The sequence below is a fragment of the Nycticebus coucang genome, chromosome 22, assembly GCF_027406575.1.
Source record: "Nycticebus coucang isolate mNycCou1 chromosome 22, mNycCou1.pri, whole genome shotgun sequence".
Taxonomy (NCBI): Eukaryota; Metazoa; Chordata; class Mammalia; order Primates; family Lorisidae; genus Nycticebus; species Nycticebus coucang.
The window spans coordinates 23352492-23496670 of record NC_069801.1 but is presented as its reverse complement, the minus strand read 5'-3'; the positions used below and the strand labels follow the sequence as shown (position 1 = coordinate 23496670).

The 144179-nt window shown below is 45.6% G+C and overlaps 1 pseudogene; it reads right to left on the bottom strand.

Annotated features, from left to right (window-relative positions):
* Window positions 1–61448: 61448 nt before the first annotated feature.
* On the bottom strand, window positions 61449–111321 carry LOC128574677 (histone deacetylase 2-like; annotated as a pseudogene).
* Window positions 111322–144179: the final 32858 nt, after the last annotated feature.

Here is a 144179-nt window from a genome sequence, read left to right as displayed (position 1 = left end):
CTGTCCCTCAGAATTTGAGCTACAGCAGGGCAGTCTTTGTCTATCTTTTCCACAGTTGCATTCCCAGTGTCCAAAACAGTGATTGGGCCAGAGGCTCAGGGAGGCAACCCGAGACGCGGCAGTCAGAATCTGAACAAACTTGTGTCACTCACCAAACCCAGGCTCCTCCTGCTGAGCTGCACCAGCCCCTGTTCCTGGGCCTGAGGCTCTCATCCTCCTCTTGGGGGCTTGGCTACTGCAGGACCTGCCTCCTGCATGCCATCCCCCTTCCTGTCTTAGATTCTGTTTTACAGAGAACCTGCTACCTGCCAGGGCTGTGGTAGGAGCAGCAAAGGTGAGTTGAAAAAGCTGCCCTTCAAAGGCAAACCATACAGAATAGACATAGGATGATTTATGCGACTCCAACTATGTGTGTTCAGGAAACAAAAAGAAGATAAAGAGAGAAATCTGACTACTGGCTTAAAAGTAGCCCATTATTTTGCCAAGACTCCTCTCTGTGAATCTCTGCTCCACAACCACTCTAAATCAGGAGGTCTGAATCTGTTGCTTCTGAGATTCAGTTTACCTGCACTCCCAGACTTTATAGCTTAACACCATGAGAGGTGATTCTGCAGCATTGGCCGGAACGAGCTCAGCGTCAGGGTGTGTGGAGCTGGTGTGGGCAGGGGGAACAGCCTGGGCGAAGGCATAGAGGCAGGAAAGGAAGCAGGCAGCGCTCCTCAGAGCGGCAGAGTGGGATGGGCGGAGCATGGAAGGATGGGCGGAGCATGGGAGGGGAGGGGAAGGTGAGGAGGCTGCAGAGTTTGGCCAAGGACAGACTCAAAATGCTAGGCTGAGTTTGAAATCTGTTCCAAAGGATAAAGATTTTCACTAAGGTGCTTTCTCTGAAGTGGCCAAAAATTTGAGTTGCCAGATTGAGCAAATAAAATATAAGATAGCCTCTCAGTTACCGGTGAATTTCAGTTAATGAATAATATTTTATTTATTTTTTTTTTTTTAGATAATAACATTGTATTGATTCTTATTTTGATCATTTTGCTATAGTTATATAAAAGCATGTCCTTTTCTCAGCAAATATCCTGAAGTGTTTTTTTTTTTTTAATTTTTTTATTAAATCATAACTGTATACAATGATATGATTATGGGGCATCATACACTCACTTCATAAACCATTTGACACATTTTTATCACAGTGGTTAACATAGCCTTTCCGGCGTTATCTCAGTTACTGTGCCAAAACATTTACATTCTACATTTACCAAGTTTCGCAAATACCCCTGTAATATGCACCACAGGTGTGATCCCACCGATTCCCCTCCCTCTACCCACCCCCCCCTTTCCCACTTCCCCCTATTGTTAAGTTGTAGCTGGGTTATAGCTTTCATGTGAGAGTCCCAAATTAGTTTCATAGTAGGGCTGTGTACATTGGGTATTTTTTCTTCCATTCTTGGGATACTTTACTAAGAAGAATATGTTCCAGCTCCATCCATGTAAACATGAAAGAGGTAAAGTCTCCATCTTTCTTTAAGGCTGCATAGTATTCCATGGTATACATATACCACAATTTATTAATCCATTCGTGGATCGATGGGCACTTGGGCTTTTTCCATGACTTAGCTATTATGAATTGGGCTGCAATAAACATTCTGGTACAAATATCTTTGTTATGTTGTGATTTTTGGTCTTCTGGGTATATGCCCAGCAGAGGAATTACAGGATTGAATGGCAGATCTATTTTTAGATCTCTGAGTGTTCTCCATATATCTTTCCAAAAGGAATGTATTAATTTGCATTCCCACCAGCAGTGCAGAAGTGTTCCCTTTTCCCCGCATCCATGCCAACATCTCTGGTCTTGAGATTTTGTGATATAGGCTAGTCTCATTGGAGTTAGATGATATCTCAAAGTAGTTTTGATTTGCATTTCTCTGATGATTAAAGATGATGAGCATTTTTTCATATGTCTGAAGGCCTTGCGCCTGTCTTCTTCAGAGAAGTTTCTCTTCAAATCCCTTGCCCAGCCTGCGATGGGATCCCTTGTTTTTTTCTTGCTGATGCGTTTGAGTTCTCTGTGGATTCTGGTTATTAAACCCTTGTCAGAGTTATACCCTGCAAATATCTTCTCCCATTCTGAGGGCTGTCTGCTTGCTCTGCTTACTGTGTTCTTAGCTGTGCAGAAGCTTTTTAGTTTGATCAAGTCCCAGTAGTGTATTTTTGAAGCTGCTTCAATTGCCCGGGGGGTTCTCCTCATGAAATACTCACCCAGACCAATTTCTTCAAGGGTTTTCCCTGCATTCTCCTCTAGTATTTTTATAGTTTCATGTCTTAAGTTTAAATCTTTAATCCAATGAGAGTCTATCTTAGTTAATGGTGAAAGGTGTGGGTCCAATTTCAGTCTTCTGCAGGTTGCCAGCCAGTTCACCCAGCACCATTTGTTAAATAGGGAATCTTTTCCCCACTGAATGTTTTTAATTGGCTTGTCAAAAATCAAATAGCGGTAAGTAGCTGGATTCATCTCTTGGTTCTCTATTCTATTCCAGATATCTACTTCTCTGTTTTTGTGCCAATACCATGCTGTTTTGATCACTATCGATTTGTAGTAAAGTCTGAGGTCTGGTAGTGTGATTCCTCCTGTTTTGTTTTTATTTCTGAGTAATGTCTTGGCTATTCGAGGTTTTTTCTGATTCCATATAAAACGAAGTAATGTTTTTTCAAGATCTTTAAAATATGACAGTGGAGCTTTAATAGGGAGTGCGTTGAAATTATATATTGCTTTGGGTAGTATGGACATTTTGATAATGTTGATTCTTCCTAGCCATGAGCATGGTATGTTTTTCCATTTGTTAACATTTTCAGCTATTTCTTTTCTTAGAGTTTCATAGTTCTCTTTATAGAGATCTTTCACGTCTTTTGTTAGGTAAATTCCCAAATATTTCATCTTCTTTGGCACTACTGTGAATGGGATAGAGTCCTTAACTGCTTTTTCAATTTGACTGTTGTTGGTGTATATAAAGGCTACCGATTTATGAATGTTGATTTTGTAACCTGAGATGCTGCTGTATTCCTTGATCACTTCTAGGAGTTTTGTAGTAGAGTCCCTAGTGTTTTCCAGATACACAATCATATCATCTGCGAAGAGCGAGAGTTTGATCTCTTCTGACCCTATATGGATACCCTTGATCGCCTTTTCTTCCCTAATTGCAGTGGCTAAAACTTCCATTACAATGTTGAAAAGCAATGGAGACAATGGGCAGCCTTGTCTGGTTCCTGATCTGAGTGGAAATGATTCCAATTTAACTCCATTCAATATGATATTGGCTGTGGGTTTGCTGTAGATAGCCTCTATCAGTTTAAGAAAAGTCCCTTCTAGACCAATTTTCTTGAGTGTTCTGATCATGAAGGGATGCTGGATATTATCAAAAGCTTTTTCTGCATCAATTGAGAGAATCATATGGTCTTTGTTTTTTAATTTGTTTATGTGCTGAATTACATTTATAGATTTACGTATATTGAACCAGCCTTGAGACCCTGGGATAAAACCAACTTGGTCATGATGTATAATTTGTTTGATGTGTTGTTGGATTCTGTTTGTTAGGATCTTGTTGAATATTTTTGCATCTATATTCATTAGTGATATTGGTCTATAATTTTCTTTTCTTGTTGGGTCTTTTCCTGGTTTGGGGATCAGGGTGATATTTGCTTCATAGAACGTGTTGGGTAGTCTTCCTTCTTTTTCTACATTTTGGAACAGGTTGAGTAATATAGGTACTAATTCCTCTTTAAAGGTTTGGTAGAATTCTGACGTGAAACCATCTGGTCCCGGGCTTTTCTTTTTAGGGAGGTTTTGTATAGTTGATGCTATTTCTGAACTTGATATGGGTCTGTTCAACATTTCCACTTGATTCTGGTTAAGTCTTGGAAGGTGGCGTGCTTCCAAGTATTGGTCTATTTCCTTCAGATTTTCATATTTCTGAGAATAAAGTTTCTTGTAATATTCATTAAGGATTTTTTGGATTTCTGATGAATCTGTGGTTATTTCGTCTTTGTTGTTTCTGATTGATGATATTAGAGATTTTACTCTTTTTTTCCTGATTAGGTTGGCCAGAGGTTTATCTATTTTATTGACCTTTTCAAAAAACCAGCTTTTTGATTTATTGATCTGTTGTATTATTCTTTTGTTTTCAATTTCATTTAATTCTGCTAGGATTTTGGTTATTTCTTTTCTTCTACTGGGTTTGGGGTTGGAATGTTCTTCCTTTTCCGTTGCATGAGATGTCCCATTAAGTTGTTAACTTCCTCTCTTTCCGTTCTCTTGAGGAAGGCTTGCAGTGCTATAAATTTCCCTCTTAGAACTGCCTTTGCAGTGTCCCAGAGGTTCTGATAGCTTGTGTCTTCATTGTCATTTTGTTCCAAAAAATTGGTGATTTCTTTCTTAATCTCATCTCTGACCCAGCTATCATTCAGCATAAGGTTATTTAACTTCCATGTTTTTGTATGGGTATGCAGATTCCTGTTGTTACTCAATTCAAGTTTTATTCCATGATGGTCCGAGAAGATGCATGGAATAATTTCTATTCCTTTAAATTTACTGAGGTTAGACTTGTGACCTAAAATGTGATCAATTTTGGAGTAAGTTCCGTGGGCTGATGAGAAGTATGTGTATTCAGTTTTGTTGGGATGAAATGTTCTGTAGATGTCTGCTAAATCTAAATATTGGATGGTTAGGTTTAAATCTAAGATTTCTTTGCTCAGCTTCTTTCTGGAAGATCGATCCAACACTGCCAAGGGAGTGTTGAAATCTCCAACGATTATGGAGCTGGAGGAAATCAAGTTACTCATGTCTGTTAGAGTTTCTTTTTTAAATTGAGGTGCATTCTGGTTGGGTGCATAGATATTAATAATTGAGATCTCGTCATATTGAGTATTACCCTTAACAAATATGAAGTGACCATTCTTGTCCTTCCTTACTTTTGATGGTTTAAAGCCTACTGTATCTGCAAATAAAATTGCAACACCTGCTTTTTTCTGATTACCATTTGCCTGAAATATGGATGACCATCCTTTCACCCTGAGTCTGTATTTGTCTTTTAAGTTGAGATGTGACTCTTGTATGCAACAAATATCTGGCTTGAGTTTTTGTATCCAGTCAGCTAACCTATGCCTCTTTAGAGGACAGTTTAAGCCATTCACATTGATGGAGAGTATTGATAAGTCTGGTGGAATTTTGGGTATCGAGTTTTTCAAAGGTCCAGTGGACATTTTTAATCCTTTCGCCAGTGTGGAAGTTGGAGTTTGATCCGAAGTTTCTTAGTGAGTTTACTTTTGTGGTATAGGATTGGGTTGGTCATTGTGGAGGATAGGTCTGAGAACATCCTGAAGAGCTGGTTTACTTATGGCAAATTTTTTCAACATATGAATGTCATTGAAGTATTTAATTTCTCCATCATAGATGAAACTCAGTTTAGCTGGATACAAGATCCTGGGTTGAAAGTTTTTTTGCTTTAGGAGATTAAAAGTTGATGACCAGCCTCTTCTTGCTTGAAAAGTTTCAGCAGAGAGATCTGCAGTTATTCTAATATTCTTACCTTTGTACGTTATAGTTTTCTTTCACTGGGCTGCTTTGAGAATCTTCTCTTTCATGTTAACTTTAGTGAAGCTAATTATGATATGTCTGGGAGATGGCTTATTGGGGTTGAATCGTGCTGGGGTTCTGAAGCTGTCTGCTATCTGAATTTCAGATTCTCTAGGCATGTCTGGAAAATTTTCTTTCATAATTTCATGTAGAAGGGCCTCTGTGTCCTTGGCAGCCACTTCATCATTCTCCGAAATTCCTATAACCCTTATGTTGTTTTTTTTCGAATTATCTGAGAGCTCTCTGAGTGAGTGATCCGTTTTTGCTCTCCATTTCTCTTCCTCTTTGAGAGATTGGGAGCGTTCGAAGACTTTATCTTCAATGTCAGAAATCCTTTCTTCTGCTTGCTCCATTCTGTTACTGAGGGATTCTACTGTATTTTTCATATCTTTGAGTGCTGTAAGTTCTTGTTTCAGTGTGTCTAAGTCTTTGGTGGTTTTGTCTTTAAATTCGTTAAATTCTTGAGACAATTTTTGAATTTCTCCTCGAATTCCTAATTCCATTTTATTAATCTTGTCTGCAAACCAAATTCTGAATTCGACTTCTGACATCTCAGCCAGTTGTTTCTGAATGGGATCTTCAATCACATCTGCCGTATCTTTTCTTGGGGGGGTTGATCTATTCTGGTTATTCATGTTACCAGAGTTTTTCCGCTGATTCCGCCCCATGGTTTACTCCCTTTGGTTTTTCCCCTGGGGTTTTATCGAGGGCCCGTACAGTGTTGTGGCCTGAGAAACTGGGGCCCTGTCTGGTGTGGTGGAGCAAAGTGGTTCTGTCTTGTTTTCAGCTGGTTTCTGTTCAATCCTATTGCAACTTCTACTCTGGCTTGAAGTCTCAGCTGTGTGGAAAAATCAGCAATTAAGTCACCCCGCCTGCCCACCTCTGGCCCCAGTTGGAAAAGGAGAATCAAACCTTCCTACAATCGCACACCCAGGGCACCGCCTGAAGAGTCCTCAGTCTATTAGCCCAGTTCAAAAGGTTCGAATCAACTGTTTCAATCGGCACTTGTCTCGGGTGGAAGGGTTCAAGAGGTCTCTGGGAACTGGATCACAGGGGCCTGGTGACTCCTCTGACACATCTCACCCCAGTGCAGCGTGGAGTCAGGAGGAGCCACCCAGCAAACAGAGCAATCTGGGAAGGTTGACGTCTCCTTCCCCACTTTGCCCCTCCGTCGGACCCAGTCACTGGTATCTCTGCAGATGGCTAACCCAGTTGCCTGCAGTGAACAGACACTCCAGGGGTTTGCACCTGCCTGAATCGCGAGGAAGTCTGCCAGGCCCCCGCAGACTGCCGCTATCTAGCAGGAGGAGATGGGGCCTGACATCTTTGAGTGTTTGATGCAGGTGATGGGAAGGAGGTGTTCACTCAGGCTTAGCCCCGTCCCTGATGGATGCTGCTAACAGAACAGAACGGAACAGAACAGACAACTTTGTGAGGTTCTGTCTCTGTTCCTGTCGTCGCCTACAGGAGACGGGCTGTTTTGAGTTCAAACGTCTTTGCTGCTGGAGAATTGCGTCTGAACACCTCTCTGGGTCGGCCCCGCCCTGGAGGCTTCCGGGTTTGTGAGCCGTGTCACCGGTGGCCTCCTCTGGTTGCCCAGGGAGACGGGGGTGTGGCCTCAGAATATCCAGAAGTGAGCGTTCTGCCGTTAAAGAAAAAACGGCTGTTGATCTACCTCCAGGGAACTGCTGCTCTGGTGTGGGCACCCAGGCGACCCTTTTCTCCTCTGTCCCGCGCCCCAGAGTCAGCACTGAGCGGCCGCAGTTTGTGCTGGGTCTCTCCCTCAAGAGATCCCCCAAGAATCAGAACTCTTGGGGGATGGGCCCCCAGACCCCGATTGGGAGTGGGGGGGGGGGGAAGCTAGAGTTTCATTCAGTTTCACGCAATACTACTGTCCGGGGAGGGCTCCTGCACTGCACCGCAGGGAAGTGCCACCAAGGCTTGATTTCCCCTCAGCAGAGTGCCCTCTCCTGGCTCACGTGTCCCAGAGTCAGCGCTGACCTGACGCAGCTCAGGCACTGTGCACTCCCCTCGAGAAATCACCCAAGGAGCCGAACTCCTGGGGGATAGGCCCTCAGACCCCGAGTGAGAGTAGGGGTTCTCAGCTCTCAGCGGGGAGGCCAGAGTCTGATTCAGTCTTGGGCCCCGTATGCCCGGGGAGGGTTGCTGCACTGCACCGCAGGGAAGTGCCGCGAGGCGTGACTCCCCCTCAGCCCGGTGCCCTCTCCTCACTCGCGCGCCTCAGAGTCAATGCTGACCAGTTGCAACTCGGGGACTGTCCACTCCCCTTGAGAAATCACCCAAGGATTCGAACTCCTGGGGGACAGGCCTCCAGACCTCAGTGGGCGGGAGGGGAGGCCGGGGATTCAGGGTTGCCGGCAAAGGATTCCCAAAGTTTTATTCAGCCCTATGTCCGGCAGGAGAACGCCACGGCACCGCAGTAGGGGAGGTAGGTCCAGTTTTTAGAAGGTCTCTCCCGTGGAGTGTAATGGGAGGGCCTTTAATTTCTGCCCGCTTGTTCAATTGTGGGGCTCATGAGCCGGTCTCATGGGGGAGGGGGACTCCCGTCAGCTTGGTGGTGGATTTTGTACCTTTTGTTTGCGTCCTTGTGATCACAACTTGCCTCAGCGGTGTTGATGTGTGTTCTTCAGCCTTCTCTCTTGGTGAGGCTCAAGTCCACCAGGATACTTACTAAATTCCTGTCCCTTAACTCTCCTTCTGGACGGGAGCCTTTGTTGAAAGCTGGCTTCAGTCCGCCATCTTGTCTCCCACTATGAATAATATTTTAGGCCAGATATGGTGGCTCACACCTGTAATCCCAGCTCTCTTGGGAGGCTGAGACAGGTGGATTGCCTGAGCAGCAGTTTGAAACCAGCCTGAGCCAGAGTGAGACCCCGTCTTTACTAAAAATAGAAAAATTAGTCAGGCTTTGCAGTGGGTGCTTGTAGTCCCAGCTACTCAGGAGGCTGAGGCAGGAGGATCACTTGAGCCCAGAAGTTTGATGTTGCTATGAGCTATGTCACCATGGCACTCTACCCAGGGTGACAGAGAGAGATTCTGTCTCAAAAAAATAATAATAATAATTTTTATTATAAGTATGCCTCATACAACATATGGTATTCCATATGTTGGAATACTCACACTAAAAAATTATTTGTTGTTTATCTGGAATTTAAATATAAGCAGATGTCCTATATTTTATCTGATAACTCTACTTGGGGGCCAGAGCAGGGTGAGAGGGAGCCAAGAGTGGGTTAGCTCAGCCTCTCCTGGTTGTAGTCTGAGACGTTTTGCAGCCATCCATTTTAGACTTGGGAGATTCCACGTCAGACTCCATTTGAAAACAAATATCTGACTTTTAATAATAATATTAAAATGTCCATAAAACACTGCATCAATTATGTGTAGGATCCCTTCAGGCAAGTGTCTAGACAAGGGGTCAGCAAACGTTTTCTATAAAGGGACCAGATTTAAATATTTTGGATATTTAATTATAATTATAAATATTTGATATTAATATTAAATTATAAATATTTTATGACAGTATTTAATATTTCATTGTAAATATTTAATTACACATTGTGAATAGATTGGGTTTTGTAGATCACACCGTCTCTGTTGAAACTGCCCAACTCTGCATTCATAGTGGAACAGTAGCCTCAGACAACAAGCAAACCAACCAGAGTGGCTATGTTCCGATAAAACTTTACCTGCAAAAATGAGATGGTGGTGGCTGGGCACCCGCAGCTCAATGGTTAGGGTGCTGCCACATGCTCCGCACTGGCCACGTGCTTCGGGGCTGGTGGGTTCGAACCCAGCCCAGACCTGCAAAATAAAAAAAAAAATAGCTGGGCGTTGTGCCTGTAGTCTTGAGTCCAAGAGTTTAAAGTTGCTGTGAGCTATGACGCAATGCACTCTACCGAGGGCAACATAATGAGACTCTCTCAATTAAAAAAAAAAAAAAATCAGGCGGTGGGGACAGATACAGCCCAGGATGAGACCTCAGACTGGTGGGCATACAGTGCTGGCTGAGAGAAATCGTTTTCTTCTCCCAGTGTTCTGTGCACAGGGACAGCTCCCCTTAAGAAGCTGAAACGCTAACTGGGAACATCTGCATGTGGCTTCCTGCCACTGATTTGGGGAGTGACTGTGAAACAGGTCGCCTTGCTCTCTCTGAGTCTCAGAGGCCCAGCCTCTAAGATGAAGGGTTTGGAGCCTCCGGATCTTCTCCCAAATCAGATCCAGTGACCTGGTTCAACCAGAAAAACACCCGCACCCGAGTGGCAGCTGTTTTCCTCCCTCCTTCCTTTCCCGAGGTCCCCACTGCCCAGGCAACAGGTTGCAAGGTGGAGACACTCCTTACTTATTCTGTCCACTTCTGCCCTAAGGAAATTTTGTTTTAATTTCTGGGGACTCTAGATCCTCTGAGAACCCTCCAGGCATGCTGCCTCCTTAGCCACTTACACAGACTGAGTGCCTGAGGATAGGAGCTCAGGGATCCCCACCCCCCTCCCAGGTAAATTAACTCCTGCCAGAGGCCAAAAGCCTCCTAACAGGGAACCTCCCATGACCAGAAATGTCTTTAACACCCTATTGATGGCTTTCCCCCCATTGCTCTGTGGCAAAGTTGAAACAGTAAAAAGCATCCCTTTCCCAAGGCTCTGCTGGAAGGTCAAGGGTGGGGGGCAGTAAGGGGAGCACGGGCATTGTTCAAGAGGCTGGTTTTACATGAAATTGTGGGTATCGCTCCCGGTGGCATTTCTTCTGTGCTGCCACAACAGACCATTCTCTGAGAAACAGCAGATCTGTATTTCATGAGAACACTCTAGTCAAAAGATCAATGATGCTTCTCGGAATGTCTCTGCCAGTCCACAGGGTGGAAGAGCCCGGTGAGAAGCCTGCAGAGATCCAGCTAAAATTAGGCAGCTGCCAGCGGAGGCTGGATTCAGAACCACAGCACATCGATTTCCAAAGTGATGCTGAAGCCCAACGACTGTAATTGGCCTCCGTGCTCTGCCTTTGCGGAGAGGGGCCTTTGTAATGAAGTGGCTCCTCTCTGGGGAATGGAGGTATTTGGAAGTGTTCTCAGGATTCCGCAGAGTGAAGGGGTAAAGGAGGGCAGTCGGGTCTTGGGATCTGTAATGCTGCTTTAACCCAGAGCTCAGTCGTCAGGCTCTGAGGCTCAAAATGAAAAGTCCAGGGCTGCACATGGTCAGAAAGAGCCAGCTACTGGGTAGCGGAGTGAGCTCTCATCAACACCTCCAGCCTCCACATTCCTCATCTGTAAAATGGGTGTAACAGTGGAACCTCAGCAGGGGTTGTGGTGGTTTTGGTGATTTATTTGATGCAGACTGATGGGCAGAGGGCACAAAGCAAAATTCACAGTATGGAGACCAGTGTTGATGTCTCTCACTGAGCACCCCCGAATATCAGATGCTCCACCATGCGTTTTCCTTGCCTGGTTTTCCTTTGTTCTTGTTTTGTTTTGTTCTTGCTTTGTTTCGAGACAAAGTCTCACTCTGTCCCTGGGTAGAGTGCTGTGGCCTCATAGCTCACAACAACCTCAAACTCTTGAGCTCAAGAGTATCCTCTTGCCTTAGCCTCCCGAGTAGCTGGGACTACAGGTGCCCACCAGGAAGCTTGACTAGTTTTTCTGTTTTTAGTAGAGACAGGGGTCTCACTTTTGTCCAGGCTGGTCTCAAACTCCTGCAGTCAGGCGATCTACCGCCCTTGGCCTCCCAGAGTGCTGGGATTATAGGCGTGAGCCACCATGCTCAGCCTCCTTGCCTGGTTTTCTTTAAACCTCACAGCAACCTTTGAGGTATGGATTCCTTTAAACACAGGCAGGAAGGTTAAACAAATTTAAAAATCTGCTGGGAGATGGCAGATCTGGGTTTCAAGCTCAGGTCTGTCTGATGCCAAAATCCACATCTGTCCTGGTCCATCCTTTCCCATCTGAGCTCCTCCTCTTCATCTTCTTCCTCTTCCTCCTCATTCTCCTTGTCCTCCTCTCCGCCCTCCTCTCTCCCACTTCCACTCAGCCAGACCATCTTCCTGTCACTCCTCTGTCTCGGGGGGCCTTCTGACCTCTGCCTGGGTACCTGCCCTCCCCTCCTCTGGCACCATGTTCTCATAGTTTTGAGGGGCACCATGGTTGAGGGAGAAGAGGACTGGGCTTTGAGCCAGACAGATCAGGATTCAAATCCCAGCCCAGCGACTTTCAAGCTGTGTCATCACCATCGGGTCATTGAGCTGCTGACTCCCAGTCTCTTGGGATAATTATATCCGCCAAGCCCACCAGGAGTGAGTGGGGAGGAGATCAGCATGTTCACCCTGCTAAAGCAGAGTGGGAGGGAGAGGAGGAGGAAGGTGGGAGTAGAGACATCACCCTTCACACCCCAAATATTTTCACATTTCTCCCCTTCTGAACCCATGGTGGGACTGTCTCCCTGTTCCCCTCTAGGAATAAAAATTGAGACCTCATAAGTTTGGGGTAATGACCTGTGTGGGCAGAAATCATGTGCATCACTCCCCTATTGAGCATTCATGTTGGGTACAAAGCCCACCAGAGTCCTCCCTCCAGGTATGATAGCTGCTCTGTCTCCCAGGGTCCATGGGTGGCCTTGATGAACAGAGACTCCCCCACCCAACCCACCACAATTGACAAATAGAATTAGCAAGAAATAAATATCTGGGTGGCGCCTGTGGCTCAAGGAGTAGGGCGCTGGTCCCATACGCCAGAGGTGGCGGGTTCAAACCCAGCCCCGGACAAAAAAAAACACACACAAAAAAAAAAAAAAAGAAAGAAAGAAAGAAATATCTAAATTTTTTAAGCCACTGTGATTTAGAGACTGTTTGTTACTGCAGCATAGCCTTGCTGGTCCTGACTGGAGCAGTCCTCAAATCAGCAGCATGCCATGTCAGGGGCAGGGACATGGGATTGAAGGCCTTGGTCTAGTTGCTGAAAGGAAGGGGCAGGGATATGTGAGTCCCCTTCCTCACTGTAGAGACTGTCCACAGCTCTATGTAACACAAGGCAAGTCAAAGCCAAATCCTTGAAGTACAGAGGCTGACCAAGCACAGGAGTTCAGCCTATTTGCCCTCTAAAGCAGCCCGAAGATGGCACCCACCTTTGACCTATGATCTCTGGCCACCAGAAACCAAGACAAGGTTGTTCCTCTTCCACTCCCCCTTGTCCCCCAAAAGTCAGACTCAGAATTCCCCCTGCTGAGTTCCAAACAGGGGTCCTGGAGTCAACTCTCTTGACCCCAGGCCTGGCTGCAGTGATGTCAGACAGGTCCCTTTGCCTCTCTGAGCTACATTGTCCTGTGCTATAAAATGCAATAATTAAACTCTTCACCTCAGCGGTTTTTAGGAGGATTAAATGAGAAGGTGTTTGCAGAGGGCTAAAGGGAAGACCAGCACAGGTAAGGACTCGATGTGTGGGAGTTACAGCTGAAGGGATGCCGTCCCCTGGGTCAGGGAGACCAGGACCATAGATATGATGGTCTAACTTTTTAAATATGTATTTTACCTATTTTTTTATATACTGGAATGGTTTAACATGCGGAAAAGTACAGAGAATGAGTAACACAGAAGAAAAGCTCCAGGGCGATACTGAGTCTGTGCTCAGACCACAGACACTGTACGTGACCCAAAAAAGCATCAGGACTCTGTTCTGCCCCTTTCGCATCATGTGGGCAAAGCCCTCTGTGCCTCAATGTCCTCACCTGTAAAATGGAGATCATACAGCAACTTGATCAAGTGTGAGGAGTTGTGACAGTGAAGGAAGAAAGTCCATGCCGAATGCCATAAGGGCACCTACAGAGGTTAGATCTGCACTGTTCAAACTGGTGTCCTGGAGGGGACCAACAAGGGCATCCTGAGGGTGGGGAAGGACGCAGCCCCCATCTCATGGAGCCAAAGTCCAGCTGCAGCTGTCTCTTCAGCTGTCCCAAGGGAAACACACAAATATGTTCTATGGAGAAAGAGCTAGAATAAAAGAAAAAGGATGGTTAGGAACCAGCTTCCATCCTACCCAGGGAAGAACTTTGTGAAGTTCCCTAGGTGCTCTGGTCTTAAACCCACACTTCCTGGACCCTCAGGCTCAGGTTCTATCATCTATCAGCCCTGGTCACTGGAACCATCTGCAGGGACCCTCAGCTGCACTCACAATCCCTGCTGTGCCCCTGCTGCCCACCCACCTGAGCAGCCCCTCCCTCTCTTGTGCTCTCCAGGGACAAGCTCAAAGAGCCTCTCCTGGCCAGGTGCATCTCCCTGACCCTGGAAGGGCTCCATGTGTGTTCACTGTCATTATTTTTAATCACTCCGTCCAAGGTTCAAATTGAGGCTCTGCCACATCCTGGCCAGGCACTCTTGGGTGAATGACTCAGCACCCGTACACCTCACCTGACAGGGATGGACTGTAGCAGGTGGGGGTGATGTCCTCCATGTGTAGTGCCCCACCTGGGGCTCAGTCCATGTGGGAGACTGGCAAGAAGACACCAAGGTCCACCCTGGGAGGGCAGCCCATCAGCCTTCCGGGCCTGAGGAGGGGCCATCAGGCCTCAGGCATCTATTTGCAAGAGAGATGGTTGTTATCCCAGAAAGAACGCTGGGGAAGAAAAAAGAAACCACAACCCTTCTGCTCAACTTTGTAAGCAGGATTGATTTGAGGCAAGGAGATAGTAGTGTTGCATGTGTGTTTATCAACTGAGCCAGGGTGGGCCTTACAGGGTGATGTGTGCTGCATGAACAGCGGGTTCCAAACCTGCCCTCCTGGCACAGGGACTTCAAGGACTAAAGGCATCCATCTAGCTTGGAGGGATGAGGTCGGCTCCAGCTATGCAGGGTGCAGTAGGGGATCCAGGAGTGTGGGGGCCCTATAGGAAAGGCAGTGCTGAGGTTGGCATGCCCTGCGCCCTCATTTCCAAGAAAGGACTCAGGTCATGCGCACCTGCGGAGACCTCATTGCAGCCAGAGGAGGGCACAGCCCTGAACAAAATGAACAGAAATCCCTGGCCGCATAGAGCTTCCGTTTGCATTGTGATGTTTTTGACATGCCCCTGTTCCAGAACGTGTATTTTTTGAGGTCAGGCGACAGGACTGATTCTCTGGGACACAGCCTTATTCCTGGCACATGGTAGGTGCACATTTGTTTAATAATGGGTCCTCCAGCTCCCATCTGCCCCAAACCTCACACTCTTGGAATAATCAGTCTGACGCCTAAAGGGGGGAAGCGACTTGCCCAAAGCTAGGGTATCACCAGAGCGGGAGGAGGAGAGCTGACTCTCCATGCAAGGCCTCTTCCCTCCCCTGCTCACGTCCACCCGGCATGTGCAAGGCTGCACAACAGTGATTTTATGAGAGGGTAAAGACAATTTATTTTCCTCTAAAAATAAACTGAAAAATAAATGACTGCAGAAGATACCCAAATGTTTATAAATGTATTAGAACCATGTTATCAGCACATAAAGTGCAGAAGCTTAAATGAGAAGAAGGCTCCAGCCCGCCAAGCGGAGACAGGCCCATTCTGCACGTGCCCGGGACCGAGCAGGCTTAACGGGCACCCGCTAAACCGAGTGGGAAGGCACAGGCAGGAGGGTGGATGGACACCCAGAAAATGAGTTCCGCATGCCTCCACTGTTCCAACTTCCCAGCAGGCAGAGCCACAGACAACATCGACATTGTCTTCGGGAAGTATCAAGCCAGCATCTTTCACAGAAAAATCTCAAACAATTTTTACTCTAAGGGGAAAAATAGGCCATTTCTTAAGTCAAATGTGACAGGTTCTGAGATAGAAAAGAAAACATTAGAGAGCAAGAAGGAAGAAAATAACACATAATTTATTGAGATTCTACTGTGTCTGACATGGAGATGGTCACTTACAACTCATTTTTTAAATCCACATGGAACAGGTATTGTTATTCCCAAAACTCAGTAGGGCCCTGATCTATAAATATCTGCAGATATCAGACCCCAGCTATTTAGCGGGGCCTGTGCAATTCACTCCAGGGCAGAATACCGCCACTCCAACTAATGGCATCCATCACTCAAGAGTGACAGTGTCTGTTTTCAGCAATTACCTACCTGCTCACCTCCAAACCCCGGCATCTGCTGTTTCCTGAGGACAGATATCAGCCTTGGGCTTCTCTTTCAGGGGGCAGGTGTGTCCTCAAGTCACAGGGCAGAGAGGGCACACCGAGCCTCACCGCTGGCCCCAGCCTGTCTGCCTTGCCTTACAGGAAGTGGTGCTGTGATTCCGTGGAGAGGACACAGGCTTTGAGGTTGCAGGTCTGAGTTCAAATCATATCTCTATTCCTTATTCACTGTTTATCTTTCATTGGTCCCTTTCAGCCTCAGTTTTTTTGTCTGTAAAATGAGGATAATACTACCTGCCTTGCTGGGCAGGTATGAGGACAAGATGAGATGATGGATACTAAACAATTTTCTTGGTCTTTGGCACTTAATAGATGCTCAATAAATGTTGCTTTTTTCCTCTAGTGATAAGAAGAATTATGCCCCCTCCTATGATAGCCACTAGCTAATCTCCAGAACCTGTAAATCAAAAGGGGGCTTGCAGATGTGACAAGGTCATGGACATTGAGAGGGGAGATGTCAATCTACTTTGGGTGGGTGGGATGGGCCCAGTCTAATTATACAATCTCTTAAAAGTAGAAAAAGAAGGCAGAAATGATATGGCCCAAAATGGAGGAGCAATTCAAAGTGTGAGAGGGACTCCACCTGCCATCCCTGGATTTGAAGATGGAAGAAGAGGGGCATGAATCAGGGAATGTGAGTGGCCTGTGAACTTTAGGGACACGATGAGCTGACAGTCAGCAAGGAAATGGGACCTCAGTCCTATAATTATAAAGAACTGAATTCTGCTCACAACCTGAATGAGTGAGGGAACAGAAGCTCCCCCAGAGCTTCCAGAAAGGAACTCAGCCCTGCCCTTTCATCATGTTAGTCCCTGATACAGTGAGACCTACATCAGACCTAAGACCCACAGAGATAATAGATGTGTGTCATTTTGAGCTGCTAAGTTTGTGGTGATTTGTTACGGCAACAATAGAAAATAAATACACCTCTCCCTCTGACCAAACTCTCAGTGCAGACTATACCCCAGACACAGGGATGTGCTATTTCCCAAACCTGCCCCATCCTTAGTGCCTCTGCCCATGCAGATGGCTCAATGCTTCTCCTCCACGGGGAGAACTCTTACTCACCCTTCAAAACCCATCTGGCCATTTACCCACTCTCTCAGGGACTTCAACATCGGTGTATGGGTGCTGGGACAGGATCAGGCCCAAATAACCAATGTCTGGCAGTATTTACACTCACTTTTCAATGTTGTTATGATCAACCCTTCTACCTTCTTACTTCCCACCTTCCTCTCTTCTCTGAACCTCTGCCCTTCCACCCAGCATCCAGCCTGCTCCTGGGTGTGTTGGCCCTCAAGACCTCGGCCTGCTTTGACCATGTGAGTGAGTTTACTGCAGGGCCTAGGTAGCAGCAGCCCCACTGCTGCTTCCCTTAACCACTTTCTCCAACTCAGCAGAAATAAAGGAGATGTTTTGCTCTCCATCTTCCTGCCTCATGGGTCTTTCCTTCGCTTGGTTCTTAACACAGGTGGGAGAGTGCAGGTGTTATTCCATGATGCCCTGAAGCCCCAACAGTGATGCCTGATTAGGTGCAGGGAGAGAACACCATGTGCACCTGCTTCTCCCATCCCTGCATGGCTGCCCACCTCTCATCTGTCCCTGTACCATCACAGGACTCTCAAATGATCTCTCCTGCCAGACCCTCACTCCCTCTCCACCTGTACCCGGGTGTCTTCCCCCAAATGCAGCAGCCTTGAGCACCTCCTCCTGCTGAACCAGGAGCAGACTGATGAGTCCCTGAGGCCTGCAGGTTAACATGCAAACCCTGCACACAGTGTTCAAGGCCCCTCCTGCTCTGACTTCTGTGGTTCCTGGGCACCTATGCTATTTCCCACGAAAGCCTCCCAGCTCCCTGACCACACGGCACTAGCTCCCCTGTACCTGGGCCTCTGCATGCCCCCTCGGCCTTCAACGTCCTCCCCCTTCTCTGCCTGGTGACTCTTCCTGGTCCCCAAGGACTCAGCCCAGAGGTGAACCTACAGAGCTGACCTTGATTTCTTTCCCCACCCCCATCAGGATAGGGCTGTTCATATTCCCCCAACAATAACCTTTATATGTGATGGTCCACGGAGCCCCTAGCTAGGAATTCCTAGGATCCACTCAGAGCCTCTCAGCCCAGGCCCAGCACAAAACTCAGCCCCCAGCTGTGCATAATGTTGAGGTCTCAAAGGCATCACAACTGTACATGCCCAAGTCTAAGATAACAAGTCCCCCAGCAAAACTACCCCTTCTGGGGCTCCTTTCTGGTGCTGGGTGAACTGGATTCTGAAAGCCATTGGTTCTCAGGCACCAATGCCTGGCAGCAGCCATGTGCTGATGTCTAGATGCTTCTAAAGACTCAGCAAAGGGAAGAAGAGCCACACCGGCTGCGCTGTCCTCAGCCCCTCCAAAACCAACCTATTAGCTCTTTAATGAGGAGCCCAGGGAGTGTCCTCAAGGGCCCCAGGCCGGGCCCTAAATCATAGCAGTTATGAGTTACTAATCCCCTTCAAAGGCTCTAGTGTCCTGGGCAAACATAGCTCAACAGACAAGAGCCTTCTGCGCCTCTCCCGGCCCCATCTAGATCAGAAGAGGATCAGCTGTGGAAGCCAGGGGACAAGGCAGGGGAGCCTGAGTGAGCAGGGAGGGCCAGTGCTGGAGGGAATGAAGTGGGGCCCATTCTGTGGATGAGGGCGCCTGGCTCAGGGGTCAGTAGGTGTCCTTTGCTGAGCAGTGTTTTATACCCATGAAGGCAGGTGACCATTTGTGACACATATAGGAAAAAGCTTCTCTCTCAGCAGTTAAAAGGCCCCGCTGGATGGGCACCTGCCACCAGCACAGTCTGCGGACTGGCAAAGCCCAGGGACTGATCCCCAACAGGCCTGGTTTGGATCCTGCTCTGTCATCCCCAGAGGGAGTGGATTTGGGAGAGGTTCACCTCCTCTGGAGCCTGCACTTCACACCTGGATCAGATGGGTGAGGCTGGAGGGGCAGGGTGGAAGCTGGGCCTCGCAGAGCCTGGAAAGCAGTGCTCAAGGTTTGGGTCTTTGCTTTAGAAGCAGTGGGAGCCTCTAAGGGACTTTAAAACAGCAGGAGCACAGAAGGGTTTTGCATTTCCAAGCAGATCACTCAGGACCTTTATCTCAGCCCTTGTGTGGGTTGTGGGGACAAAATGGTAAAATGCTGCCGACAAGCTTAGACCAGTGATGGCTCAGAGCAGCTTGCAGGAAATGCCAGGAAATGTTTTCAGGGTGGAGGTGGGTGGAGTGGGAGGTGGACCAGAGGCTCTGGACAGATGCTGCAGCCCCGCCTGGTCTAAGTAGCAGCCCCACCCATAACAGCAGGGGCCCCGCCCACCTCAGCATGGCTGCTCCCTGGCCTCCCCCCATCCCAGTCTGCACCCCCCTTCACCCTGCGCACTCCAGCCCATCACGGCAGGGGTCCTACCTTAGTGCTGCCACTGAACCCAGCATGTTCCACACCTCTTTTCACTGTACCTCACTGGGTAGGCTCGGGAAGAAATCAATCCTAGAATGGAGGGGACCTTAGACATCTGCCTTCAAGGTCTGTGCCATTTCACAGAAGAGGAAACTGAGGCCCAGAGAAGGGCAGTGGATTGCTCATAGTGAAGTGCCTGGTTGAGCAGTTCAGTTCCCTTCAAGAACATTAATAAACACCAAGCCATCGTCAGGGGCTGGGTCACAGAAATGAATCAGGCATGGCCCTGACCTGGAAAAGCCCCTGTCTCATATGGAACAGGAAGAGGAAGGCAGAAGTCCTAACGTAAATTAGGAATTACTGTTTACCATGAAATCAGCCAAGTGCAGAAATGGTACAGAAAAGAGGGGAGCTCCATGTCGGCTGGCCGGGGGGAGGAGTGGCAGGGCCAGGACTGGAGGCCAGAGCTCTTCGCCCCACAAGGGCTCTTTCTGTGTCACTCCTGTCTCAGGGGAAGGAAGGAGGTGGGACGGGGTGGGGCAGCCCACACGCCACATCAGGATTGTGGCTTTGGTCCAAGAACAGCAGGAGCCACAGAAGGTTTTTAAGCCAAGATGTAATATGATTGAATCTTTGTTTTCAATATATTACTCAGAACCAGAGGAATATAGTAGAAATCTCCTGTCATTTTTTTCCCTCTGAAAATACATTTTAGATTATCAACAATAAAAATGAAATGTCCTCTAATCCCACCCCCAGAGACATTTCTTTCTAGGTATTTTACTTGTCTCCAAAACATTTATCAGTTTTATATAACACCCACACATACATACATATATATATATATATATATATACTTTAAAACCTCTCAAACCCATTAATTTTTTCCGTGAATACTGCTGAGTGCCTACTGTGTCCCAGGGGGCCCAGCAGTGAACAGACTGGGGGACAGGTCAGAGGGAGCCTGAGTGAGCAGGGAGGGCCAATGCAGGAGGGAATGAAGTGGGGCCCATTCTGTGGATGCCCCCGGTGGCTCTGTGTGTGTGTGTGTGTGTGTGTGTGTGTGCGCCCCTCGGGGTAAATCTGGGCTGGGCCACAAATTAGCTGTGCAAACTTGGGCAGATTGCTTTACTTCTCTGAGCCTTACGTTCCCAACCATTATTATTATTTCTTTTTTTTTTTTTAGACAGTCTCACTTTGTTGCCTTCGGTAGAGTGCTGTAGCACCATAGCTCACAGCAACCTCCAACTCTCGGGCTCAAGTGATTCTCTTGCCTCAGCCTCTCAAGTAGCTGGGACTACAGGCACCTGCCATGATGACCAGCTGTTTGTTTGCTTTTTAAGATAGGGTCTCACTCTCACTCAGAACTGGTCTGGAATTGGTCTCAAACTCCTGAGCTCAGGCAATCCACCTGCCTTGTCTTCCCAGAACACTAGGATTACAGGTGTGAAACACCACGTCCAGCCTCATTCCCAACTATTAAATGAGGATTATAACCCCCTCGAACAGATAGAGAATGAAATAAAACAGGACAGGCAAAGCCCTGGGAGGTTCAATGAACAGTGTCTCCTCTCTGCTCCCCTAGACCCCCAAAGGCTGACTGCCCTGGAGTTCCATCTGTGAGCATCTTACCACCATCAATACATAATCAAAATGTGGAGAGGATGACAGAGCAGTCAGTCCTCCAGCTCAGGGTGACCCCCTCCTCCATCCCTCTGGGGCCTCTGTCTACCCAGGTGTGGTGGGAGCCTCACGTGTGGGTTTATAGCCAGCTGGCCATCTTCTGGCTCCTTGTGTCCCAATATTTTCTGAGGAAAGAAGCCAGGGTTGGGAGACTTGGAGAAGATGGAGGGATAGAGGAGTTGAGGGGATGGGGGGACTATAAGGATGGGGGCCTGGGCCCCACTCCACTCAGGACCTAGATCCCAGGGAGGGGACCAATGTCAGCCTTGGCTTTGGGGAGTATGGGCCCAGCTCAGAGGGAGGATGTATTTCTGCTCCTAGGCTGTGCAGGCAACTGGGAATCTGCATTTTCTTAGGGGGAATCCAGAGGAGAGAATGCAGTGATGAGGGGCCTTGGAGCCAGGTCAAGGACAGAGATGAGTCTCCCCAGCCATGGCCCCTCTGGGCTCCTGTGAAACCAGCAGGTGGGACAGCAGCCCCAGCCACTTGCCTCCTGTAGCAAGGAATGGAGAGTGTGGGGGAGGGGGCTGTGTCATCCAGGCAGTCCAGGAAGGTCTCTCTGAGGAGGCGCCCTCTGAGCTGAAATGGTCCTATACTCCCAGGGCTGAACAGATCTCAGAGTTAGCTCCTCAGGTCCAGGTTGCCACCTGGAATTTTCCAGGGGCTGGAGGAACACAGCAGAACAAAGGCTACTGTGCTCAGCCTCAGAGGAGTGGGGGCAGCATCTGGCCCAAGGCCACTGTCTAGGCCATACCCAGTGTGGCCAGATCTCCCAATTTTTCAAGAAAAAAGGAAACCAGATTTGCTTGTAAAATTCCAATTTTTAAACATTTCCAACACTTTCAATTTTTTCAAAGGACATTTTGAGGGGGAAACACAGCACATCAGCCGACTGGATACATCCCACGGGTCTCACGGGCCACCCGCTTGCAACCCAGACCTAGTCCGACTCTCACATTTCACATGGTGTATCATCCTTTGTAGGGGCCTAAGTTAAGTCCGGGACAGCGGAGAGTCAGCTTCTCTCTCTCTCCTTCTCCCTGGTCTTGTTACCCGCCCTCTGCCCCTCGCCCTGGGGCGCCACTTTCACCCCTCCTTCCTCTCCCTCCTTCTCTTCAGAGCCTGGTGTTTATTTTCAGAACCTCAGAATCCTTCCCAAGCCTCTGACATTTACTCTTTGGAATTAGAATCGTCTCTGTTTCTCTTTTGCAGAGCGAGGCTGCTGAGTGAGATTTCCCCAGGGTCCGTGCCTGCCCGTCTGGAGGTGAAGTGTGGTGGCGAAGCCATCATGTGTCAGTGACTGTGTCAGCCAGCAGTTATTAGGCACCCACAGTGCACCAGGCGCGTATCATGAATTACTGTGCTCAACCCACTGAGGACCCCCGTGGGGTTGGTGACACCATCTGCACATGTCAGCTGAGCGAGCGGAGGTTCGGGAGGTTAAATAACCAGTCTGCTCACTCAGCAAGTGAGGGGCGGGGCAGGGATGAAAGCCGCACCTCCCCCACTCCAAAGCCCATTTCTTTCCTCTGTGCTCTGCTTTCACAGGTTCGGGGTTTTACTGGTGCACTAAGGGACCTGCAGCACTTGGGGAGATCAAGAATTTGGGAGAGGGGCATTCCAGACAGAGGGAACAGGGAGAACAAAGGCACAGAGTTAGGAATAGCACCAGCTTCAGGGGCCAGTCAGTGGGGATGGCATAGGCGGGTCAAGTCCTGGAACAGGAACTTGCTCTGCAGTACTCACAGCTGCAGAGGCAAACTTGGCTTCTGCCGCTCAAGGCTCTTTGGTTGCAAGTGACAGAAAACCCAGCACAGTCTGGCTAAGCGGAAAAGAAAATGCATTGGCTCGTCTAAGTGAGCTGTCCAAGGGTGGGGTGGGCAGAGGTGGGAGACGAGGCTGCTCTCAGAAGGAAAATGTGCTTTTCAGTTGATGAGGAAGAGGAGGAGGAGGAGGAGAGAAGGGAGAGAAGAAACTGACAGATCAGTGGATAAGCACACACTAAGAGCTTTCTATACAGCAGGCGCTGTTCCAAGCATTTTACCTGCACTAACTCATTTATTCTGTGAAGTACAGATTGTTATTATCTTCAGTTCATAAATGAGGAAACTGAGGCTCAGAGAGATTAAATGACTCCTTTAGGGCCATGGCCAAGCCAAGATCTGGACCAAGGTAACCTGGCTTCCAAGTGTGAGTCTTAACCACCGCACAGCCCTTCTGCAGGACTGTCACTAAGGTCACTAGTGTGAGCCCTGCTCCAATGTGGTGGTAAAAATGGCCAAAAAGTCCCAGAGCAAGGAGTCAGCAGGCCCTCTGTACACACTGGGTTCGGGGGGGGATCTGTTCAGGCCTCTGTCTGCAATTCTGGAGTCTAAGGTGTTTCTTGGCTTGTAGATGGCCATCCCCTCCCCGTGTCTCCTCCTGTCCTTGTCCATCTCAGCATCCAAATGTCCTCTGTTTATAAGGACAGTGGGCACATTGGAGCAGGGCTCACACTAGTGACCTCATTTTCACTTGATTCCTCTGCAAAGGCCCGATTTCTACGGAAGGACACATTCTGCACTTAGGACTTGGGCAAATTTTTTTTGGTTGGGGGACAAATTTGACTTATAACAACTATCATCTCACTTCATTAGCAACACCATGGCCATTTTTACCATCATCGTTACATCTTCTGGGGTCCTGGTGGAGGGTAAAAAGAAAGGAGGCTGTGAATCCAGCCTATGGGTCAGACAGAAGTGGATTCCAGTCCTTCCTTCACCAGAAAAGACGTCTTCCATAATCTTCCCAGAGGAGGTGAGGCCTGTGCAAGGCCTTGACAAAATATGAAGTGGCCTGCGGGAAGTGGGTCATGCCCCACCTGCAGGAAACAGCAGGTGCAGAGGCCTGGGAGGGAGGCTCTCTCTTCTCTGCCCCAGAAGCCCCTGTCTCTGGAAGGAAGGATGTGAGCTCAGAGCAGGGTATTTCCAACTGCTCTTTAATGTCAAGGTTTTGAAATGTGATGTGATGATCAAGAAGTAAAAGAGACTCAGTTGAAATTCAAATGTGCTGTGATGGGTCAAATGTGGAGAAAATGGAAACCCTGTCTCCTTTCCAGACAGACATGTCTCTCGCAGCTTGGAAGGAAATCTAATAAACTCAGCCAATACTAATTGAAACAATGAGGATGAGACAGCTCTGAGTCCTGAGTGCAGAGATGCCACCAGGAACCATGGGACCACTCATTGTAAATCTTGGCCACTCACAGATGCCACTAAAGAGGGTCTCACACTGAAAATACGGATCCTAGGAGGAGTTGGCTGCCCCTCTGACCACCGAACTGCTAAGTGACCCTGAGCAAGTCCCTTATAGACCCCGAGCCTCCATTCCCTCCCCTGCCTCCAGCAGCCACATCCCCACCGTATCCTTAGTCTCCCCACCTGGGTCCAGAAGGAAAAGGCGCTGGGGCAGCACAGGCTGTATAGGGAAGAAGAGACACACAGGGTTTATCACCTTTGCAAAGACCTGGGTGGTGGCCAGAGGTCGCCTTCCCCAGGTATAAGTTACTGTTGGCTGCATCCCTGCTGAGAGCCTAGCCCTGGGTGAGAGTCCTGGGGACAAGTGCTCACCCCTGACACCTCCAAGCAGGTGGCAACTTTCCTCCACAGAGCAGCTCAGAGCCTGAGAATGAGGATGAGGTGTGCCTGCCTGCCTCTCAGGAGCTGCAAGTTCAAGTGCATCAAAGGGAGAGAGTCTGTGATGACTTCAGAGATGCTGGAGGGGGTGAGAAACTCAGTCTGGAGGGATCTCTCTGTCCCCTTTCTTCACATGAGATGAAAGAAAGGGGTCCCTCACAGCAAACCTGCACAATCCTCATTTTGCAGGTGAAGAAACAGGCTGGGAGGTGAAGGGGCATGCCCAAGTCACACAGCGGAGACTGTCCAGGACTGGAACCCAGACAAGCTGGTGCCTAGTCAGCCTCTCACTGGAGCTCCTTGTGAGTGGGCATCTCCTCTCCAGCCTGTGTGTCCCTTCAAGGCCACAGCTCTGCCTCTGTGTCCCTGTTGTGGTGATCCCCAAATCCCAGGCCAAGGAGCCCCTGCCTCAGCCTCCCTGAGAAGCTCACTAAAGATGCAAGTTCCCAGCTCCCACATCAGTCTCTCTGGGGGTGTGGGGACACCCAGAATCTGCAGTTTTTTAAAATGTTCCACAAGGGGGTTATATTCAAGAATCAGTGACCTAAAACCAACCCTCACTGCCCTTCTCTGACTCCACCTTCAGGCCTAAGGGGCAGGCCTCGTGCTGAGCGCTCTACACACAGGGGAATCAGTCAAACCTCATAGCTACCTGTGGGGTCCATACTGCTACATCCCCATTTTGCATACAAGGAAACTGAGACTCAGGCTAGTTAAGTAATTTGCCCATGGATTTTGGGCACAGCTTGCCTGGCTCCAGAGTCCACGCCTCTGACCCCTACACTAACACTCATGTTAACATAGCCTTCCAGGCCTCACCAGGCCAGGGCACTGACCACTGCCTGTGCTAGGATGCACACTTGATCTAGACTCTGCCTCCTGGAGGTTCCTGTTGAAGGTCCAGGCCCTGCATCTGGAACAACACAAAACAAGTGGAATCACCTCTGGCTCGACGCCCGTGCTCACATCCACTGGGGCTGGGCCTGCTAAAACAACAATGACAACTACAACAGAAAAATAGCCAGGCACTGAGGCAGGTGCCTGTAGTCCTAGCTACTTGGGAGGCTGAGGCAAGAGAATCGCTTAAGCCCAAGAGTTGGAAGTTGCTGTGAGCTAAGACGCCACAGCACTCTACCAAGGGTGACATAGTGACACTCTGTCTAAAGGGCCCCCAGGGGGCTCACCCCAGGGCCTGCACAGCCAAGCTCCACCCACCATGTTTCTCACCACCCAGGAGACTTATCCCAGGGGACCCCTCCAGTTGACACCTGTCAGCAAGCTTCTCCACCACCAGCCTCAACAGCATCCTCCTTTGTCATGGGCAGAAGGTGTGTGTTCCCATGGTAGCCACACCCTCTAAAGAAATGTGAACTCTGGCATTGGTGGGGGAGTGGTGGAGAGGACTCTCCTCAGCTCTTGCTTCTTTCCTAGCGCAATCACCCTCAGCCCTACAGTAGTAGGGCTGTTTTCTGTATTTTCTATTCCCTGGCCCTTTAATAGTAGTAGATGTTTTCTGTATTTTCTATTCCTAGGCCCCTTCATATTCTCTCTCCTTTTAGTAGTTTACTACTGAATAATTTTTAGATCAAAATTTTCCTGCTCAAATATCCAACATGGTTTCTATCTCCTGATTTGGATCCTTACTGATACAGAGTAGAGGCCAGGAGTGGTTCCAGTGGTTCCAGGAGACAGCTCTTCAAAAGTAACGTATTGACTTTGGTTTTGTTGTACCCTTGGACTTGAGCACCGCACTGAGCTCCTTGATAATGGGAAGTGGGATGCTAGTAACTGATGGCATGCAGTGGGGTCATAATTAATCAAGTTATCACCATGGATAGATTGTGATGAAGTGCCAACTGAAGCAAGCACCTAGGAACACAAGGACTCCTTCCACAGGACCACTGTGGCAATAACGACAATTTCAAGAACTGCCACGTGTGATGACAAATGTCCCTGAGTACACTAAAACACATACAGAAAGAAGGGGTAAGCTCAGTTCCTTAAACTCTTAGCTCAAGTCTTTATCTGAGAACCAGAGAGATTCTATGACAGCACTGAAACAATTTCTTATTTTTTATGGCCACGGGACAGATACTGCTGAAAATCAAATACAATTTAATTGTGTGGATTATAGAATAACAATGTCAGTTGAATTCACTTAAAACGAGTCCCTCCTCCTCCCTCAAAGAAGAGCAAATGAGAGATGGGAATGGAGGCAGAAACTTCTGGACAATACTCCCAAGAGGGCAGAGGCTCCTACTTCAAAGATCCGTGGGAAAATGGGGAGAGAGAGAATGGTATCCCCATTACCCCAGTTGTTCACGTAACACCACTGCCTCACTGACCACAGGCCATGGAACCACTGAGATGGGCAGGATTTCCTCCCAGGTCCAAGACAGCTACAAGTGCACCCGTCTCCTCCTCCCCCAGATGAGCACACCGGATGGAACACAGGGAAGAGGTGAGACAGACAGAGCGTCTGCCTGGCTCCTGGGAAATCCCACCCAGGCCTTCCGGGAATGGCTATGAGCAGTTTCCCAAACGAGAAACAGCTTCAGCCCTTTGTGCCCTGAAAGGATTGATCTTTCTCTATATATGTCAAGGCTCAAAGTGCCGAGTTTAATCCAGAGAAGACTTTACACTCTGTTGTCAGATGAGAGTGAGGTCAGTAAGGGCTAATAGGACTTTTTCCATCCAGGCATGTGGTCACAGCCACTGCCAAGCAAGAGCTCCAGCAACCAGCCCATCCCCTGCCCAGGCCTGGACGGGGAGGGAGGCTTTGAATGGGGTTCATTGATGCAGCCAATGCTTTGCTCTGGATTCTCTTTCTTACCCCGTGAGCTGCAGTAGTCTGGTTCTGACCTGTCCAAATCCCATGTGTGGGATGCCAGGGAACAAAGTCAATTAAGAAGTCAATCCACAATCATCCTGGCATCCTGGTGACACATGTATCTTCCAGGAAGACTACAAAGAGTCATAATGGCCTTGGCAATTCCCTAGAAGTGGCAAAGGGTCTGGGACACTGCCTGACTATAGGGCCCAAATCTCCCTGCTCCAATGCCTTCTAAGCCTCCCACACCCCTCACTGGACAGACAGGACTTCTCGGGGTCCTATCCTTATCCACCCTACTCCTTCTCACTTTATCTGCTCTAGCTGCCCTTGCCTCCTGGTTGTGCTAAACCTGCCACCCCAGGCCCTTTGCACACCCTACTCCTTTTTCCCATAAGACTTTTTTCTCCCTTCTTACCTAAGAAACTCCTGTTCATCACTTCCTCAAGAAAGTCTTCCCTGACCACTTACTGCAGCTGTACCTGTGCCTCGTGCATGATTGACTTTTTGTATTGTCTGATCCCACCGTGTCCTAAACTGCAGGAGGGAAGGATATCTGATTCTTCTACTGTGTCCCCAGCACCTGGCAAAGTGACTCTCACAGAGTGAGTACCCAATAAACATTAAGAGAATGAATGAATGAACAAGGAATTGCAGCAGTAACTGGCCTAGACAGATGAGGCTCTGTCAGTGTACACATTAACTATCTAAATACTCACGGTCTTAAGGGATCCCAAAGCTAAAAGATCATCCAAGAGAGCACTGCGAGAGCCAAATGAAGGCAAAGACATCAGAGTCAAGGTCAAGAAAGATGGTGGGGAAAGGAGGTCTTGGGGGAGGGAGGGAAGGTAGAGGGGACAGAATGGACCCTTCTCCTCTCCCACCCCCCACAGCCAGCCTCACACCAATTCCCAGAAAACTCCCCTCCTCCACATTCCTGAGAGTGGGGGGATCTTCCCGTGTCTCCACATCTTCCTTTAGTAACTAAACCTCAAATTGCAGCTTTGTACATGGCTGCTCAGAACAAAGACATTATTTCCAAGAGCTGGGAAACCTTCACCTCAGCCTGTTCCACCTGTCTTGAGTTGGACACAGACAATCCAAGAGCGGGGGAAGGGGGAAGGCAGGGAAATTTCAAAGATCACTGATGCAGAGGAGTGACAGCTGCCCAGGAACCCACCCAGCACAGTCATGAGGGAACCCTCTGGGAAGCAGCTCAGGGACACAGTCCTCCTTCCCGCAGGGCACACTCCTGTCCTCACCAGCTGGGTGAAGCCACCCAATAAATCCAACACTTAGATAAAGGGTAGGGCTGGGGCACTTCCACAGCCATTTTCCTGAAACTCAACTGCAATAAAAGAGAAAAATGGGCGAGCTCAGTCCAGATAAGCACAGCTGAAGAACTAATTACCCCACTTCTGAGCGAGGATGCTGGTGGCACAAGCACCTGCCCAGGCAGTTCATCAGCCCAAGATTTATGGACTTCTTAGGAAGTCCTCTGTACCAAGACCCCCCTCTAGTTCACTCAAGACAACACCACTTAGGATGATGTCAGGATTATTGTTCTTCTCTGCCATCCCTGAGTGGGGAGGCAGGTACCACACTATCAATATTGATTTGCTGCTGCTTCCCAGCCAGAGCAAAAATCTCCACAAGTGAGCCAATTGTTCCCAACTTCCCGAAACCTCCCTGGGGCCTTGGTCTCGCCCCCCCCTACCCCCGCATCACTGAGCTACTGGAGTCGCATTGGGCAGAGAGCCCAGGTTTGTGCTTGTGAGAAACAAGGCTGTGTCATGTAGAAAGGGCCATGAGCCTCAGTTTCCTTGCCTATAAAATGACAATAAGGATTCTCATTTGGCAGGATTCTTCCCACGTGGGGTGATGGGGCTCTCTCTTTCTCTGCTGTTTGAAATCCCTTTAAATGCACATATATTTCTTCTGTATGGAGAAAACGAGGTATAGTGAAAATATAAATAAATCAAATGAAGATACAAGTAGGAATACCATCGGGTTGCAGTGAGGGTTAAGCATGAAGACGCCCACAGCGCCCATGGCACCAGGCCGCCCCACCCCCACCCCCACAGTACACAATGCCTGTGGCTGCCAGGTCCTCCACTTTACTGTGGCTGATGATGGTCAGGTGGCTGCTGCTGGAACTTGGAGTGGCATGTTGGCCAAGACAGACGTCTAAAAGACCTTTTTATGCCATTTCTAGTCCCTGAAATCCCTTTCTGTGGCTCACCCCAGGAATGATGATCTTTGATGTTAATTTAAACCTCCAGGAGGCCAGGAGGTGGATGCGGGGCCCCTTCTCACCTCCATGGCCCACTGCCTTCAGTCCGTTACTCACTCACTCTTCAGGTGCCCAGGAACATTTATTTAGCACATTTTCAGCCGTGGCCAGTCCTCCAGGGGCTCTGTGCCTGATGGCGGAAGAAGACACAGGAGCCTGGGACAGTGGGAAGTCCCGGCTGCCAGGACCTGTGAGGGGGAACCCTGGGAAGGGCTTATCTGAACCTGTCCAGGGAGATTGGAGAAGCTTCATAGAAGCAACATTGAACTCAGCCAAGAAGGGCGAGTAGGAGCTTCTCAGGGGATGTGGTGAGAAGAGCAGTCCAGCTGGGAGAAACAGCACATGCAAAGGCTCAGAGGCATGGGAGCCCTTGGCCTATTCAAGGAGGAGCTTGTGACTGGAATGATGGGAAAGTGGATGGGTTTAAGCAGGCAGGGCAAGAGGTGAGAATGAGGCCAGGGAGACCAGTGCCTGGAGTCCTTTCTCTTGTTTCTCCATGGATGATACCAGCAGGATTCTTCCCACGTCTGAATTCAAGTTGAGGCTCTGCTCTTGGTCCACTGTGTGACTTTAGGCCACGAGCTTCACTTCTCTGAGCCTCAATTTTTTCTGTGATAAAATGAAGACAAGATGTATCTCCTGAACTTGTAAAAGGAATAAAGATGTCATCCATTCATTCATTCACTCACTCATTCATTCATCAAGCGTTCGCTGGGTGACTCCTCCATACCCAGCTCTGAGATAGACACAGGGCCACAGCAGAGGATGACGCAGACCTGAGCTCACATAACTAGCAAGCTCGTGAGAGACACAGTTGTTAAACAACCACCAGTAAATCCATGAGTCCAGAATTTGATGAACAAACTAAAAGGAAACTAAAGAATGTGATGAACAGTGAGAACAGGGGCCTGTCCTTCACTTGTTCGGGGGAGGGTGTCAGGGAAGACCACTGTGAGGACACGACTAAGTCAGGCAGGGGGCACTTCAGGTGGAGGGGCCAGCATGGAGAGGAGGGCTGGAGGGACCCCATCCAGGTGTGTGGCCAGGGCAGGTGAGTGAGGGGAGAGATGTGGCGTGGACTCCAAGGGGAGTCATGGCGCCTGTGCACAGAGTTGAGGAGAGCAGAGGCACCATAGGTGAGAGCATCTGTAACCTGAGCCTGTTACTGCTGCATTTGCCCTGAGCCCTCAGCATTCCATAGCTGGTGTGAGGTGTGGTCGCTGTGGTGGCAGTGGTGGTGACTCTAATGTGACCCCCAGACATGGCCACACTGGCCTGGCCACTGGCTGAGGAGGCAGCTACCCAGGGAAGGAGGTGAACTCCTGATGCAAGAAAAGGCATGGGACCCTCCCACCCCATGTGTCCTCTGCCCCATTGCTCTCCCTCCCTGCCATCCCCCAGGCCTCTCTTTGCCCTTATCCAGGGCTCCAGTCACCAAGGAAACATGCAGGCATGGCTAAGAACACTAGCTCTCCAGCCAGACAGACCTCACGGGCCAGCACTGTCTCCTGGGAACCACCAGACTTCCCACAATGAAGTCTCATCATCTGTTATAACAGTTCCTTCCTCATAGAATTAAACAGGATAAGGCATCGCAGAGTAAACAGGAGGCACCCAGCAGTTGGTCACTACTGTTAGTCTGTCCAGTTTTTAGCTCCACCAGAGCCCCTGGAGGTCTTCCTCCACCCTAGGTACCTCATCTCCCCAGAAGCCTCCATTCTCCCACCTGGGTTGTGGCTTCTTGACCTTGTCCCAAGAACCAGCAGCTTTAGCCAAGCCTCACGCTCAGCCACAAGCTCAGCGCCTGGTGTGTAGGGTGCTCTATGCACAGGGTCAGGACTTCCCAGCCTCCTCCCTCCAGCTGCCCAGTGTTGCCATCTGGCCTGGGGCCAATCCCTCTGCTGCTCAGGGCACCCATCCCCAGCCTGCAGCTCTGTTCAAAGTTCCACCCTAAGTCTCAGCCCATGTCTAGGGCCTGCTGCATCCTGAAGCCCCCTGTGATGCTGTCAGCTGGACACACATGTATCACCTCCTCTGAACCCCACCTTTCTGCATTCTCTTGTCTGGCAGCCTTGTTGTTTCATCTGGAGCTTGGAGGGCCCACTCTATTCTAGACTGCAAACAGGTGGTGTCTGGGCCCTAGGAAACCGAGGTCTTTGCCCCAGGGACTGGATATCTCCTTCCCATCTCACACCACCCCCACTCCTGGACTCTTCCTACTGGCCAGAGTCCAAGCCTGCCTGTCCTCCTGGAAAAATGCAAATGATGTGGGGAAGAGGCAGATTTGGGAGCAAAACATGTCCATGTGAGGACCCTCCCTGATGATTTCCTGCTTCTGCCCGTCTCAGAATGAGGCTGTTTTCAGGAAAAAAAAAAAAAAAAAAACCTGAGAGAAGAGGTAACAGCAGTAAATGGTCACCCAAATTTCAGAAATTTAAGATAAAAAATAAGTGTATGAAGAGATAAATTTAAGATAAAAAATAAGTATATTCACAATAGCATCATAAATAAGAAACTACATAGGAATAAATTTAACAAAAGAAGGGCAAGACTCATACCCTGAAAACTTCTAAACACTGCTAAGATCCATTAAAGAAGTTCTAAATAGGGCAGCATCTGTGGCTCAGTGAGTAGGGTGCCAGCCCCCTAAACCGAGGGTGGCGGGTTCAAACCTGGCCCCAGTCAAACTGCAACAAAAAAATAGCCGGATGTTGTGGCAGGTGCCTGTAGTCCCAGCTACTCGGGAGGCTGAGGCAAGAGAATCGCCTAAACCCAAGAGCTGGAGGTTGCTGTGAGCTATGACACCACAGCACTCTACCAAGGGCAACAAAATGAAACTCTATCTCTAAAAAAAAAAAAAAGATCTAAATAAATGGAGACACATTTCATGTTCATGGGCTTTCAGATTTCATATCGTCAAGAAGGCAGTTCTCCCCAGTTGATCTAAGTATTAAATGTTAATTAAATGCAATCCATATCAAAATCTCAGTAAAATTATTTTTTTTGGAAACTCACACACTGACCCTAAAATTTATATGGAAATGCAAAGGACCTGGAACAGACCAAACACTTTTGAAAAAGAATGAAGTTGGAGGAATTACATTATCTAATGTTAAAATTCACCATAAAGCCACATTAATCAAGATGAGGCCGTATAAGTACTAAGATAGGCACATAGATCAATGGAAAGAAGTTGAGGGTCCAAAAATAATCCCTAAAGTTTATGGTTAATTGATTTTCAACAAAGATACCAAGACACTTATGGTCAATTGATTAACAAAGATACTATGACAATTTATCAAAGAAAGGACAATTTTGTTGACAAATGGTGCTGAGATCATTGGAAATCTACTTAACCTTAACCCTCACCTCTCAATATACACAAAAATTAACCCAAAATGGATCAAAGACATAAGCATAAAAGCTAAAACTATAAAATTTCTAGAAAAAAAGCAAAGGAGTAAAACCTTCATGACCTTATGTTGTGCAAAGAGTTCTTAGAAATGCCACCAAAAGCATAAAAAAAAAAAGTGACCTACTCTATCATAACTGAAAGTTTTTATTTCAAAAGATATCACTGAAAAAAAATAAAAAGAGACTCAGTGCCCATAGCACAGTGGTTACATACACCAGCCACATAAACCAAGGCTGGTAAGTTCAAAAGTGGCCCAGGCCTGCTAAAACAATAATGACAACTGCAACAACAAAAAAAATAGTCGGGGGCGGCGCCTGTGGCTCAGTTGGTAAGGCGCCGGCCCCATATACCGAGGGTGGTGGGTTCAAACCCAGCCCCGGCTGAACTGCAACCAAAAAATAGCCGGGCGTTGTGGCGGGCGCCTGTAGTCCCAGCTACTCGGGAGGCTGAGGCAAGAGAATCGCTTAAATCCAGGAGTTGGAGGTTGCTGTGAGCTGTGTGATGCCACGGCACTCTACCAAGGGCCATAAAGTGAGACTCTGTCTCTACAAAAAAAAAAAATAGTCGGGCATTGTGGCAGGCACCTGTAGTCCCAGCTACCTGGGAGGCTGAAGCAAGAGAATCGCTTAAGCCCAAGAGTTGGAGGTTGCGGTGAGCCATGGCACCACGGCAGTCTACCAAGGATGACATAGTGAGATTCAGTCTCAAAAAAAATGAAAAGAGAAGCCACAGACTGTGAGGAAATATTTGTAAATCATATATCCAATAAAGGACTTTTATCTAGAGTATATCAAGAATACTTATAACTCAAGAAGATGATGAACAACCGAAACACTTGGGTAGACATTTCACCAAAGAAAGTATGGGAATAGCTAAGTAGGTCATGAAAACATGCTCAACTAAGGACACTAGTAAATACAAACTAAAACCACAATGAACTCCCAGTACACACCCACGTGATATCTACAATTCTTTTTTTTTTTTCAAGACCATACCAAACATTGTTAAGGATGTGGTAAAACAGTAACTCTCATATGTTGCTGGTGGGAAATGTAGGAATGTAAAATGATATAGTCATTTTAGGAAAATGATGTGGCAGTTTCTTAAAAAGCTAAACATAAACTTACCATAAGAACCAGCAATTTCACACCAAGAAATCTCCCCCAGAGAAATGAAAATGTACGTCCACCAAAAAGATTCATACATAAATGTTCATAGCAGCTTTATTCCTAATAGCCAAAATGTGGAAACAATCCAAATGTCCATCGACTGGTGAGTGGCTACACAAATGCAATATATCCACTCAATGGGATAGCTCAACAACAAGAAGGAACAGACTCATGCATACTCCACATGAAGGCACATCAAAAATTTTACACTAGGAGGCCAGATGCAAAAGACTGTGTGTAGGAGGATTCCTTTTATATGCAATGTCCAAAAAAAAGCAAATTTATAGAGATAGACATTAGATAAGTGAATGCCTAGACGTTGGGGAATTGTGGAGAGGTGGAGATTTACTGAAAACAAACACATGGGAATTTGTTGGGTGACAAAAATAGTCACCACCAGACTGTGGTGATGGTTGTGTTACCCTGTGAGTTTACTCAAAATCATTACATTGTACTCTTAAAAGGGGTGAATTGCTATGGTTATACCCCAATAAAAATACTTACTTTTAGAAACTCCATGGGTATTCCCCACAGAGATGGCTGGATGAGGAAGACATAGCATTAGGGAGGACAGACACACTTCTCTGCCTGCTCTTTCTCTCCTAGCTCTTGCTTCCTTCTGAAAAAAAAAAGAGCACGAGATGGAGAGCAGCCTCTGTAGTTTGTACCAGTCTTGACATGAAGGCAAAAATCTCTTGCTCTTAGGAAAATGACAAAGCTTCTGCCTGGACAGACTATTCCTCCCACTTTCCCTCTCCTTACTTTCCACCGCAAACATATGGGCCTTCTTTCAGGATCTCAAGTGGGCATGGTCCCTCCCACCTCACGGACTTTGCATGTGCTATTGCCCCTGCCCGCAATATATTTCACTTCCTGTCTAGTTCACTTCTACTCAATCTGTAGATTTCAGCCCAGTCATCACTTTCTGGAGAAATCTTCCCTGACTCCTTGGCTGGGTCAAATTCTTCTACTAATTGATGTCATAGACCCTATACCTTTCTTCTTTATATAAATTAGCCATGATAGCCCCTTCTCCTTCGTTTGAAATACAATTTGATTGATGTTAACCCAACCCCCATGAGGGTATAGATCATGTCTACTTTTCTCACCAGGGCCCAGCACAGTGCCTGGCACAAAATAGATGCTCAGTGACTTGCCAGATGACTTGCTGAAATTTAAAATTTTAAGCTTCTTAAGATCAAAGGACTGTAGGACTCAAACCTTCATCATTTTGAGATGTAATAACCCATCAGATTACAAAATCATTGTGTTCCTGAAATATTTCCTTTGCAGAGAGTAAAAACGCTACTAACACTTTTAATACCTGAACGTTCAGTTTGTAGTTTCATTATTTAACAAGTTCTTTCCTCCTCCTAGTCAAGAAAAGAGGAAAGAATATACAAATTACCAATATCAAAAAATTTTTAAAGATTACCACTATTGATCCATGGACATAGAAAAGATAATAAGGGACTAGTAAGAAAATAACTCTATGCACACAAATATGATAATTTAGACAAATGGAACTTTGTATTCCTTGAAAGATACAAACTACCAAAAATTATAAAAAGGACAAACAGAAAACATGAATAGGGTTGGGCGCAGTGGCTCACGCCTGTAATCCCAGCACTTGGGAGGCTGAGGTGGGTGGATTGCCTGAAGTCACAGGTTCAAGACCAGCCTGAGCCAGAGCCTTGTCTCTAAAAATAGCTGGATGTTGTGGTGGGCACCTGTAGTCCCAACTTGGGAGGCTGAGGCAAGAGAATCGCATAAGCCCAGGAGTTTGAGGTTGCTTTGAGCTGTGACGCCACAGTACTCTACCAAGGGTGACAAAGTGAGACTCTGTTTCTAAAAAATAAATAAATAAAACATTAATAGTCCTTTATCCATTAAAGAAATTAATTGAAAACCTTCCAAAAAATAAAACACCAGGCCCAGATGGCTTCACTGGTAAATTCTACCAACATTAAAGGAAGAAATATTGCCAATTCTCCAGAAATTTCCTTCCAGAATATACAGGCAGGAGTGTCTCCTGATACCGGATGTGAGGTCATCTGCTGGCTCCAGTCAGAACCTCAGCTGGGCAAAAAGTAAGGGGGGCAGAGATAAGATGGCTGACTGAAGCCAGCTTTCCACAGAGGCTCCCACCCAGAAGGAGAGGACAGAAATTTAGCAAGTAACCTGGTAGATTTGAGCTGCACCAAGAGAGAAGGTTGAAGAATGCACATCAACCCCACTGAGGCAAGCTGTGACCCCAAGGATACAAACAAAAGGTATAAAATCCATCACCAAGCAGACGGAAGTCCCCTCCCCCATGAGAACAGCTCAGAGTGCCCCACAAACAAATGAGCAGAATTCAAAGTTCCTCCCACTACACTCCACGGGAGAGACCCTCTAAAAACTGGACCTACCTCCCCTACTAGGGTGCCGTGGCATTCTCCTGCCAGGCATAAAACTGTATAAAACTGTATATATTCTCTATCTGAAATTCTGAGGTACATATATATATCCCAGCACTCCCCTCCACTCTCACTCTGAGGTCTGGAGGCCTGTCCCCCAGGAGTCCAGATTCTTGGGTGATTTCTTGAGGGGGGTGGACAGGACCTGGACTGCAGCTGGTCAGTGCTGATTCAGCAGCACAAGAGTGAAGAGAGGATGGTCGGCTGAGAGGGAACCACACCAGAGCGGCGGTGCCCCAAGGCGCAGAACAGCAGCCATTTTTGGCAACAGTAGGGCTCACTCCTGGATATTCCAAAGCCACACCCCTGTCTCCCTGGGTAACCAGAGGAGGCCGGGCATCTTCTCAGGTGGCAACCACCATGGAACAGATCAGGGATGGAAACACAGGCCCCGTGAATAAAGGGTTTGCCTGAGGTAGTACCAGCCTGGGTGGAGTGCGGTGACTAGAAAACACACACACAGAGCCGTGAAATTCCCAGGGTGGGGCTGACCCAGAGGACCACTTTACTGAGCCTAAGACGCACCTGGCCCTCAGGGGATCATCAGCCTAGAGACAAAGGAAGGCAGGAGGCTAGAACTGACAGCTAACCATGCTAAGAATACAAACCTGCAGGAGCAAAGACAGGGCCTGAGGCGCAGGTTCTGGGAACTCAAAGCAGCTTCTCTTCTGCAGGGGAATTTAGCAGGGACAGAAACAAATTCTTGCAAAGTTGTTCTGTTCTGTTCTGTCAGTAACATAAATCAGGGGCGGGGCTGGAACTGAGTGAACACCCCCCAGCCTCCATCTAGCACCCAAGGTTGTCAGGCCTCACCTCCCCCTTCTGGATAAAGGCAGAGCACAGTGGCCTGGCTGAACAGATATAGATTTCTTTGTGATTCAGGCAGGTGCAAACCCCTAGAATATCTGTTCACTACAGGCAACTGGGTCACAGCCCTGCGGGGCTATCAGTGACTGGGTGTGACAGACGGGCAAGGTGGGGAAGGAGGCATCAACCTTCCCAGATTAATCCATTTGCTGGGTGGGTCCTCCTGACTTCACGGAGCACCAGAGCAAGTCATATCCAACTAGTCACAGACCCCTGTGATCCAGTTGCCAGAGACCTTTAAACTCTCCCACCTGAGAAAGGTGCTGACTGAGACAATTGATTTGGACCTTTTGAACTGAGCCAATCGCCAGAGGACTATTCAAGTGGTGCCCTGGGTGTGTGGTTGTAGGAAGGTTTGATTTTCCTTTTCCAATTGTTGCCTGTGGGGGGCAGGATTCCTTAATTGCTGGTATTTCTCCACAGTTGAGACTTCAAACCAGCGTAACTGTTTCACAAGGGTCGGACATAGACCAGCTTAAAACAACACAGAACCACTTAGCCCCACCACACCAAACAGGTCCACAGATTCTCAGGCCAAAGCACTGTACGGGTCATCAACAAAGCTCCAGGGGAAAAATCAAATGGTGTAAAATAATCATGGGGCAGAATCAGTGGAAAAACTCTGGTAACATGAATAACAAGAATAGATCAACCACCCCAAGAAAAGATATGGCAGATATAACTGAGATCCTATTCATAAACAGCTGGCCGAGATGTCAGAAATCGAATTCAGAATTTGGATTGCAAACAACATTAATAGAATGGAGGAAAATTTGGAATTAGAAATTCAAGGAGCAATTCAAAAGTTGGAATTAGAAATTCAAGGAGAAATTCAAAAGTTGTCCCAAGAATTTAACGAATTTAAAAACAAAACCACCAAAGATTTTGACGCACTGAAGCAAGAATTTGCAGCCCTCAAAGATCTGAAAAATACAGCAGAATCCCTCAGTAACAGAGTGGAGAAAGCAGAAGAAAGGATTTCTGACATTTAAGACAAAGCTTTTGAACGCTCTCAAACTCTCAAACAGGAAGAGAAATGGAGACCAAAAATGGATCATTCTCTCAAGGAGCTCTGGGATAATTTGAACAAGGCTAATATCTGCCTCATTGGAATCCCTGAAAGTGACTAAGTGGCCTCGCAAGGCACAGAGGCCCTTCTCCATGAAATTATAAAAAAGAATTTTCCAGACATGACAAGAGATTCTGAAATTCAGATAGCAGACAGTTTCAGAACCCCACATGACTCAATCCCAATAAGATATCCCCCAGGCATATGATAATTAACTTTACTAAAGTTAATATGAAGGAGAAAATTCTAAAAGCAGCCAGATGTAAGAAATCCATTACCTACAAAGGGAAGAATATTAGAATGACTGCAGATCTCTCTGCTGAAACTTTTCAAGCCAGAAGAGGGTAGTCATTGACTTTTAATCTCTTAAAGCAAAATAACTTTCAACCCCAGATCCTGTATCCAGCTAAACTGAGTTTCATTTATGATGGATAAAGTAAATACTTTAATGACATTCATATGTTGAAAAAAATTTGCCATACCCAAACCAGTTCTTCAGGATATTCTCAGAACTATCCTCTGTAATGACCAGCCCAATCCTCTACCACAAAAGTAAACTCACTCAGAAACTTTTGATCAAACTCCAACTTCCACAGTGGTGAAAGAATTAAAAATGTCCACTGGAATTTCGTAAAACTCGATAACTCAAAATTTTACCAGACTTATCAATATTCTCCATTAATGTCAATGGCTTAAACTGTCCTCTAAAGAGGCACAGGTTGGCTAACTGGATACAAAAACTCAGGCCAGATATTTGCTACATACAAGAATCACATCTTACCTTAAAAGATAAGTATAGACTCAGGGTGAAAGGATGGTCATCCATATTTCAGGCAAATGGTAATCAGAAAAAAGCAGGTGTTGCAATTCTATTTGCAGACACAATAGGCTGTATGCCAAAAAAAGTAAGGAAGGATAAGAACGACCACTTCAAATTTGTTAAGGGTAATACTCAATATGATGAGATTTCAATTGTTAATATTTATGTACCCAACCAGAATGCACCTCAATTTATAAGAGAAACTCTAATGCACATGAGCAACTGGATTTCCTCCAGCTCCATGATAGTCGGAGATTTCAACACTCCTTTGGCAGTGTTAGATAGATCCTCCAATAAGAAGCTGAGCAAAGAATTTTAGATTTAAACCTAACCATCCAACATTTGGATTTATCAGACATCTACAGAACATTTCATCCCAACAAAACTGAATACACATTCTTCTCATCAGCCCATGGAACATACTCCAAAATCGATCACATCTTAGGACACAGATCTAACCTCAGTAAATTTAAAGGAATAGAAAGTATTCTATGCATTTCTTGGACCACCATGAAATAAAAGTTGAACTCAGTAACAACAGGAATCCGCATACTCACACAAAAACATGGAAGTTAAATAGCCTTATGCTGAATGATAGCTGGGTCAGAGATGAGATTAAGAAGGAAATTGCCAATTTTTGGAACAAAACAACAATGAACACACAAATTAGCAGAACCTCTGGGATACTGCAAAGGCAGTCCTAAGAGGGAAATTTATAGCACTGCAAGCCTTCCTCAACAGAACGGAAAGAGAGGAAGTTAACAACTTAATGGGACATCTCACGCAACTGGAAAAGGAAGAACATTCCAACCCCAAATCCAGTAGAAGAAAAGAAATAACCAAAATTAGAGCAGAATTAAATGAAATTGAAAACAAAAGAATTGTACAACAGATAAATAAACCAAAAAGTTGATTTTTTGAAAAGATCAATAAAATAGATAAACCTTCAGCTAACCTAACCAGGAAAAAAAGAGTAAAATCTCTAATCTCATCAATCAGAAATGACAAGGACGAAATAACAATGGACTCCTCAGAAATTCAAAAAATCCTTAATGAATATTACAAGAAACTTTATTCTCAGAAATATGAAAATCTGAAGGAAATTGACCAATACTTGGAAGCACGTCACCTTCCAAAATTTAGCCAGAATCAAGTGGAAATGTTGAACAGGCCTATATCAAGTTCTGAAATAGCATCAACCATACAAAATCTCCCTAAAAAGAAAAGCCCAGGACCAGATGGCTTCATGTCAGAATTCTACCAAACCTTTAAAGAGGAACTAGTACCTATATTACTCAACCTGTTCCAAAATGTAGAAAAAGAACGAGGACTACCCAACACATTCTATGAAGCAAACATCACCCTGATCCCCAAATCAGAAAAAGACCCAACAAGAAAAGAAAATTATAGACCAATATCACTTATGAATATAGATGCAAAAATATTCAACAAGATCCTAACAAACAGAATCCAGCAACACATCAAACAAATTATACATCATGACCAATTAGGTTTTATCCCAGGGTCTCAAGGCTGATTTAATATACGTAAATCTGTAAGTATAATTCAACACATAAACAAATTAAAAAAACAAAGACCATATGATTCTCTCAATTGATGCAGAAAAAGCTTTTGATAATATCCAGCATCCCTTCATGATCAGAACACTTAAGAAAATTGGTTTAGAAGGGACATTTCTTAAACTGATAGAGGCCATCTACAGCAAACTCATAGCCAATATCACATTAAATGGAGTTAAATTGAAAGCATTTCCACTAGGATCAGGAACTAGATAAGGCTGCTCATTGTCTCCACTGCTCTTTAACACTATAATGGAAGTTTTAGCCATCGCAATTAGGGACAGATAGGCGATCAAGTGTATCCATATAGGGTCAGAAGAGATCAAATTTTCACTCTTCGCAGATGATATGATTGTTATCTGAAAAACACCAGGGTTTCTACTACAAAACTCTTAGAAGTGATCAAGGAATACAGCAGCGTCTCAGGTTACAAAATCAACATTCATAAATCAGTAGCCTTTATATATACCAACAATAGTCAAGCTGAAAAAGCAGTTAAGGGCTCTATTCCATTCACAGTAGTGCCAAAGAAGATGAAATATTTGGGAGTTTATCTAACAAATGACATGAAAGATCTCTATAAAGAGAACTATGAAACTCTAAGAAAAGAAATAGCTGAAAATATTAACAAATGGAAAAACATACCATGCTCATGGCTGGGAAGAATCCACATTGTTAAAATGTCCATACTACCCAAAGCAATATACAATTTTAATGCAATCCCTATTAAAGCTCCACTGTCATACTTTAAAGATCTTGAGAAAATAATACTTCATTTTATATGGAATCAGAAAAAAACCTCGAATATCCAAAACATTACTCAGAAATAAACATAAAGCAGGAGGAATCACGCTACCAGACCTCAGAATATACTACAAATCGATAGTGATCAAAACAGCATGGTACTGGCACAAAAACAGAGAAGTAGATATCTGGAACAGAATAGAGAATCAAGAGATGAATCCAGCTACTTACCGTTATTTGATCTTTGACAAGCCAATTAAAAAACATTCAGGGTGGAAAAGATTCCCTATTTAACAAATGGTGCTGGGTGAACTGGCTGGCAACCTGTAGGAGACTGAAACTGGACCCACACCTTTCACCGTTAACGAAGATAGACTCTCATTGGATTAAAGATTTAAACTTAAGACATGAAACTATAAAAATACTAGAAGAGCGTGCAGGAGAAACCCTTGAAGAAATCAGTCTGGGCGAGTATTTCATGAGGAGGACCCCCCAGACAATTGAAGCAGCTTCAAAAATACACTACTGGGACCTGATCAAACTAAAAAGCTTCTGCACAGCCAAGAGCACAGTAAGTAAAGCAAGCAAACAGCCCTCAGAATGGGAGAAAATATTTGCAGGTTATGTCTCCGACAAAGGTTTAATAACCAGAATCCACAGAGAACTCAAATGTATAAGCAAGAAAAGAACAAGCGATCCCATCACAGGCTGGGCAAGGGACTTGAAGAGAAACTTCTCTGAAGACAGGCACATGGCCTACAGACATATGAAAAAATGCTCGTCATCTTTAATCATCAGAGAAATGCAAATCAAAACTACTTTGAGATATTAAGATTAGCCCATATCACAAAATCCCAAGACCAGAGATGTTGGTGTGGACGTGGAGAAAGGGAACACTTCTACACTGCTGCTGTTAATGCAAATTAATACATTCCTTTTGGAAAGATGTGTGGAGAACACTTAGAGATCTCAAAATAGATCTGCCATTCAATCCTATAATTCTTCTACTAGGTATATACCCAGAGGACCAAAAATCACATTATAACGAAGATAATTGTACCAGAATGTTTATTGCAGCCCAATTCATAATTGCTAAGTCATGGAAGAAGCCCAAGTGCCCATCGATCCACGAATGGATTAATAAATTGTGGTATATGTACACCATGGAATATTATGCAGCCTTAAAGAAAGACGGAGACTTTACCTCTTTCATGTTTACATGGATGGAGCTGGAACATATTATTCTTAGTAAAGTATCTCAAGAATGGAAGAAAAAGTATCCAATGTACTCAGCCCTACTACGAAACTAATTTATGGCTTTCACATGAAAGCTATAACCCAGTTATAATCTAAGAATAGGGGGAAGGGGGAGAGGAGGGAAGGGAGGATGGGCGGAGGGAGGGTGATTGGTGGGATTACACCTGCGGTGCATCTTACAAGGGTACATGTGAAACTTAGCAAATGTAGAATATAAATGTCTTAGTACAATAACTAAGAAAATGCCAGGAAGGGTATATTAAACGGTGTGATGAAAATGTGTCAAATGGTCTATAAAACCAGTGTATGTTGTCCCATGATCACGTTAATGTACACAGCTATGATTTAATAAAAAAAAAAAAAGAAAAAGAAAAAAATAATATACAGGAAGAGGGAACACTTCTTAACCCATTCTCTGAGGCCAACATTCTCATACCTAAACTAGATAAAGACATTATAACAAATGAAAACAACAGATCAATAACGCCTATGAATGTAGACACAAAAATTATACACAAAATATCACCAAGTTGAAGCACTTTACAAAATTCAATGCCTAGTGATTGATCATTATCAAAAAAAAAAAAAAAGCAAACAAATAACTATCAGCAAACTAGGAATAATGGAAAACTTACTCTACATCTACCAAAAAATCCACTGCTAACACCGTACTTGATGGTGAGGCTAAGATTAAGAATAAGGTAAGATATCACCCAAGACTCCTATTCGGTATTGTACTGGAAGTTCTTCTAGAGCTATGTGCCTAGAATGTTTCATTTTTCTGGCCTCTTGACTCTAATTCAATCGGGTGTGACAAGAATAACCAAATTCCTATAATCACCTTGTACATTTTCCGCTTTTGATCAAGCTATTTCTTTGTGAAAGTATCACTAATCAGCCACCTAAGCTTAATTGTCCCTCTGCGCCTAGATGGAGCTGTTCCAGATGTCTCTGTCCTGTATGGTAGGAGGCCAGGTCAAATTTGAGTAGCAAAGAGGCCAGAAGGAAAAAGTTCCTCAGGACAGAATTGCCTGGAGTCCAGTATTGAGGTTCATCTTACTAATCCTATAGGTATTGGTAATCATCTTAAAGCACTAGGCTAACATTATCCTATTGGGAGAACTGGCTTTACAAAGATTAGATAAGCAACGAGAACAAAACTTAAACATCATAGTAGGAAAAATAATTGGCAGACAATATTTAGTTTGTACAATGGTTTTGAAGCAAGAACCCAAGCCCAATGGCAACCAACTAAACAAATCAAAAGTCTATGGAGGAACTAAGTGAGACCAGCCATTGTCATTGACTAGCATCTTATGACTGGGTTGAACGAAATCAGAGCATGTCAACTCTCTAAGATGGACCAGTAGCACAGGCTTAACAAAAAGTTATGTTAGAGGTACGGTCAAAGTTACTCACTAGGTGGATTAAGAGATTTGGGGGAGATCAGGACTATCAAGTGAAAAAGATAAGCATTAAGAAAGGTTAGGAACCTCATTATGATATGAAGCCTTGTTCCCATGTCTTGGGAAAAGCTGTCTACAGTGTGAAAATGCCAACTTCTTGCACTGGTTTGCAGTTTGTCTCTGGTTCTGGCAGTGGGCACTTTGGTGAACCTTTTGTGTGGCCCTTTTATCAGGCATGAGGCTCATTCCTTCAAACTTGTCTAGTTTTAGGCTTATAGGTCTTCAGGAGCAAAGTAGGTTCTGTTTTTAGTAATTTTATGGAAGAAAGTTGGATTTGAGAAATCTGGAATTCAGGATTTAGTTCAGTCTATAGGTAAATAACAGGAACTTGAAAATAATGCACAGAGCTATGTGAACAATCTAGTAACATGTTTATTATGGCTTTTCTTAAGAAATACTTTTTTCTCTATATATTGATTACATAGGAATCTCAGATTTAACAAAACTACTTGCAGCTTGAAAGACAAATGAAGGCGGACTTTACATTTTACCTACAGTATTAAGGTTCCTGAGCCTGCCAGAAAGTGACAATTTTTATTTACTTACTTTAAGTCTGGGAGCCTATGAGGTTAGGCATTTCATGCATATTTTAAAATATGACATTTCAGTCAAATCCCTGGTAATATAACCAATGTTTTCAATTGTATCCTGCTATAACGAGAAAGCAGAGTTTTATTGGACTAGTGTAAATAACCATATTGGCATAAGAATACTCATAAATAGTTTCTGAATTTTGGAGAAATGAAGTAGGAATAAAAAGGAAATGGTTCGCCTTTGTTTACAAAAGTATACTTTACCAAATTGCTGTATAAATAGTTTAAGAGAGAGAATTTTCTTAAATTTAGAAAACAAAACATTTAAGTAAAGAACCAATAATGTTTTAAATAAAAATCAGAAAACATTGTCTTTAACAGTTATTTAATCTCATGTAACTAATTTTTGGTCTACTTAATCTTTTTTTTTTTTTTTTGTGACAGAGTCTCACTTTGTCACTCTCAGTAAAGTGCTGTGGCACCATAGCTCCCAGCAACCTCAAACTCTTGGGCTCAAGCAATCCTCTTGCCTCAACCACTCGAGTAGCTGAGACTACAGGAATCCGCTGCAATGCCCAGCTATTTTTAGAGATGGGGTCTCAAACTCATGAGCTCAAGCGATCCACCAGTCTCAGCCTCTCAGAGTGCTAGGATTACAGACACAAGCCACCATACCCCTCCTTGGTCTGCCTAATCTTGATTAGTAGTTTCATGAACCTACCAGGATTTTTTTTTTTTTTTTTTTTTTTTTTGAGACAGAGCCTCAAGCTGTTGCCCTGGGTAGAGTGCCATGGCCTCACAGCTCATAGCAACCTCCAACTCCTGGGCTTAAGCAATTCTCTTGCCTCTGCCTCCCAAGTAGCTGGGACTACTGGCGCCCACCAGGCTATTTTTTGGTTGCAGTCGTCATTGTTGTTTGGCAGGCCAGGGCTGGATTCGAACCCACCAGTTCTGGTGTATGTGGCTGGCGCCTTAGCCGCTTGAGCTGCAGGCACTGAGCCTGAACCTACCAGTTTTTTTATTAGAGTTTTGAAAGCATTTTATTTTTCAAACAAACTTCATCTTAAAATTATTAGAAACCTGTATTTTAAAGAGTGTTTGTTAGAGTCATTTTTATAAATCTGATTATAAATGACTTAAGAGAAGAACTGAAGACAGTAACTGTGGATGACAAAAATTTAGAATCATCATGGTTAAAAATCTTATGGAAGTTCATTATAATCAGAAATTGACAAGAAATTATAGTTATTTTTGTGACATACAACATAATGTTCCAGAACTATGACTGATGACATATTAGATTTCCAAGAGTTTTATGTAATTTTGGAACATTTATGTCAATAACATACCCATAAATGTAACTGAAAGAAAACAGAATATTGCTCATCATCTGACAATGTTTTCTATACAATTTGTCAAATAAACTTAGTCATCTTAATATTTCTGCAAGATGAGAGATACATTCTTAGATACTCTCCAAGGGCCCAACTGGAAAATCCTGAAGTTAATTCTAGGTCAAAAGATTTAATTTAGAATTTTGATCCTGGGAAATCCCGTCAAAGATGTTAAATGGTTCAGAACACTTGATTAAAATAAGTCACCGTGAAATAATATTCATTAATTTAACCAGAGTGATATTCAAAAGTCTTTAAAATTAATACAGAAAGTTACATGGAATTTAAAAACCTTAACTCAAAGCTCTGTTTTCTCCGTTTTTGTTTAAGAAATGAAAAACCTAATAAAGATAACACAGGGAATTATCTTGATAAAATTTAATTACTTTTGTTTTTTAGGCCAGTTGTCATAAAGATAAAGAAAAACCTCTTGTAATGTGGTTGCTTCTTCTTACCCAAAGCCCTTTTAGACAACCTGGGAGTCAAGCCTGATGAAAAGGCACTTGAATTTAATCAGGCACAGGAAAAATACATGTCTAAGCTCATGGATATGCACCATATTACAAAGAATGTAAACGGAAAAGTAGGACCTGGAGCAAGGGCCTATATAGCTCATACTAACAGCATGGGAAGTGTCCTGGTTACATGGGACTGTTCAGAAACATCAAGAAAAGCCACATGGCCAGGTGCAGTGGCTCACACCTGTAATACTAGCACTCTGGGAGGCTGAGGTGGGTGGATCGCCTGAGCTTATGAGTTCTAGATCAGCCTGAGCCCCAGAGCAAGACCTTGTCTCTAAAAATAGCTGAGCGTTGTGGCAGGCACCTGTAGTCACAACTACTGGGGAGGCTGAGGCAAGAGAATCTCTTAAGCAGGGAGGGAAGCAGCATGGCTGACTGAAGCCAGCTTTTGGCAAAGGCTCCCATCCAGAGGGAGAAATAATGGCCAGAAATAACCCAATAAAGCGGAAGATCAGGAGCTCAGCTGAGAGAGAGGATCAATAGGTTCGCATCACCCCTGCTGCAACAAGCTGGGACTCCAAGGAAACAAATTTCAGATACAAAACCCATCCCAAAGAAGATAGGAATCCTTCTCCTCCCACCACCCCCACCCCCAGGAAAGGAGCTTGAGGTGAGTAGAGAACAGAGGACCTTTTGTTTCACCAAAGGGGAGAGAACAACTGAGGGCCGGGACTCCCTCTAGGGAGAGATACTACTGCAAGCCAAGGCAGTCTCTTGCCTGGTCCAAAAGTTGATCTAATATTCTCCCTTCCTTCCTGAACTCCCAATCCACCCCTCCCCCCTCTCCTGGCCGCCTGGAAAACTACCTGTTGCAAAATCCAGGGCTTTTGGCAGATTTCTGCTAGGGTGGGGCACCTCATGAGCTGTGGGACACTTGCACTGAAACTATAACTTTAATAGAGGTGGGGATTCACAAGGGGAGAGAGACTTGCCCCATTTTGTAAAGAGCATAGCTCGGGTCCCCCCTACCGACCACCGGGGACTGTGGCCTACGACCCCCTATCTAGGCAGCCCATGGTGGGCTGCTCAGCTCCCTGCTGGACTCCTGTGACCCTTGTGGCCCACTGCCAGCAACTCCGCCCTCCAGCTCCAGAGACCCAGTGGCCCGCAGCTGGTGAATCCTGCCCAGCCCTTCCAACCTGCAGCCCACAGCTGGTGACTCCTGCCTGGCTTCTGCATCCCGTGCAGCCCATGGCCAAAGACTCCACCCTCTGGCTCCCCACCTGGCTCCTGAGACCCACTGCCCATGGCCATCAACTCCCACCCAGCCCCTGCAAATCACAGGCCACAGCCAGCAACTTCACTCTCCGGCTCCCCATCTGGCTTCTGTGACCCACAACCTGTGCCCTATAACTCCTGCCTGGCTCCTGCAGCCCCTGAGGCTCCCCAGGCCACTGACTCCACCCTCCACCTTCCCTCCCTGTGGCCCAAGGCCAGGGGCCAGCAGCTCGGCCCTCCGGTTCCCTGTCTGGCTCCTGCAGCACAAAACTGGGGATCAGCAGCTCTGCCCTCAGGTTCCCTGCCCAGCTCTTGTGACCTTTGCTGGTGGCAATGCCCTCCAGCTCCCTGCTGGCTCCTGCAACCTACACACAGCAGTACCCCAGACCAGTGGCACCACCCCCATCAGTGACAGCTGACAGTGGTGGCAGCTCCATGGTCCCTCCCACTGGGGTCAAATTGAACTGCCAGTGGACCCCGACTGCCTAGATGCTGAAGACCTTTTGAACTCTCCCACCTGATTGGTGTTTGTATCTACCAGGACAATTGGTTTGGAACTCTTGACCTGGGCCTATCACCCAGAAACCCACCAAGGTTGTACCCTGACTGTGTTGTTGTGGGAGTGTGGGGTTGTCCCCTTCCAGTTGTCACCTGTGGGGAGCTGGGTGTCTTAGTTGCTTATATGTCTCCACAGCTGAGATTTCAGCCCAAAGCCACTGATTCACTAGGATTGGACAGGGACTAGCTGAATACTGGTCAGCACCATCTAGCCCCACCACACCAAGCAGGTCCCCAGAGTTTCTGAATGGGACCTTTGTAAAGCTCTAATGGAAATGCCACAATCACCAATCCCAGTTCTTTGGTAAAGGGCTGGTTAATTACAACTCCAGGAGCCCTCAGTTCAATTTCACCTTGCCAGAATCTCTAGCCAAACAGTGAAAAATAATCATGGGATGGAATCAGAAGAAAAACTCTAGCAACATGAATAATCAGAGTAGATTCATGGGGCAGAATCAAAAGAAAAACTCTACCAACATGAATAAACAGAGTAGATCCACTCCCCCAAGCAATGACAAAGGAGGCACAACAGAAGATCCCATTCATAAACAAATGGCTAAGATGTCAGAAATCAAATTCAGAATTTGGATTGCAAATAAGATTAACAGAATGGAGGTAAAGATGGAATTAGAAATTCAAAGAGCAATTCAAAATTTCTCTCAAGAATTCAATGAATTCAAAGACAAAATCACCAAACATTCTGACACATTGAGGCAAGAACTTGCAGCCCTCAAAGATCTGAGAAATACAGTAGAATCCCTCAGTAACAGAATGGAGCAGACAGAAGAAAGGATCTCTGACATTGAAGACAAAGCTTTTTTATACCCCCAAATGCTCAAAGAGGAAGAGAAGTGGAGAGCAAAACAATGTACCATTCCCTGAGAGAATTGTGGGACAACTCCAAAAGAGCAAACATTTGCCTCATAAGAATCCCTGAAGGAGAAGATGATGGTCCAAAAGGCACAGATACTCTACTCCAAGAGATAATTTAGGAGAACTTCCCAGCATGGCAAGAGATACTGAAATTCAGATAGCAGTTTCAGAACTCCAGCATGACTCAACCCAAATAAAACATCTTCTGAACACATTGTAATTAACTTCACCAAAGTTAACATGAAGGAGAAAATCCTGTAAGCAGCCAGACATAAGATAATCATAACATGCAGGGGGAAGAATATTAGAATGACTGCAGATCTTTCTGCTGAAACTTTTCAAGCCAGAAGAGGATGGTCATCAACCTTCAATCTCCTAAAATGAAACAACTTTTAGCCCAGGATCCTGTATCCAGCTAAATTGAGCTTCATTTATGACGGAGAAGTTAAATATTTTAATGACTTACACATGTTGAAGAAATTTGCCATAACCAAACCAGCTCTTCAGGATATACTCAGACCCATCCTCCATAATGACCAGCACAATGCTCTACCACCAAAGTAAACTCAGTCTGAAATTCATGACCAAAACCCAATTTCCACAGTGGCGAAAAGATTCAAAACGTCCACTGGACTTTTGAAAAACTTGACATCCAAAATACTACCAGGCTTATCAATACTCTCAATTAATGTGAATGGCTTAAAGTGTCCTCTTAAGAGGCACAGGTTGGCTGATGGATACAAAAACTTAAGCCAGATATCTGCTGCATACAAGAATCTCATCTTACCTTAAAGGATAAATATAGATTCAGGGTGAAGGGATGGATATCTGTAATCTAGGTAAATGGAAATCAGAAAAAATCAGGCGTGGCGATTTTATTTGCAGATACACTAGGCTTTAAACCAAAAAAAGTAAGGAAGACAAGATGGTCACTTCATATTTGTTAAGGGAAATACTCAACATGATGAGATGTCAATTATTAACATTTATGCACCCAACCAGAATGCTCCTCAATTTATAAGAGGGACCCTAACAAACATGAGCAATTTAATATCTTCCACCACCATAATAGTTGGAGATTTTAACATCCCTTTGGCAGTGTTGGATAGATGCTCCAATAAGAAACTAAGAAATTTTGGACTTAAACTTCACCATACAACAATTGAATTTCACAGACATCTATAGAACATTACATCCTAATAAAACTGAATACAAATTCTTCTCATTATCCCATGGAACATCATCTAAAACTTATCATATCTTAGGTCACAAGTCTAACCTCAGCAAATTTAAAAGTCTAGAAATTATTCCTTGATAGCCACTTCAGCAGTGATTCCAGTGACAAGCACTTCCCTGAGAAAGCTTCTGCTCATCCACAGGCATGAGAACTTAAAGAGCAAGAGGAAGTGAAAGGAAAATTAGGGCAAGGAAACAGATAAAAGAAATCACCCATGAGGAAGAATCAGCAGAAAACTCCAGGCAACGTGAAGAACCAGTCCAGAACAACCCTGCCAAGGGACCATGAGGTAGCTACTGCACAGGATTCCACCTATACAGAAATGTTAGGAATGACAGAAAGGGAATTTAGAATACACATGTTGAAAACAATGAAAGAAATGATGGAAACAATGAAGGAAACTGCTAACAAAGTGGAAAATAACCAAAAGGAAATCCAAAAACAGAATCAAATCAGAGATGAACGATATGAAGAATATAAAAAGGATATAGCAGAGCTGAAGGAAATGAAACAGTCAATCAGGGAACTTAAAGATGCAATGGAAAGTATCAGCAACAGGTTAGACCATCCAGAAGAAAGAATTTCAGAGGTAGAAGACAAAGTTTTTGAGATAACTCAGATAGTAAAAGAGGCAGAAAAGAAGAGAGACAAAGCAGAACATTCACTGTCAGAATTAGGGGACTTTATGAAGCGTTCCAACATACGAGTTATAGGAATTCCAGAAGGGGAAGAAGAATGCCCCAGAGGAATGGAAGCCATACTAGAGAATATTATAAAAGAAAATTTCCCAAATATCACCAAAGATTCTGACACACTGCTTTCAGAGGGCTATCGGACCCCAGGTCACCTCAACTCTAACCAAGCTTCTCCAAGACACATTGTGATGAACCCGTCCAAAGTCAAGACAAAAGAAAAGATTCTGCAAGCTGCCAGGAGTAAGCGCCAGTTGACCTACAGGGGCAAATCCATCAGAGTGACTGCAGACTTCTCTAATGAAACTTTCCAAGCAAGAAGACATTGGTCATCTACCTTTAATCTACTTAAACAGAAGAATTTCCAGCCCAGAATTCTGTACCCTGCTAAGCTAAGCTTCAAAATTGATGGAGAAATCAAATCATTTACGGATATACAAACATTGAGGAAATTCGCCACAACAAGACCAGCTCTACAGGAAATACTTCAACCTGTTCTGCACACTGACCACCACAATGGATCAGCAGCAAAGTAAGAACTCAGAAATTAAAGGACAGAACCAAACCTCCACACTGATGCAAAAGATAAAACTAAGCAATGGACTCTCACAAAATAAGATGAATAGAATACTACCACACTTATCAATTATCCCAATAAATGTTAATGGCTTGAATTCCCCACTGAAGAGACATAGATTGGTTGACTGGATTAAAAAACACAAGCCATCCATTTGCTGTCTGCAAAAAACACACCTGGCTTCAAAAGACAAATTAAAGCTCCGAGTCAAGGATTGGAAGACAATTTTTCAGGCAAATGGAATTCAGAAGAAAAGAGGAGTTGCAATCTTATTTTCAGATACATGTGGATTTAAAGCAACTAAAGTCAAAAAAGACAAGGATGGTCACTTTATATTGGTCAAGGGAAAAATACAACAAGAAGACATTTCAATTCTAAATATCTATGCACCCAATTTAAATGCTCCCAGATTCTTGAAACAGACCTTACTCAGTCTGAGCAATATGATATCTGATAATACCATATAACAGGGGACCTTAACACTCCTCTTACAGAGCTGGACAGATCCTCTAAACAGAAATTAAACAAGGATATAAGAGACTTAAATGAGACCCTAGAACAACTGTGCTTGATAGACGCATATAGAACACTCCACCCCAAAGATAAAGAATATACATTCTTCTCATCACCGCATGGAACATTCTCCAAAATTGATCATATCCTGGGACACAAAACAATTATCAACAGAATCAAAAGAATTGAAATTTTACCTTGTATCTTCTCAGACCATAAGGCACTAAAGGTGGAACCCAACTCTAACAAAAATGCTCGACCCCACCCAAAGGCATGGAAACTAAACAATCTTCTGTTGAATAACAGATGGGTGCAGGAAGAAATAAAACAGGAAATCATTAACTTCCTTGAGCATAACAACAATGAAGACACAAGCTACCAAAACCTGTGGGATACTGCAAAAGCAGTTTTGAGAGGAAAATTCATCGCTTTAGATGCCTACATTCAAAAAACAGAAAGAGAGCACATCAACAATCTCACAAGAGATCTTATGGAATTGGAAAAAGAAGAACAATCTAAGCCTAAACTCAGTAGAAGAAAAGAAATATCCAAAATCAAATCAGAGATCAATGAAATTGAAAACAAAAGAATCATTCAGAAAATTAATGAAACAAGGAGTTGTTTTTTTGAAAAAATAAATAAAATAGATAAACCATTGGCCAGACTAATGAGGAATAGAAAAGTCAAATCTCTAGTAACCTCAATCAGAAATGATAAAGGGGAAATAACAACTGATCCCACAGAGATACAAGAGATCATCTCTGAATACTACCAGAAACTCTGTGCCCAGAAATTTGACAATGTGAAAGAAATGGATCAATATTTGGAATCACACCCTCTCCCTAGACTCAGCCAGGAAGAAATAGAGCTCCTGAACAGACCAATTTCAAGCACTGAGATCAAAGAAACAATAAAAAAGCTTCCAACCAAAAAATGCCCTGGTCCAGATGGCTTCACTCCAGAATTCTATCAAACCTTCAAGGACGAGCTTATTCCTGTACAGCAGAAATTATTCCAAAAAATTGAGGAAGAAGGAATCTTCCCCAACACATTCTATGAAGCAAACATCACCCTGATACCAAAACCAGGAAAAGACCCAAACAAAAAGGAGAATTTCAGACCAATCTCACTCATGAACATAGACGCAAAAATTCTCAACAAAATCCTAGCCAATAGATTACAGCTTATCATCAAAAAAGTCATTCATCATGATCAAGTAGGCTTCATCCCAGGGATGCAAGGCTGGTTTAACATACGCAAGTCTATAAACGTTATCCACCATATTAACAGAGGCAAAAATAAAGATCACATGATCCTCTCAATAGATGCAGAAAAAGCATTTGATAAAATCCAGCATCCTTTTCTAATTAGAACACTGAAGAGTATAGGCATAGGTGGCACATTTCTAGAACTGATTGAAGCTATCTATGACAAACCCACAGCCAATATTTTACTGAATGGAGTAAAACTGAAAGCTTTTCCTCTTAGAACTGGAACCAGACAAGGTTGTCCTCTGTCACCTTTACTATTCAACGTAGTGCTGGAAGTTCTAGCCAATACAATTAGGCAAGACAAGGAAATAAAGGGAATCCAAATGGGAGCAGAGGAGGTCAAACTCTCCCTCTTTGCTGACGACATGATCTTATACTTAGAGAACCCCAAAGACTCAACCACAAGGCTCCTAGAAGTCATCAAAAAATATAGTAATGTTTCAGGATATAAAATCAATGTCCACAAGTCAGTAGCCTTTGTGTACACCAATAACAGTCAAGATGAGAAGCTAATTAAGGACACAACTCCCTTCACCATAGTCTCAAAGAAAATGAAATACCTAGGAAAATACCTAACGAAGGAGGTGAAGGACCTCTATAAAGAAAACTATGAAATCCTCAGAAAGGAAATAGCAGAGGATATTAACAAATGGAAGAACATACCATGCTCATGGATGGGAAGAATCAACATTGTTAAAATGTCTATACTTCCCAAAGCAATCTACCTATTCAATGCCAGTCCTATCAAAATACCAACATCGTACTTTCAAGATTTGGAAAAAATGATTCTGCGTTTTGTATGGAACCGGAAAAAAACCCCGTATAGCTAAGGCAGTTCTCTGTAACAAAAATAAAGCTGGGGGCATCAGCATACCAGATTTTAGTCTGTACTACAAAGCCATAGTGCTCAAGACAGCATGGTACTGGCACAAAAACAGAGACATAGACACTTGGAATCAAATTGAAAACCAAGATATGAAACTAACATTTTACAACCACCTAATCTTTGATAAACCAAACAAGAACATACCTTGGGGGAAAGACTCCCTATTCAATAAATGGTGTTGGGAGAACTGGATGTCTACATGTAAAAGACTGAAACTGGACCCACACCTTTCCCCACTCACAAAAATTGATTCAAGATGGATAAAGGACTTAAATTTAAGGCATGAAACAATAAAAATCCTCCAAGAAAGCATAGGAAAAACACTGGAAGATATTGGCCTGGGGGAAGACTTCATGAAGAAGACTGCCATGGCAATTGCAACAACAACAAAAATAAACAAATGGGACTTCATTAAACTGAAAAGCTCTGTACAGCTAAGGAGACAATAACCAAAGCAAAGAGACCACCTACACAATGGGAAAGGATATTTGCATATTTTCAATCAGACAAAAGCTTGATAACTAGGATCTATAGAGAACTCAAATTAATCCACATGAAAAAAGCCAACAATCCCTTATATCAATGGGCAAGAGACATGAATAGAACTTTTTCTAAAGATGACAGACAAATGGGTAACAAACACATAAAAAAATGTTCATCATCTCTATATATTAGAGAAATGCAAATCAAAACAACCCTGAGATATCATCTAACCCCAGTGAGAATGGCCCACATCACAAAATCTCAAAACTGCAGATGCTGGCGTGGATGTGGAGAGAAGGGAACACTTTTACACTGCTGGTGGGACTGCAAACTAGTACAACCTTTCTGGAAGGAAGTATGGAGAAACCTCAAAGCACTCAAGCTAGACCTCCCATTTGATCCTGCAATCCCATTACTGGGCATCTACCCAGAAGGAAAGAAATCCTTTTATCATAAGGACACTTGTACTAGGCTGTTTATTGCAGCTCAATTTACAATCGCCAAAATGTGGAAACAGCCTAAATGCCCACCAACCCAGGAACGGATTAACAAGCTGTGGTATATGTATACCATGGAATACTATTCAGCCATTTAAAAAAATGGAGACTTTACATCCTTCGTATTAACCTGGATGGACGTGGAAGACATTATTCTTAGTAAAGCATCACAAGAATGGAGAAGCATGAATCCTATGTACTCAATTTTGATATGAGGACAATTAATGACTATTAAGGTTATGGGGGGGGAAACAGAAAGAGGGAAGGAGGGAGGTGGGTGGGGCCTTGGTGTGTGTCACACTTTATGGGGGCAAGACATGATTGCAAGAGGGACTTTACCTAACAATTGCAATCAGTGTAACCTGGCTTATCGTACCCTCAATGAATCCCCAACAATAAAGAAAAAAAAAAAAGAAATTATTCCTTGTATTTTCTCTGATCATCAAGCAATAAAAGTTGAAATCAACAATAACAGGTATCTGCATACTCATACAAAGACATGGAAACTAAATAACCTTAATGCTGAATGATAGCTGGGTTATAGATGAGATTAAGGAGGAAATTGCCGAATTTTTGGAACAAAACAATAATGAAGACATGAATTATCAGAACCTGTAGGATATTGCAAAGGCAGTCCTAAGAGGGAAATTTATAGCGTTGCAAGCCTTCCTCAAGAGAATGGAAAGAGAGGAAGTCAATAACTTAATGGGAGATCTTAAGGAACTGGAAAAGGAAGAACATTCCAACCCCAAACCCAGCAGGAGAAAAGAAATAACTAAAATTAGAACAGAATTAAATAAAATCAAAAACAAAAGAATTATTCAAAAGATCAATGAATCAAAAGTTGGTTTTTTGAAAAATTTAACAAAATTGATAAACCTTTGACCAGCCTAACCAAAAATAGAAAATTAAAGTCCATAGCATCATCAATCAGAAATGACAAAGGTGAAATAACAACAGACACCTCAGAAATTCAAAAAATCCTTAATGAATACTACAAAAAACTTATTCTCAGAAATATGAAAATCTGAAAGAAATTGGCCAATACTTGGAAGCATGCCAACTTCCTAGACTTAATCAGAAAGAATTGGAAATGCTGAACAGACTTATATCAAGTACTGAAATAGAATCAACTATACAAAATCTCCCAAAGAAGAAGAGTCCCAGACCAGATGGCTTCACATCAGAATTCTACCAAACCTTTAAAAAAGAACTAGTTCCTTTATTACTTAACCTTTTCCAAAACATCAAAAAAGAAGGAATGCTTCCCAAAACTCTATGAAGCAAATATCACCCTGATCCCCAAACCAGGAAAAGATCCAACAAGAAAACTGTAGACCAATATCTTTAATGAACATAGATGCAAAAATATTCAATACGATCCTAGCAAACAGAATCCAGCAACATATCAAATGAATTATACACCATGACCAAGTGGGTTTTATCCCAGGGTCTCAAGGTTGGTTCAATATACGTAAATCTATAAATATAATACATCATATAAACAAGCTAAAAAACAAAGACCATATGATTCTCTCAACACATGCAGAAAAAGCTTTTGAGAAAATTCTCTCAACACATGCAGCATCCTTTCATGATCAGAACACTTAAGAAAATAGGTATAGAAGGGACTTTTCTTAAACTGATAGAGGCCATCTACAGCAAACCCATTGCCAATATCATATTGAATGGAATAAAATTGAAAACATTTCCACTCAGATCAGGAACCAGGCAAGGTTGCCCATTGTCTCCACTGCTTTTTAACATTATAATGGAAGTCTTAGCCATCATAATAAGGCAAGAGAAGGCAATCAAATAGGGTCAGAGGAGATCAAACTTTCACTCCTCACAGATGATATGATTTTATACATGGAAAACCAAAGGGACTCAACCACAAAACTCTTAGAAGTGATCAAGGAATACAGTAGTGTCTCAGGACTACAAAACCAATACTCACAAATCAGTAGCTTTTATATATACTATAATAGTGAAGCAGAAAAAACAGTCAAAGACTCTATTCCCTTTACAGTTGTGCCAAAGAAGATGAAATATTTGGAAATTTACCTAACAAAGGATGTGAAATATCTCTATAAAGAGAATTATGAAACTCTGAGAAAAGAAATAGCTGAAGATATTAACAAATGGAAAAACACATCATGCTCATGTCTAGGAAGAATCAACATTATTAAAATGTCCATATTACCCAAAGCAATTTACAAATTTAATGCAATCCCTATCAAAGCACCACTGTCATACTTTAAAGATCTGGAAAAAATAGTACTTCATTTTATATGGAACCAGAAAAAAACTTCAAATAGCCAAGACATTACTCAGAAATAAAAAAAAAAAAATCAGGAGGAATCACCCTCCCAGACTTCAAACTATCCTACAAATCTATAGTGATCAAAATAACATGGTATTGGCACAAAAATAGAGAGGTCGATGTATGGAACAGAATTGAGAACCAAGAGATGAACCCAGACACTTATTGTCATTTGATCTTTGACAAGCCTATCAAAAGTATAAATTGGGGGAAAGATTCCCTATTTAACAAATGGTGCTGGGAGAATTGTAGAAGACTGAAACTGGACCCACACCTTTCATCATTAACAAAAATTGACTCTCACTGGATAAAAGATTTAAACTTAAGACATGAAAGTATAAAGATTCTTGGAGAGAGTGCAGGAGAAACCCTTGAAGAAATTGGCCTGGGAGAATACTTTATGAGGAGGACCCCCAGGCAATTGAAGTAATACAAAAAATACATTACTAGGATCTGATCAAACTACAAACTTCTGCACAGCCAAAAACATAATAAGTAAAGCAAACAGACAGCCCTCAGAATGGGAAAGGATATTTGCAGGTTATGCTTCTAACCTAAGGTTTGATGACCAGAGTCCACAGAGAACTCAAACTTAGTAATAAAAAAAGAACAAGTAATTCCATTTCATTGTGGGCAAGGGACTTGAACAGAAGGTCTCTGAAGATGACAGGCGCATGGCCTACAGACACATGAAAAAATGCTCATCATCTTTAATCATCAGAGAAATGCAAATCAAAACCACTTTCAGAAATCATCTAACTCCAGTGAGAGTGTCTCACATAACAAAATCCCAAAACTACAGATGTTGGTGTGGATGTGGAGAAAAGGGAACACTTCTGCACTGATGGTGGGAGTGCAATACGTCCCTTTTGGAAAGAAGTTTGGAGAATACTCAGGGATCTAAAAGTAGACCTGCCATTTGATCCTGTACTTCCTCTATTAGGTGTATATCCAAAAGACCAAAACTCATTTTGTAACAAAGATATCTGCACCAGATTGTTCATTGCAGCTCAATCCATAATAGCCAAGTCATGGAAGAAGCCCAAGTGCCCATCGACCCCATGAATGGATTAATAAATTGTGGTATATGTACACCATGGAATATTATGAAGCCTTAAAAAAAGATGGAGACTTTACCTCTTTTACGTTTACATGGAGGGAGCTGGAACATATCCTACTTAGTAAAGTATCTCAAGAATGGAAGGAAAACTATCCAATGTACTCACTACTATTATGAAACCAATTTACAATCACTCACACTTTCATATGAAGAATAGATCACAACTATGGCCCAAGATGAAAGAGGGAGGAGGGGGGATGGGAGGGAAGGGGGAGGGTCAGATGGAGGGAGGGTGAATGGTGGGATCACACCTATGGCGCATAATGCAAGGGTACATGTTGGATCTGTTAGTATAGAGTATAAATGTCTTAACACAATAATTAAGTAAACAAGATGAGGTCTATATTAAACACTGTGATGTAAGCATTCCTAATTCTATATGAAATCAGCACATAGTACCCCATAATGATGCATTAATGTATACATGATCTATGTGTTTATGATTTAATAAAAAATAAATAAAATAAAGTGCCAATATTTTCCCCACCAAAAAAAAAAAAAAGAGAGAGAGAGAGGGAGACAGAATCACTTAAGCCCAAGAGTTGAGGTTGCTGTGAGTTTTGACTCCATGGCACTCTGCCCAGGGTGACAAAATGAGACTTTGTCTTAAAAAAGAAAAAAAGAAAGAAAAGGAAAAAAGGAAATCCACGTGGCTGGATGTGGTGGCCCACACCTGTAATCCTAGCACTCTGGGAGGCTGAGGTGTGTGGATTGCCTGAACTCAAGAGTTCGATACCAGCCTGAGCCAGAGCAAGACCTTGTCTCTAAAAATAGTCTGGTGTTATGGAGGACGCCTGTAGTCCCAGCTACTAGGAAGTCTGAGGCAAGGGAGAATCTCTTAAGCCCAAAAGTTTGACGTTGCTGTGAGCTATGATGTCACAGCACTCTATGGATGCAACAAAGTGAGACTCTGTCAAAAAAAAAAAAAAAAAAGGAAAGAAAGAAGGAAGGAAGGCAGGAAAGGAAGGAAGGAAAGTAATAAAAAAGATAAGCCACATGTACAAACTCAAGTTACACTGGACTAAAATATTGCTTTTCCAGGCCTGATAATCACTTCAGCATCAGGCCATAATAACAGAGTTAGAACTAGAGAAAAAAAATTACAGGAGCTGATGAAAAAATTGAAGGCCTACTCAAGGGAAGGAAGAAAAAGAGCAAAACATAATACTGTCTGACCTACAAGCCACACACTGTAAGACAGGGCAAAAGCTGGATTCTGAGGTATGAATCTGATAAGCTTCAAGAGGAAACTCTAGCTTTGGCTTTTAAAACTTTATAAAAAGACTAAATATGCTTGGGTCTAGTCACACACAGAAGCAGCTTCAGGAGCAGGGGCCCAAGCCCAGAAGCAGTTACTGTTCTGACTACAAAGAATATTTTTAATCTAAAACTAGGAAAATTAAATGGATTCTGTAAAATAGAAAAAAAAAGCTACAAATAATTAAAAATCAAAACAACACCTCTTGCAGTTTTCCAAGAGCAGATCAATACTTTTAAAAAATCTTGTTCTAACGTAGGGGACCAAATTTTTTGTTTTCTATTAGTGTTTTTTTAATATCAAAGCTCAATCTTTAGAAAGACTAATAATTCCCTTTTAATTATAGCCATTATAATCTCACATGAAATTTATTTTATAAATTTACCCTTCAGAAACGTTATCAAGACCTCATCAGATTTTTGATGACATGCTTAGACTTTCTTCTTTGTCCTACATTTTTTAACGAAGTAGTCATTTTATTTTAGGATAAAAATTTATCACAAAAGACTTTTTTATACAAATTATTTTTTCTTTTTAAAATTTTTAACCAAAAAATACATCTTTGTAATGTTCATTACATGTCTCTCTCCTATTCATTACTTCCTTTTTACCTTGTTTGTATTTTTTTATCTATTTTTTTTTTTTTTGCAACAACCTTTAAATAACCTCCAAATTACACAAAATTATTTTCCCTTTTTTTTTTTGGTTACAGTTGTCATTGTTGTTTGGCAGGCCCAGGCTGGATTCGAACCCACCAGCTCCAGTGTATGTGGAGTGGCTGGCACCCTAGCCACTGAGCTACAGGTGCTGAGCCAGAAATTATTTCCCTTTTTAATAAAGAACATGTTTTTATGTATTTCTTATAACCTCTTGTATTTTTTTAACTTGGTATTGAAAAAAGTCAGACTTATATTGTGTTTTAATGAAAATATTTTATCATAGGAAAAGTATCAATATAACTAACTTTGGTAATGCAGGCTGGCAAGCATGATATCATTAACATAACAGAACCCTGATGCTTTTGATTTCTTTGTATGATGTGGTCCTCCAGCCCAATTAACAGCCCTATTAGTTTGTTGTTGGTTTAACTTCACAGCCTTGGCAACTGAGCTACCAGTTGAGAGCTCACAAAACTGAAAGAGTCCATCAAGCAGTGGGTCATTCTCTCCAACATTAGATCTCTGCATCTGCTTACTATACTCAGACATGTTATCTGGTCTTATTGATGGTAGAAATTTGATATACTCATCACTCTGGTATTTTCTTATTTTTTTAGCAATGACTTTATGGGGCCTATATACATATTTCCATTTTTCTCATAATCTAACAGCAAGTTATGGGTCATCCAGATCCTATGAGGTTTCATGGGATGGCCCTGTCCATAATAATAATTTCCAATAACACCATCATAATAGTAGGAGATTTTCTTATTGTTGCCTCCTTGACTGTATGCCCTGGGTTTCTCAGCTGCCACTGCCTCAGGGCTTGGGATCCTCCTCCTGAAGCTTCTTCTGTGTATTAATCTGTATTAATAGACCCAAATATATTTAGTCCTTTTATAAAGTTTTAAAATCCAAGAACAAATTCATGTTTATATTCAGAAATTTATTTGTTGTTTTGTCTTATTTAGAAATACAGTATGTATTATGCATATTTAATATAACATAAGTTTATGATTTTAAATTACACAAAAAGTTAATTTGTAAACATTTATCTTATTTACATTTACCTAATTTGTGTTTAGCAATTTACCCAGGGTACTTATGAAAACTGAAATATTAAACAAAGCTAGTCACCATTTTAAGTTACTTTTCTATTAACTATTTTTATAGCCTATGAATACTAGATGTTTGCCTAAGTAAGAACCTTAAAGTTGAACATATGGGTATTTTTCTGATAACTCAGAAGATACAGCTGTTCTTCTTAAATGAACAATATTAAATTATAGTTACACAAAGATCATTCTGTTTTTTGACTAGGTTTATAGTTTGTGATCTTAAAATATCTAGCAAAGACAGATATAAAACTTTCTGACCAGTAAATCCAGGGGACAATTTTGAAGACATTTCTAATCTTATTTTATCAAAAATCTTAAAACTAGCCAATCTGAATAGAAATCTATAAAGCACTTCTAGCTGACTCAGCCAGATTTTACCATGTAGATAACATGTATAATATATGCATATATGTATAAACACACCTAAATAGATATACATGCATGAGCAAAGATCTTATAGCTTTCATTTTAGAATTTTGATCATGAGACAGTGAAATACACAAACTCACTAGTTTATAAAAGACAGCTGGATCCAAATTCTATTTCTGACAAAATCGGTTAAGGCTAAACTTTAAGAATTTTCTTTGTTCCTTTCATTTGTTTGTTTATTTGTGGATTCTGTGAAGTTTCATGGTATGACTCTGTTTTTGTTTTGTTTTTGTTTTCCTAATAGGTGATCTTATGAAGGCTGTGAACCAAATTCTTGAGTCAGTAACCAACATACTACAACGGACGAGAATAGTTCACTGTGAAAACATGACTGAATTATGCCAGAGGCCAGAAGGATAAGAGTTATTCTAACAAGGTCTTCCAGTATTGCTTTGGTCTCAATCTCTCATCTTTGATGAAAAGAGTGTTCCCTTTCCTTTTAGGATAGATAGGGAGGGTGTCTTTTACATAGCAATATCATCTTTTACTTTTAAGAAACAGTAAAAAGGTTAAAGTGATTTTCTTTTGTATCTGCTGGTTTTCAAGTGTCTTCTTTAAATGATGTTAGAACAGCTGAGTTTTTAGAGAAGGCTACAGAGGAGGAAATGCAGGAAAGGGAAAGAAAGGCTTTGGAGAGAAAAGTCTCAGCCAGCTTTGAGATAGGGTTTACAGAAAGACCATATTCGAGTCCTGGTATGTTTTGGAGTCTCAAGATGCCAAACAAGATACGAGTCCTATTGGGACTGTATAACTTTACAGCTGTGATCTTTTGGTTTTGTTTTAAGAAAAAGAAAAGTATCCTGGTAGTGTTGAAATATGTCTCCAGCTAGAGTCCCAGAAGAAAGGAATATTCTTGGCATCCTTTGAACTTGGAGAGCCCATTTGTAAATAAACTCATCCAGGTGATTCAGTTTAACGCTGAATACACAAAGGCCAAATTAAAATCTAAGTGCACAAATGAATTAGAATATAAAATAAGTACTTACCAAGAAGAATGATAAGCCATCTTCAACAGGAGGAAAAGAGAATCCCTGTAACCAGGAGGGGGAATGACCCCTTCTAACCAACCCCCAGATAAAACCAAACTCAAACAAAAGAAAAGGGGACTTTAACCCAAGAGACACTAACTATGGGGAAAAGAGGTGACCTGCGGAAGCAGGGGGATCACAGGGCTGTAATGTGGGTCACTCGTGCCATAGTCCCAGGGGCCACTCATCTCTCCAAGATTAGTCTGCTTCAGACTCCATTTCTCACATCAAGGATATCGAAATCAAAATAAAACATAGAGACAAATCTCCAAATTAAATGTTTTATTTGGGAATTGCAACTTGAGGCATGCACAGAGGCCAGAGTGGTCTTCAATATATCTGCAAAACAAAGAGAAGGTTAAGAGTTTTACAAGAAAGAGAAATGTTACTCATTGTTTTGGGATAAAGCTCCTTGGTAGTAGAGAAGCTTTGGGGCACTGGCAAGCTCTGGTCAGTGTGATAGCACAGGTAAAACTACTTTTAGAGTCACAGCAGGTGTTTCGGGAGTTATGTCAACTGGTCTTAGGGTTACAATAGGCTCTCGGGGTAACTGGGCTTGTGGAAAATTCAATTCTTAGAGCTAGTGCTATGTGCCCCACGTACTTTCTCCCCTGGCCTCTTGACTCCAATTTCGTTGGATATGACAAGAATGACCCAATTTGTACTAACAATTTTCACAGGAGCATAAAAGAAATGGTTCGTAATTCAAAATCATTTTTGGGAGACCCCTGGAGAATGTATCATTTCAAGGAAGGCTTTGGCAAATCTTTCTGTAAAGTATAGAATTACTTCCCATTATAAACAGTTCTTATTTACAAGGCTGTTTCACACATGCGTATGTATGTATGTGTGTGTCAGAGAGAAAATTATAGGGTTATATGTGAATTTTGTAAGAAGAAAAGAAAAGTGGGGGGAGAGAAAGGAAGGAAGTTAAAAAAAAAAAAAAAAGAAAGGAAGGGAAGGAGGGAGGGAAGAGGAAGGGTTGGATGTAAAAGCCTGGAAATCAGGAACAAATCTGGCTGAGATGAAAATTTGGGAGCCCTAAGCATATGAACAGAATGTAGAAACCACTAGTCTGGTGAGGCACCCACAGGAGCTGGTGACGCTGAGAAGAAGAGGGCAGACTAGCCCGGGGACGGCAAGAGGGTTGCAGGGCTAGGAGTCCAGAAGGAATGAGCAGAGGAGATGGAGGAGGACTGCAAGGAGGTAGAAGAAAAACCAGAAGACTGTAGGGCCCCAGGAGCCAAGGAGAGAGGGTTTCAGAGCAGAGGAGTGAGCCTCTCTGCCGGTCACTGATAGGCTAAGCGTCATTCAACCTTGGCCATTCACCCACTGGTTAGTTTGTTAGTGGCCTTGCCAAGAGCAGTTGTGATAGCATGTGAGGGGTGAAATCCAGGTAGAGTGGAGTAAAAAGAAAATAGGTGGATAGACATGGGAGGCGGTAATTATGATGACGCCTTTGTTTTACTACAAAAGGGAGCGAACGTAGCAAGACAGGTACGGTATTGACTTGTTTTTGTTTGGACAGATTAGAGAACCGATGGCACGTTTGTACATTAATTGGAATTATCCAGGAGAGAAGGGAACATTGATGATGACTCTGGGTCACAGCTGCCACCTGCACTCTTGCTGCTGTGCCCTCCCCTTCCTCCCCAGGACCCCTGCCTGCTCAAATGCCCGGCAGGGCTCAGATCTCCCCCCATGGGCCCTGCCTGTCAGGCTGCCCATGAGCTGAGTGATGGAGACTCGTCCAGCTATTACTGCTCCAGGGCCGGGGGCACTGGCTCTCTGCGGCTGACTCTGCATCCCTGACCTCTCATTCCATCCCAGGCTTGTCCCAGCACCTGCTTGTGCCCAGGCTCCCATTCTCCCCTGCCCACTTGATGCTCCACGTGGCTAGTATTCAGTAAGCCCACCCTGAGCAGAGAGCAGAGGGTGCAGGACCAGAAGCAGCAGAGAAGCACCCACCAGCCCCCCTCTGCACCCTTGCCAGATCCGTGTGGCCTGACAGCAACATGGGGACACTTCTATTCCTGGTGGAGCATCCTTGTGTGGCTCCTGGGAGGGCTGAGCTTGCTGGTTCTGAGACCTGGGCGCTCTGTGCACAGGGACATTTTTAGAGATGCTAGGGGTCTCTGTGGGTGCCTGCCCAGGCCCCTTGGACATTGGCCTTCTACAGTCTCCAGCCCCAGCTCAGAATCAGACACAGGCTGGCCTTTTGCAAATGTTTGACAACTGAGCCCCCCCTCCTCAGGCCCTTTGTGTGGGGTGCAGGTGGATGGGGGATGTGATATTGGTGTCTCCACACAGCCACATTCCCTGGGGCTTGGGGACCCTGTGACCCCTTTTGCCCATTGTCTCCACAGGTCACTCCTTGGCATACAGGGCCCAGAAGGGAGGAGGTAGAGGATGCAAGTGGTTAAGGAAAGAGTGGGACTCCTCCCCACCTCCTTTCTCCAGGCAAAGCCGTCACCCCCTTGAGGGGAAAGAGAGAGACTCAGACACCTGTAGAACAAATAAGGCAGGAAATGCCACATCACGGGCAGAGAAAAAGATCCACGACATAACTTTCCCCTTGGAGATGCAAGTGCCACCACTTGTGACAGGACACAAGTGTAGAGGCACCACCCGCAGGTAGGCCCACTAGCCCTCTGCATCTTGACGTGACAGCTCCTCATCTTGCCTGTAGTTCATGTTTCAAGCACATTGTTTTGTTCTGTTTGATATTGTGTGATTCACTTAAGGATCTCTGATGGTTGCTCAGGTCTCCAGAGAGTACTTGTCACAGAAAGATCAATTCTGAGAAAACATTTAGAGTCTTTGGAAGTTAGTTCATTAACAAACAGTAAGTGGCCATTTGCTCAGGGAGGGGCCTGAGGCTAAGACCAAGGAATGATGAAACTGACTGGGCGGCTATAAGCCCTGGAACAACACTTGCTAGGGGGGTTATAAGCCTTCTTTTTCCCTCTGCCTGAAACTGAAGTTCATTTCAGGGAAGATCAGAAAGGCAGACAGCCAGCCCTGCTCAGTAGATGGAGGGAACACTCCTAGATTGCCCGCTGACAAAAGGTCTCTGCTCCTCAAAGACAGAATATGTACATTTGGGAGCCCCTGGTCACGTGGGCCAGTAATCCTCACATGCATGTGGGTGGTGTGAGCAAGGAAACCCAGAATGCCACCTAGGTGCCCTAGTCACTGGGCTGGGAAGGGCAGGGGGTGGGGTGGGGACTGTGACTCGGCAAAGACCAGCTCTGGAGGGAGAGCCTGGTGGAGAGGAAGGAGGGGGAGGGACAGACCACTAATTCTTCAAGATAAATAATGAGTTGGCTCCAAAGACTCAGAGGGCCCAAAGGCAGTGAGAGCCGAGGCCTTATCTGATGAGGGAATCCCCTCAATAGGAATAAAACATACTGACCTCAGTACCAGCCCCTGGGGTCACATGTGCTGGACCCTATGTCAGCATGCTATGTGTATTACTTCATTCAAGCCTCATTAATAACCCAATGGGTTAGATGGTGCCGTGACCCCACTTTACAGATGAGGAAACTGAGACTCAGAGAGGGGGAGTCCTTCACCCTAAAACACCCAGATTAAATTTAAATCCAATTCTATCTAATGCCAAAACCTGACCACTTCACTATTAAGCCTCCCTCTAATCCCCTCTTGCACGCTCCCAAGGATGGAGAGCTCGCCACCTTTTGAGGTAGCCTGTTCCACCTCTAAACAGACTATGGGGAAGTCCTTCTTTCAGGTGACACTGGGGGCCTCTACTTCCCCTCCCGCATGGCAGTCCTTTCTGTATTTGAAGATAATTCTCATCTCTCCAGAGATTTTCTGTCCCCAGGTCACACAAGGCCACTCCTCCTTAAACAGCCCTCTGGCCAAGCAGGAGTCTGCTCTCTCTTTTGTGTGCTATCTGACGCAGCTTCTCAAGGAAGGTCTGTCCAGGGCAGGGCCAGAGTGAGACCTCTGTCTATCCCAAAGATCCAGCACATCCCTGGGCCAAGTTTCTCTTTTCGTAGATTCTTCTTGAATGAGGAGCCATCTGCCCAGGTTGCCCATGGACAACCTGATGAATTCTCCTTTATTCCCCACCTTGTTCACTCAATTCCTATAAAAACGTCCCCCCTAAACTGCAGCTGGAGAGCTGAACAATAATTATTTAATCATTTCATTGAGATATAACTGACACAAAATAAATTGCATGTGATTAAAATACACAAGTGAATATGTTTCGACCTAAGTGGACATGCTTAAAACCATCACCGTAATCAAGATAACGGATATGTACATCACCCCCGCCAAAATCTCCTAGCATCCTTTACAATTGCCCTTCCTCCCCTTCTCTGCCTCCCTCCACCCCGTCCCCTTCCCCCCACAAGGAACGATCTGCTTTCCGTCACTAGAGTATGCATTTGCTAGGACCTTATGGCATTCGAATCATATCAAAATGCAGCCCTTTATGTCTGGTGTCAGCGTGATTACTTTGGGATCCCCTCACGCTATTGCATGTGATCTAGTTACTTTGTTGCTGAGTAACATCTCTGTGTATGTCTATATGAAATCTCTTCATCCATTTAACTGCTGATGGACATTAGGGTTGTTTCAGTTGGGGGCTATTATAGTTGACGTTGCTATAAACATTCATGTACCCCTTGGATAAATAATACGGATTGGAAAGGCTGGATCATACGGTAGATGTTTGTTTAACCTTTTAAGAAACTCGATCTGGCCTCCAAAGTGGTTGAACCATTTTACACTCCCACCAGCAGCATAGGAGAATTCTAGTTCCTCCATATCCTAGACAGAACTTGGCGTGAGATATCTTTTTAATTTTAGCCAGGCTAATCCCTCAGGTGTGAACAGGTATGGTATTGTGGTTCTTGATTAGAGTTTAATGCCTCACGGTGCTCAGCATCTTTTCATGTACTCACACATTTGCCATTATTCTATCTTCTTTAATGATGTGTTCAAATCATATGCCTGTTTTTTATGGGTTGCTTGTTCTGAGAGTTCTTTACATACTCCAGATATAAATATTGTATCATATATATGTTTTAAGACTATTTACTCCCAGTCCGTGGCTCATACTTTAATTCTCTTAACTGTGTCTTTCAAAGAGCAGAAGTTTTTGATTTTTATAAAACCCAGTTTATCGATGTTTGCTTTTATGAGTCATGGTTTGGTGTTATATTTAAGAAAGCCTTGCCTCATCCAAGGCAACAAAGACTCTCTCCTCTGTCTTATTCTAGAAGTTTTACAATTTTAGAATTTATATTTAGGTCTATGATCCATTTTGAGTTAAGTTTTATATGGTGAAACGTATGAATGAAAGCTCGCATTTTTGCATATAGAAATCTAATTATGCCAGCATCATTTGTTGAAAAAATTTTCTTCACTGAATGGCCTTTGCACTTTTGTCAAAAATGAGTTGACCATATATGTCTGGGTCTATTTCTGAATGCTCTTTTCTGTTCCCTAAGAATCTTTTTGTCTATATTTATGCCAAAACCACAGTTTTGATGACACCACTTTTTTTTGGCAATTCTAGGTCTATTCTGGGTTTTTTGCATTTCCATATGATTCTTAAAATGAGCTTGTAAGTTTCAGCAGCTTAGTCCAAAGCTTGTTGGGCTTTTGGTTGGGATTGACTCAAATCTAGTTATCAATTTGGAGAGAACTGACATTTTATCAATAGTAGGTCCTCTGGCCCATGGACAGATACACATCTCTTCATTTATTTGAGCCTTATCAACAATGTTTTTAATTCAGAGTATACAGGTCTTACACATCATTTTTTCAGACTTATCCCTGTTTCTTTTTTTTGGGGGGGGGAGAATCATTCAGGGTATGATGAGCTAGGTTACACTGCTTACGTTTGCTGGGTGAAGTCCCTCTATTAATAGTGTCCTCCTCCCAAGAGGTGTGTCGCATACCATGCCCCACGCCCCCCTCCCTCCTTCCCTCTCACTCTCCTATTCCCAGTCCTCCCACCATGGACTAGCATCAATTGCCCTGATAGCATAATTGAGTACATTGGATTCTTGCTTCTCCATTCTTGTGATGCTTTACTAAGAGGAATGTATTTCAACTCCATCCAAATTAATACAAAAGACATAAAGTCACCATCCCTTTTAGTGGCTGTGTGATATTCCATGGTATACACACACCACAGTTTGTTAATCCATTCCTGGATTGGTGGACATTTAGGTTGTTTCCACAATTTGGCAACTGTACATTGAGCTGATATAAACAGTCTAGTACAAATGTCCCCATGATAAAATGGTTCTTTTTTTTTCTTCTGGGTAGATGCCCAGTAAGGGGATTGCAGGATCAAGTGGGAGATCTAGTTTGAGTTCTCTGAGGATTCTCCATACTTCCTTCCAAAAGGGTTGTATTAGTTTGCAGTCCCACCAGCAGTGTGAAAGTGTTCCCTTCTCTCCACAACCACGCCAGCATCTGTACCTCTCCATTAACTCTTAGAATGATACAGATAGAATTAGCCTCTGTCAGATTTCGCTTTAGGAAGGGAAGTGTGACAAAGAGCAGGGAATATATACTAAAACCATGGGCTAAGCAGACAGCAAGCTCAGAAATGTAATTGAACCCCTAACACCAAAGGAAGAAAGGCACAAATGTCCTGTGTCCAACTTGTGCCATAGGAGAGGCAGTTTGTGAGGGCTTTGCTGGGACCGAGATCTTCGTGTCTGGCGTAAAGCCATCTGCAGCGATGTCATCTCCTGCAGTGAGTTTCTGGGCAGGGCAATGCCATCCAGGATGTGGGACTATCCTTTTTATTTGTATACCACTCAAGTAGGTGTGGGACTCAACTGGTTCATTGAAACAATGGCTTACATTGGGGTGAGGGTTTGAGTCTCCAGATTATAAACCAGTGAAATCTCCCAGACACTTACTAACACCAACAGTTGATTGAGTGGTGTGCATTGCTCTTGTTTTGGTGGAAGTTTAGGTTTAAACAGGTTCCCTATCACATGACCAGCTGCCTGACTATAGGATCATCTATGGTTCGTGGGATCCCGAGAAGTGTACGTGAGGTCAGTCCTCCAGCTTGTGACACAGGGCAAAATCGAAAATTTGTAAAGATAGGTTAAGGGCTCAGGCCAGATGAAAACTCATTTCAGGGTCCGTATATTGGACTGGAATTTGAAACTGTCTCTCCATCAGTAAGGTTATCTGGGACCTGTCAGGGACATGAAAGTTCTTTATAAATGCCTTTTGCAAGGGCCCATGTGTGTATTTTGGAAAGTGAAATGTATGTCTTGATTACCATGAGTAATTCCTAAGGAAGTAAGGAGAACTGTGGAAAGACCACTGTGGTGGCCTTGTATATGCAGAGACATATGTGGTTTTGATTTATATTTTGGGTGTCTATGAGGCAAGATATTCCCTGTATTTTTTTTTTACCCTGAAGGGGAAAAGTTTTAGGCAATGGCCCAATAGTTTATAATAAATATATAAATGTGAAGATGGAACTCGTTGATCAGGACACCCAGTGCTACAACAACTGCCCAAAGTTTGGCCAACTGCTTTGCTTCTTGGGGCCCATCTTTTATCAGAGACATCTTAGCTAAGAGATAGAGGACAGTGATGTCCCATGGAGCTCTGTCATACATGACAGTTAGCAGTGCCATTCATGTAATCTACAAACTTCCCTTACTGGTCACTCAGTTATCCCCAAGGGGCCTCCCAGGTGAGCCTTGGTGAGCTCCTCCAGCACCCCAGCATATGGTGAAGGCTGAGGATAGGGGAAGCCACCCCTCCTGCAGGTAGAACATGCCAGAGAACCAGGTTTGATTCCACCCTGTCTTAGGGAGGCCTCAGTAGCCCAGCCATGCTTGTGGGTGTTGTTTCCACAGCCCAAAGCATAATGGGCCACTGGGTGTGAGGGCCACTGGGTGTGAGGGTCACAGGTCCAGATCTATGAGAGGCTGTATTTTCCAGAACGCCCTGTCTGTTTGCCGTTTTAGTGCCATAGAGCATGAGGCCGAGAGAGTCAGTTTCTTATATTAGAAACCTTCTGGCAACTTGTAGCCAGTGTAAGTGCTCCAGGGACTCCAGAAGGCCTGAGAAAGAGGCTGCCGAAGGCTCTTCAGTGAAGGACTCGCTCTCTCAAGCACCAGTGGGAGTGCCTGCTGCTTTTAATTTGGCAGTAAAATTTGTATGTGAGGAGTATGTTGCCACCAGAACCCAGAAAGGACTAAAAGATGTTGGACTTATACATCCTTAACAAGTGTCAAGTGAGTTTCCTTGGAGGAGGATGCCGTCAGTATGATAATGTCATCCCTGCACTCCTGGGAAAAGGCAGATGCAGTAAAGATTTTGTCTCCAAAGACTGTATGCCAGGGCAAAGCTGCGGAGGTCCCCTGTGGGGAGTCTAAAAATGTGGTCTGTGTCCCTTCCAACATCACTGAGTGGCCATCAGAAGTACTAAGCAGAACATGCTAGCCAAATCTGGGAGCAAACTAGCATATTTACCAGGTGTTGCCTGGATAAAGTCAATAATTTTAACAATATTGGATATTGGGCATAGGGACCCTAACGGATGGGACCCCAGCATTAAGTTTGTGGGGAATCCATCGTGAGGTGCTCTTTATTTTTTTTCCAGTTTTACAAACAAGCAAAATTAGTCTGTCAAGTGGAGAAGCAGTGGGGATAATCACTTAAATTAAAACTTAAATTAATTAAATTATTATAGAATACTTTTTTTTTTTTGAGACAGAGTCCCACTATCTCACCCTTGGTAGAGTGCCATGGCATTACAGCTCACAGCAACCTCAAAGTCTTACGCTTAAGCGATTCTCTTGCCTTAGCCTCCCAAGTAGCTGGGACTGCAGGCACCTGCCATAAAAAATGCCCAGCTATTTTTTATTGCTGTTGCCATTGTTGTTTTAGCTGGCCTAGGCTGGGTTCGAACTGGCCAACTTCGGTGTATATGGCCAGCGCCATAACCACTGTGCTACAGGAGCCAAGCCTAGAATACATTTTAATCAGCCCAGGCTTGGTGGCTCACGCCTATAATCCCAGCACTCTGGGAGGCTGAGGCCAGTGGATTGCCTGAGCTCAAGAGTTTGAGACCAGCCTGAGGCAGAGTGAGACCTCGTCTCTAAAAATAGCTAGGCGCAGGCCGGGTGCAGTGGCTCATGTCTGTAATCCTAGCACTCTGGGAGGCCAAGGCAGGCAGATCGCCTGAGCTCACAACTTTGAGACCAGCCTGAGCAAGAGCCAGACCCTGTCTCTAAAAATAGCCAGGCATTGTGGCAGTGCCTGCAATCCCAGCTACTTGGGAGGCTGGGGCAAGAGAATCACTTGAGCCCAAGAGTTTGAGGTTGCTGTGAGCTGTGACACTATAGCACTCTACCAAATGTGACAAAGTGAGACTGTCTCAAAAAAAAAAAAAAAAGAATACGTTTTAATCCTTGAATGCCCTATATCAACTGACATTGGGCCATGTTATTTATTTTAACTGAGGGAAATCCACAGGGGTCCCATTTAATCAAGTCTATTTGTAAATGCCAACTATTTTGAATTTTAACACATTATTCATAGTGTGGGTGTCCGACCTTTTTTTTCTTCCACCACGCATTGGAAGAATAAGAGTAATTTGGGGCCACACATTAAAAACACAAACATTATGAAAGCTGAGGAGCAAAAAAAGTTCCCCGAACAATTTTTGCAATAGCTGACACCCCAGATGAGCAGAACAGCGCTCAAATAATCTGCATGTGTCTCGCAAGCTGCGGGTTGAACACACTTTTTAGAGCCTTTATGCCTAAAATAGGCTAATGTAGGAAAAAAGAATGGCTATGGGAAATTTCTGCAAAACTACAGCTAAAGAGGCATATCCATTGTTTTCTATTTTATAATTAGTTACTTTCCTAAGATTACAGGAAGATACAATCTCTAAAGTGAGTGGGATCACCAGCATAACTGTCGTTTGAGGCCCAGTATTTACTAAGTCCATGAAGTTTTATCAACAGGTGCATTTTAATAAATGTTAACCTTAATTTTAAATGTAGATCAGAGGCACAAAAGCCAATCAGTGCCCTTTTTATCTTTTTGTCATGTAAATTCTTTCAATATATAAATTTTGTATATATGTTTGTTCTATATATGTAATAATGCACATACAAGTGTAATTTGTTATATAAATTTTAGATTTCCAATTGGATCAAGTTACAGGCTTTTGTTAAGTTTATCTTATGTAGTTAGCTTTTTCTCCCCTGTATTACATATTTTCTTTTCTCTTTTTTCCTAAAGACATGGTTTTCAGTTTCTGTCCATTCACAGGATAATCCGTTCTTTTTCTTTTCTTTTCTTTTTTAATTCTTTAATAAAATCTGGCTTGTATCTCTAGACAGCTAAACATTTTACCTTCTTTTTTTTTTTTTTCTTTCTCAGTTGTCCCTGACCCCTCAGTTTTCCTTTCTTTCTCTTTTTTATTTTTTCTCTTTTCTCCTTTGGATGTTTCCCTGACAAATTCCAAGTGGTTCCAAGTGGCCTCTGCTGTGAGCCATAGACTCCCTTCCTAGGGTGTCTCATCTAACTCAGAGGAGCCAGCCAGGGTTTATATCCAGGAGAGGAATAGGTGGCATCAGCTTTAGTTTTCAATTTTTTTCTCTGTGTGCCAATAAACAGCAGCCCTTAAGAAAGCCCATGCATGGGGAGGCGCCTGAGGCTCAGTGGGTAGGGCATCGGCCCCATATACTGAGGGTGGCGGGTTCAGGCCCAGCCCCTGCCAAACTGCAACCAAAAAAAGCCGGGCATTGTTGTGGGCACCTGTCATTCCAGCTACTCGGGAGGCTGAGGCAGGGGAATCACCTAAGCCCAGGAGTTGGAGGTTGCTGTGAGCTGTGATGGCACAGCACTCTACTGGGAGCCATAAAGTGAGACTCTGTCTCTACAAAAAAAAAAAAGAAAGAAAAGAAAGCCCATGCACGCTCATTAGGCATTTTACAGTTTTGATTAATTGAACCATATCCTCAGAGTTATGAGTGGAACTTAAAACCTTCCTTTCCTCTTTCACAGTAAATCTTGAGCCACTGGTCTCCAAGGATGGGACCTCCTATATCCCACTGGGTGGAACAGAGAATTAACCCTGACAGCAGCGAGCAGACAGCAGCAGAGAAGTTTGCAACCTGAGTAACAGTGCTTGCAGGTGCTATGATCTGCTGAGGACACTCTAATACTGACCTCATAAATGGCCCAAGACGCACGGGCAAGTGTTCAGACTGAGCATGCTCCCACTGCTCCACGCTGAAATTTGACATAGCAAAGCTCAGAGGGAACAGGGAAAGTGTTTATCAAGTTAGCCTGCGAGCATAAGATGTCCTGGCCGCTAGACATTTTCATCTAAACAACCAAGATGAGCCCATTGCTTATGGGCCGTCCAGCCAGTGAGCCAGACTTGCCCCACAGCACCAGGAAGATGGTTATCCCTGGTCCCCTTTGGAGGGACCATTTTAAGAAACTTATATAGACAATTACCTAGACATCCCAGGCCCTTCATCCTGGGCCTTTGGCGCCTCACTAATGTGGAGAAGTATGTTGGGATCAAGAAGACAGAAAATATGATTTGGGCATGACAGCTCACTCCTGTAATCCCAGCACTCTGGGAGGCCAAGTCAGGTGGATCCCCTGAGCTCAGGAGTTAGAGACCAGCCTGAGCAAAAGCAAGATCCCCTCTCTATTAAAAATAGAAAAACTAGCCAGGCATGGTGGCAAGCGCCTGTAGTCCCAGCTACGCAGGAGGCTGAGGCAAGGGGGTCGCGTGAGCCTAAGAGTTTCAGGTTTCTGTGAGCTATGATGTCATGGCAGTCTAGCCAGGGCAACAGAGTGAGACTCTGCTTCAAAAATGAAGACAGAAGATAAGAATATACAGTCAAAACCCCTGAGTCTGCCTCAAACAGCTGTGTGTTTTCACCCTCTCTATTGAACCTTTATCTTCACTAGGAAGATGAGTCTGGGCTGGCCTGCGGTCAGCTGAGGCCACATGAAATGAAAATGACGCAACTCTACTGAGGCCACGCTAAGTGTGCCAGCCCACCCACAGGCTGACTGCAGGTGCCTGAGCACACCCCACTGAGACCAACCACACAGGTCAGCAGAAGCACTCAGTCGCATACAGACTCCTCAGAAAAATAAATGCTTGTTATTTGAAGCCAATAAGTTTGTGATGGTTTGTTATGCAGCAGTAGCTAGCTAATACACATCTCTCTCGCCCCAAAGCTATTGGTCTCCATTGCCTTGCGACATTTCATTGATTATCTTGAGTCTTCCCAATTTTCTCTTTACTGCCACTTTGTTCCAAAAATTCCACAGGAGCCTCTCCCATGCCTAGAAAAACCACAATTTAGTTGTTAGTTTCCCCCTTCAGTGCCTCCTTTCTGCTACCACTCAACCCATGTTTAAAGTGTTTCTGTGACCTGTGCCAGGAGCAGAGGAAAAAACAATGAATAAAGTAGGCATAGGACCTGCCACCAAAGGATTAGAGAAGCTACAAGGATGAAGTACATAACTGCAGTGGAATTAATTGTAGTATTTTACCCAGAATTTGTGCCACTCAACCCTGAAGTAATCCAACTTGCAATAAGTTGCAGCCTCAGTGCTCAGCCAGAATGCTCACAGCCCGCTTTATGAAGAGCAGGTGTTTACAGTCAGGGGACTCCCACCCAGAGATAAAAGGGAGGGCTCACCCTGCTAGGTGGGAACACTAGCTCTGAGTCACAGGAGTCACTGCAGGGCTCGTGCTGACAAACAGTGGCAGGCAAGGCTGGGAAGAATTTGTGGGTCTTCACGCCTCCACCCACGAGACACATTCTGCCAGAGCCAAATTTGGGAGGGAGAGAGGCCAGCACAGACGATTTCCAGATGCCTATAGTTTTCGGGGCGGGGAAAAAATGCTGTTCCACTGGGCTTGCTGCCCTGGACCTTTAAGTCCTCCCACTTCTGTCCCTGGGAGGAGGCAGGCATGCCCAACACACCTCCTCCGTGCCACATCCGGTTGTTCTCCCATCCCATTCCCAGGGGCTCTACCCTGATCCTTCTCACTCTTCCCCAACCCCGTCCTTAACCCTCTTCTCTGCCCTGGGGTCATTTCCCACACTGGGATGTAAAGTGCTGGGTTTGGGAGACCACAGCATGATCCTCTCTATTCCTTATGGAACATGGAACAGGTTGGGTCCTCAATGAATGTAGGTGGACTGTGGGACTCAGGACTGCGCCTCACTGCTGGGCTGGAACTCAGGAAGGTGTTCCACTGCCCCACATTCCACCTGGCCCAGTTCAACCCCTCCGCACACACCACATCCAGCAGGATGGGCCAGGAACCCAGCAACACACAGGAGGGGCCAGCACTTCTTGAGCACCCACTGTATGCCAAGAACATTATTAGCTCATCCAACCTTCTCACCAAGCATGTGGGTGGCCAAACCCATTTCCATTTTATTGATGAAGAAGCAGCCCAGGGCTCATGGCTGGCATGCTTCTGAGCTATATTAAAGCCAAGATCTCTCTGGCTCCTCAGCCCTCTGGTCAGTTTTACACCTCGCAGCTCCTGTGTGGCTGTGCCAAGAGCTCTGCCCCATGAGGCTGTGATGAAGATACTCCAGAGGCCTAGAGAAGTGGGGTCAGAGGGCTTGGGAGATAGGACACCAGGAGGTAGGCAGTGTGAGACTGTGGGGTTCTCCCCCTGGGTCAGCCAGCCTGGAACTGCTTCAACTCTCCCGCCCACAGGTTGGATGACCTTGGGCAAGTCCCTTAAGTCGTCTGAGCCTCAGTTTCCTCGTCCGCAACCTGAGACAAAAACACCTGTCTGTCTGGGATTCGGTGAGGGTTGATGAGCATAATGCTTTTGATAGAGCCCAGCACAGAGCTTGGATCAGCAGAAGGGCTTGAACTTGACCTCAGGCCCTGTGATGTGGGAAGGCCTGGGTGCTGGGACCCAGGATTCTGAGCCTGAACCAGACCCTCCTGGCTTCTCGCTGCTTCTTTTGTTTTTAATTTATAAAGAAAAAAAAATATTTCTTACAGTTATGGAGGCTGAGAAGTCCCAGGTTGAGGGATGACATCTGGTGACAACCTTCTTGCTTGTGGAGACTCAGCAGAGTCCCAACATGACGCAGGGCATCACATGGCCTTTGTGCTGTCCTCATGCCTCTGAGGCTGATCCCAACTTGCCTCTCCTTGGACACAATAGGGAGGCACATGATGAATGGCTCCACCCTTGGCCATGTGCCTTTCATGAACATTCAAAAATGCCATGGTTAATCAGGGCACCCCTCTCCCAGTTGGCCATGACCACAGCTCCAGCAACATCTCTTTTTCTGTTTTTCCTCCCTCTGTGACTCCCCATCCCTTGCACAACAGTTGAGCACATTTGCAGAGAGCTCCTGGTGTTGGGTGGGGCCCTCTGAGGACGATTGAGCTTTCCCTGTAATGACATTCGTTAGTTTATCTGACATCAGCATTGAACTCAGGTTAATATGTTTTGCTTAATGAGGCATCTATTTTCAGTTAGGAAACTCCTGAAAAAATCACATTCTCTCCCAAGGAGCTGAACTGATGAATAGATTAATACCAGACATGAAAAGTCGACCAAGAAAATGAACCTAACCAGCTCCTTTTTCTTCTTTAGTTATGGAATGTGCTTCAATTAATTCACGTAAAACTCCCCATTTTTAGGGGAAGAAACAGAATCATCACTTGGCTCTGTGACGTGTCACCCTGTGCCCTTTCCCCTGCCCGACCCCAGCCCCATCTCCAAGGACATGGAAAGACCCAGGGCCAGGCATGATGAGGGAAAAAGTGCCAGAAACTGAGCAGCTGGAGAGGCCTGAGCAGGAAAGGAAGCTCACACAGGGCGACAGTGATGGTGGCCCACAGTGGACAGGGCAGCGAGTGCAGCTGGCCCAAATCTGCCATTGCCAGCGTGGCAGGGGTCACCACTGTAGCTTCAGTGTCAGTGGGCACTCCACAGGTATTTGTTCAAATGAGTAAAATAGTGCTCAACAATAATGACTCTAACTGCTGCTCAAGGAATGACATGATCTCAAGAGGGAGAAGATGGGCTCGGTGCCTGTAGCTCAACGGGTAGGGCACCAGCCACATACACCAGAGCTGGCAGGTTCAAATCCAGCTTGGGCCTCCCAAACAACAAATGACAACTACAACCAAAAACTAAAAATAGCCAGGCGTTGTGGCAGGCGCCTGTAGTCCCTTCTACTTGGGAGGCTGAGGCAAGAGAATCTCTTAAGCCCAAGAGTTTGAGGTTGCTGTGAGCTATGATCCCACGGCACTGTACCAGGGGTGACAAAGTGAGACTCTGTCTTTAAAAAAAAAAAAAGAGGGAGAAGATGCTTCAGACACATCTAGTGGGTGAGCCAGTGTTCAGTAATTCCTGGCCTAAAGGCCAACATTGACCCAAAGGCCCGTTTTCTCCAATGGCTCCTCCCACACCCCTCTCCCCTGGGCACTGGGTGCTGCTGCCAGCCAGGAGTGAAGCCCGCCACCGAGCCCCTTCCTTCCTCCCAGCCACGCCAATTCAGTGCCTTCCTCTGACCACTCAGACAGCAGTAGGGGGCTCGCCACACTTTTTGCACCCACCTTGCTTACTTGGAGACCAAAATTGACTCCAGAGAAGTCCAGCCCTTTTTCCATGGCATTCAGAGTCAAAGTGGGAGAAGGTATTGCTGGAGGATGAGGGAGGGTTTCACAGGCAGGCACAGTGGATGTTAAACCCCACTTCTGCTATGGGGACAAGCAGCGACCGCAGTGATGCTACCATGACCTGGGCGTCACTGCTGGGTTGCATCCGTTATTTCATTGACTCTTCACAGTAGCTCTGCAGAGCAATCCCCCATCTCACCCCCATTTTAAAGATGAGGAAATTGAGGATAAAAGGCATGTGAGCTACATGCCAGGCACCTGAGTCAGTGCTCCCCACCAACATGCTTAACATCTTCCTAAAGTCTCTGTGCTGGCTCTGGCTCAGCCCTGCCCCATTCACCTCCCCAGACTCTGCTGCTCCTGGTGGTAAAGTCCTTGGAACTGCACCTCTTAGACCCTTCGACCAGCTGGCCCCCTGTTTTACACACTGGGTAAACTGAGGTACAAAGAGGGAGAGCAGGGGTCTCGAGGTCACCCAGCCAGCTGGAGACGACCCCAGAGTCTAGCCCCAGAAAAATAACACTCATGGCTTCCCATAAGCCAACCTTCCTAAACATTACTATCACTCAAAGATTTGGTGGGAGAGATGTGTTGGTTTTTTTTTTTTCAATACAAGCAAACAAAAACATGTTAAGGAATGGAATAAAAATGAACATGACTTTTTTCTTAATAAGTGATTAATCCCCCAAATGTTCTGTGCTGTGGTGGCTTCTCCTGCCAATGACCTCAGACTCCCAGAGAGGGTTCATTACCCTCTGCCCTAAGGGTGCTTTGTAGGAAATGTTGCAGGAGCCTTGACCTTGACATTAACCAGCAGCCTAAAAATAATCCAAGCCCTCACTAACCCTAACCCCTAGAGGTCAATTTGATCATAAGAGGTGTGAACCATGGAGACATCTGGTGGGGGACAGCCCTAGCGGGGGAGCCACAGTGGACGGGACTGGAGGTGGGATGAGCCTGGAGTACTCAAGGGCCAGCAGAGAGGCCTGAGGGGCTGGGGCAGAGCAAGAGGGGTGGGGAGGAAGGTCAGAGGAGTCATGAGGGTCTTAAAGATCAGTAAAAGAACTCAGGCTTTATTTTTTTTAACTTTATTGAAATTAATAAGAGGGTACAGTATTTAGGTTACATTGTTCTCACTTCCAGGATAAAGTTCCATTTGTAGAAGAGCCCCTCACCCAGGGGCCTGTTATACACCCTCATACTATGCACATCAGGTGAGATCCCCCTTCATACCCTCCCTCCTGCTGCTATACATCCTCTCCCCTCCCCCTCCCACTTCCCTCTACCCCCAACTGGACTATAATAGTGCTTTATTGAAGAACTCAGGCTTTAATCTAGGAAAGATGGGAGCCATGAAGGGTGTGAGTAGAGGAGGGCAGTGTAGCACTGGCATTTCTAAAGTCTCTCTCTTCCTGCTCGGTGGAGAGGAGACCACAGGCAGCTGGTTGGGCAGTTCCTGCAATAATCCAGGTAGATGGTGGCTGTGATCAGGGAGGCAGCTGAAACAAACGCGTTTTCCAGGGTTACAGGAAGGGATCTAGATAATGACTAATAATTAAACAAACAAAAATCACACAGTGCCTGGCACATGGTGGGCCCCAAGGAGATGACAGGTATTGTTATTATAAGTGAATTGAAAGAACCGATAAATCTGAAATCAAATCTTCCAGCTGCCTGGCCTCATTTGTCTGAGTCCATTAGCTCCATCCAGACTCTTGCAGGGAATTGGAAACAAAACAAAACAAACCCTCAGGCTGAAAAGAGAAATCACCAATGACACGGTACAGGGGGGAGACCCTCAGCAAGTTCTTCATCACAGGGGAGAAAGGCTTCGTTAAGTGATAAAAACATCCACATTTCACAGGTTCAATGCCTGAGTGGCCTGTATCTGGAGTATTTTTAAGAGGAAGATAACATTTAAAAATGATTTCCTCTTCGGGGGTTTAAAAATTAAATAAAAAATTGGGAGAGGCACACACACACTTGAATTTTCACAAACCAAACCCTTTCTTCTGAAATCAACAGTTTCAACGGGATTTTTTTAACTGGATGCAATTATGTCAATAGCATACAAGGTTCACACAGGCACTGGATCAAGTGTGCTTTATTGGGAGTGAAACTGACAGCCAGTTTGGATCAGAAAAGGTGGCCTTGGGTGGGGTCTAAAGAGAGGATACAGGCACAGGGCAAATTAGCCTTCAGCTCTTCAAAGATGGAGTTCATGCCTGTCAGGTTTTGCTCTTGTTGAGAGTATCAGTCATAAAATTCCTGAACAAGTTGGGACATTTCCCTGCAGCATAGAGAGTAGGACCCACTGGGAAACAAGGACAGTCCTTGTTCTGGGGCTGGAACTCTGTGACTTCGAGCCCCCTGATCTCTCCCTCTGTACCGCTGTTTCCCCAGTGTGTAAAACAGGGGCCCAGCTGGTCTCTGATGATTCTTGTGAGTCCAAAGTTATAAAAAGTGAATGTAGAATCAAGATGAAAGAAGGCAAATGAGTGGGGAGGAGGAGGAGGGAACTATAACCCTGAAGGTTAAATCAAAGAACAAACACAAGAAGAAACACTCCCTCCGTGAGAATGCCAAGACAACCCAGCACCGGCACCGTCTGGATCCTTCCTATAGTCCCAGGACACGTGTCTGATTAGCCCCCTTGCATGAATGTGGCTGCTGAGACTCAGAGAGGTGGCAGGACTTGCCTGAGGTCACACTGTGAGTCAGAGAAAGAAAATAGCTGGGAGGCGGAGCAAGATGGCAGCCGAGTAACAGCTTCCTTGCATCTGGGCACTGTGAGTCTGGGGAGATAGGACTCCAGGCGTCTCTGGCTGGTGAGAACTGCCTATCATCACTCCTATGAGGATACAGGGAGTCAGCGAGAGACTTCTGGACCCCAAGAGGAGGACTAAAACAGTGGAAAACCGGCAAGTGGTCGCGTGTGTTCAATCCGTCTAAACCCGCCCACAACTGTAAGTTCAGTAGCAGTGAGACTGCAAACCAGAAAGGCCTTGCCTATGAACTGTTTTGATGTCCTTGGACTTGGCACTGAGTTGAACTGCCTTGGGGAAGGCCTGAGCGGGAGTGCGAGAACTTTGGCCGTTGTCTAGGGCCCCAGTCTGAGCCGCTGAGCCAGACGGAGCTAATAGTGTTTGGCGGTGGGTCACACGGATCCATTGTCAGCGATCTGCCCCGGCAAGCTCCGCCCTCAGGGTCGCAGAGCTAGAAACGGGTGGGAGCTGGTAACCCAGCAACCAAGTAGCCTAAGGGTGGGGTCTGAGCCGCCTTGCAGCCCTAACCCTCAGGGGCAGAGTGAGACCGGTTTTGGCACACTGAGTAAGTGGATAGCCACTTCAGCAGCAATTCCAGCAAGAAAGCTGGGAAAGCTTCTGCTCAACAAGTTTACAAGTTCGAAGTGCCTTTTAAGTAGGCTGAAGAGAGATTCAGGGTGTCTACCTGCTGGGGTTTGAGTAATCAGCAGCCTCCAGTCGTATCTGAACTGTGACTAACATCTCATACCCCAGAAGACCACGTGTTGCCCAGACAATATTCAATAACATATACAAACTGCTTTGTTTTTGGTTGTGTATTTTTTTCTTTCTTTTTTTGCTTGGTTGTTTTTTTTGTTTGTTTATTTTGACGTTGCTGATATTCTTTTGTTTTTTTAATTTCAATCTTTTCCACACAGATCCCTTTTTCTTTCTCAATTTTCCTAGTTTAATTATAATTTCCCATTGCTGCTTTTTTTAATAACTTCAACTTCATTTTTGCTAGTGTTTCTACCGATATAATTTGGTTTTTCACCCAATTTTATCCCTGTAAAGTTTTCTGTTTGCTTCTTTTGGTTTGATTTATAGCATTTTTGTCTTTCCTCTCTACTTGGTGGAGGTGGGGTACTGTGTCTGATCAAGTTAGCAAAGAGCTGCTGACCTCAAGGGAACCACGCAACTGGGCACCCCCAGAAGGTGGGGTTTTTTAAGGTTGTGTCAAAGTACCCTACTGTACACCTATATTGCCCTGTCTCCCTCTTTCTGTGCCTCTCTTCTTTTTGTCAATATTCCTTATACCCACCCCCTCTCCTTTCTCTATCTTTCTTTTTTTCTTATCACTCGGTCCTCCTTTCTTTCATCCCCTTTTTTTTTGCTCTTCAACCTTCTCACCCTTCTGGTCCTGTAACCTTTAGTCCACAGGCACAAGAACTTAAAGAGCAAGAGGAAGTGAAAGGAAAATTAGGGCAAGCAAACAGATAAAAGAAATCACTCATGAGGAAGAATCAGCAGAAAACTCCAGGCAACATGAAGAACCAGTCTAGAACAACCCCACCAAGGGACCATGAGGTAGCTACTGCAGATGATTCCACCAGTATAGAAATGATAGGAATGACAGAAAGGGAATTTAGAATACACATGTTGAAAACAATGAAAGAAATGATGGAAACAATGAAGGAAATTGCTAATAAAGTGGAAAATAACCAAAAGGAAATCCAAAAACAGAATCAAATAAGAGATGAACGATATGAAGAATATAAAAAGGATATAGCAGACCTGAAGGAACTGAAACAGTCAATTAGGGAACTTAAAGATGCAATGGAAAGTATCAGCAACAGGTTAGACCATGCAGAAGAAAGAATTTCAGAGGTAGAAGACAAAGTTCTTGAGATAACTCAGACAGTAAAAGAGGCAGAAAAGAAGAGAGAGAAAGCAGAACGTTCACTGTCAGAATTATGGGACTTTATGAAGCGTTCCAACATACGAGTTATAGGAATTCCAGAAGGGGAAGAAGAATGCCCCAGAGGAATGGAAGCCATACTAGAGAATATTATAAAAGAAAATTTCCCAAACATCACCAAAGATTCTGACACACTGCTTTCAGAGGGATATCGGACCCCGGGTCGCCTCAACTCTAACCGAGCTTCTCCAAGACACATTGTGATGAACCTGTCCAAAGTCAAGACAAAAGAAAAGATTCTGCAAGCTGCCAGGAGTAAGCGCCAGTTGACCTACAGGGGCAAATCCATCAGAGTGACCGCAGACTTCTCTAATGAAACTTTCCAAGCAAGAAGACAATGGTCATCTACCTTTAATCTACTTAAACAGAACAATTTTCAGCCCAGAATTCTGTACCCTGCTAAGCTAAGCTTCAAAATTGACGGAGAAATCAAATCATTTACGGATATACAAACATTGAGGAAATTCGCCACAACAAGACCAGCTCTACAGGAAATACTTCAACCTGTTCTGCACACTGACCACCACAATGGATCAGCAGCAAAGTAAGAACTCAGAAATCAAAGGACAGAACCTAACCTCCACACTGATGCAAAAGATAAAACTAAGCAATGGACTCTCACCAAATAAGACGAATAGAATACTACCACACTTATCCATTATCTCAATAAATGTTAATGGCTTGAATTCCCCACTGAAGAGACATAGATTGGCTGACTGGATTAAAAAACACAAGCCATCCATTTGCTGTCTGCAAGAAACACACCTGGCTTCAAAAGACAAATTAAAGCTCCGAGTCAAGGGTTGGAAGACAATTTTTCAGGCAAATGGAATTCAGAAGAAAAGAGGAGTTGCAATCTTATTTTCAGATGCATGTGGATTTAAAGCAACTAAAGTCAAAAAAGACAAAGATGGTCACTTTATATTGGTCAAGGGAAAACTACAACAAGAAGACATTTCCATTCTAAATATTTATGCACCCAATTTAAATGCTCCCAGATTCTTGAAGCAGACCTTACTCAGTCTGAGCAATATGATATCTGATAATACCATCATAACAGGGGACTTTAACACACCTCTTACAGAGCTGGACAGATCCTCTAAACAGAAATTAAACAAAGATGTAAGAGATTTAAATGAGTCCCTAGACCAACTATGCTTGATAGACGTATATAGAACACTCCACCCCAAAGATAAAGAATATACATTCTTCTCATCACCCCATAGAACATTCTCCAAAACTGATCATATCCTGGGACACAAAACAAATATCAACAGAATCAAAAGAATTGAAATTTTACCTTGTATCTTTTCAGACCATAAGGCACTAAAGATGGAACTCAACTCTAACAAAAATGCTCAACCCCACCCAAAGGCATGGAAATTAAACAATCTTCTGTTGAATAACAGATGGGTGAAGGAAGAAATAAAACAGGAAATCATTAACTTCCTTGAGCATAACAACAATGAAGACACAAGCTACCAAAACCTGTGGGATACTGCAAAAGCAGTTTTGAGAGGAAAATTCATCGCTTTAGATGCCTACATTCAAAAAATAGAAAGAGAGCACATCAACAATCTCACAAGAGATCTTATGGAATTGGAAAAAGAAGAACAATCTAAGCCTAAACCCAGTAGAAGAAAAGAAATATCCAAAATCAAATCAGAGATCAATGAAATTGAAAACAAAAGAATCATTCAGAAAATTAATGAAACAAGGAGTTGGTTTTTTGAAAAAATAAATAAAATAGATAAACCATTGGCCAGACTAACTAGAAATAGAAAAGTAAAATCTCTAATAACCTCAATCAGAAACGATAAAGGGGAAATAACAACTGATCCCACAGAGATACAAGAGATCATCTCTGAATACTACCAGAAACTCTATGCCCAGAAATTTGACAATGTGAAGGAAATGGATCAATATTTGGAATCACACCCTCTCCCTAGACTTAGCCAGGAAGAAATAGACCTCCTGAACAGACCAATTTCAAGCACTGAGATCAAAGAAACAATAAAAAAGCTTCCAACTAAAAAATGCCCTGGTCCAGATGGCTTCACTCCAGAATTCTATCAAACCTTCAAGGAAGAGCTTATTCCTGTACTGCAGAAATTATTCCAAAAAATTGAGGAAGAAGGAATCTTCCCCAACACATTCTATGAAGCAAACATCACCCTGATACCAAAACCAGGAAAAGACCCAAGCAAAAAGGAGAATTTCAGACCAATCTCACTCATGAATATAGATGGAAAAATTCTCAACAAAATCCTAGCCAATAGATTACAGCTTATCATCAAAAAAGTCATTCATCATGATCAAGTAGGCTTCATCCCAGGGATGCAAGGCTGGTTTAACATACGCAAGTCCATAAACGTTATCCACCATATTAACAGAGGCAAAAATAAAGATCACATGATCCTCTCAATAGATGCAGAAAAAGCATTTGATAAAATCCAGCTTCCTTTTCTAATTAGAACACTGAAGAGTATAGGCATAGGTGGCACATTTCTAAAACTGATTGAAGCTATCTATGACAAACCCACAGCCAATATTTTACTGAATGGAGTAAAACTCAAAGCTTTTCCTCTTAGAACTGGAACCAGACAAGGTTGTCCTCTGTCACCTTTACTATTCAACATAGTGCTGGAAGTTCTAGCCAATACAATTAGGCAAGACAAGGAAATAAAGGGAATCCAAATGGGAGCAGAGGAGGTCAAACTCTCCCTCTTTGCTGACGACATGATCTTATACTTAGAGAACCCCAAAGAGTCAACCACAAGACTCCTAGAAGTCATCAGAAAATACAGTAATGTTTCAGGATATAAAATCAATGTCCACAAGTCAGTAGCCTTTGTATACACCAATAACAGTCAAGATGAGAAGCTAATTAAGGACACAACTCCCTTCACCATAGTTTCAAAGAAAATGAAATACCTAGGAATATACCTAACGAAGGAGGTGAAGGACCTCTATAAAGAAAACTATGAAATCCTCAGAAAGGAAATAGCAGAGGATATTAACAAATGGAAGAACATACCATGCTCATGGATGGGAAGAATCAACATTGTTAAAATGTCTATACTTCCCAAAGCAATCTACCTATTCAATGCCATTCCTATCAAAGTACCTACATCGTACTTTCAAGATTTAGAAAAAATGATTCTGCGTTTTGTATGGAACCGGAAAAAACCCCGTATAGCTAAGGCAGTTCTTAGTAACAAAAATAAAGCTGGGGGCATCAGCATACCAGATTTTAGTCTGTACTACAAAGCCATAGTGGTCAAGACAGCATGGTACTGGCACAAAAACAGAGACATAGACACTTGGAATCGAATTGAACACCAAGAAATGAAACTAACATCTTACAACCACCTAATCTTTGATAAACCAAACAAGAACTTACCTTGGGGGAAAGACTCCCTATTCAATAAATGGTGTTGGGAGAACTGGATGTCTGCATGTAAAAGACTGAAACTGGACCCACACCTTTCCCCACTCACAAAAATTGATTCAAGATGGATAAAGGACTTAAATTTAAGGCATGAAACAATAAAAATCCTCAAAGAAAGCATAGGAAAAACACTGGAAGATATTGGCCTGGGGGAAGACTTCATGAAGAAGACTGCCTTGGCAATGGCAACAACAACAAAAATAAACAAATGGGACTTCATTAAACTGAAAAGCTTCTGTACAGCTAAGGAGACAATAACCAAAGCAAAGAGACAACCTACACAATGGGAAAGGATATTTGCATATTTTCAATCAGACAAAAGCTTGATAACCAGGATCTATAGAGAACTCAAATTAATCCACATGAAAAAAGCCAACAATCCCTTATATCAATGGGCAAGAGACATGAATAGAACTTTCTCTAAAGACGACAGACGAATGGCTAACAAACACATGAAAAAATGTTCATCATCTCTATATATTAGAGAAATGCAAATCAAAACAACCCTGAGATATCATCTAACCCCAGTGAGAATGGCCCACATCACAAAATCTCAAAACTGCAGATGCTGGCGTGGATGTGGAGAGAAGGGAACACTTTTACACTGCTGGTGGGACTGCAAACTAGTACAACCTTTCTGGAAGGAAGTATGGAGAAACCTCAAAGCACTCAACCTAGATCTCCCATTCGATCCTGCAATCCCATTACTGGGCATCTACCCAGAAGGAAAAAAATCCTTTTATCATAAGGACACTTGTACTAGACTGTTTATTGCAGCTCAATTTACCATTGCCAAAATGTGGAAACAGCCTAAATGCCCACCAACCCAGGAATGGATTAACAAGCTGTGGTATATGTATACCATGGAATACTATTCAGCCATTAAAAAAAATGGAGACTTTACATCCTTCGTATTAACCTGGATGGAAGTGGAAGACATTATTCTTAGTAAAGCATCACAAAAATGGAGAAGCATGAATCCTATTACTCAATCTTGATATGAGGACAATTAATGACAATTAAGGTTATGGGGGGGGAAGCAGAAAGAGGGATGGAGGGAGGAGGGTGGGGCCTTGGTGTGTGTCACATTTTATGGGGGCAAGACATGATTGCAAGAGGGACTTTACCTAACAATTGCAATCAGTGTAACTGGCTTATTGTACCCTCAATGAATCCCCAACAATAAAGAAAAAAAAAAATTCCAAAAAAAAAAAAGAAAGAAAATAGCTGGAGAAGTGGATTTGACAGAGGAGAAGGTCCAGAGGCAAGGTCCCCACCAGATCCACCAGTGCCAGCTGCAGGGCTCTGTCCCTCACTCTCTGGATCGAGCCACTGTCACATCCTCAATGTCTTCTAATTACAAAGATTGGTGCTGGCACCTTCCAGCTACACAGCTGGATGTGGAGCAATTGGAATCCGAGTTCAGATCCACCTGACTGTCAAGTTCAGGAACTCTCTGTCCCTTGGCATTGTCCTCCCTGGTAAATCAGATGCCAGTTTCTAAGCATTCTCTCTGTGTGAAGTGTTCTCTGACCCCCTCATCCTCTCAGATGCAGCTGTCTGAATTGGATGCACAGGAAGAAAAACCAGGACAGCATCTAGTTCATCAAAGCCTCCTCCAGAGTCCATGGGTCAGCAGAGCACCTGACCCATGGACTCTGGATGCCTGGGAGGCCTTTCCTCCAAGGAAGACCCCAGGGTGGGATAGGCAATACCAGGCCCAGCTGGTGTCATGCAGCTGATATCACCCAGGTTGTCTCCAGGACCAAGCCTGGAAGGAGCCAACTTCAGGGCCCAAACTCCAGGAAAGGACAAAACTCAGAGGGAGAACAGAAAAGCTAGGCCCGGGGACCCAAGGCGGCCCACAGTCCAGGTAAGGTTATGGTGAGGAACAGTAGCTCATGGCCAAGTATGCAGACACGGGCCCCCTGCACTGCTGGTGGGCCTGTAAATTGGAAGAATCGCTTTGCAAAACTGTTTAGCAGCCTGTGTTGATGCTGAACTTGTGCAGACTTCATGACTCAGAAATTCCACTCAATATCCGCTCAGTAGAAATTCAGCCATATGTTCACCAAAAAGCACGTGCAAGAATTTCACAGCAGCCCTGTTTATAACAGCCCCAAACTGGAAAGTAATCAAATTTCATCTTGAGTTAGACAGGCAAATAAATAGTTGCATATTCATATAATGTACAAACACCATGCATCAATAAAAATCAGCAGTGCGCCACTTATCCACCTGCACAAATCACACAAACATCGCGTTGGACAAAGCGGAAACAAGATAGTGTGAGCACATTCATATGAGTCTGGAGCAAGCACAGGTGATATGCAGTGTTAAAAGTCGGGACACTGATTACCTGTCCTGACTTGGAGGGACGGTGACAGGCATGGGCGTGAGGGGGTCTCTGGCATACTGGTAATGTTCTCTTTCTTGATCTGGGTGCTGGTGCCATAGGTATGTTTAGTGTTAGAAAGATCCTCTAACTATATACTTAGGATTTGTATACTTTCCCCTGTGTACGCCTCATATTATGTTATGCTAAAAAGTTTGCTTTAAAAAAGGTAATCCTCAGGGCCCTTTTTACTAACATGCCCAGAATATGCCCAAGGGCGAGGCTGCAATCACACCAGACACAACCAACAATGTATATGAACAAATTATTTTTTTATTGAATGATGAAAGAATGAACAGATTGACAACTGCATGAACCATTCAATAAATGAGTGAACTAAAGGAATTACAAACCGATGAATGAATGAAGTCATGAATGAAAACACAAGCAATGGAGAATAAACCAAGGCGTGGAGCAAGGAACATTAACACACGATGACTGTGAGAACAAATGAATGAAAGAAGCAATGAATGAATCAACAAAACTGGTAAAAGAAGCAGATGAATGGATCTATAGACATAAAAAATAGTAAGCAAATGGATAATTGTGCCAATGCAGGAATGGGTATATGGTCCAATATGTTCTTGCCGGACATTGGGGGAAGTAATTTGCAGAGCAGAGGAGAGAGACCCCACGCAGACACTGGGGCCCAGGTTTTGACAAATCAGCACGTGTCTCTGAATGTTCCTGGAGTGACTTCAATTTAGATGTAATAAGAATATGATTGAACAAATACCACAAATGCCCCCTGGGTATGCTGCTCACTCCTCAGGATTAACTCCAGGTCCTTTGGAAAGAGCTAAATAGAATTGACTACATTGTTTTCCCAATTATGCTGCAGATAATTACCTATTATGTAGCAAAACCCCAGGATGATGTTAATAATCACTATTTAAACAGCACATTTTCACCATCTCCCTATAAATTGACTTCTAGGAGGTGTAATTCATGTCGGCATGGGAAAGTTTGCTGTGTGGCCTGGGAATGAGGATGGGTGGAGGCTGTTGCTGTGACTGCCTGTGGGACCCTGAGCCTGGGCGATGCTGTGCACAGGAGCCCAAAACACCTTGATCCAGGACTTCAAATAAGTCACTTCCATCTCAGCCTCAGTTACCTCCCTGTTAAACTAAAATGATTTCCCAAATTCCCAAACTCACTGGAATATTAGGAAATATCACTCCAGGCCTGGAGAAAGGTCACATTAGTCACACACACATCCTGTCCACCCCCACAGTGAGGGCACTGGGTAACGGTGGGTTCTTCTCTTTATGTGCCCCCGCCCCCGACTGAGGGTGGGGCCGAGTCTCACTCCTCAGTACATTCTCAGCCCCCAGCCCAGGGCCTGGCATGTAGCAGGTGCTCAGTAAACATTGGTTGAAGGAATAAATTAACCTCATCCTGTATTACATGTTGCAGGAACTGCCTTTATAAACAGAAGACAGCACGAGAGACAAATGGCCTCTCACCAAACACTCCTTCATCTGCTCGTGGTTGTCCAGCTCCCACCTCCCTCCTGCCCATCAGTCCTTCTGGTTTATTCCATCCCTGTCTGCCTGACTCAGCCCCTCTCCCACTTCCTGTGTGATGCCTCCAATGTCTGTGAGCCTGAAGAGTGCAGAAAATCTGTTAGGACTGTGTATGAAGTATTGACAGGCTCTGAAAGAGGAGCCAGGGGCTGTGTCTGAGTGAAGTCCATGAGGAAATAAGATGTTTCTGAGTCTCCACACTGACCCTGACACAAGGCCAGCATTGACAAGAGATCAGCACGTGGACTAATCTTGGAGCCCAACCCCTGCCCCACAGTGATCACAGGGGCCCAGCCCCACAGGGAGTGCCTGGAGAATCCAGGTCCCTTGGCCACAGACTCACTACAGCCCTGCTGTCCACCACGTCTGCACCTGTGATGTGGGAATTTTTGCCACTTTCAAAGAGACCAAGAGCTGGGGAAGGGTGGTCCCAGGGACAGGCAGGGCGCCTCCTCTCCAGTTTGCTGTGTTCTTAAATTGACCTTGATCATCACAGGTTGCTCTTAGAGGAAGAAGTTCTAGCAAGAAAAGAGAAATAGACAGAGGTGGCTCCTGTGACACAAGACCGGGTTCTTTTACACAATTAACCATGGCGTTGGAAGTGCCATTTCCACCCACACTGTTAAAGGAAATCTTCGATTAAGTGATGGGAGGTTTCTGGTTACTTTAAATCAGTGCTTTTCAACCTTTTCTTATCTCACAGCACACTTGAACCTATAGTTAAATTTCTTTTGAGAATAATTTAAAGATCTTTAAAATTTTTCTTGGCACAACTAAGATCCTCTCACAGCACACCAGTGTACCGCAGAATGGGTTGAAAATCACTGAGCTAGTCTACCTCTTGCTAAGGGACCAGCATCCTCCTCTGTGTGTGCCCAGGACTGAATATTCCCAGAGCCAATAGTGAGGGCCCTGGCACTGAAGCCAGCTCAGGGAAGGAGATGGGTTTCTCATCCCTCCAGCCATTGCCATACCCCAGATCCCTCAGGGGTCATATCACATCCCCCATTTTACAGAGGAGGAAACTGAGGCTTGGAGACATGCAATCACTTGTTCTAGGCCTCACAGCTGGTTAGAGCCTAAATGGGAGAGAGATGTGAACTCTGGCCTGTCTGACCCCAAGTCTGTGCATGCTCCCTGTCCTTTAAATCACCTCATCTCCTCTGTGCCTCAGTTTTCTCATCTGTAAAATGGGGATAAAAATGGTACTTACTTCCTGGAATTATCATGAAGATTAAATAAATTAATACACAGAGCAGTGCCTGGAACATAGAAATCTCTCAATCAATATTAGTTATGAAACTTATGAATTAGTTCAGATAATAGATAATATCCTTATGCCGCCTTCATTCCTCCCTTCTCTGGGACGAGTTGGCTTTTCTTTGATCAGCTCTGTATCCCTCTCTAGACTTTGAGATTAGGGTGGAGAGGTGATCCTTCTGAGGACAGACATCAAGATTCCGATACCATTTAAAGCAGTAATTTTCAATTGGTGTGGTGTGAGAGGCTCTTATGTGAACATTTTTAGAGATCATTAATTACATTGTTTGAAAGAAGTTCCAAGCACAGTGAGTATATTCTTTTTTATACATTTTTTTAATCAACATAAGTGTACCTCACTTAAATGTTTTTGAATGTGCCATGAGGTAAAAATGGACTAGCTGATCTAGCTTCTGGGGGTCTAGGGGGCACAGGACCTGTAATTCCACTGTCGTTTCCAGGGCCCAAGACCCATCCCAGCAAGGAGTGGCAGACACTCAACACCTGTTTTGAAAATCTTTTTAGCAAAAGTGCTGAGTTCCACCGTCAAGTCCAGAGTCTTGGTAAATATCTAAGGAATAAAACAGCAAGATCACACGGTAGACAAATAGTCCGCCATACTCTGGGCTACTTTCCATAGTTGTTGTATTTTGTATTCCAGCCAGCGATGTACAAGGACTCAGGTCTCCCACATTCTCACCAATACTCGTTATTGTCAGTCTTTTCAATTCTAGCCAGTCTACTGGGTGCACCACTGCATCTCATTACAGCTCTAATTTGCATTTTCTTGACGACTAACAATGTTGAACATCCCCTCGTGTACTTATGGGCCATTCATATATCTTCTTCTTTGATTACTTTTTAATGAAAAACACATTTGCATCCAAACTGAAATTATATTGTCAACAGTTAATTATCACTTGTCAAACAAGTGTGTGCCCAGATTGTGGGTTTAATTTTCATGTAGGTTTGCAAACGCCTCATTCCTCTCAGTTGACAAAGCCTCTCTGAGAAAGAGACAATCATTGTTGGAAATAGTGCTTTTTAAAAAGGAGTTTTAAAAATAAATAGTAGTGTCTAAGCCAGGGCTCTTTGCTAGTCACAGAAAGCTATTTGGTCCTGCTTAAGCAAAATTCCATGTGGAGGTGTATTTTATCAGGCTGGAGGGGGATGGAGGTAGTGAGGGCAATTGTTTCATGGAACTCACAGAAGACTTACAGAGCCTGGAAGAAGGGCCAGGAACCCCCACTAGGACTCCAGATAGTCACTTGCTCCCCATCCTACCATGAGGCCCTTTGGAACTTCTCCCTGTGTCTGTTCCATTTTTTTGCCGCCTACTTTTCCTGCTTCTCTGCCTTCACCAGAATGACTATCCCTATTCCCTTAATGTCACACAGCCTTAGGTCAAGGGGAGCAGAGACTGACCAGACATTTGGGTCATTTCTCGGTTTGGCCCCTGACTTGCTGGTATCCTGGCAAATACTTAGACTCACAAATATGTACTTGTCCCCATGGCCAGGTCCTACGTGGTAGGGCTGTGCACCACGTGGTGTGCATCAACATACAAGTGGAGCTCTCACCCCTGGCCAAGGAGCCCTCTGAGAGGGTCATGTCTATGCCTGTCAGCTCAGGAAGGGCAACAGTAGCATCTCAGGGCAGGGGACTCCGTAAGACTGAGAGCAGAATGCATTCCTGACTCCTGACTCCTGAGAGGTGAGCACAGTGGTACCACCAGTGAGGTCAACCCCACTCCACATGGCGGAGCAGGTGCTGACACTACCCCCACTCCCCTCTGCCTTGTGGGCCCCCATCTCCCGCAGTCCAGGCTTCTAAAGCTACCTCTGTCTGACATGGGTTGCAGGCAACATGAATTTATGCATGCATGTTCCCGTGCATGTGGAGTATTTGAGTAAGTTTTGTCTGGGTGTGTATGGGGATGTGTGTGCATGTATCTGTGTGTGTTTATGTCTGCGTATACGTGTGTGTGTTTATGTGCCTGTGTGCATCTGTACATCTGTGCACACACACAGGGTTCTGGATGGAGCTGCGGGGGTTCACTGAAGTCTGGGACCCATTAGAGCCCTGACTCCAGGCCCCTGCCCTCACTGCCCTCCTTATCACAACCAAGGAGGTCACTCTGTCCCTCCAGCTCTAACTGGTGTAAACGCTGTTCTAATTCCTAATCTCTGCCTGCAATTTACAAAATGGTTTCTTCGGTTCCTGCAAAAGGAGCTCCAGGGTCAGCCCTGCTGTGCGTCTCCTGGAGGATCTTCACAAAAATGATGTGGCCAAAAGTGTTGTCTTGTAGTTAATCAAAAAGGAGGCAAAAAAATATTCGTCACTAGGGGGAGGGAAAATGGAGAGGAGAAAGGTGGCCATGGGACCTGAGAGTGACGCCAGGAGATGCAGAGAGTCCTTTAAGGAAGTTTCCTCACTCAAGGTCTGCTCTGTTTATTTACTAATAGACCAGCCTCATTGTCTCCCGGGACAGGATTGTTTTTTCTTTCCTCTTCTCCATCCAGCTCTGGGGTCCTCAGCCCCACAACCCCTACCCAGAAAAATGGGGCTGCAGAAAACTCAGAAAGGCCATTTAATGCAAACCCAGACATGCTCAGAAGGACTTTCCATTCAGGCTGGGAGTGGACATGCAGGTCTTTGGACCAAATTTGCCCAAAGCCCCCAGACCCTGGCTGTTCCCCTGGGACAGGGACAGGTGGCTTTCTTTGTTTTTCTCTTATTTTCAGCTTGTCACTTTCACAGAAATTGCTTTCACAGCTTTAATCTTTATTGGATGGACATTCGGGAATTTGATACAACCCTCTCCTCTGACCCTGGGAGGTGCCCGTTCCCAAATGTGTCCCTAAGATGCCTCAGGCTGTAGCCATGTGGGGAAGGAGAGCCCTGGATGGGAAGGGGATGAGGGGAGGTGCCACTAGCCCTATCTGTGCCCGCCACAGGAGCAGCCACCTGCATGAGCAGAGTCCTCATACGGGTAACTGGGACAACACCTGCCTTTTACAAGCCCCTCACAGATCCTGTTTCCTGAAGAGTGGCTAGGACAGAGAGAATCAGGGCGCCCATCCTACAGGCTACCAGCTCAGCCAACATCATGACCAGTGCTTAGACAGTGACATTCCTGAGCCCAGAGCACAGGCATTCAGAGTAATATGGTTGTGGAGACGATGCTGGCGACCCCAGTGACTGTGCCAGATAAGGAGGGCGAGTGACCTGATCACTCACAACCACATGCTAACCAGGAGGCTTATTCACTCCATAACTATTAGGCACTGGGATTCTTACAACATCACACTATTTCACCTGACATCTCCTTACAGGAAGCTGTTCTAACAAAATAGAAATGTACAGGGGGATTAAAGAATAAAAAGATTTATTGCAGTTGTTATTTATGGTAGTAAAAAATGAAACCATCCAAATTATATCAATAGGAGATTAGTTAAATAAATTATAGAACATCTCTATAGCCCATTTCCAGAAATATTTAACAAGGTGGGAAGCTGGTCAGGATGTAGAGTCAGGTAAGAGAGTCCCAAACTTGCAGCTGCATGTGCAGGGGACACAGCTGGGTCCACCAACGTCCACTTCTCCTCCAGGGCCCTGGGGAGAATGGCACCTTCATGCCAGGCAGCTGTGAGACTTGCATTGCCAGTGAAGTGTGAATAGAGGTAGTGAGGGTCCCTTCCAGGTGGGAGCGCTTAGTCAGGGCTCAATCCCCTCGTCTGCCCTTCCCTGTCGTGGTGACTGCTGGAGTGAGTGTTGACATGTTGACATCCTCTATGGTAGAGCCTTTACTGATGAGAGTCCCTGGCTGTCTGTGAAGAGTCACACCCTTCCTGTTGACCACAGGGGACAGTTAGCAAGAGGGAGAAGTAACATTTACTATTTGGGGGGTTGCTTGCATCACATCTTAACCCATCCTGACAGTCATACCAGTATGAAACCAATTATGAAAATATATACTTGTATATGAATAAAAAATGGAATGAAGAAAAGTATTAATAGGTAAAACTTATCTTCGGGAGGCAGGCTATTAGATGATGTAGATGTCCCTGCATATAGATGTCCACCCTTGCCACATGCTTCTCAATGAAGACACATTGCTCTATTAAGAGGGAAAGATCGGTGTTATTAACAAGAACACCTGGGCCCTGGCTGAGGCCACTTTTGTTCCAGGCTGCAATTTTCTCTCCTTCATCTCAGGCACCTGGACACTTAGCATCTGTCCCACCCAATTAGCCCTTTATTATAGATCATTTTTTCCTCTAATTGTCTGCCCTGCACAATTTAGCACGGTCATATACTGTCTTGTTGCCAAACGTTTAATTTAGTGTCTCTTGGCCTCTGTGTCTTCATCTCAAAGTGCAGTGGCGGGAGAAAGGGAGATCCTCAGAGGCCCCTCAACCCCAACACTCCTCTGGGTCTGGAGTAATCCAAGCCACCACCTGTGTGGAACTTACCGTGTGCCAGGCACCGTGCTGAGCACTTTTCATGCCTTAGTTCACTTACTTATTTCACAACCCTATGAAGGAGCCACTGTTGTTATCCACCCCTCCTGTCTATTTTCCAGATGAAGACACTGAAGTTCAGAGAAGTTTAGAAACTCATCCAAGGTCACACAGCTCAGAAATGGTGGAGCTAGACTTTGAGCAATGTCATCTGCTCTGGGTCCCTGCTCTTCCTGCTCTGGTGAGCATCAGGACTTTACTCTGCCCAGACCCATGCCAGGGATTTCATGCACAAAGAGGAGACAGGTGTCTGCCTGCAAGCAGAATAATAACAATGATGGTAACAGTGCCAGTTAGCGTGCATCCAGGGCATACTGTGGGCCAGGCATTTAACACCCATTACGTCCTGAAGTCCCCACAGCATCCTACACAGCAGAGACTGTCACAGCCTCCATGTTCATGATGAGGATCTGAGGAACAGAGTGACCCTGTGTTTTTTCCAGAGTCCCATCCCCCAGTGTGCTCTGGAAGTGTCATGTGAGCCGATGTACCCTCATGAAATCTTCACAATAACCCTATGGGGTCAGTATTATTGTGCCTGCTTTACAGAGGGGAAAACTGATGGGACTCACAAAGATTGAGCCACTTGCCCAGGGTCACACACTGGAGGAGGCTGAACCTGAACCTGGGTCTGCGGGGGTTCGGGGCTCATTTTCTTCTCACTTTTCCAACAGTGAGAGCCCCGGGGGTTTGTGGAGTGACAAGTGCCCTCCAGGTGCAGCAGCTACTGCCCACCCGAATGCTCCTGGAGCCAGAGAACCACCGGCCCTGACACAGCAGAATAGGAATGACAGCAGAATCCTTCACTGAGCCTATTATATGTGTTGCCACATTTAATGCTGATCCCCCAGCCCAAAGGTAGATGCTACTATATTATTCAACTCACACTTGAGGAGACTGAGCTCAGTAAACTTCCAGAGGTCTCACAGCGAGGAAGCACAAGAGCCAGAACTAGAAACCAGGGTCAGCCAAAGCCTATTGTTTAACCATTGGGAAACAGTGCCTCGGGCTCAGATACGATTAACAGGGCCTGAACCTCCTCTACTGGGGTTTGGAATTAGAATATAAAACCTTAGAGGTGAGGCCTCCAGAGATGAAAGGTCAGATGCTGTCCTAGGAGAGGAGGGGAGAGAGCAGGAGGAATCTGGATGAGAAAGAGAGGGGGAGCTTGGAAGCCGGGTGGGTTACCTGCAAGGGCCCCCATGGGACAGGGTAGAACCGTCTGCCCACAGGAGCTCATAGTGAGTCAAGTTGTAACTATGGCCAATGCTATCTGCCAGGTGGACACCAGCCAGGTCCAGCCAGGGTGACTGGAAGGCTCTAACTCACAGTGGGTTCTAAATCCAGCAGGGGTTGATGGCCCAGCATAATTATTCTAATTGCCATTGTCATGGCTAATAACATTATGTGAAAGCTATAAACTCAAAAAGTCAAAAGTGGATGGTTTACTGGACATGATTTAAAGGGAAAAGCTGAAGGAAGTAACCAGAAGCCTCGGGGAGAAACAGGTTGGGGGGGACTGAATGTCCGCCCTGGGGTGGAGGGGGAGGGAGTGGGCCCTTCCCAGAGTCCCAGAAGCCTGTGCTCACCTCAGCAGAATCAGAGGTGTCAAGAAAAGTTGGATGACAAACGTTATCCTCTTTGAAGATTAGAAGTACGAGACACAAAGATAGTAAAACAGTCGAATCAAAGTGAGTTTCACAAACCAATAAAATATTTGGATGTCAGAATGGGACAAGTTTGGATACTTACATTAACATCAAAGAACCTTGAAATCAGGCTGTGGGTCGATGGGCACTTGGGCTTCTTCCATGACTTAGGAATTATGAATTAGGCTGCAATGAACATTCTGGTGCAAATATCTTTGTTATAAAGTGATTTTTGGTCCTCTCTCTCTCTCTCTCTCTCTATATATATATATATATATATACCTAGTAGAGGAATTGAAGGATTGAATGACAAGTCTATTTTTAGATCCCTAAGTGATCTCCAAACATCTTTCCAAAAGGAATGTATTAGTTTGCATTCCCACCAGCAGTGTAGAAGTTAAATGTTCCCTTTTCTCCACATCCATGCCAATATCTCCGGTCTTGGGATTTTGTTATATGGGTTAATCTTACTGGAGTTAGATGATATCTCAAAGTAGTTTTGATTTGCATTTCTCTGATGATTAAGGATGATGAGCATTTTTTCATGTGTCTGTAGGCTGTGCACCTGTCTTCTTCAGAGAAGTTTCTCTTCAAGTCCCTTGCCCACTCTGAGGTGGGATTACTTGTTCTTTTCTTGCTAATATGTTTGAGTTCTCTGTGGATTCTGGTTATTAAACCTTTGTCGGAGACATAACCTGCAAATATCTTCTCCCATTCTGAGGGCTGTCTGCTCGCCTTCCTTACTGTGTTCTTGGCCAGGCAGAAGCTTTTTAGTTTGATCAGATCCCAGTAATGTGGGTCCTCCTAATAAAATACTCGCCCAGGCTGATTTCTTCAAGTGCTTTCTTCTAGTATTTTTATAGTGTCATGTCTTAAGTTTGTATCTTTAATCGGGTGAGAGTCTGTCTTGGTTAATGGTGAAAGGTGTGGGTCCAGTTTCAGTCTTCTACAAGTCGCCAGCCAGTTCACCCAGCACCATTTGTTAAATAGGGAATCTTTTCCCCACTGAATGTTTTTAATTGGCTTATCGAAGATCAAATAACGGTAAGTAGCTGGGTTCATCTCTTGGTTCTCTGTTCTGTTCCAGACATCTACCTCTTTGTTTTTGTGCCAGTACCATGCAGTTTTGATCACTATCGATTTATAGTATAATCTGAGGTCTGGTAGCGTGATTCCTCCTGCTTTGTTTTTATTTCTGAGTAATATCTTGGCTATTTGAGGTTTTTTCTGATTCCATATAAAACAAAGTATTACTTTTTTTGAGATCTTTAAAGTATGACAGTGGAGCTTTAATAGGGATTGCATTAAAATTGTATATTGCTTTGGATAATATGGACATTTTAACAATGTTGATTCTTCTCAGCCATGAGCATGGTATATATTTTTCCATTTGTTAACATCTTCAGATATTTCTTTTCTTTGAGTTTCATAGTTCTCTTTATAGAGATCTTTCACGTCCTTTGTTAGGTAAACTCCCAAATATTTCATCTTCTCTGGCACTACTGTGAATGGAATAGAGTCCTTGACTGTTTTTTCAGCTTGACTGTTGTTGGTATATATAAAGGCTACAGATTTGTGAGTGTTGATTTTGTAACCTGAGACGCTGCCCTACTATGAAACCAATTCATAGTTTTATATGAAAGCTATAACCCAACTATAGCCCAAGAAGAAGGGGCAAGAAAAGAGAGAGGGGGGAAGAGGGGGATGCATGAGTGGAGGGAGGGTAATTGGTGGGAACACAACTACGGTGCATTTTACAAGGGTACACGTTAAAATTGCTAGTGTAGAGTATAAATGTCTTAACACAATAACTAAGAAAATGCAGTGAAGGCTATGTTAACTAGTTTGATGAAAATATTTCAAACGGTATATAAAACCAGCACATTGTACCCCATAATTGCATTAATGTACACAGCTATGATTTAATTAAAAAAAAAGAAAGAAAGAAAGAAAAGAAACAGACTGTGCACATCCTGGGCTCAGAGAATCCCAGGCTGTGTGAGGCCGGGGAATCCAGGCCTGTCTGCCCTTTTCTTCTCCCATCCACCTAACCGCCCATCTCATCTGGGTTGGAAGGACACCCAAGGTCCAGGAGTCTGGGACAGAGGCTCCAGGAGCTGGAGAAGGAGGCATCAGAGTGAGGGGTGAACCAGGTCTGTCTGGCTCTGAGTCTCTCTGCTCCTGGGACAGGGCCGTGTTGGCTTCCTGACCGCCATAGACTGTCATTATTTATCTAACTCTGTCTGTCCGACAAGGCCAAGAGAACAGGAAACCCCCTTACACCTTTCTGCTCCCCAAACCTCTGTGTGGGGCCCACATGCCACTGAGAGATGTGCGTGTGAGGGCTGCAGGGACAGGCTCTCTGGGCAGCCTAGGACCCCACCAAGCCTTTGCACACATTGCGCCCAGGTATCCCCTGCCCTCACTTCCTTCAGCACAGCTCAGTGTTGCCTGCTCAGCGGGGTCTCCCCGGGCCTCACGGGCACCCCATTACTCGCTCCTGTCCACACGAGTGCGGATCCCCACGCATGTGGTCATGGCCATCTAGCATCCATCTGTTTGTCATGTCTTCCCCGACTTGGTTTCTTCACAGATGCATCCCCAGTGCCCAGAACAGAGCTTGGCACACAGTAGGCACACAGCAACCTCTTGGGTGATTGGCTGCATGGACAAACAGGCCTAAGTTTCTCCATCTGTAAAATGGGGATGTTGGGCTCCATGGTCCGTCCCCACAAAGCCCTGTGACAGTCACCTCCCTGGGAAGCCGGGAGGCTGGGAGTCTGGAAGGCATGATAGGCGGGACTGCCTGGGGGCCAGGAACAGTGTGACAGGCAGGGCCTCCCAGCAGGGCTGGGCTGCACTGCAGGTTTTGTGTCCCTCTTGCAGCCCAGCTTCCCTTAGGGTGCCGCCGAGCAGCCTGGAGAGCAATTATTAAACTGTGATGGGCGCATAGGTGTGGAACTGTGGAAGCCGTTGCATATTTTGAGAAATCTATAAATATGGAGTGTAATTACCCATCATTAGCATATGCTTACACTCTGCAGAAGTGCGGCCTGCTGCCCAAAGTGTGTCCGCTGCCAACTCGCAACCAAGACACAGGGACACTAACCTGGCCATTGTGGGTCCCCACCACTGAGGACATGGAATGTATCATCCTGAGGAGGAGGACAGCCAGGACAGGGCAAATTTCCCCACACCACAGGCAGATCTTGGGCCCTAGAGTACCAGGAGGGACAGAGGACGGGGTGGGGAGAAAGGTCAGCCCAGCCACCAGCCTGGACCTGGGTAATGTCAGCAGGGCAGGGAGGGGTCACCTGGGTACCTGTTTCTGCGGGCTCCACCCTGCAGTGACCCCCTGGAGACCATGTTGTCCTCATTTGACCTGGGGTCACCTCCCTAAGCCTCAGTTTCCTCTGACTTAAAATGGGATGAAAGAGCTCCCTCCTCCTGGAGTGTTGTGAGCTTAAAGAGAGTGAGAGGTCAGGGTGCCCACACATGCAGGAAGTGCCTACACCTGTGACCTAACGTTCCTGCTGATGTCACCCCCAGAGCTGCTACAAGAAAACCATGGGCCCATTTCGCAGATGGGTCTAATTGCTGCACTAGCTGACAGGTATTAACACACCCCCATGTGCCAGGCACCTACACACACAACCCCACATCACCTTCATGACTTTCCTACTTGGCAGATGCTATTATTACCCTCACTCCACAAGGGAGGGGGCTGTTACCTGTGGCGCAAGAACATTCCAGATCACACAGCCCCCAGAGGTGGGGACTTAGAGCAGGGCTTTCTGCCCGCAAGGCCCCAGAGCCCACAATTCCAGGGACCCCTGTCAACAAACACTGACAAGTAGGTGAGGGACACTTGGGGCTGTGCCCCAGCAGCCCAGCCTTCCTTCCTCACTCACAGAACCCGGGTTCGTTCTGCAGAGACAGACTCAGACCGAAGGGTTCCTCCAGCCTGGGGTGAAACCAACCCGGGCACCACGCTCTTCTCCAGAGATTGGTTTAGGGGTAGGCATGTGACCCAGACCAGGTCATTAAAGTGTAAGGGAAAATCTGCTGGTGGAGGGAGTGCTTCTGGAAAATACTTTTCTGCCTCATCCCACCTTCTTCTCAACTTGAATGCTATAGTGTGAGATGTGATGGCTGGAGCTCCAGCAACCATCTTACAGCCATAGGACAACCAGCCAAGGACAATAATCCAACAGCCTATGTCTTTGTTAACATCCCTGAGCATCTAACCTAGGTGGAATCACCTCCCACCAGATTATATAAGAGCATTTCATGATCCAGTTGTTTGAGCCACTGCTAAGTTTTTTACTACTTGCTGCTCAAAATACCTGAAGGAAGGTAGCACCCCACTCTGCATCAAGCACACAACTGCTTGTCTACAATGAGTCTCCCTCACCAATCCCTACAATCTCAGAGGGCAGAGGTTGCATCTCACTGATCTCTCTGCCTGCTCTGCTCCAGGGGCTAACACAGGGTATGGAGCACAGTCAGCCTAATGTAACTTGCAGAGTAACATGAATAAACAATGAGAAAATACACAAAGGAGTGAATGAATAAACAAGCGATGGATGAAAATAGCCAACGTGAAAGAGTTGAGCCCAAATGCAGGATTCACATCTGGCAGGTAGACAGACAGGAGGGACGGAAGAGGGTGCAGGTGGGGACCAGGGATCAGAGGAGAAGCAGCAGCCCCTCCCCTGCCGCCTTCAGCAGGGACAAGGGCACTGCCGTCCTCCAGATGTCCCTCCTGCTCGCACAGACTTCTGGTCTGTAAAATCCCACCTGCCCCCAGCCCCAGCCTTTCCTGCTCTTTCTGGCATTGACAGCAAAAGGCCTCTCTCCTTCCCCAAACAGACACTGAAAGACAAGGCTTTGTGCTCTGTCATTTTTCCCCTAAAAAATCACGGCGAGGAGCAGAATGGCTATCATTATGCCAACCGCAATTCTTTGCTGCATTATTTTCTGAGATGGAAGACGGAGAACCAGGACAGGGGGTGGCGGGGAGAAGTGGGAAGAGACTGTTTGAGGTGGATAGGCTCTAAAATTTCTGCTCCAGGTTTCACAGGGAGACTGGATTAAGGGATCATTTCAAATGAATTTTGCCACCAAAGTGAGAGACCTGTCTCTCCTCAAATGCTTTACTCTGACAGTTGGCTTCATGGGCCTTGGCAGAATTCATTTTTCCAGTAGACAAGATCACGGAATGAAACAAAATACATCCGGCCATGAGAACTCTGTTAACCACTTGACATAATTGTGTATCATCCAGCGCTGGGGTTTTGGCAAAACTGAAAAGTCATTCTCTTTCCACTGACATCTCACTTGTGGTGTCTAGGAAGAGTCCTGCTGGCGGACAGGCAAGGGCCAGGGTGGAGGTGGCCCAGCACCCGTGCCTAGGCTCACTCTGTTTCTCCTCTGCCCCCAGAGTCTGCAGAGGAAGCCAGCCATGGAGAGCCCTGAACAGAACAGGCCCCAGGCCTCAGCCCAGGCGAGTAGACCATACTTAGCCACCGACAGGCTGGATTTCGGAGTGGATGGTGACTCCCCGCTCTCCCATCCTGGCTGCCTGGATCAATACCCACCTAGCATATATACACATTCAGCATCATTCTGGCCAGTGGGGATGTTAAGTGGGGCCACAGGGCCTGCATCAGCCCCGCACTGCTACGTCTCCAGGCCCATGAAGTGGGCAATTTATAATCCTGACACGTAGATTTGTATCAGCTATACCAAGATCAATTTTAGTGCCTCCTCCTGACAAAGATTTTCCACTTGAACAGCTCCTTGCCCTCTGAGAGATCTCAGTACTCTCTCCTATTAATTATCCAGTGGCCGCGTGCTCCTATCTGCCTGCCCTCCTCCTCCTTGCCGCCACACTTCCTACCTACCTGCCCCACCACCCTGCCCTCCTCCCACCTACCCTCTCACCTCCTACCTGCCTGCCCTCCTCCTGCCACCCTGCCATTCTCTTACCAGCCTTCTACCAGCCTGTTTATCCACCAACTACCAGCCTGGCCACCAGCTTACCAGCATACAGAGTGACTACATATCCATCCACCCATCCATTCACTCACTCATCAATTATTATAGAACATACTGAGATGAATAAAATAAAATTCTTCTCAGCCTGTAGAGGTTCATAAGCTGTATCTTACCCTAGCATAGCCATTCTGAAGGTCAGGGTGGAGGAACTGGGTTTGACTACTTGAAGAACTGGACATGAATGAATTGGGGCTGGAGGAGGGGCGTCACAGTGCAAAGGTTTAGGGCATAGATTCTCTAGGCAATAGGCCTGGGATTGAGCCCCAGCTCCACTGTTCACAGCCACGTAACTTATTGTCCCTGAGTTTCGGGTTCCTTGTCTGAAAAGTGGCGATCACAGTGTCTACCCTATACCACATGCCACTTGTCAGGGTGCGATGAGACACAGTATGAGAAGAATTTAGCTCAGTGCCTCACGAGACTGTTGAGACCAGCCTTTTGGGGACAAGATGTTCATTGGGGAAAGAACCAGTCAGGCCTGGTTTCGAATCTCAACTCTGCTGCTTACTACCTCATTCAATCTCTCTGAGCCTCAGTTTCCTCATCTGTGAAATGGGGAAAACACAGCCTAGCCCTTGGGATGGGACAAGGAAGGGGAGGGGATGGAGTTGGGCCCTGGGGGACAAGCCGAGCATGGCTGCCATGGGTACCTGCCAGCCCCTCCTCCCTCCTCCACCTTGACATTGAGATGGAATGAAGGGCAAGGTGGGGGGCATCTGCAGAAGATCATGTCCCCATCATAGCCCCAGTCCCCCACCAAGGGCTGCCCAGTCTCTGGGGACCCGTCTAGTGACACAGAGCTCAAGACCTCCTGGACTAGGCAGCAAGAATCGCAGGGCTGACTGGGAGGATGAGCCCAGGAGACCTGCAGCAGGCCCACCCAGGGCCACACCCTGAAAGGTGCCCTCGGCATTACAGGGGCAGTTTCTTCAAGGACAGTCAGCTGCTACAGGAGAGTCTGTGTGCTAGAGAATGTAAAATAACAAAATACCATAAAAAAAATAATAAAGGGAAGGATCCATTAGTCAACTTCTCTTTGAACTGTCTAAAAAGAAAAATCTACACTATAAAGATGGTGGCCCTTTAGCCACTGATTCCAGAGGGGTGCCTATGGCCATCTGGGCAGAACCTGGAGAGACTGCGGCCTCAGATACTTCACAGCAACATCCAGGGCACACCAGGGAGGGGCAGAGCCCTTCTCTGGGAGCTCTGTCCCACTTGCTGTGTGTCTCTGGGAAATCAAGCTCCCACTCCGGGTCCTTAAAGGGTGTGACATAGGAGCATGGGTGGGGTTGGAAAACACACTGGACAAAAAAGACAAGAAGAAACCTGTCTTCCTCCTGAGAAGGTGAGGAGGACAAAGGCCTCAGTGACCATGACCTTCACTATCAACCTGGCTCCCCAGGTCCTAACTATGCCAGAGGCTTCACCTTCTGCCAGGAACTTACAGCCATCCCAACTGTCCCCACTCCCCTCAAGTCTCCACCTTCCTTCAGGGACCATTTTCAGGCCCTGACTTCTGTACACGCACCTCTGCCCCCCACAGGCCCATGCTCACACTGCCCCTGGGCCCTGGGCACCCGCCTTCCTCATCTCCTGGACTTTCTTCCCCTCACCCCTCTGTTCTTGGTAAGAATATTCCCCTCAGGGAAACCCCTTGGCCTTACTGACAAAGTCAGACCCTAGCAAAGGCCTGGGAACCTCGTCTTAGGGTGGGTCCCAGATATTTGGTGACCATCTGTGTCTCCACTGGGCTATGAGCTTTGGGTCGGGGTGTCGTATGTTTTATCCCAGCTGCAGCCCCTGTTGCAGCACCCAGCACTCATGAAGGTGCTCAGGAAATACCAGTGGGGGGAGGAGAGGAGCGGAGTATGGATGGAGTTGGCACTGCTCCAAGAAGGACAACTAAGGAAGGACACAGGGACACGCAATGGAAGGAGGACTCCGGGACAAGTCTGGGGCTATCGGAGGCACCAGATGGGACTCTGAAACCCCAGAGGGAGTCCTGAGGGGCACTGACTCATAGTGTCCCCACTCAGGGCTGCCATCTGTAGAAGGACCTACGTGCCACTCTGACCATTTCCCTCCCCTACACCCCCAATCACCCATGGCTCCCAGGCACCAGTCTGATAAAGTGCAAATTCAAGTCTGCTGCGATCCTCCCCCCACCTTCTCTGCACTCCCCTGTCCCACAGTCCCCAGGCTTTGGGCCCACCAGACCAGCCCCTGTCCCCAGCGCACTGCTCTCTTCAGGCTTTTGTGCCCTGCTCCCCTCGACCACCTCTCGGAAAGCAAATTCTCTTCCAGACTCAGCTCAAGGGTCACCTCCTCCATGAAGCCTTCTCTGATTCCCTTGGGGCTGACTCATCTTGTCCCTCCTCTGTTCCCACAACAGCTATGCCCCTCTTAGACAGCTGGTTTCAGCCTCACCACTAGACCATGAGCTACTTTTGGCGACAGGAGATTTTATTCTTCTCTGCCTGATGCCTGGCACATGGCCTGGCACACAGTAGGACCTCAAAATGGGAGCATGAATGAGTGAATGAACAACTATTACTAGTCTCCATGCACTCAAAACTCACTGTGTACCAGGCACGATTTCATTTACTCCTCCGTACAAACTCTGTGGTATGTGCTGACATATGCCCATATTATGGATGGGGAAACTGAGGCTCAGGAAATTTGAGTCACCTGCCAGGGTGAGCCAGGGTATAAGCTGGAGCAGAAGCATCCTTCCTGCTGACCTCCCTCTGATGTCTCTTAGGCTCCTCCTGAGCTGAGCCTGAGCTTCACGGCCACATCCAGGGCATCTCTGCCCATCCTGCCCTCACCGGGGACCCACGATGGCTTCTTGGGCTGAAAATCATGTCACAGGCAGGCAGCCTCTGCTCCAGAGCAACAGAAGGACCCCCTGAGAGCCTGTGCCCAGGGGTTCTCTGCACCCCCAGAAATCCTCCCAGTCCCACTCCCGAGCTCCCACCCCCATTATCGGTGGACCCCCTGCATGCCCTCGCAGACTCCGGCAGTTCCCTCTCCTCAGTCCCAGGAACGTGGTTTATCAATAACAGGGACACAGGGACACAGGCTGGAGCATGAAGATCGTGGGTGTATCTCCCAAGAGCAGGGGCCAGGGAGCCATTTAAATCCCAGTGATTCTGGGGAGGGGAGGGAAAACCTCAGACACAAAGCAGAAGGAACAAAGATGAAATAGAGATATGCCAGGGAGATTAATCCACCACCCAGACATGAAAGAAATATGTTCAATTATATTTTATTGCGTTTCATTTGAATGTACACGTCGTACTTAGCTGCTGGCAAGCCTCAGATTACCCAGAGAGAAAGCACAATGACAGACGAGAGAATTAAAAACACAGACAAAAATGCTCCTGCAATTGGAATCCCTAACAGAGAGAAACAAAAGCTGAACTTGAGACGGAGAGGTCACTTGGCACTGAGGCCCTCCCATTGCTGATGCCGGGTACCTGTGCCCACTCAGCCCCGCTGCCCCGGTTTCTGGCATTAGAGGAAGGCGCAGGCCAGGGTGAGGCAGCCTGGTGTCCTCCTGGAGCCGCCCCACTTGCTGTATGATGAGCCCGCACCCAAAGCCCTCCTGGGTCATGGGAGTGGGGAGGCCTGGGGAAGTGTGCAAGCAGGGCAGGGGGACTGGACATCTCCTGGGGTCACAGCCCAGCAGAGCTGCTGGTGAACCAGGGTAAGGGTGGCTGATGCTCAGGACAGCCCTCTTTCCTTCCAGCACCTTCTCTGGATACTTCCCATACCTGTGCCCTTAGGAAGGACCCCCAGAAATCCCCTCTCACTGCAGCCTGACTGGCCTGGGGGGGTCTGTCTGGTTCCCCAGGACAGAGTCTTCCACTTCTGAGAGAGGGTCTGGAAGGGAGAGATGGAGAGGGGGGCTTCTTGCAACCTCCAGGCTCCTGACTGCTGACTCTGCCCACCTTGGGGACCAGCCAGAAAACCATGGAGGGTGCACCAGGTGGAGAGGCTGGGAAGGGCCCACTGCTCAGCAGCTAGCTACTGTGTGTGAGAGTGTGTGTGTGTGTGTGTGTGTGTGTGTGTGATACACACAGTCCCCACACATCACCACAGCATACTACACAGGACACGTCACACACAACACACCTCACAAACCACACACCATACACATAACACACAACACACACACTGCACAGCCATGGTCCATGCCAGAGTCCAGATTTTACCTTCTCACAGGAATCTCTGCCCCTACCAGCTCAGGTTCAAATGTTTCAGTTCCTGCTGTGTAGACTCAGAAAAACCATTCAACCTCTCGGATGGCAGGGTGGTGGTGGCAATGGTGGTATCACCAGTTCTGTATCCTTCGAAACACAACTTAGGCATGTTCTCTGGCAGGGCTGCTGCCTGAACAACTCTGCAGGCACGTTCACATCCTGGTCCATGTGTGAATTGTGCAGTGCACAGCCTGTGCAGCAGTGTGCTAAGGCCCTGAGTTCTGGGATGCTTTTCCTGACTGACCAGGTATGGTCAAGGCCTCCTCTCTCCTCTGCCTCCCCCTACCCACACCAGACTATGAGCTCTGTGGACATAGGTACCTTGTCCTCCCCACTCCTGTGTCCCCAGACCCAGCTCAGCACCTATAACTCATGAGTGGCTAAGCAAGGATTTACATCTAAGTTTAGGCTCCAAAGCCGTTAACTGAGGTCCAGAGAGGTTAGGTAACTAAAGTAGTTAAATCCACCCTATTGCCATTTGCAAACCCAGGTATCTAAGACAGCAAATTATACATGGCCGAGTGTCAAAATGTATAATCCTGGTTTCTCATTGCTAAGTGACATGCCCAGCAACACCCTTGTCCTCTCCCCCTCCAGGCTGAGACCACACAGAGACCCAGCAAGGGTGTCTTTCTCAAACATCACAGAGTTCTCCAGAATTGCCAAAACGTAAGGGTTTATTTTTTAGGCCATGTCACAATGTTCCTGGTGTTGCCCAAATGAGCACGTGCCAGATGCTCACGTGTGCCAATCAAGAGAGGAAAAATGGCTCAAATGTGTGACATAAACAGGGCCTGGCATGCAGTTGGTGCTTCATGAAGGCTTGGTGACAATGACATCACATGGCGGGGTGGAGAGACTATACTCAGGTAATACTGACTGGCGTGGCCAGGCCATACTCTAACGCCCAGCCAAGGGGCGTCCACTCAAGGACAGGAAGAGCTGGTGTTCACGGAACAGCTGCCACCTGCCTCTGCTGGGCTCAGGCTTCTTGTATGTCAGCTTACATGTCCTCATTCATGACCCCAGGAGGAGGGTACACAGGTGTCCCCAGTGAGGAACGGATGCTGCTTTTACAATGAAACAGGCCCCAATTGAAAGGCTAGCGCTTATGGGACAGAATTCTCATTTAAAAGTGCATCAAGAAATATTTCAATCTAGAAATCAATGGAAGCTCATGGAAAGAATTACTTGCTTAATAATGAGGAAGGACAAGTCGATAGAACTGAGTAAGTGGCAGAGGAGAAAGCTATAACTCACCCCCTGATTATAGGGTCTGAGATGCCAAATTGATAAAACCATGACATTGATATATAAGGAAACATGCAACCTCTTCACACAAGGGACAGAAACCAGCGACAAGAGGACTAATGATACTGGGGACATCAGAGCCTGCGGTCTGGCCTGGGCATCTTCCAGCCCCACTAGTGACTCAGGAGCACCTCCCCTGCGTCCTGAAGCACTCACAGACTCAGAGCTCACTCTCTGACACCTCCTCTGGCCAGAGGCTGGTGAGTCCTGCCCACCTCTCTACCCTCAGTGCACAGGCCGCCCCCTCCAGGAAGTCTGCCCTGACTCCTCCAGGCCCCACAGTCACTGCCTCTGACCTCAGCCCACCTTCCCCCTAAGCAGCAGGTGGTCACAGAACATCCCAAGCCTCATGCTAACATTTAGTAATACCATGGGCTGGGGCACCTTCTCAGAGGGAGGAATTTGGACCCTGGAGTCAGAGAGACCTGTGTCCACATTCCAGTTTGCTGCGTGACCTTGGCTGGGTGGCTCCACCATCTGAGCCTCGGTCACCTCATCTGTCTGTGAGGTGGAGTCACGATTCCCACCTCACAGAGGAGTTGATGAAACGTGGATATAAAGTGTTGTCACAATGCCTGGCATTTAGGTAGTGCTCAGGAAGTGAGGTCAGTCGGTCATGGTTGTCACTGCACTTCACAGTCCAAGAGCCCAGCCACAGTGTGGGGCTCAGATTCTGTCTCCCATAGAAGAGGCCACGTCTGGTGTTTCTACAGCACTTTGGAGCTACGGAGCCCATCCATACCGTTCATCGTAGGGGACCCTCAGAGCAACCCCAGGGAGGCAAGAATGTGCCCTCTGGAACCCCAGAATTCCTAGGTTCAAATCTTGCCTCCTCCATTTCCTGTTGACTTTGAGCAAGAAATTTCCCCTATTTAAGCTTTTGTTTTCTGCCTGTGAAACAGGACTAACTATGATACCTGCCTTGCAGGTCTGTAGTGGGCCTTGTACATGGTAAGCGGAGAGGAATAGTGCCCAGCAGGTTAGAGACCCTCAGTCATGCCTGAGATCTTCATCATTCTCCCCATTTCACAGATGAGGAAACTGAGGCTCAGATGGGGGAAGTGACCTCCTTGAGACCCTGATGCTGGTTATGCTGCTGAGCCAGGACTCAGCTCCCGTGTTTTCACCAGCTCCGCACAGTGCCAGTTCCAGGAGTTGCTTTATCTCCCCAGCTTCATCAGCAGGATGTGGGCAGAAATCTGGACTCCTCACCCTTAACCACACTGGCTCAGGGTCAGGCCCACAGGCCCTGCCAGGCAACACTGGACTCCCAGGAGAAGGGACTCAGCAGAAACACCCAGTGAGGACTGACTACGTGCCCAGCATGATGCTAAGTGCTTGACCTTCACAGTCCCCTTTAATCCTGACAACAACTTTAATCCCACCTAGCAGAGGAGGAGACTGAGGACAAGGATCCTGAGACACATGTCCAGGGTCACACAGATAATAGCCCTCAGAGTCTACTCTTTCACTCAGACCTGTTTGCGTCCTGCTCACCACGTGCCACACGCTGTGTGCTCCCTCCTCACACCGTCTTGTTTAATCCCACACCAGTCCCCAGAGGGAAGTCTCCTCCCTCCCCCTTCACAGGTGAGGAAACTGAGGACCAGCCCCACAGAATTCAAACCCAGGGCTGTCTGCTGCCGAGCCCACACCAAAGGTGATTCCCACCGCCCTTGTTCTCAGAGCCTGCAGGGCACTGACAGCCCTGCTGTGGGGAGGGCACTGACAGCCCTGCTGTGGGGAGGGCACTGCAGGGCCGGGGGCAGGGGCAATTGGAACTGTAAGAAGGGCAGCGGGGGCACCCAGCCCCCAGGTCTTTGGAGATCTCCCGAGTTCTGCAGTTGCCAGGAACTTTGCACAGACTTCAATCCTTTGCAAATCCAGAGGGCTTAGGGCAGAGCCAGGCTTTTGAGGGCCCAGGAGGGGTGGCTGTGAGGGTAGCTCATTTCCTGGAGTTTATGGCTCATGTTCCTCTTCCCTAAGGCACTTGGAGAGCCACGTGTCTGCATGAAGTTCTGTCTCTGAGGGCCTAGCAATAAACCCTATGAAGGTGGGTTTATCATAAACTCATTATCATGCCCTTCCCCATGTGGGAGGTCATGTCAATAACTTCCTACCCGACACCTCCTCGTACAGATCCCAGGCAAGCCTGCAAACCCGATCCAGGAGCTGTAAATCCATCCCCACTTCCCCCAGGAAATCAATCGGAAACTCAATTGGTAAATCCACCCTAACATAAAACTCTTAACTCACAGGCATTTTCTGAGCTAAGTGCCCCAAGGGGACACCCTCCCTCCTGAGTCTCTGACTTCTCAAACCCACGTTCTGTCCAGGCTTCAGGGGAAGCAGCAGAAACCCACCAGGGCCAGGCCCAGTGAGGGACACAGCAGGTGACGGTGGAAATACCCTCCCTGGGCAAGGCTGTGTGTTAGTTAGCACTGCCCTCTCCACCTGCTTACGGGTCAGTTCCCCCTGGGCAGAGATACTGTCTATCGAAGGGGAAAGGTCAGCTCAGAGGAAACAGGGGTCTCATCCCCGATTCTACTGTGTGTCAGGGTAGGGATGAGGACCGGCAGCTCAGTCCAACCTGCAGTCCAAGAGATGAGGCTTTCTCACTGCATCAAATGTGGAGTCACAAACCCACATTTTCCTTCGGATGCACTGGCTCTGAATCACACGAGCTAATATGATCCCCATAAGATGCTGTTATTGTTTTTTGAAAAAGAGAAGACTTTCATGTACAGGCAGAGAATTGGCAGTTCTGGTTCCCAGAAAGGAGGTAACCCTTGCTGTTGAGTATCACAGGGCTCCAACCTCCTCCTGTCTTCTTGGCTTCTGGAGCAGAAGGGAATAGGCCATGTGTATTTGCTGAGTGAAGAGACTTGTGGATGTTGATGGGTCATATTTAGAGATGGCACTTAGAATAAGGGGTGATCTTTGACAAATTTTCTGCAACAGCCATGTTCTCCACCAGCAGAAGTTGCAATTTTAAAACATAATCACAATTTTTTTCATTTCTTCTGCCATAGAGAGGTGAAGTCTTTGTCCCTTCCCCTTGAATGAATGAGGTCTATTGTGATTGCTTTAACCAGTAGTACATGGTGGAAGTCATTTCCCATCTAGGGCTGGTTCCTAAAAGCTTCACGTGAGACGTCCAATTACCCTCCATGGCCACCATGCTGTGGGGAAGCCCAAGCTACATGGAAAGGCCACAGGCAGTACTCTGGCCAACATTCTCAGCTGGCTCCAGCCATTAGACATGTGAGTGAGGCATTCTGTAGATTCTTTCAACACTCAGTTGTTCAAATCACTTCCAATTATTCAAATCTAGGAAGGCCAGATTTGAATTCTAGCTGAAGTCCCAGACATTGTAGAATGGAGATCAAACCATACCCACTGTGCCTTATCCAAATTCCTAGCTCTTAGCCTCGGGTTGTTATTTTACACCACTAAATTTGGGATGATTTGTTATGTAGCAGTGGCTAACCAGAATACCACCCTAGGGCACAAAACAATATTCAAAGTGGTTTAAACGGAGGGCGGAGACAAGATGGCTGACTGAAGCCAGCTTTCCACAGAGGCTCCTGTCCAGAAGGAGAGTTAAAGGACAAAAATTTAGCAAGTAACCTGGTGGATTAGAGCTGCACCAAGAGAGAAGGTTGAAGAACGCACATCAACCCCACTGAGGCAAGCGGCGACCCCAAGGATACAAACAAAAGACACAAAATCCATCACCAAGCAGACGGGAGTCCCATCCTCCATGAGAATGGCTCGGAGTGCCCCACAAACGAGTGGAGTTCAAAGGTCCTCCCACTGCACTCCACGGGAGAGACCCTCAAAAAACTGGACCTACCTCCCCTACTAGGGTGCCACAGCATTCTCCTGCCAGGCATATAACTGTATAAAACTGTATATATTCTCTACCTACAATTCTGAGCTCAAAGCACTCCCCTCCACTCTCACTCTGAGATATGGGGGAGGCCTGCCCTCAGAACCAGATTTTTTGGGTGATTTCTCAAGGGGTATGGACAGGGCCTGGAATGCAGCTGGTCTGTGCTGATTCTGCACCACAGGAGTGAGGAGAGGACGGTCAGCTGACAGGGAACCATGCCACAGCAGCAGTGCCCTGAGGCGCAGAGCAGCAGCCATCTTTTGACAACAATAGGGCTCACTCCCAGATATTCCAAAGTCAGAACCCCTGTCTCTCTAGGCAACCAGAGGAGGCTGGGCATTTTCTCAGGTGGCAACCATGGTGGAACAGATCTGGAACAGAAAGGCAGGCCCCATGAGTAAAGGGTTTGCCTGAGGCGGTACCGGCCTGGGTGGAGCATGAGGACTAGAAAATGCACACGCAGAGCTGGAGATTCCCAGGGTGGGGAGGACCCAGAGGACCACTTTACTGAGCCTAAGACGCACCTGGCCTCAGGGGATCGTCAGCCTAGAGACAAAGGAAGGCAGGAGGCTAGAACTGACAGCTAACCATGCTGAGAATACAAACCTGCAGGAGCAAAGACAGGGCCTGAGGCGCAGGTTCTGGGAACTCAAAGCAGCTTCTCTTCTGCAGGGGAATTTAGCAGGGACAGAAACAAATTCCCGCAAAGTTGTTCTGTTCTGTTCTGTCAGTAACATAAATCAGGGGTGGGGCTGGAACTGAGTGAACAACCCCAGCATCCATCAAGCCCCACCGAGGTTATCAGGCCTCATGTCCCCCTGCTGGATAGAGGCAGAGAGCAGCAGCCAGGCTGAGCAGATATAGATTTCCCTGTGATTCAGGAAGGTGAAAACCCCTGGAGTATCTCCTCATTGGAGGCAACTGGGTTACAGCCCTGTGGGGTTATTAGTGACTGCGTGTGACAGAGGTGCAAGGTGGGGAAGGAGGCATCAACCTTCCCAGACAAATCTATTTGCTGGGTGGATCCTCCTGACTTCATGGAGCACCAGAGCAAGTCATATTTGAGTTACCAGAGACCCCTGCGATCTAGTTGCCAGAGGCCTTTTAAACTCTCCCACCTGAGACAGGTGCTGACTGAGACAATTGATTTGGACCTTTTGAACTGAGCCAATTGCCCAAGGACTATCCAAGTGGTACCCTAGGCATGTGGTTCTAGGAAGGTTTGATTTTCCTTTTCCAATTGTTACCAGTGGGGGGAGGGGTGACTTAATTTGCTCGTATTTCTCCACAGCTGAGACTTCAACCCATAGTAATTGTTTCACTAGGGTTGGACAGAGACCAGCTGAAATCAAGACAGAGCCACTTAGCACCACCACACCAAACAGGTCCCCAGTTTCTCAGGCCATAGCACTGTACAGGTCCTCGACAAACCTCCAGAGGAAAAGTCAAACAGTTTTAAATAATCATGGGGTGGAATCAGCAGAAAAACTCTGGTAACATTAATAAGGAGAATAGATCAAGCCCCCCCCCCGCCAAGGAAAGACATGGCAGATGCAACTGAAGATCGCATTAATAAACAGCTGGCCAAGATGTCAGAAATCAAATTCAGAATTTGGATTGCAAACAAAACTAATAGAATGAAGAAAAACTTGAAATTAGAAATTCGAGGAGCAATTCAAAAGTCGGAATTAGAAATTTGAGGAGAAATTCAAAAGCTGTCTCAAGAATTTAACAAATTTAAAGACAAAAACACCAAAGATTTTGACACACTGAAGCAAGAATTTGCAGCCCTCAAAGATCTGAAAAATACAGTAGACTCCCTCAGTAACAGAGTGGACCAAGCAGATAAAAGGATTTCTGACATTGAAGACAAAGTCTTTGAACGCTCCCAAACTCTCAAAGAGGAAGAGAAATGGACAGAAAAAATGGATCATTCTCTCAGAGAGCTCTGGGATAATTCGAAGAAGGCTAATATCTGCCTCACTAGAATCCCTGAAAGTGATAAAGTGGCCTTCCAAGGCACAGAGGCCCTTCTCCATGAAATTATGAAAGAGAATTTTCCAGATATGACAAGAGATTCTGAAATTCAGATAGCAGACAGTTTCAAAAACCCAGCACAACTCAATCCAAATAAGACATCCCCCAGGCATATGATAATTAACTTTACTAAAGTTAATATGAAGGAGAAAATTCTGAAAGCAGCCAGATGTAAGAAATCCATTACCTACAAAGGGAAGAATATTAGAATGACTTCAGATCTCTCTGCTGAAACTTTTCAGCCAGAAGAGGGTGGTCATCGAATTTTAATCTCCTAAAGCAAAATAACTTTCAACCCCGGATCCTGTATCCAGGTAAACTGAGTTTCATTTATGATGGAGAAATTAAATACTTTAATGACATTCATATGTTGAAGAAATTTGTCATAACCAAACCTTCAGGATATTGTCAGACCTATCCTCCATAATGACCACCCCAATACTCTACCACAAAAGTAAACTCACTCAGAAACTTTTGATCAAACTCCAACTTCCACAGTGGCGAAAGGATTAAAAATGTCCACTGGACATTCAAAAAACTCGATACCCAAAATTTTACCAGACTTATCAATATTCTCCATTAATGTGAACAGCTTAGACTGTCCTCTAAAGATGCAAAGTTAGCTCACTGGATACACAAACTCAGGCCAGATATTTGCTGCATACAAGAATCACATCTTATCTTAAAAGATAAATATAGACTCAGGGTGAAAGGATGGTCGTCCATATTTCAGGCAAATGGTAATCAGAAAAAAGCAGGTGTTGCAATCCTATTTGCAGACACAATAGGCTGTACACCAACAAAAGTAAAGAAGGATAAGAATGGTCACTTCATATTTGTTAAGGGTAATACTCAATATGATGAGATTTCAATTATCGATATTTATGCACGCAACCAGAATGCGCCTCAATTTATAAGAGAAACTCTAACAAACATGAGCAACTTGATTTCCTCTAGCTCCATAATAGTCGGAGATTTCAACACTCCTTTGGCAGTGTTGGATACATTCTCCAATAAGAAGCTGAGCAAAGAAATTTTAGATTTAAACCTAACCATCCAACATTTGGATTTAGCAGACATCTACAGAACATTTCATCCCAACAAAACTCAATATACATACTTCTGATCAGCCCACGGAACATTCTCCAAAATCGATCACATCTTAGGTCACAAGTCTAACCTCAGTAAATTTAAAGGAATAGAAATTATTGCTTGCATCTTCCTGAACCAACATGGAATAAAAATTGAACTCAGTAACAACAGGAATCTGCATACTCATACAAAAACATGGAAGTTAAATAACTTTATGCTGAATGACAGCTGAGTCAGAGATGCGATTAAGAAGGAAATTGACAAATTTTTGGAACACAACAACAGTGAACACACGAATTAGCAGAACCTCTGGGATACTGCAAAGGCAGTCCTAAGAGGGAAATTCATAGCACTGCAAGCCTTCCTCAAGAGAACAAAAAGAGAGGAAGTAAACAACTTAATGGGACATCTCAAGCAACTGGAAAAGGAAGAACATTCCAACCTCAAACCCAATAGAAGAAAAGAAATAACTAAAACTAGAGCAGAATTAACTGAAATTGAAAAAAAAAGGATTATACAACAGCTCAATAAATCAAAAAGTTGGTTTTTTGAAAAGGTCAATAAAATAGATAAACCTTTGGCTAACCTAACCAGGAAAAAAAGAGTTAAATCTCTAATCTCATCAATCAGAAACAACAAAGACAAAATAGCAACAGACTCCTCAGAAATTGAAAAAATCCTTAATGAACATTACAAGAAACTTTATTCTCAGAAATATGAAAATCTGAAGGAAATTGACTGATACTTGGAAGCATGTCACCTTCCAAGACTTAGCCAGAATCGAGTGCAAATGTTGAACAGGCCTATATCATGTTCTGAAATAGCATCAACCATACAAAATCTACCTAAAAAGAAAAGCCCATGACCAGATGGCTTCATGTCAGTATTCTACCAAACCTTTAAAGAGGAACTAGTACCTATATTACTCAACCTATTCCAAAATGTAGAAAAAGAAGGAAGACTACCCAACACGTTCTGTGAAGCAAACATCACCCTGATCCCCAAACCAGGAAAAGACCCAACAAGAAAAGATTATAGACCAATATCACTAACAAATATAGATGCAAAAATATTCAACAAGATCCTAACAAACAGAATCCAGCAACACATCAAACAAATTATACATCATGACCAAGTCGGTTGTATCCCAGAGTCTCAAGGCTGGTTCAATATACGTAAATCTGTAAGTATAATTCAGCACATAAACAAATTAAAAAACAAAGACCATATCATTCTCTCAATTGATGCAGAAAAAGCTTTTGATAATATCCTGCAGCCCTTCATGATCAGAACACTTAAGAAAATTGGTATAGAAGGGACTTTTCTTAAACTGATAGAGGCCATCTACAGCAAACCCACAGCCAATATCCTATTGCATGGAGTTAAATTGAAATCATTTCCACTCAGATCAGGAACCAGACAAGGCTTCCCATTGTCTCCACTGCTCTTTAACATTGTAATGGAAGTTTTAGCCACCGTGATTAGGGAAGAAAAGGTGATCAAGGGTATCCATATAGGATCAGAAGAGATCAAACTTTCGCTTTATGCAGATGATATGATTGTATATCTGGAAAACACCAGGGATTCTACTACAAAACTCTTAGAAGTGATCAAGGAATACAGCAGCGTCTCAGGTTACAAAATCAACATTCATAAATCGGTAGCCTTTATATATACCAACAATAGTCAAGCTGAAAAAACAGTTAAGGACTCTATCCCATTCACAGTAGTGCCAAAGAAGATGGAATATTTGGGAGTTTATCTAACAAAGGACGTGAAAGATCTCTATAAAGAGAACTATGAAACTCTAAGAAAAGAAATAGCTGAAAATGTTGACAAATGGAAAAACATATCATGCTCATGGCTGGGAAGAATCAACATTGTTAAAATGTCCATACTACCCAAAGCAATATACAATTTTAATGCAATCCCTATTAAAGCTCCACTGTCATACTTTAAAGATCTTGAAAAAACAATACTTCATTTTATATGGAATTAGAAAAAACCTCAAATAGCCAAGACATTACTCAGAAATAAAAACAAAGCAGGAGGAATCACGCTACCAGACCTCAGACTATACTACAAATCGATAGTGATCAAAACAGCATGGTACTGGCACAAAAACAGAGAAGTAGCTGCTGGAACAGAATAGAGAACCAAGAGATGAATTCAGCTACTTATTGTTATTTGATCTTTGGCAAGCCAATTAAAAACATTCAGTGAGGAAAAGATTCCCTATTTAACAAATGGTGCTGGGTGAACTGGATGGCAACCTGTAGGAGACTGAAACTGGACCCACACCTTTCACCATTAACTGATAGACTCTCACTGGATTAAAGATTTAAACTTAAGACATGAAAATAGTAGAAGAGAGTGCAGGGAAAACTCTTGAAGAAATCAGTCTGGGTGAGTATTTTCTGAGGAGGACCCCCCCCCCAGGGCAATTGAAGCAGCTTCAAAAATACACTACTAGGACCTGATCAAACTAAAAAGCTCTACAGCCAAGAACACAGTAAGTAAAGCAAGCAAACAGCCCTCAGAATGGGAGAAGATATTTGCAGGTTATGTCTCCGACAAAGGTTTAATAACCAGAATCCACAGAGAACTCAAACGTATAAGCAAGAAACGAACAAGTGATCCCATCGCAGGCTGGGCAAGGGACTTGAAGAGAAACTTCTCTGAAGAAGACAGGCGCATGGCCTACAGATATATGAAATAATGCTCATCATCTTTAATCATCAGAGAAATGCAAATCAAAACTACTTTGAGATATCATCTAACTCCAGTAAGATTAACCCATATCACAAAATCCCAAGACCAGAGATGTTGGCATGGATGTGGAGAAAGGGAACACTTCTACACTGCTGGTGGGAATGCAAATTAATACATTCCTTTTGGAAAGATGTGTGGAGAACACTTAAGAGATCTCAAAATAGATCTGCCATTCAATCCTATAATTCCTCTACTAGGTATATACCCAGAAGACCAAAAATCACATTATAAGAAAGATATTTGTACCAGAATGTTTATTGCAACCCAATTCATAATTGCTAAGTCATGGAAAAAGCCCAAGTGCCCATCAATCCACAAATGGATTAATAAACTGTGGTATATGTACACCATGGAATATTATGCAGCCTTAAAGAAAGATGGAGACTTTACCTCTTTCATGTTCAGATGGATGGAGCTGGAACATATTCTTCTTAGTAAAGTATCTCAAGAATGGAAGAAAAAGTATCCAATGTACTCAGCCTTACTATGAAACTAATTTATGGCTTTCATATGAAAGCTGTAACCCACTTTTAACCTAAGAATATGGGGAAGGGGAAGAGGGAGGGGACAGAGGGGGGAGGATGGGCGGAGGGAGGGTAATTGGTGGGATTACACCTGCGGTGCATCTTACAAGGGTACATGTGAAACTTAGTAAATGTAGAATATAAATGTCTTAACACAATAACTAAGAAAATGCCAGGAAGGCTATGTTAACCAGTGTGATAAAAATGTGTCAAACGGTCTATAATACCAGTGTATGGTGCCCCATGATCGCATTAATGTACACAGCTATGATTTAATAATAAAAAAAAGAATTAATACTCTGCTATCGCCATCTTAATATCCTTAATAACTTCATCCTTGACCTTGTGTTTTGTAAGTCCAGTGGACAATGGAGCACGTGTATGTGAGCGGAGGAGAGCCAACCCCGTGTTCCTGCTGCCTCTAACCATCCCATTCACACGGAGTCCTCACGATGCCTCACCAGCTGAGAATTCCAGCAGATCCACGTGCGTGGGAGTTTGGCGAGACTCAGAGTGAGCACAAGATGAGAGTGTCACAGCTAGGACTGAGTAAGTGGGGATGCTGACAGCCCAAAGGTCCAGTTTTTATTTGAACCAGAACAATCAAACGCAGGAAGAGGCAGTGGTATTCTAAGAAACATGAATGACCAAGGAAGGAACCTTCCGTTCCTTCCTCACTTCCGTCACTGCACTGTATGAGGCAACCACTTGTACTGCAAGTGACGGAGAGAAAGGCAAAAACAAGGCAATTCAGGGTGCCCGTTTCAGTCAGTCACGAGCCAAAGGTAGAGGCTGTTAGTAGAAGTGAATATCAAGAAGGAAATCCAAGCAGGTGAGTTAATTTTGTGCTGAATTTCTACTCTCCCATATGAATGAAATATATGTAAATATGCTACAAAATACAAATCCAGTAGAACCTCCGTAGCTGATCGCCTCCCTACACTGACCTCCTCCTCAAGTTGAACTAATTTTCATAGATGGGCCACGCACCACATGTATGTATCAGCACAGTAGGCCTAGTTCCTTATGTGACCACCTCTGTATGTTGACCAGGTTGTGACAGTCCCTGGGGAGCTCAACTTACAGAGGTTCTCCTGCAGTATAATTTCAGTGATTCTGTAAGCCGTGTAAATGCTCCTAAATTTGCATGCAAAGCTGGCATTGCCTAACATAAAAATGAATGGTAAAGTTCATACTAATAATTGCAAGTTCTCATTTTTCTTTACTTAGAACTTTAAATAGCAAATAAAAAACACCATGACAAGAGAGAGACTTCAGCAGAAAGGGAAAAGCTTTACAGTACGTTTAGCAGCAGTTTTCCAGAGTTTTAAACAAGGGCACCACATATTCATTTTTAATTGGACCCCACAAATTATGTAACTGGTCCTGAGGGGAGGCCTGTGCTTGGTCAGGGCAGGGAGGCTGCGTCTGAGTTATGTAATTCCTCAGCCAGCAGGATGTGCTAATTAAGTCAGGAAGTGTGTGAGCTGGAGGAAGGTCTAATTGCCTCTCCTCTGAAAGTTGGGAGAAGGTGGGTGGCAGGGTCCCATGGGAGAGCAGCCGTGGGCTCTCAGAGGGTGGGTGAGGACAGGACTGAAGGAATCGCATGGAGGGGGAAAGGGAGGCCAAAGTCTGCCCAGCACACACACTGCCAGTGTCATCACTAGGCTGGTGCCCTCTGAGTCTTATATCTCAGCAAGCCTAGGAGATGGGGACTGTCCCCCTCCTCCTCCCCGAGAGATGAGGAGATGGGGGGCCTGAGTGGTGAGGTGACTGGTCCAAGGCCCCACAGCCAGGGTGGGCAAAGCCGTACCTCAGGGGGACCAACAGAGGCTCGCCCTGCACCAGAACCTACGGCCACTTCAGGACAGAGACTCTGATGCTGCCCCGCCCTCCAGGTCCCCCAGTCCAGTGGGGGACAGATGATGACAGCACAGTGGGATATGTAGGGGAAGTCGAGGGACCCCTAGCCCAGCCTGGCAGGGGTCAGAGCACTCCCTAAGGAGATGCCGTCTGCCCTGGGACCTGGGGATGAGCAGGGGCTAATCCTGCCCGGAGGAGGGGGAGGAGAAGAGGAGCAGAAGGAAGAGGAGAAGGAGGAAGAGGAGCAGGGCAGAGAAGGGGAAGAGGAAGAGGAGGAAAGAGGAGAAGGAGGAGGGCAGAGGAGGAATCCCAGTGCAGGAGCCGCCAGGTCAAAGGCCCAGGGGCAGGAGGGAGAGGCTTGTTCAGGGAGCTGCAGGCCAGGTGACTACAGCTGGGAGAAAGATTTGTGGGAGGCTAGCAGGGGGCAGGTGCCAAGGCCGTGGCCCCTCAGGGGTTGAGCAGAGCTAGAGGTTTAGAGCAGGGACTTCCAGCTGAGAGACCCAGGGCAGGTCTCTGCTCCTCTCTGGGCTGGGTCTCCCCAGTGCTAGGTGGGGTGATAATAGCATCCACCTCCCCGTGGGGCGCTGTGAGGGTAAAGGAGCTAATATCTGCAGGTGCCAAAGAGGGCAGAGGGTGGCAGACAAAGCAGGGGCTGTCTGAGTGGGAGCCTAACTGGCCTGCTGGCCCCACCCTGGGTACTCTGGCTGTGCTAGACTCACCCAGACATGAGCTGACCCCAGCAGCTTCCCCACCATCTCTCATGGGGATAGTGGCTCAAGCTCACAGAGGATGACTCAGTCCCTCCCTTTCTCCCCTCCCATCCTGAGCTGTGGGTGACAGGACAGAGACCTCACCAGTGACTACATAGAGCCCCCACTGAGCCGCCTTCCTTTCCCTCCCTGCAGAGGAAGCTCCTTAAACTCAATTGTCACTTGTCCTATTGACATGGATGCCCCAAAGGCCCCCAACCACCTCCTTTCTACCCCACCTGCCCCTCCCCCTCCTTCATCTACAGCTCCTCCCCAAGGCAAAAGTAGCCCTGGGTCCCAGAGCAAGATGTGCTATGTGTCCCTGAGGAGGTCACTATCCTCTTTGAACCTCAGTTTCCCCATCGTAAAGTGAGGGCTTGGACAGGGAAATGGAGCTCCCACTAGATGAGCCCTACTGTGTGCTGGGCCCTGACACATCTGCCTCCCCAGCATTACTGGTTCTTCTGTTCCTGCTCCCTCCCCTTTCCCAGGTGACATCAGCAGTCACAGGACAGACAGCTGTCCTCCACATCACATGCATCACTGCTCACAGACCTGCTGTGGCTCCCACTGTTCACCACCTCAAGATATCATGCTTTCCTACTAGGCAGTTTTACCACCAGCCACCTCTCCCATCTTCCCCTCCAGGAACCTCCAGGCCAACGGGGTCTTCACTGTGCTCCTAATAGCCTAACCCCACCCTGCCCTGCCTGGGCTTTGCTCCTGCTACATTTTCTCCCTCCTTTCCCCTCCCCCCTTTCAGAGGAACGTCTATGCATCCTTCAAAGCCCAGTCTTCTTCTCATTCTCAGCAGAACTAATGGCTCTCTCAACTCTTTCCCAGAGCAGCCAGAAGAGCATATGTTCTGGTACGCACAGGTACCAGGCTCTGTCCTCTCCTGTTATATGAGTCATCGCACTTAATCCTCACCACCACCCTGTGTGATAGAGGTCACTACTATCTACTGCACAGATGAAGTGAGGCTCAGGAAAACATGTTAACTTGCCTGAGGCCACACAGCCAGAAGCAGTGGTGCACCTGCCTCCCCACCCTGTGTAATCACCCATTTCCAGCTCGTCTCCCCAGCTACGTCACGGGCAACTCGAGCAGGAATTGTTCCTGGTCTGCCCTGCACTTCCCGGGCCTGGTTTGTCCAGTAGATGCATCTGCAGGTGAGCTCCTCCCACCCCCTACCAGCCCCAGTCCATCGGTGAGTTGGTCCTCTGCAGTCTCCACAGACTGCCTTTTCAGCAGGACTTGGGCTTCCCTAGAATCCCTTCCTGCCTCTTTTCCCAACTGCCTGCCTGGATTTGGGATGCCCTGTGAGGTGGACATTCCCGGGACCCAGGACCAGCCTTACTTGAACCCTCTCTAATGTTCCCAGCCCTGAGTCCATAAGAAATGCACAGCACAGCTCCTCTGGATTAAATGTAGGCTCATTGGGCCAATGGCAAAGCCCATCACCAACATCTATTCTCCCAGGTCCCTCTGGGAGACATACAAAGCCCATGTTCTTCCCACATGGGGCCAGGGAAGAGTAGGGATTCTGGGGTCCCAGAGCTGGAATCAAATCCCACTCCTGCTTCTTAACAAGCTGAATGGCCTGGGATAGTCAGTCCATCCTCAGGAACTCAGACTCCCCTCCAGGAAAGTGAGGGACAGGTGAGGGTTGATGGAGTTCAGCATGTGCCTGGCCCTGGTGCATAGTAGGTGCTCAGCAAACCATAGCACCCACCTGGCTCCAACAAAGCCGAGGGAGCTCTGTGAGGTGCATCCAGTTCAGAACCAACAACTCCAAGGAGCTTCTCAATGACCCTTGATCAGAGCAGCCTTGAACCCCCCTGCCCAGGGGTGCCTGGAACACCCCTCAGAAACCTCAGCCCCGCTTCTCCTAACAAAATATGCGCAGGTTTTCCACAGACACACTTTGTGCTCATTACATAGAATAAATCTTCCAAGCTGTTCAAATTTCAAATAAAAATTCTTCTCAGAGGAACAGCTGCACTCAGCAAAGGTCACACGTAAATACATGGTGCTGGACGGGGACCGGAGGCAAGAGAACTCGATTAAGGAGCAGTTGCAGGAGAGAACGCGATTAAGGAGCAGTTGCAGCTCGTTAGGGGAAATCCCCAGTCTCCTTCAAAGAGCGCATGCTCCTCCAGGACCGCGTTCCTCCCTGCAGCCTCAGGAAGGCTTAATTTAGGAGCCCTGGCACTGCTTCCTACTGTGTGCATTATGTTTACTGAGCGCTGCCTCCTGGGCCCACCCAGCCCTGCAGGGGGCTGGCAAAAAAGCATGCTGTGTCCCTGGTGTAGGAATGGAGACCTGCAGGCACTGGGAAGTGAAGGGACTCACCCAAGACCACACAGCAGCCAGGGCGGGCTGGGATTTGAACCCAGGTCTCTCCGGCTCTAAGGCCTTTTCTCCTTCCCCTCACCCTCTGCTCCCTGGGAATGCAGGAGGGTCACAGCAGGAAAGAGGAGCAGAGAAATCAGCCCAGGCTTTGGGTTTAACCCACTCCACTGTTCATTTGCATATATTTGCATGTTGCAGCTCCAGAGGCCTCAAGAACAGGCAATAAAATCAATTAATTAGTGCAACCAACCAGTTAGCATTTAGTTGCAAGATGCACCTCACCAAGGTATAAAATGGAATAGATATTGAAAATGATCTGTTTCATCACTTCCAATTCCATAGAGCTGACTCTAAATCAGGCTCCACCCCCACTTCAGCACCTTTGTGTCAGAAGTGAGACTCTCAAGGGGAAGACCTCCCAGGCTCAGTTTTCTGAAAGAACAAATTAGATACAGATAGAGATGACATAGGCAGACACAGGCATAGATGTAGATACAGCTGGGCCGTGGGCAGAGGATAGATGACCGGCCCAGCTCTCTGTACCCGGGCCAGAGGCAGAGCCCTCTCAGCCCAGAGCCCATGGATGCTCAGATGCCCTCGTCAGGGATAAAAGGACTTCCCAGCCTGAGTGGAAGCAGGTGGTCTGGCCCGGGTCTGGCACATGGACACCACTAAGAGCAGCTTTGGCCTCGCTCGGGGTCCACCGATTAGTGCCCAGTCCCTGAATGACCTGGGAGGTGGAGGCAGTCAGAGATCCCAAGGACTTGAGGCCCAAATGAAGTCACATGGGTTTTAAACAGCTCCCCCTACCTTTGAGGGCACAGGAGGGATCATGGCTGTTCTCAGCAGAGGCCAGAGTCTCAGTCACTCTAGAGCTGGACTGGGGTTTGCCCATATGCCGAGAAAGGGCTGGACATGGGGCTGAGCCAGCCTGGACTTGGGTTAGCAGGGAGCAAACACACTGGGCAGGGTGGCATGGGGCCTGCAGGGGAATCATCCCCTGCCTGCCTGAGTGAGGACCCAAGAGCTGATGGGGGGCAGGAGAGAGAGAGGGAAGAACGAAGGAACCTGGGGGACAGGAGACAGAGGAAGCCCCGACTGGGATCTCATCTCTGCCTTCTTCAGTCTATGCTGCTGTCCCGCAGGAGAGCTGAGAGCATCAGTCCCACAGGGGAGAGATGCGAGGCACAGGGAGTTCAGGCAACTGGCCCCATGTTATTCCATTTACCGGGGCAGAACTGAGATCCCAGCCCAGACTCTCATGGCCTCACAATGTGCCCCTGGCTGCCTCCCCAATTCTTCTATGGGCTGGTGCTGTGGCCTGGCATCAGGGGACTTGGCCTCCTTTATTCCCCAGTTGACATGTGAAGTGAATTAGATAAAATTCAGCTCTTCTTGCAAAACCTTGCTGGTCCTTCTAAGTTGCTCTAATGTTCGATGCCAGGTTCGAGGATCCAACTGTTCCATGTGCTTAGGGCTGGGATTCAGCCAGGAGCAGAGCTGTCTCTCTGATGATTGCTTCTGATGTTTTTTAATTTGGTTTTCTTTTCTGCCCCTGCCTGGCCAAAGGGGTCCCAGAAAGCTGGGAGGCTGTCCTCTGTCCCCAGGCTGAGGCCAAGTGCCCTTCAGCCTGCCATGGCTCCCAAGATACTCACCCTACTGTCCTGGGTGGTGGCATCCAGGGCCCCATGGCAACTTCACTCCCACATCCTGACACTCCAAGTCCTCCTGACATGTTCCTGGCTCCCAGGCTTTGCACTGGCTTTTCCCTGTACCTGAACACCATTCCTGTGTCTTCTCCACCTGGAGAAATCCTGCTCATCCCCCAAGGCCCAAGGATGGCAGGGGGAACCAATGAACTTTGTCCTGACCTGTGCCAAGGGCTGTGCCGGGAGGTGAGTGCCCGCAGTGAGTCCCAAGGCAGCCCAGTGCCAATCACAGGGTGGGCTTCATTCGCCCATTTTACAGAAGGAGAAACTGAGGCTCTGAGACATTGAGTAACCTACCCAAAGTCACCCGGTGGTCAGTGGCAGGGCTGGGATAACTGACCAGCAGCCCACAGACCAGCCTTGTCCACCCACCTCTGGCTCTGGGCATCTTCTCCACTCCCAGAAGGGGCATGGCTCCTTTCTTCACGCCCTCATGACTGAGTCCTTCTCTCATGCGCATTGCCTGCCTGCCTGCCTCTATCTTGGCTGGTCCCTCCTCCAAGAGAGAAGCAGAAAGGATTCTTCTCTTGCTCATTTTGATGAACTGAAGTGGGTCAAGGTGAGCTGAGTGGCCCCATCCCGTTCTGTGTCCTAGTGCTTCACTCTGCCCTAGCGGGAGGCAGATGCCCCAGACCAGGGGGCAAGTAAGCCTCTGTTGGTGTCCAGATCAGTTCTTTACATGTTCAGCCCCTCCTGGAAGAACACCCTGGATAGAGCCATAGGCGGGTCACATGGGGGCACATTCAGGTTCAGCATCTGCAGACCTGTCTGACAGTGGGCCTCCCTTATCAGGTGGTGACGGTGAAGAGAGAGCTCTGGTTCCCTCCCTCCATTACCTCCATTAACCGGGGGAGATGGAGTAAGGTCACTTCCTGTGCTCAGATTCCAACTCCAGCACATCTGTCTAAATTCCATGTTTCTCGGGCTCAATTCTGTGATTCCAGGGGCCCCACAGGCTGTGGGTGAGGTTCCAAGTCTGCTCCAGAGATTCCTTCACTCTGAGACTTGGGTCTGTGAGTCCACTGATGATTCTGTGACTTAAGAATTCTGGGATTCTGTGAAAGGGACCAGATGCTCAGAGTCTGTGATTCAAAAACTTTTTATGAAAGTGTCTTTGAGTCTAGGAAAGAAGCTCTGATTCCAAGATTCTGTCTGTGCATGGCAGATGTCATACAAGGGACTGTGAGATCTGAAAATCTGTTGCATGAGGGAAGGAAGGTTCCCAGCTGTCCCCTCCCACTTCAGCATCTGCAGAAGGAGGATGCCAGGCTGATGATCTCCAAGCTCCCCTCATCATGAAAATGCGGGGTCCTGGTTGTTGGCTCCATTCTCCCCTCTCCCAGCCCACCCATCTCTCCCTCCCATGGTCCCACAGGCTGAGGAGGTGAAATGGGCCCTAAATCACCAGGAGCCCAGCCCCCCACAGATGTGTCCTGCTGAACACTTGGCTGCTGCTGCTATTTCCTGCTGTATTAATTATGAGGAGTGAGATGGGGACGCAGCCTTTCCTGAGTGGAGTTTCTGGTGCGTCCCCCTAAGTATGAGCAGCTTGGGGACCAGGAGCCCCCATCATGTCGTGCCTGCTCTTCTGGTGGCCTCGCCTGCTCCACCTGGAGGCCTCCTCCCACATTTCGTCCTTTAATCTGCTGTATTCTCAGCGGGCTCTGAGCAGCGCTGTCCAGCCAGGGTCAGCTCAGCTTTCTCTGGGAAGGAATTTGACTCTGGGGCAGGAGAGAAAGGGGAGAACAGGTGAGGAGTAGCTGGAAACTGAAGGAGGTGGCATCCACACTGGGTCCTACAACCCCCTTAACCCCCCAACACAGCTGCTCCGGGACCTCCCCGGTCCCACCTGCCACAGGGAGGGAACCAGAGCCCAGCATCCTGGCAGAGTTAGCTGTGGGAGGGAATGAGCCTCTCCCCTCTGACACCCCTGTGTTTTCCCAGCCTATAGTCTAGGACATGGCAGCTCTGAGAGGCTGCTCACCAGTCAGTGGGTGGCTGAGCTGGACTCAGACCCAGGCCTACCTGGGCCCAGAGTCATTCCACAAGGAGGGTGCCCCTTGTTGGGACAGCCCTCGGGCAGCTGTGCTGAGGATCAGGATAGTGAGCTATCAGCACCTTCCTCACTGAACGCCACCAGGCACCTCACCCAGAATACAACCCCTGAGAATAACAGTGACACGAATGCTAATAACAATAATAATAACACCAATCCCTGGCCTGGCTGGGGTCTCTGCGCTGTGCAGAGCACACCACCCTCCTTGTCTCATCAATCCTCACCGTGACCCTGGGAGCTGCTGCCACTTACCCTATGTCACAGATGAGGAACTGAGGCTCACAGAAGTGAGCCCAAGGTGCAGAGGCCACAGGCAGAGCCAGACTGGCCTGGCATCTGACTCCAGAGCTCACAGGCTTCGTCACTTTTGTGTTTTTCGCTGTTTCCACTGCTCCTGGCACAATATTGACTCAATCGTCCCTTAAAACCGACTTTAATAGAGCGCCCTATTTTCAATTTGTCTCACCCTGAGCAATCATATCCATGAAATCAAGGGTTCAATGCATTAATTGCTTGTGAGTTTTTTCTGATACCCATTAAAATAAATACATGCATGGTAAAATATAAAATATAAACTGTCTATGCACAATCCATAGTCACCCCATACCACCAGTGAGCATGACCACTCCCTGGGTAGCAACAACGTGGGTGGATATACCTGCCACGTGGATGTACCCTGCCAGGTGGATGTGGTCCAGCTTCCCACAGCCCAGCCCAGGGCAACACCCGTTCTTCTTTCTTCTGGGAGGCCCATTTACCTGCTGCTCCCAGGCTGGGCCTTGTCAGAGGAAACTCCATAGAAGCTGGAGGGGGCCCTACTGACCACAGGCCCTGGGGAGGAAGGCCCCGTGGGAAGCAGGGGTCAAGGCTGTGATGCTCAGCAGACCCAAGAATGGGATATGTGTTGAGGTGCTCATCACATGCCTCTCCCCCTACCCAAAGGAATCCCAAAGCACCCAGGGGCAGAATTCCCAGCTCTGCTCTACAACAGCAAGAAAAGCCAGGAGAGGACTTCTGTTCAGGTCCTCTGAAGCCAAGAGGACCCGAAGCCAAGAGGACCTGGGAAATGAAGAGGGATCAGGCCTTTGGGTTAGGGCTAGTGTTTACACCTGGCTGCATGTGATGTTTGGGGTCAGATGGGCCTGAGAGGATAAAGATGGTCCAGTGCCCATGGGCAACTGCTAGGATTAGGGCCTGCCTTGGGTGATGGTTGGGGTCAAGAGGGCCTGGGGAATGAAGAGGTTTCAGGGCCTTTAGATGAGGTCTGTGTTTAGGATCTGGCTTCAGGTGATAATTATGGTCAAATAGGCCTAGGGGATGAGGAGGGTTCAGAACCCTTGGATGAGGACTAGGATTAGGGCCTGGCTTCAAGTGATAATTATACTCAGGGAAGCCTGTGGGATGAAGAGAGTTTGGGGACCTTAGGTGAGGTTGAGGGTTAGGGCACAGCTTCAGGTGATAATTTCAGCCCAACAAGCTGGGGTATAAAGAGGGTTTAGGATGCCAGGGTGAGGGTTGGAGATAGGGCCTGGCTTCAGGTAATAATTACAGATAGCTGAGCCTGGGGGATGAAGAAAGATTAGGTCCCCTGGGTGAGGGCTAAAATTAGGGCCCAGCTTCGGGTAACAGTTTGGGTCAAGTGGGTCTGGAAGATGAAGAAAGTTTGGGACCCTTGGGTGAGGGCTAGTATGAGGATCTGGCTTTGGGAAAGGGTTGGGGCCAGGAGGGCCTGAGAAATGAAGAGGGTTCAGATCTCTTAGGTTAGGGCTAGGGTTAGGGGCCAGCTTCAGGTGATGGTTGGGGTCAGGTGGGCCTAGGGAATGAAGAGGGTTTGGGTCTGCTGGGTGAGGGCTAGAGATAGGGGGCAGCTTGTGTGATAAATTTGGATAGGCGTGCCTGGGGGATTAAGAGGGTTCAGGGCCCTTGTAAGGGCAAGGTTTAGACCCAGCTTCGGGTGATAATTACAGTCAAATGGGTCTGGGGAATGAAGAGGGTTTGGGGCCCTTGGGTGAGGACTAGGGTTAGGGTGATAATTACTATCAAATACGCATTGATCCTCTGGAGCAGGCATCCTCAAACTTTTTAAACAGGGGGCCAATTCACTGTCCCTCAGACCGTTGGAGGGCCAGACTATAGTTAAAAAAAAAAAGAAAAACTATGGTCTGTGAAGCTAGTGAATGATGCCCCATGAATATATCAATGTACACAGCTATGATTTAATAAAAAATAGAAAAAAAACTATGAAGAAATTCCTATGCACACTGCACATATCTTATTTTGAAGTAAAAAAACAAAACAGGAACAAATACAATCACACTGCCTCATGTGGCCCACGGGCCACAGTTTGAGAACCCCTGCTCTGGAGGATCAAGAGTTTTGGGGGGCCTGCTTGAGGGCTAGGTTTAGGACCCAGCCTCCGGTGAAAACCCTAGTCGAACGGGCTTGGGAAATAAAGAGGGTTCGGGGCCCTTGGGTGAAGGCTAGCCATAGGGCCTGGCTTCATGTAATAATCATGAATAGGTGGGCCTGGGGGGTGAAGAGGGTTTGGTATGCTTGAGTGAGGGCTAGGGGTAGGGCCCAGCTTTGGGTGATAATTGGGGTCGCACAGGCCATGGATGAAGAGGGTTTGGGGATCTAGGGTTAGGGCTCAGCTGCGGGTGATAATTACAATCAAAGATGCCTGGGAGATGAAGAATGTTCAGGTCCCTTGGGTAAGGGCTAGGGTTAGGGATGGGCTTCGAGTGAAGAAGGTTCATGGCCCTAGGGCAGCGATTTTCAACCAGTATGCCTCAGCACACTGTTGTGCTGTGAGATGATACTAGGTGTGCAGGGAACACTTTTTAAAATCATTAATTAAATTATTTTTGAAAGAATTTCAAAGCACAGTAAGTGTACTATTTTTTTTACTTTTGTTCATCTCATAATTTAATTGTGCCACAGATGTTTAACTATAGGTTCCAGTGTGCTGTGAAATAAAAAAGGTTGAAAAACACTGCCTGAGAGATACCAAACCCTGAGGGGCAACGGGAAAGGAGAGGATGATGTGTTGTAGTTTTCCCAGGAGCAAGGACAGGACAGTCTTCATCTGGAGGAGACAGTCTCCTCCCTGAGGCTCTGGTGGGAACCTGTGACCTTAGCCTCATCTCCCAAGCTCAGACCCAGGGCTGCCACAGCTGGAAAGTTGCAGTTTCAACTTGAACACTGAGGACACTTGGCCCATGCTCTGCACTTGACACCTGTCACCTCATTTCATAGTCTCCACCCCAGGCTATTCTCCCTATCTTCTAGGTGAATTATCTGAGCCCAGAGCTGCAGCCACATGCCCTTAGCCACACGGCACATAGAAACAGAGGCACCCACACCGGGGATTCAGATGGTAGAGTCTGTGGTCTGTCCATGGCACCTGTGTCGAGATTCCTCAGACACCTGTGCTCAGATGTCTCTAATATTCCCCACACTATCAGACTGCAGTAACTTTGTCTCAGAAACAACTGCATCCTCATTTGAAGACAAAGGACTTTGTCCTTTGCAAATAGCAAAGAGGGGGATAGGAAGATACCTCCTGGGGTGACCCCTCCTTAGCGGTCAGTGCTGGGCTGCTGCCCCAACTGACAAAGAGTCTAAAAGTACCAAAACCAGGGGGACCAGATATGACCCTCACTCAGACATCCCAGAGTCATACGTGAAGGATGGCCCAGCCAGAAGAGACCACACACCTGTGTTTTGTCCCATAAGCAAGATCACTGCCCACCTGGGTGGGGGGGGCCTTTGGGAGGAGGCAGTTAAAGGGACCAGATGCTGCCGATGCACCTTAAGTGACAGGGAGGAAACCAACTCTCTGTGACAGGTTCTGAGCTGACCCTAAGTCTAGGCACTGGGGGACCCCAGTGCCAGATACTACCCCAAAGCCTGAGAGGCCTTTCTGCTCATCTAGTCCACTCCCTGGGACCCATTTCACAGACTGGGAAACTGAGGCCCAGAAAGAGCCACCAAATAACAGCAAGGTGAGAATGGAAATAACAGAAACTTTTGAGATAACAGTCCTGACTTCGAATTCCAGCTCCAGCTTTCTTGCTCTAGGAAAGAACTGTACATCTCTGGGTCTCCTTTAGCATCTGTAAAATGTTCACTATCTCCCCTCGCTGCATCTAGCCCAGTGTTCTGCATATGTCTGTCTGCCTTAGTTCCTCTATCTGTAAAATGGGTCTGTAAAAATGGATTGCTACAAACCTTAAATTAGAAAATTCATGGGAAGCCCCTAACAAAGGGTGAGTACCCAAGAAACAATCACTTAATAGAGGACCAAGGCTATCCTGAACCCAAATTCCAAGATACTAAGTCCCCATGGGCAGAATGATCCCTCCGCAACTCAACACACCTAATGCCAACCAAGCTCTGATGGCTGAGCCTCCCAGCCCAGGCCTGGAGAGGCGGCAGGTGACTCAGTTAACAGGAAGCCCCTGAGAAGCTCCTCTCTCTTTCCATATTAATTACATTCTTATCTGGAACAGAAGGGGAGTTGGGACTTTCTCTCCATCTTTCACAGAGCTTTGAACCAAGACATAGCCATGTGTTAATAATTAAAAGAGAAAAAATGCAAACTAATCCTCTTAGTGGGACTCAACCATCCTCCCTCCCTTGTAAATCTATTAATGAACTGTAATCACAAAGATAGCCCCTTTATGGAAGCTTGGTAATCAGTTCACTGTGAGACAAAGACATTTCCAAGACCTGAAGATGATAAGTGGTGTATATTAATTAGCTTAATTGTTTATCTATATAAAAATCAAGAAAACAAAAATATTCACTGCTACAAAGCAATTTGCCATCTGTCAATAGACTCTGGCTGCCCCAGGGAGATGCTGGTTTCATTTCTCCTGGGATCTGTTTATAACCTTCTGTTAATCAAATCTAGAACAGAGAGAGACACAGAAATTACATGGAGAGCATGGATTTCATGAGGATCTGAAGCAGACATGGGAGGAATTGGGATGAGTTAGCAGCCAGAGCTTGAGGTTAAAAGACCTAAAGATGCAAGCTTGCCTTTCTCAGAGCCTGGCAACAGGTCCTGATTCCTGTAAGAATCAGCCCCTTACAGGGGAACAGGATCCACAGGAAGGCAGGTGTGTGTGGAAGGCTGTTGCAGATGGGTATTCAGGGTAGGTCAGGCTCCTTAGAAGAAGAGCCTGAGAAGGAAACCCATGGGGACAGGTGGGGTTACAGTCTAGCCCCAGCCTGAGCCCATCAGGAGCTCTGGAGCTTCCAGCATAGCCCCATATGTCTGACCCAGATTGGGCAATGAGATGGTTTTTTGGTACCCTGTGTCAGTAATTAGCAGAAGGTCGCCAGGCAGGAAAGAGGTAACCTTGCAACCTTTGCAGAGTAAGTCAGCAGTCAGCTGTCCTCAGCTGAGGTTAATACTCACTGCAGCCACAGGATAGGTGCCCTGGCTTAGAAAAGAGGATCCAGTTGCCACACCTGTTATGGGCTGAGTCGTGTCCTCCAAAAATACATATTTTAGAGACTTAATCCCCAATACCTCAGAATATGACCTCCACAGTCAAGTTAAAATGAGTTCATTAGGGTGAGCCCTGATTCAGTATAGCTAGTGTCCTTATAAAAAGGGGTAACTTGGGCACAGAGACACATATACCAAGAAAAGACCACCTGAGATGAAGTCAGCAATTGTGGTGACGCTTCAACATGCTAAGGAGTAGCACAGCTTGCCAGAAGTCCCCCCTCCACATCCTGCTCACACTTCGATTTAGAGCGTTCAGCCTCCAGAACTTTTGAGAGGATAGATTCCTGTTGTTTAGGCCTCCCAGCCTGTGGTACTTTTACCCTAGCAAACTAGCACAGGCCCATCTCTGACTCCAGGCATCACCAGCAGCTGGTGATTCAGACCACCCAACATCCAGGTCTCACCTCTGATAACGTCCTCTGTATTTCCCTTGAGGAACCACTGAGCAGCCCACCCAGTTCTGGGAGATCCTGCAGAGATCCCTCCATTCCCAGATGGAGGGGTGGCCAGAACTCCAGGCTGGCCAATCAGAGCCCTACCTCCCCCAGCCTCAGGGAGTGATTGGTTCAGGGATGAGCATGTGACCCAGTCTGAGCCAGTGAGGCAAAGCTCTGAGATTCTCTGTGGACTTGGAGATGGCAGGACATGAGCATGGAAATATGGGACCCTCTGGAGGAAAGAATTCATTCATGTATGAGGCGACACGGCAGACACCAGAGCCTAGAACGGAGAGAGGCCTGATGACATCACTGAATTAACTGTAAGTCTTTCATTTCCAAATACAAAAGGTATACACATTTTAAAAGAAGTTATCTATGTTTTACTTTTAGAAGTTGACTTGAAGGTACCATTACTGGTCAAGTATACCTAGATATGCAACATGCACTCATTTTACCTGCAATTTATATACTTTGAAGAATGATTGATTTTACTTCCAACAAAATCTCCTTATGAGTGTACATTTTTTAGTATTCCTGATATATATTGCATCAAACGTATAATTTATGAGTTGTTTCAGATCAATTTTGAACTTACAAATTTAAAAATTACCAAAAAATAGGTTGATTCAGAATGCAATCCAGGGTGACATTGAATAAGGAAGTGAGACCATGTTATTAAATGAAATTATAGCCATCATTTATTGAAGGTGAATTATATACTCTAGTTACCAGGCATTAAGGTATTTGTTTACATGCATTACCTTAAATCTCACAACCCTCTCTACGAGGTAGGGCCTATGATTTCCCCATTTATTTTTTTCAGTTGAAGAAATGTGCGTTACTTTCAACCAGAAATTCCTTTATCCTGATACAAAAAAAAAAAAAAAAAAACCAGACAAAGACAGGACATAAAAAGAAATCTACAGACCAATATCCCTTATTTCTTTCTCCTGTCTTCCTTTGGTTTACATGAATATATTTTAGACTTCAACTCTGACTATCTATACTATATATATATACATTTTTTTTTTTGAGACAGAGTCTCACTTTGTCACCTTCAGTAGAGTGCTATGGCATCACAGCTCACAGCAACCTCCAGCTCTTGGGCTTAGCCGATTCTCTGCCTCAGCCTCCCGAGTAGCTGGGACTACAGGTGCCCACCACAACGCCTGGCTATTTTGTTGTTGTTGTTGCAGTTTGGCCGGGCCAGGTTTGAACCCGCCACCCTCAGTATATAGGGCCAGCGCCTTACTCACTGAGCCACAGGCACCGCCCACATACTATTTTTTATCATATCTCCTTGTATCATATCTTCAGTGGTTGCTCTAGATGTTACATCATCCATATATAACTTATCACAGACTACCTGGGTTATCATTTAACCAATTTGATTCAAGTGTGGAAAACTTACTTCCCTTTACCCTCCCCATTTAAAATATAAATTTCCTATTTCTTGTACATACATTTAGAACCATATCAGACACTGTTATAATTTTTGTTTGTAACCATTAAACACAGTTTAGAATACTTAAGAATAGAAGGACAGTCTATTGGATTTACTTATACTTTTGTTTGCTGTGTCTGTCTTCTTTCTGGTATTCCAAGATTCCTTGTTTTATTGTTTCTTTTCCATTTAAAGAATCTTTAGCCATTCTTTTAGGGTAAATCTCTGTCAGCAACAGATTATCTTAGTTTTTCTTCATCTAAGAATGTCTTGATTTCCTTTTCATCCATGAGGATATTTTCACTGAATACAGAATTCTGGGTTGACAGTTCTTTTCTTTAAGCACTTGAAAACATGTTGCACCACTTTCCTCTAGCCTCTATGGTTTCTGATGAGAAAGCCTCTGTTATTCTAATATTTTCCCCCTATAGATAATGTATCATTTCTCTCTCACCACTTTCAAGGTATTTTCTTTGTCTTTAATTTTCAGAATTTGATTATTATGTGTTTTGGTGTGAATTTCTTTGTTTTTTTTTCTTTTTTATTATTTTTTTATTAAGTACATAGATCACAAATACATTTATGCCATTTTCAATGTGTTAATTATTTGTACAAATTGAAGTGCTTACATCATACTAATCAGCATAGCTTTCACCTTATTTACCCAATTATAGCATTAGGAGATTTGTGTTCTACACATGATAGATTCAACTTGTACTTGCAATGTGCTCCATAAAATTATCTTGTTTGGGGTCACTCAGGTTCTTGAGTCTAGAGGTCTGTGTTTTTTGTCAAATTTTGGGATGTTTTTAGCTATTATTCCTTTGAGTAGTTTGTCAGTCCCCGCCTTCTTTCTCATCTCCTTCTGCGACTCATGTCATAATTATTAGATCTTTAGTTAGAGTCTCACAGGCCCCTTATGCCCTGTTCTTTTTTCCTCCCAATATAATTTCTCTCTGTTGTTCAGTGTAGATGTTTTCTATTGTTCTGTCTTCAAGTCGATTCTTTCCTTTGTCCCCTCCATTTAGCAACTGAACCCTGTACACTGATTTTTTAAATGTTGGTTATTGTTATATATGGCAAAAGATGTAATCTATCTTAATGAATGTACCATATGAACTTGGAAATAAATGTCATTTTCTGCTGTGGGTCGAGTATCCTGTATATGTTATTAGATTCTCTTGATCGTGTTGTTCAGATCTGTATCTTTACAGATTTTCTGTTAGTTTTATCAATTGCTGAGAATAGGGTGTTGAAGTGTCCAGATTTAATTTAGGACTTGTCTTTTGCTCCTTTCAGCTTTATCAGTTTTTGCTTCGTGTATTTTGGGACTCTATTATTTGGTACATACATAGTTAGGATTGTTATGTCTTTGTTATGTCTTTGTTATGTCTTTGTGTTATGTCTTTGTGAACCTTTCATCATCATGTGACGTTTCTCTTTCTCTTTAGGGAATTTCTTTGCTCTAAAGTATTCTTTATCAGATATTAACGTAGTCACGCCTGCATTTCTTAATAACATTTTATGGTCTATCTTATTCCATTCTTGTACTTTCAACCTACCTAGGTTACATTTGAAATGAGTTACTTATACACGTGATATTTTTGGATCATGTGTTTATTGTTGTTGTTACATTGGTTTGTTTTTGGTCCACTCTACCAATCTTTTGACTAATGCATTCAGACAAATTGCATTTAACTGCTGATATGTTAGAACTTGAGTCTGCTATCTTGCTTTTTGTTTTCTATTTCTTTTCTTTATATCTTATTTCTCTGTATCTTTTGTCTTATCTTCTTGTGGATTACCTGAACATATTTTATGATTCCATATTGATTTACTTAGAGTGTTTTTGAGAATACCACTTTGTATAGTTTTCTTACTGTTTGCCCTGAGTATTACAATGTGCATACAGAATCCATCACATCTTACTGACACTGTAACACTGTGCGTCAAGGGTAGGCACCTTACTCCTGTTTACATCCCTGTATGCTCTTTATAGGTTTAGTTTCATAAGTATAATTGTCTGAATTACTTCCTTTATATACGTTGAATACCACATTAGATGCTTTTAAAGTTTTACTTCAACTAGCAAATACAATTTAAGAAACTCACGAGAAAAAGGATCATCTATTCTGTTTATTCCCACCCATTCTTATAGTCTTCACTCTTTCTGAAGTTCTGACCTTTCTTTCATTAACATTTCCTTTATGTTCAGAGAATGTCCTTTAGCCCTTCTTTAAAAGTACATTTGCTAGCAACAAATTTTCTTAGTCTTTTTTCATCAGAGAATGTCTTTATTTCCCCCCTTTATTCTTGAAGGCTATTTTCACCAGATACAGAATTTGCTATTGACAGTTCTTTTCTCTCTGTACCTGAAACCTGTTGTGTCACTTCGTTTAAAGGAGACATCTGCTGTCATTCAAATTAGTGTACCTTATAAGTAACAGGTAGTTTCTTTCTGACTGCTTCTAAGGTGTTTTCATGGTCTTTGGTTTTTAGAAGTTTAATTGTTATATGGCTTGACATGAATTTCTTTGGATGTGGGGTTCTTTCAGCTTCTTAGGTCTATAGGTGTATGACTTTTCACTAAATTTGAGAGCTTTTAGACATTATTTTTTCAAATACTTTTCAGTCCTACTCATTCCTTTCCTTCTGAAACTCTGATAGCTATTTTGCAATTGGCCCCCTAGACTCTATTCTTTTTCATTTTCTTGGTCTATTTCCTCCTCATTCACACTGGGTAAATTCTATTGACCTGTCCTCAAGTTCACTGATTCTATCCTCTGTCGAGCCATGTGTTTTTTATTCTGGTCATTATGTGTTTCACTACCACAGTTTCCGTTTTGTTCTTTTTTATAACTTCTATTTCTCTGCTAAAATGTTTTTTATGTTTTCATTTGCTTCCAGATAATTCATAATTGCTTATTGAATCATTTTTATGGTGGCTGCTTTAAAGTTCTTGTCAGATCATTCCAACATCTGATTCATCTCAGCGTTGGCATCTGTTGATTATCTTTTCTTATTCGAGTTGTGATTTTCTTGGTAGGATGAGTGATTTTTTTTTTATTGTATTCAGAACATTTTGGATATTATAAGACTCTGCTGGATTCTATTTAATTCCTTTTTTCTTTTTTCCTAGTTGTAGTAAGAAGGCCAGACAGGTGTGTATCTTCACCTCCCCTCTGGCCTGCCTGCAAAGAGGGGGCACCCACTCTACTCCTTTGTTGTTTCTGAATGGCAGGTCCCCACTGTGCACTGCTGACATGAGGGATGGAGGAAGCTGAGGGCTGACCCCACTTGGTTGCTGCAGGGTAGAGGCAGAAGCTCAACCTCCCACTGGGCCTTGCTATCACCAACCAGCCCTGCCTCCTACCACCTCATTTTACTTTATCCATGCCAGATTGGGTACAGGAAGTTTCTCTCTGGACCCACTGATGATTTCCAGCTGGATGACGGTTGGGGGTATTCAGCGTAACAGCCCCATAGTGCATTGCTTTATTAAGCCTCATTGCTGCCAGGGGGAGGTGAGCACTCAGCTTGTGGCCAGACCTGCTGACCCTACCCTCGGAGGGAGATCAGAGCATCTGTGCATGCTTCCGTAGGGGAGGGTGACACACCACCTTCCTGCTCAGTTCTGCTGACAACGCAGGGCAGGAGGAGCAGAGGGAGAGCGGTTTTTCTGTTGGCATTTGACTAGAATAGGGCGGGTTTTGACTAAAAGGTTTTCTGTCATTAGGTCACCCTCTGCTGATCCTTCAGTGAGAGATTCTTAGAGATCTAAGAGATTCTTTAGTCTGTCTACTGGCACTTCTGGGGCAGAGGCTTCTGCGGCCCTCTATCCAGAACAGATAAGAGGCAATACAGGAAACCAGGAAACTCACAACCCTCTCATTCCTCAAGACCCCTGGTCCCTAGGAAAGCCACCTTTTTTCTGTCTTTCAGAGACGTCCTGTGCTTACTGTTGTGTTAGGGTTTTTAGTGATAATAGGGGAGACACGGGAAGACTAGGGATGCTCCATCATGGAGAACATGAATGAAAGTCCTATCCTCTGGACATCCCTGCCAACCCCTCACTCTGGGATAGACACAAGGACGCCGTCCCTAGCCCCCACTCTAGGTCAGGTCCCTATTACATGTTTCCATGGCAACCCTTAGGCTTCCTATGCAGCACCATTAGCTGCTTTTAGCACGATGAGTTGCTTTTATATATTTGTGTATGTGTGTGTGTTTGTGTCTTCAACTAATATTGGTTCTCATCCGTCCTGTGAGGGCCTGAGGGCAGGGACATGTCCTGCTCATTGCTGGGTCCTCATGAAACAGTAAGATGGGATGGGCTAAGAGCGCCGGGGCTGGGAGATAGGCGCCTTTTGATAGATGTTCCGAGAGGGCCCCTCTGAGATGGTGACAGGCTGAGACCAGAAAAACTAAAACAATGGCCCCAAGTGGGTGACACCTTGAACTTCTCAGTCAGAGGAAACATGGAGTGACAAAAGCACAGATGAGTCGGGTGCATTCCCAGAGCAGCAAAAAGCCCAGCGGCCAAAGAAGGAGGCAAGGAAATAGATCAAGAAGGCCTCCCTAGGCCAGTGGAGGTGACCTTGAGAAGCCAGGAGAGGGTTCAGTAGGGATGAGTGATACGAGCTGACTTGGGTTTCATTTTTTTTTGTTTTTGAGACAGATTCTCACTATGTCACCCTTGGTAGAGTGCTGTGGTGTCACAGCTCACAGCAACCTCAAACTCTTGGGCTTAAGTGATTCTCTTGCCTCAGCCTCCCAAGTAGCTGGGACTATAGGCACCCGCCACAACACCCAGCTATTTTTTTGGTTGTTGTTGTCATTGTTGTTTTTAGCAGACACGGGCCGGCTTCGAACCCTCCAGCCTCCATGTATGTGGCCAGCACCCTAACCGCTGAGCAACAAGCACTGAGCCCTGACTTGGGTTTTAGAAGGATCTCTTTTCTGATGTGATCTGCACGGACTGCAACAGGCACCCAGTTAGGAGGATGAGAGATGGGGGTGGTAAGGGAATCAGATTACAGGAAGGGGTTTGAGGGGTGGCTGGACTTGGGAATGAATGACTCACCACCTACACATACCTATAGAGGATATGAGGGGAAAAAATAGGGAAGGGTGGGGAGAGCCGTGGCACACAACAGGGCCCCCTTTACAACCTGGTTTTCCCTCCCCCCAGCTCAGGGCATTCCTTCTCCCAGGGGCCACTGCAGGTTGCTCCAGCTCTGAGGGGAATGTTGTCAGCTGGCTCCCTGCAGGGGTAATGATATTCCTGTACCTTCTGCCTGTGACTTCTGACCAAGTTTTCTGCCTCAGTGAGCTCCAATGCTAGAGACCCCCAGAAAGTATCTCCCCAAAATCCTCACCTGTAAACCCAGACCACCTCACTTCAGGCTAACCTGCCAGCCACAGGCTACCAGAAACCTGACATGTCACCCAGGGGCTGAAATAAGATTCTGTTCTGAATTCACAAGGGGAGACTGTTGCTTTTGAAACAAGCTCGGAGTCTGGAATCCCCACTGAGAATGGTGAAGGCAAGAGTCTTAGTGCTGGGACTCCAGGCATCATCCCTGCCAGTTCCTCAATGCACAGATGGGGAAACTGAGGCTGGAGAGGGCAGAGGCCCTGACATTCTGCTGTAATAGTTAAGGGGAGTGCTCTGAAGTCAAGTGGATCTTGAGTTTACCTTCTGACTCTACCACCTCATTGCTGAGATCTCAGGTAAGTGGCTTTTCCACTCTGTTCCCTCATCTGTATAATGTGGCCATATATATATATGTATCCTCCTCTTGAGTCCTCAGAACTAGTCCATGAGGCAGGTTCTGTCATTACTCACTCCATTTTACACAAGGAAACTGAGGCACAAGAGCTATGTAATATGATAAAGGGCACCCATACAGTAAGTGCAGAGCCAGATCTGAGTCCAGCTGGCTTGGCCTTCAAGTCTGTGCCCCCAGCCCCAATTCCACCAGTCTCTAGTATGACCTTGAAGGTAACCTTGAAGGTTAACTGACGTATGTATGTAAAGCAGTAAGCACAGTCCTAGCATACAGGGAGCATTCAATAAATGCTGTCTAAGGTGTCAGACACTGCCCTGAACTCTGGGGAAACAGACTGGCCAGACACAGAGCTGGCCCTCGAGGAACTTTTAGTCCCAGGGGAGGACGGAGGAGGGAACTGTTGCTTGTAGTGCAGAGAGCAGAGCTGGGACTGGAGAAGCTCTGGGGTCTTGGGAGTCCAGGAAGGGGAGTGGTGGTGGCAGAGGAGAAAACATGCAGGCAAAGGCCTGGTGAGGAGGGCATGGCTGGCTCGGACCTGGAGAAGAGAGGCAGGAGCCATCAGAGGCCGAGGATCTGAAACAAAGAGTTCTAAAGAGTTTGTCAGGGTCGCTCTGGGCCAAGTCGGGGTTTAGATGGGGAGGGGTGCCCTCCCCCTGGAGTTCAGGAGGTCTGTGGGCAACTGCCAGGGCTGGGGCTGAGTTCCTCGCACTGGATGGGCTTGGGGGGCTGTGCAGTCAGAGCAGGGGTGCCCCTTGCCTCCATCTCACTGAGTGCTCTGGACTGCAAAGAGCAATTCTTTGGGAGACTCTAGGGCTTGAGGGCTGAGGGAGAGCCAAGAAGAACCTCCCAGCCCTACCGTACTCCCCCATCACCTCCCCTCTGAGGCCGTTTGTACGTGATAAAGCAGTCTCATTGCAGAAGCCTCCAACTTGTCAGCAGGCTGGAGAGGCTCGGGGAGGGCGCAGGAGAGACTGGACAAGCATCAGCACATTTGCACCCTGCATTTGGTGTACACAGGTCAGTAAACAGATAAGTTGAGCTTTTTTTCTTGTTTTTTTGATCACCTGTGATCCCTTTTAATCTTGACAACAACCTCTGGCACTGTGCTGTGGATATGGGTGCAGGGAAGGGAAATGACTTCCTCAAGGTCAGATGGCTGGGAGGTGGCAGAGCCAGTATGCAAACCCAGTCCTAATAACAGCAGCCCACATTTATTGAGCTCCTACCGTATGCCAGAATCATTGCTAGCAGGACAAGGCACTTATTCCTCATAAGATCCCTACAAGGGATGGAATATTATTACCCAATTTTACAGACAAAGAAACTGAGGCACAGGAAGGTCAAGGTGCTTGCTCAAA